General features: G+C 43.6%; 3 protein-coding genes and 1 pseudogene across 7 annotated transcripts; 3 read left to right on the forward strand and 1 right to left on the reverse strand.

Moving 5' to 3' along the window:
- The first annotated feature begins 16,137 nt into the window (after nucleotides 1-16,137).
- LOC139384199 (proteasome 20S subunit alpha 3) lies at nucleotides 16,138-21,937 on the forward strand. Its single transcript, XM_071128922.1, has 10 exons — nucleotides 16,138-16,302; nucleotides 17,134-17,216; nucleotides 17,346-17,469; nucleotides 17,922-18,023; nucleotides 19,779-19,925; nucleotides 20,303-20,368; nucleotides 20,452-20,498; nucleotides 20,626-20,693; nucleotides 21,372-21,436; nucleotides 21,720-21,937. The coding sequence occupies exons 1-10, from the start codon at nucleotides 16,282-16,284 to the stop codon at nucleotides 21,762-21,764; spliced, it is 768 nt and encodes a 255-aa protein (XP_070985023.1). The 5' UTR covers nucleotides 16,138-16,281; the 3' UTR covers nucleotides 21,765-21,937.
- A 1,276-nt stretch (nucleotides 21,938-23,213) lies between these two features.
- Nucleotides 23,214-72,078, forward strand: LOC139384202 (AT-rich interactive domain-containing protein 4A-like). 3 transcript variants are annotated; one of them, XM_071128930.1, is made up of 24 exons: nucleotides 23,214-23,280; nucleotides 24,285-24,334; nucleotides 26,131-26,241; nucleotides 29,023-29,088; nucleotides 32,896-32,986; nucleotides 34,551-34,630; nucleotides 34,779-34,876; nucleotides 40,070-40,202; nucleotides 43,983-44,062; nucleotides 44,272-44,348; nucleotides 44,491-44,657; nucleotides 56,177-56,252; nucleotides 56,596-56,690; nucleotides 57,109-57,206; nucleotides 57,461-57,749; nucleotides 57,985-58,244; nucleotides 61,765-61,929; nucleotides 62,447-62,706; nucleotides 62,852-62,920; nucleotides 63,231-64,769; nucleotides 66,318-66,422; nucleotides 67,419-67,610; nucleotides 69,592-69,738; nucleotides 70,043-72,078. In XM_071128930.1, the coding sequence occupies exons 2-24, from the start codon at nucleotides 24,329-24,331 to the stop codon at nucleotides 70,144-70,146; spliced, it is 4,308 nt and encodes a 1,435-aa protein (XP_070985031.1). In that variant the 5' UTR covers nucleotides 23,214-23,280; nucleotides 24,285-24,328; the 3' UTR covers nucleotides 70,147-72,078. The 3 variants fall into 3 exon arrangements, with proteins under 3 accessions (XP_070985031.1, XP_070985033.1, XP_070985032.1); XM_071128932.1 differs by having other exon boundaries at nucleotides 57,461-57,617; XM_071128931.1 differs by having other exon boundaries at nucleotides 56,180-56,252.
- Nucleotides 72,079-72,532: 454 nt separating this feature from the next.
- On the reverse strand, nucleotides 72,533-73,909 carry LOC139384211 (mitochondrial import inner membrane translocase subunit Tim9-like; annotated as a pseudogene).
- Nucleotides 73,910-74,763: 854 nt separating this feature from the next.
- On the forward strand, nucleotides 74,764-91,338 carry LOC139384206 (probable E3 ubiquitin-protein ligase IRF2BPL). Of its 3 annotated transcripts, XM_071128936.1 has the most exons (4): nucleotides 74,764-75,738; nucleotides 75,938-76,107; nucleotides 80,365-80,438; nucleotides 81,407-91,338. In XM_071128936.1, exon 4 carries the CDS (start codon nucleotides 88,649-88,651, stop codon nucleotides 90,659-90,661), a length of 2,013 nt encoding a protein of 670 aa, XP_070985037.1. In that variant the 5' UTR covers nucleotides 74,764-75,738; nucleotides 75,938-76,107; nucleotides 80,365-80,438; nucleotides 81,407-88,648; the 3' UTR covers nucleotides 90,662-91,338. The 3 variants fall into 3 exon arrangements, with proteins under 3 accessions (XP_070985037.1, XP_070985036.1, XP_070985038.1); XM_071128935.1 differs by lacking the exon at nucleotides 80,365-80,438; XM_071128937.1 differs by lacking the exons at nucleotides 74,764-75,738; nucleotides 75,938-76,107; nucleotides 80,365-80,438 and adding an exon at nucleotides 80,565-80,716.
- The last annotated feature ends 52,841 nt before the right edge of the window (nucleotides 91,339-144,179 follow it).

The following is a 144,179-nucleotide window of genomic DNA, read 5'->3' on the forward strand; positions in this document are numbered from 1 at the left end:
TTGGAGCAGGATACATCAGCATGTCGCTAACACAACAAACACGCTGGTAGACTGAGGCAACTCAAATTAACAGAGGGGATACTGTTGGGAATTGCCATATTCTGCTGTAGCCTCGACTCTCACAAGGTAAACGCATACCTGGTCACAGTTCTTGATTGCTGCAATATCTAATACTTGTTTTTGTCACCATCTGCCATGTAGCAATCCCCTATGCTTGACAACCACTGGTGGTTTCTCTAAAAAGGAATACATTTAATTATTCAAATTACTTTGTTAAACACGTCACACTGTTAAAGGAGGACTCTACCACCACTAACACATCTCTATGGATTAATACAATCTGCAATAATGATTCATATAAGTTTGGGAAAATATTCAAATCAAGTCAAATAAATGGTAATAAATTCAAGTTTTTGGCAAACCTATTTGTTAAGAAGTTCAAAGTAACTGCCTATGAACCAATGGGCTCCCAGTTTCAATTACATTTATTTTAAAGATTAGCAGCAAATCGATGACTGTTTGTAGAGGGAGTTTATATAATTGTTGATGAATGCAATAGGCCAGTTCAGTAAAACCTGTCAGTCACACACTCAGTGATGATAGAAAACATGTTCTATTTATTCTTTTGAAATGGCAAGTGCGCCCTCTTGAGGGGAGCTTTAGGCCTAACATTTCAAATACATGCGTTTCTTCCTCTAACACTGCTTTTTAGTCCTTCCTTCCAACCCAATCACACTCTCTTCTGAATGAATTACACCAAACAAGATACAATTCTTACTCAAATTGGTCTCTAGTGTAAAAAGGAAAGTATGGTATCGTCAGGAGTCTTTGAAACTCAGTGGTGAAATACAAAATGCACATTGGCTGAGTTGAGGTCTCACAACAGCTGTCATTAGGCTACACTTCCGAATGTGTTCTTGACTCCCTTATGGAGTGGACTCACTATAAACACTCTGGTTGTCTTACATCTCATCTTAACAACAATTTAATATACATAGATCAACATATTGCATAGTTTCTAGCCTGGTTTATCCTACTTGAACATTCTGATACAACTGCTACACATCCACTCTCACAAAAAAATCAACAATAACTACAGCGGAAATATTATCTGATGTGGAACAGCAGCTTAATAACCAGAACACAGAGTAGACTGGTATTATTTACCTTTGTACAAATCAACGAGAGTCTGAGTTCCTTGCTGTGTGTCCATGACAGACTGAGTTCCTCTTCACTCTCAGAGCAGCAACTCTCCCTCGGAATGAATTAGAATTAACAAATTACAATGTTAGAATCTCCTCTGGGTTCCATGCATTCTGTTCTAAGAAAAGCACCCCAGACCAGTTCAGCTCAACTGTTTGAGACTTCACTAACTTCTTCTCAAGGGTTTTATGGGACAAATGAAGCTTCCCAGATTACTGTGCTTGACTAATCTCTCTCACAACTTGCCCTGACTAAGCTGGGGTGCCTCAGATTTACACTACATGTCCAAAAGCATGTGGACACCTACTCGAACATCTCATTCCAAAATTATGGCCATTAATATTGAGTTGGTGCCCCCTATGCTGCTATAACAGCCTCCACTCTTCTGGGAAGGCTTTTCACTAGATGTTGTAACATTGCTGCAGGGAATTTCTTCCATTCAGCCACAAGAGCATTAGTGAGGTCGGGCACTGATGTTGGGCGATTTGCCTGGCTCGCAGTCGGCCTTCCAATTAATCCTAAAGGGGTTCGATGGGGTTGAGGTCAGAGCTCTGTGCAGGCCAGTCAAGTTCTTCCATACCAATGTCAACAAACCATTTCTGTATGGACCTCGCTTTGTGCACAAGGGCATTGTCATGCTGAAACAGGAAAGGGCCTTCCCCATACTGTTGCCACAAAGTTGGAAGCACAGAATCGTCTAGTATCATTGTATGCTGAAGAGTTAAGATTTCCCTTCACTGGAACTAAGAGGCCTAGCCTGAACCATGAAAACAGCCAGAGACCAGTATTCCTCCTCCACCAAACTTTATAGTTGGCACTATGCATTGGGGCAGGTAACGTTCTCCGGGCATCCGCCAAAAACCCAGATTTGTCTGATGAACTGCCAGATGGTGAAATGTGATTCATAACTCCAGAGGACACGTTTCCACTGCTCCAGACTCCAACAGCAGCGAGCTTTACACCACTCCAGCCGACACAATAAGCATGCCCCTTTCAAAAAATGTAGAACTAAGAACAGATATAGCCCTTGGTTCACTCCAGACCTGACTGCCCTCGACCAGCACAAAAACATACTGTGGCGGACTGCACTAGCATCGAATAGTTCCCGCGATATGCAACTTTTCAGGGAAGTCAGGAACCATTACACGCAGTCAGTCAGGAAAGCAAAAGTGAGCTATTTCAAACAGAAATTAGCATCCTGTAACTCCAAAACGTTTTGGGACACTGTAAAGTCAATGGAGAATAAGAGCACCTCTTCCCAGCTGCCCACTGCACTGAGGCTAGGTAACACTGTCACCACCGATAAATCCACGATAATCGTGAATTCCAAAAAGCATTTCTCTACGGCTGGCCATGCTTTCCTCCTGGTTACCCAAACCCCGGCAGCTACTTGCCCAAGCCTCCCCAGCTTCTCCTTCACCCAAATCCAGAGAGCAGATGTTCTGAAAGAGCTGCAAAATCTGGACCGCTACAAATCAGCTGGGCTAGACAACCTGGACACTCTCTAAAATGATCCGCCGCCAATGTTGCAACCCCCATTACGAGTCTGTTCAACCTCTTTCTTATCGTTATACACATATACATACAAGGAAAAAGACACTGCTCTATAACCACTATAAAAAAAAGCCAGACTACGGTTTGAAACTGCACATGGGGACAAAGATCATACTTTTTGGAGAAATGTCCTCTGGTCTGATAGAACTGTTCGGTCATAATGACCATCGTTATGTTTGGAGGAAAAAGGGGGAGGCTTGCAAGCCGAAGAACACCATCCCAATTGTGAAGCACGGGGGTAGCAGCATCATGTTGCTTTGCTGCAGTGCTTTGCTGCAGGAGGGACTGGTGCACTTCACAAAATAGACAGCATCATGAGGGAGGAAAATTACATGGATATATTGAAGTAACATCTCAAGACATCAGTCAGGAAGTTAAAGCTTGGTCGTAAATGGGTCTACCAAATGGACAATGACCCCAAGCATACTTCCAAAGTTGTGGAAAAATAGCTTAAGGACAACAAAGGTATTGGAGTGGCCATCACAAAGCCCTGACCTCAATCCCATAGAAAATTTGTGGGCAGAATTGAAAAAGCATGCGCGAACAAGGAGGCCGACATATCTGACTCAGTTACACCAGCTCTGTCAGGAGGAACGGGTCAAAACTCACCCAACTTATTGTGGGAAGCTTGTGGAAGGCAACCTGAAATGTTTGACCCAAGTTAAACAATTTAAAGGCAATGCCACCAAATACTAATTGAATGTATGTAAACTTCTGACCCACTGGGAATGTGATGAAATAAATAAAAGCTGATAATAAATGACTCTACTATTATTCTGACATTTCACATTCTTAAAATAAAGTTCTGATCCTAACTGACCGAAGACAGGGAATTTCTACTAGGATTAAATGTCAGGAATTGTGAAAAACTGAGTTTAAATGTATTTGGCTAAGGTGTATGTAAACATCCGACTTCAACTGTATACATATACATTTGAAGTCGGAAGATGACGTACACCTTATACTCAATTAGTATTTGGTAGCATTGCCTTTAAATTGTTTAACTTGGGTCAAATGTTTTGGGTATCCTTCCAAAAGCTTCCCACGATAAGTTGGGTGAATTTTTGCCCATTCCTCCTGACAGAGCTGGCACGCTTTTTCAGTTCTGCCCACAACTTTTCTATAGGATTGAGGCTCGTTTTACTGTGGACATAGATACTTTTGTACCTGTTTCCTCCAGCATCTTCACACGGTCCTTTGCTGTTGTTCTGGGATTGATTTGCACTTTTCGCACAAAAGTACGTTCATCTCTAGGAGACAGAACGCATCTCCTTCCTGAGCGGTTTGACGGCTGCGTGGTATGACGGCTGCGTGGTCCCATGGTGTTTATACTTGCGTACTATTGTTTGTACAGATGAACGTGGTACCTTCAGGCATTTGGAAATTGCTCCCAAGGATGAACCAGACTTCTGGAGGTCTACAATTTATTTTCTGAGGTTTTGGCTATTTTCTTTTGGATTTCCCCTTGATGTCAAGCAAAGAGGCACTGAGTTTGAAGGTAGGTCTTGAAATACATCCACAGGTACACCTCAAATTGACTCAAATGATGTCAATTAGCCTATCAGAAGCTTCTAAAGCCATGACATAATTTTCCGAAATTTCCAAGCTGTTTAAACTTAATGTAAATTTCTGACCCACTGGAATTGTGATACAGTGAATTATAAGTGAAATCATCTGTCTGTAAACAATTGTTGGAAAAATGACTTGCGTCATGCACAAAGTAGATGTCCTAACCGACTTGCCAACACTATAGTTTGTTAACAAGAAATTTGTGGAGTGGTTGAAAAACTAGTTTTAATGACTCCAATGTAAGTGTACGTAAACTTCCGACTTCACCTGTGTGTGTGTGTGTGTGTGTGTGATATATATATATATGCTGCTTTTGAATAACCATGCTTGTATAACCATGCTGCTTTTATCATCTCAGAGGACATAAAGGAGCACTTTATTGGAAGGATACCTCCATAGGATTCCATAACACATTCATAAGACAATAATTTATTAAAAATGATCATGTCAACAACCACAAGTTGATGTTTTCTTATTTATTCCCTCCCTTAGAGAAACTCCTCACTCACCACTGTCTGATCTGTGTTATCTGAGAGCATAGGTGTCACATTTCAAACATAGCAAATTACCATTAGCCTTTACACCATGTTCATCCTAAACCTCATATCATTCAATATAGGCTAATAGTCAGGCATGATAGATAATGGCCACACTTTGAATACTTTTATGATAAGGATAAACTGCAATTACGTATTTGAAGTTAGCCTAACTGTACCGACTTTTAAATCCATTATGACACCTTACAAGGTAAGTATTACAGACGATAATCAAACATTGAAACAAACTTGAATCATTCTGATAGATTTGTAGGCCATCATTTCTAAATTACAATCTGCTGAAGTAAAGGCATGCATGATATCAACTCTATGGTTAAGTAGGCCACCTAGCTTTAAAATACGTTGGCTATTTATATACTTGCAACATGGCAGCTTTGGTACTTACTTCACTGAGAGCTAATTTTCCATATATATATCTATCTCTTGTGCTTAGCTTGTTGCAGTGCATTTCTAACATAGTAAACTCAAATTTTTGTAGCCATCAGCCAACTGTAATTCCACCACGATGCTGTAGTGATACTGAATAGCTACTGACTGTTCAGGCACAGCAGTTGCAATTTAGCCTCATCAAGCTAATCCACTAAGTGCGACGATCCATCGCACCAAAAACATTTTCAAAATACATCTGTAAAATGATAGTCTAGAAATGAAAGCTTTGGTTGTCTTGCGCTCAGGATTCCATGCCTTCTCCCTGGACCTCCTCAATGTCCACCTCTTGAACATCAGACTCTGATGCCCTATCTTCACTGTCACTTTCCAACCTTGTTGAGGATGGCTCGTTGTCAGGCTCAAAAAGCCTCAAATTTGCCTGGATGCCCACCAATTTTTCAACCCTTGTATTGGTCAGCCTGTTGCGTGCTTTGGTGTGTGTGTTCCCAAACAAGGACCAGTTGCGCTCTGAGGTGGCCGATTTTGGTGGGATTTGAAGGATGATGGAGGCAACAGTGGAAAGTCCCTTCCACCAGGTGGCTGATGAGATATGTTGGCACGACTGCCATATTGCATCTCCATCCCAAAGCCCTTGCTTGGAAGTGTACTTCGCCAGACTGCCAAGAACCTTGCCCTCATCCAGGCCAAGGTGGCGAGACACGGTAGTGATGACACCATAGGCCTTGTTGATCCCTGCACCAGACAGGATGCTCTTGCCAGCATACTTGGGGTCCAACATGTACGCTGCGGCGTGTATGGGCTTCAGGCAGAAGTCTTCAGACTTTTTGATGTATTTCAGAACTGCAGTTTCATCTGCTTGGAGCAACAAGTGAAGTGGGCAGGGCAGTACGGATTTCTTCTCTAACATCTGCAAGTAGAGTCTGAACATCAGACAGGATGGAATTGTCTCCCTCAATCTGTGCAATGGCTACTGATATAGGTTTCAGGAGTTTCAGGCTGCTTACCACTCTCTCCCAAAATACATCCAGAAGGATCCTCTTGATGGGTCTGTCCATATCGGCAGACTGTGATATGGCCATTTCTTGGAGAGTCCTTCCCCTCCAAGGAGACTGTCAAACATGATGACAACACCACCCCAACAGGTGTTGCTGGGCAGCTTCAATGTGGTGCTCTTATTCTTCTCATTTTGCTAGGTGAGGTAGATTTCTGCTATAACTTGATGACCCTTCACATACCTAACCATTTTCTTGGCTCTCTTGTAGAATGTATCCATTGTTTTCAGTTCCTTGATGTCCTTTAGGAGCAGATTCAATGCATGAGCAGCACAGCCAATGGGTGGGATGTGAGGGTAGGACTACACTTTATACCAAGCAGGCTTCATGTTCACAGCGTTGTCTGTCACCAGTGCAAATACCTTCTGTGGTCCAAGGTCAATGATGACTGCCTTCAACTCATCTGCAATGTAGAGACGGGTGTGTCTGTTGTCCCTTGTGTCTGTGCTCTTGTAGAATACTGGTTGAGGGGTGGAGATGTAGTTAATTATTCCTTGCCCACGAACATTCGACCACCCATCAGAGATGATTGCAATACAGTCCGCTTTCTCTATGATTTGCTTGACCTTCACTTGAACTCTGCATCCAGCAAATGAGTAGATAAAGCATGTCTGGTTGGAGGGGTGTATGCTGGGCAAAGAACATTCAGAAATCTCTTCCAATACACATTGCCTGTGAGCATCAGAGGTGAACCAGTTGCATACACAGCTCGAGCAAGACATTCATCGGCATTTCTCTGAATACGTTCCTCCATTTGAGTCAAAAACAACTTCTGAATCCAGGAGGACCATGAGCTGTTGCTATTGAGAAGGTGTCTGATTCATCATTTTCACCTAAAATAGAAGTAGAGGGACTTTTGGTCAGAGGTTGTGAGCGCTGAGGGAACTTTATGCACTTGGCCAAATATTCTGCATCTTTGTTGCATTCTTCACATATGATTTGGCACAGTATTTGCAAATGTACACAGCTTTTCCTTGTACATTAGCTGCAGTGAAATGTCTCCACACATCAGACAGTGTCCGTGGCATTTTCCTGTAAAGATGAGAAAAGATAAAAAAAGAAATACAATTCAATGTACAGAAATAGTTACAGTTAGATTAAACAACTCCTTTGTAAGGTAAATGTTTTAAAATGAAACATGTATGGAAACAGGTGAATTAACACTCCTCCGTTAGCAGGCTCAAGCAAGCTAAAACCTACATGGTAGCAAAAACTAACTAGCAGAAATTGTTAACAAGTTAGAAATTATTTAAACACTTTGCTGTAGGCTACTATTTACTAGTTAACAAAAAATCATGTCATAAAATATATTCACCCCATCCAGTGCTGTAATCAAAACTTACCAGAAAGCATGTAGTCCTTGGCTCAGACAGTATAGTAGTGTGGGCTCAATAGCATCTCATTAGTGTGCAATATCGATGGAAGAGTGCAATGGACGTGACGGAATAATGCACTGTGCATGCAGAGGGTTGCAATTCCATTGAATTGGGGATAGTTTAACCAAAATATGCCACAAGACCTAGAATTGCCTTGTGTGCAATCGACAAAAAATGTTCACCGTTATAAGCTAACTGTTTTTGATGAATTTTAGCAAAATTCCCAGGCTTAATTTACCATGGAAAATGTTCTGAAAAATTCCGGAAATTTACTGGCAAGTTTCTGACCCTTTGCGACCCTAGTCAGCACTGTCCATCGGATACACTGGGCTACAAGCACCGACCAGTTGAGTACAAGAGCCTTAACCTGAGAAACTTGTACAAAGTCTTGGCAAGTCAGTATGACCCGCTGGGTTTCATGTCACTCTTCACCACACGAGGTAAAGTCCTGCTACAGCAACTGTGGGTTAATAACAGAGTGTGGGATAACCCAATTCCAACCCCCAGAGAGCACTCTCCATCAGGCCTGGACTGAGAGGGAAGGTGAGCTCCCTGAATTGGTCAAGATCCAGATTCCCAGATGCTATAGCCCCAGTGAACATCCCAGTCACTTTCAAGAGTTGCATGTGTTCGGTGATGCTTCAGAGCAGGCTTATGGGTATGTGGCATACCACAGGATTGAAACCCAGTAGGCACAAGTCCACATCTCCTTTGTCATGGCAAACTCAAGACTAGCTCCAAAATGTCCTCTCTCCATTCTCTGGCAGTCGCTGCCCTTACAGTTGCCAAGCTGTTACAGACCGATATCCCCTTACCTGTGGACAGGACAGTTCGGTGGTCAGACTCGACTAGGGATGTCAAGCTGTGCGTCAACACCAACATTCCTGCCTCAAGTGCAGGGAATGGAAAGCCAAACCCATGTCTGGCCTACCTTCCTCCCATCTCCGCCTACACCAGCCATAGAGAAAGAGGATGGAAATGGCAATTGTTAGAAGAGAAATATACCAGTTGGCCTGGTATTGCAACTGCAGCACCCACAACCGCAAAGCTCTCCAGAGGGCGGTACGGTCTGCCCAACGCATTACCGGGGGCACACTTCCCACCCTCCTGGACATCTACAGCACCCGATGCCATAGGAAGGACAAAAAGATCATTAAGGACATTAACCACCCGAGCCACTGCCTGTTCACCCCACTCTCATCCAGAAGGCGAGGTCAATACAGGTGCATCAAAGCTGAGACCGAGACTGAAAAACAGCTTCTATCTCAAGGCCATCGGACTGCTAAACATAGATTAGGAATCACTGGCAACTTTTAGAAATTGATCACTAGCCACTTTAATAATGTTCCATATCTAGCATTACCCATCTCATATGTACAGTTGAAGTCGGAAGTTTACATACACCGTAGCCAAATAGATTTAAACTCTGTTTTTCACAATTCCTGACATTTAATCCTAGTAAAAAATTCCCTGTTTTAGGTCAGTTAGGATCACCACTTTATTTTAAGAATGTGAAATGTCAGAATAGTAGAGAACAATTTATTTCAGCTTTTATTTCTTTCATCACATTCCCAGTGGGTCAGAAGTTTACATACACTCAATTAGTATTTGGTAGCATTGCCATTAAATTGTTTAACTTGGGTCAAACATCTTTTCTCTTGTAACCCTTTCCTTTGCGTATTTTGGATGCATTTCTGACCAACCTTTTTGAACTGCAAACCAGCATCTCTGTGTTTTAATGCAGGGGTTCCAAAACTTTTTCACTTGGGGCCTCCCTTCCAGCATTGGAACGTCCCATGGTGTCAGCTTCTGCTACCATTACTGTCAAGCCATCTACGCATACAATTTGATGCATATGTTCAATAAATCCAACATATGCACCAGAGAACGTACTGTGACTGCCTCTGCAACACAATGCTGCAAGGCAATCGCAGCGTTCCATAGGAAATTAACGTCCTTCTGGTGTACCAAAATGCAATGTCGGTATGATCGAGACGTCAAGCAGACTAGGCTAGAGCAGGGGTTGTCCTTCTGGAAGGTTCTCCTATCTCCACAAAGGAACTCTGGAGCTCTGTCAGAGTGACCATCAGGTTCTTGGTCACCTCCCTGAACAAAGGCCCTACTCCTCCGATGGCTCAGTTTGGCAGGGCGGCCAGCTCGAGAAAGAGTCTTGGTGGTTCCAAATTAATTCCATTTAAGAATGATTGAGGCCACTGTATTCTTGAGGACCTTCAATGCTGCAGACATTTTTTGGTACCCTTTCCCAGATCTGTGCCTCGACACAATCCTGTCTCTGAGCTCTACTGACAATTCCTTCATCCTCGTGGCTTGGTTTTTGCTCTGACATGCACTGTCAACTGTGGGACTTCATATAGACAGGTGTGTGCCTTTCCAAATCATGTCCAATCAATTTACCACAAGTGGACTCCAATCCCTCAAACCAAGATGGCGTAGCAGTGGGATGTCTGTTTTGATTGTCTTGTCCCGTCCCTGGTATATATTGTTTTTCTTCATATATATTTTTTACATTTTGCATTTCATTTTCCATCTACAGACTGAACATACTCTCCTGCAACCCGCCTCACCCAATGTGGTATGGATCTGCAATTTTTTTACACTTTAGAACCGGGAACCCCCTTCAGAAGCTAGACAGCTAACTAGCTACTAGTCAGTTAGCCACTGCTAGTGGTCAAGCACCAGTTAGCCTGGAGCTAGCCTCGAACTAGGCCCATCTCCCGGCAAGCCGAAGAGATCCATCAAGCAAATCCCGGGCTTCAATTACCTATTCTGCAAATTGTCCGATCCATCACGACTGGTCTGCTGACGTAACCGTCCGAGGGGGTTTCAACAGGCTCTCCCGTTGCGACGTCCCCCTGAGGCCCATCTGCTAGCCTGCTACTAGTCCCGGCCTGCTAGCTGTCTGAATCGTCATGCCTCCAGCTCGCCTATGATCACTCGGCTACACATGCCTCTCCCTAATGTCAATATGCCTTGTCTATTGCGGTTTTGGTTAGTAATTTTTGTCTTATTGCACTGTAGAGCCTCAAGCCCTGGTCAATATGCCTTAGCTAGCCCTTATGTTCCACCCCCCACATATGCGGTGACCGCACCTGGCTTAAATGGTGCCTCTAGAGATAAAACCTCTCTCAATGCCTAGGCTTACCTCCACTGTACTCACATTCTGCCATACCCTTGTCTGTACATTATGCCTTGAATCTAATCTTCCGCGCCCAGAAACCTGCTCCTTTTACTCTCTATTCCGAACGCACTAGATTACCAGTTCCTTTAGCCATACTCTTATCCTACTCCTCCTCTGTTCCTCTGGTGATGTAGAGGTTAACCCAGGCCCTGCAGACCCCAGGATCACTCCCATTCCCCAGGTGCTCTCATTTGTTGACTTCTGAACCGTAAAAACCTTGGTTTAATTTATGTTAACATTAGAAGCCTCCTCCCTAAGTTTGTTTTATTCACTGCTTTAGCACACTCCCCCAACCTGGATGTCCTACCTGTGTCTGAATCCTGGCTTAGGAAGGCCACCAAAAATCCTGAAATGTACATGAAATTTCTATAACATATTCCGACAAGATAGAACTGCCAAAGGGGGCGGAGTTGAAATCCACTGCAGAGAGAGCCTGCATAATATACTATCCAGGTCTGTGCCTAAACAATTGGAGCTTCTACTTTTAAAAATCCACCTTTCCAGAAACAAGTCTCTCACCGTTGCCGCTTGATATAGACCCCCCTCAGCCCCCAGCTGTGCCCTGGACACCATATGTGAATTGATCCCCCCCCCCCATCTATCTTCAGAGTTCTGTACTGTTAGGTGACCTAAACTGTGACATGCTTAACACCCCGGCCATTCTACAAGCTAAACTAGATGCCCTCAATCTCACACAAATTATCAAGGAACCTACCAGGTATAACCCTAAATCCGTAACCATGGGCACCCTCTTAGATATCATCCTGACCAACTTGCCCTCTAAATATACCTCTGCGGTCTTCAACCAGGATCTCAGTGATCATTGCCTGCGTGCGTAATGGGTCCGTGGTCAAACGACCACCCCTCATCACTGTCATACACTCGCTAAAACACTTCAGCGAGCAGGCCTTTCTAATCGACCTGGCCCAGGTATCCTGGAAGGATATTGACCTTATCCCGTCAGTAGAGGATGCCTGTTTGCTCTTCAAAAATGCTTTCCTCACCATCTTAAATAAGCATGCCCCATTCAAAAAAAAATTAGAACTAAGAACAGCTATAGCCCTTAGTTCACCCCAGACTTGACTGCTCTTGACCAGCACAAAAACATGCTTTAGCATCGAATAGACCCCGCGATATGCAACTTTTCAGGGAAGTCAGGAACCAATATAGTCAGTCCGTTTGAAAAAGCTAGCCTTAGCTTTCCTAACAGCACCAATTCCAAAAAGTTTTGGGACACTCTAAAGTCCATGGAGAATAAGAGCACCTCCTCCCAGCTGCCCACTGCACTGTGGATAGGAAAAACTGTCAACACCGATTAAATCAACAATAATCGATCATTTCAATTTGCATTTTTCCACGGCTGTCCATGCTTTCCACCTGGCAACCTCTACCCCGGCTAACATCTCAGCACCCCCTGCAGGAACTTGTCCAACCCCCCGCTTCTCCTTCACCCAAATCTAGACATCTGATGTTCTGAAAGAACTGTAAAACCTGCATCCTTACAAATCAGCTGGGCTAGACAATCTGGACCCTCTAAAATTAACAGCTGAAATTGTTTCAACCCCCATTACTAGCCTGTTTAACCTCTCTTTCGTATCGTCTGAGATCCTCAAAGATTAGAAAGCTGCCGCGGTCATCCCCCTCTTCAAAGGGGGAGACACTCTAGACCCAAACTGTAGACCTATATCCATCCTGCCATGCCTTTCTAAAATATTTGAAAGCCAAGTTAATAAACAGATCACCGACCATTTCAAATCCCACCGCACCTTCTCCACTATGCAATCTGGTTTCCGAGCTGGTCATGAGTGCATCTCAGCCTTGCTCAAGGTCCTAAACGATATCATAACCGCCATTGATAAAAGACAGTACTGTGCAGTCGTCTTCATCGACCTGGCCAAGGCCTTAGTATATCACCGCATTGTTATCGGCAGACACAATAGTATTGGCTTCTCAAATGACTGCCTCACCTGGTTCACCAACTACTTCTCAGATAGAGTTCAGTGTCTCAAATCGGAGGGCCTGTTGTCCGGACCTCTGGCAGTCTCCATGGGGGTGCCACAGGGTTCAATTCTCAGGCCGACTCTCTTCTCTGTATACATCAAGGATGTCGCTCTTGCTGCTGGCGATTCTCTCATCCACCTCTATGCAGACGACACTATTCTGTATACATCTGGCCCTTCTTTGGACACTGTGCTAACAAACCTACAAATGAGCTTCAACGCCATACAACACTCCTTCCCGTGGCCTCCAATTGCTTTTAAATGCTAGTAAAACTAAGTGCATGCTCTTCAACCGATTGCTGCCCGCCCATCTAGCATCACTACTCTGGACGGTTCTGACCTAGAATATGTGGACAACTACAAATACCTAGGTGTCTGGTTAGACTGTAAACTCTCCTTCCAGACTCACATTAAGCATCTCCAATCCAAAATTAAATCTAGAATCGGCTTCCTATTTCACAACAAAGCATCCTTTACTTATGCCGCCAAACATAACCTCGTAAAACTACTATCCTACCGATCCTTGACTTCGGCGATGTCATTTACAAAATAGCCCCCAACACTCTACTCAGCAAATTGGATGTAGTCTATCACAGTACCATCCGTTTTGTCACTAAAGCCCCATATACTACCCACCACTGTGACCTGTATGCTCTCGTTTGCTGGCCCTCACTACATATTCGTCACCAAACCCACTGGCTCCAGGTCATCTATAAGTCTTTGCTCGATAAAGCTCCGCCTTATCTCAGCTCACTGGTCACCATAGCAACACCCACCCGTAGCACACGCTCCAGCAGGTATATTGCTCTGGTCATCCCTTAAGCCAACACTTCCTTTAGCCGCCTTTCCTTCTAGTTTTCTGCTGCCAATGGCTGGAACGAATTACAAAAGTCACCAAAACTGGAGACATATCTCCCTCTCTAACTTTAAGCATCAGCTGTCAGAGCAGCTTACTGATCACTGTACCTGTACACAGCCAATCTGTAAATAGCACACCCGATTACCTCATCCCCATATTATTACTTACCCTCTTACTCTTTTGAAAGTATCTCTACTTGCACATCTATCACTCCAGTATTAATGCTAAATTGTAATTATTTTCACCTCTAAGGCCTATTTATTGCCTACCTCCCTACATTTGCACACACTGTATATATATATATTTCTATTTTTCTTATATTTTGTGTTATTGACTGTACATTTGTTTATGTGTAACTCTGTGGTGTTGTTTTTGTCACACTGCTTTATCTTGGCCAGGTCGCAGTTGTAAATGAGAACTTGTTCTCAACTGGCCTAACTGGTTAAATAAAGGTGAAATAAATTAAATAAATAAAGTTGTAGATACATCTCAAGGATGATCCATGGAAACAGGATGCACCTGAGCTCAATTTCGAGTCTCATACCAAATGGTCTGAATACTTATGTAAATAAGGTATGTTTTTAACTTTTAATACATTTGAAAACATTTCTAAATCTGTTTTTGCTTTGTCATTATGGGGTATTGTGTTTGGATTGATTCAATTTTTTAAAAGTCCATTTTAGAATAAGGCTGTAACGTAACAAAATGTGGAAAAAAGTAAAGGGGTCTCAATACTTTGCGAATGAACTGTTAATATTGTTATGGCATGTTACTGGCATACCTAAAATACACTATATATACACAAAAGTATGTGGACACCCCTAGTGGATTCAGTTGCAACACTCACTACCAAGTTCCAAACTGCCTCTGGAAGCAACATCAGCACAAGAACTGTTTGTCGGGAACTTCGTGAAATGGGTTTCCATGGCTGAGAAACCGGACACATGCCTAAGATCACCATGCACAATACCAAGCGTCGGCTGGAGTGGTGCAAAACTTGCCGCCATTGGACTCTGGAGCAGTGGAAACACGTTCTCTGGAGTGATGAATCTTTGGCGAATGGCAGGAGAACACTACCTACCCCAATGCATAGTGCCAAATGTAAAGTTTGGTGGAGGAGGAATAATGGTATGGGCTATTTTCCATGGTTCGGGCTAGGCCCCTTAGTTCCAGTGAAGGGAAATCTTAACGCTACAGCATACACTGGCATGCTAGATGATTATGTGCTTCTAACTTTGTGGCAACAGTTTGGGGAAGGCCCTCTCCTGTTTCATCATGACAATGCCTCTGCACAAAGTGTGGTCCATATAGAAAGGGTTTGTCCAGATCGGTGTGGAAGAACTTGACTGGCCTGCACAAAGCCCTGACCTCAACCCCATCGAACACCTTTGAGCTAAATTTGAATGTCGACTGTGAGCCAGGCCTAATTGCCCAAAATCAGTGCCCGAACTCACTAATGCTTTTGTGACTGGATGGAAGCAAGTCCTTGCAGTAATGTTCCAACATCTAGTGGAAAGCCTTCCCAGAAGAGTGGGGGCTGTTATAGGGGCAAAGGGGGGACCAACTAGATATTAATGCCCCTGGTTGTGGAATGAGATTTGATTAGCAGGTGTCCACATACACTACATGACCAAAAGTATGTCTAACAGTTAACGTGGAAGCTATAGCTAGTTAGTGTGGCTTTCGAATCCAAAAACATTTTCCCATGTGCACAAATATCCTAAAATGAATCCGCTGCTTTCTCAGCTGAGTGTCAACCTTGCTAACGTTAGGTATATAATGTTAGCGAGCAAAGCTAAAGTAGCGTAGCCATTTAACCATATACCGTTTATTTTCACATGACAATATAGCGTTACCTTTTTGAAGCACTTACCACAGAATCATAAATGTAACCAGAGACAGGGTTATCTCGTGAATTCTTCAAGCAACTAATAAGCACACCCCTATAATAACAATCCTTTCTGTGGAATTGAGGAAGTTCTGATTCCATTTGGAATTATGTTGTTGATCACCTTTTGTCCACCAGGGAGCAGTCGATGATTAGCTAAACTAAATCGTTCACAAACCTCAATCCAGATACTTCTGAGAAAAGAGGACTTTAATAATTAAATACATACATATTTAGGTAAAGTCACAAAAGGTAGGGGGAAACGTTCTAGTGCTGATGGTATTAATTACGGCAATTTGCAGGTGTAAATGTAGCCAGGATTGATAGTAAATTGCTGAACTGTGTTTACCAGCATATTTTTTTTTATTAGTACGCCTGATGTATACATTCTTCCTGTAGATATTAAATATTTAAGATTCCGTTTCTGACGAGTGTGCAGTGCACTTTATTTAAATGTTTACCGTTATGATATTACACTCCACCACAGTAGGTGGCGATATTGAAGCATGTTCAATGCGGCTGCTGTTGTGTTGAACATAAAGCCATTTTCTTGTTGGTTGGAGAGTGACTGGGATGTGCTGAAACACATCAGACAGAGTTGTTATAAAGGATTTTTTGAAGAGTTTTTACCACAATGAGTTCAATTGGAACTGGGGTAAGTTTGATAAGATACTTTTTCTTCATATTTTTTTTAATGCTAACAAATAAAATGTTTGGTAACTTGTTAGCCTCGGCTCATCTTAGCCAGGCTAGCAACAAAGTTAGCCAACTTGCTAACTAGCTAGCTGTGACTGCTCCGTGCTAGTTGTAGGTTTCAGTAGATAACTAGCTAATAATACATTTAATCACGTCATTCGTGTAAGATCTATAATCGTATATCGTGGTGAAGTATATTTTACACTAGGTACTGTTACCTAGCTGTTCTTGCCTTGCAGTACTACTGTTAGTTTGATACTAAGCCATGTTGTCATGCCTGCTGTGCTGAGTCACTTGCACTACAGGCTAGTTAGCTACAGTAGCAATGCTGGCTAAGCTAAATCGAAATTGAAACCAATTCAACTGATTTGGTGTAGGAGAGCTACCGATATCCAATCTATCAACAAATGTTTGATATCACAATATATTTACAAGTTAGACAATGTTGGAATCGTTTAATAGCTAGATTGACACTCACACCTGCACTTTCAAATGGCTCGGTGATATCCGGTATCTTTGGGACGTCCCTAACCTTAATCTTTTTACATTTCAATGTATGGATGTCCCAAGGAGCCTAGATTGCACGGAGCCTTTCAAAGGGGATTCCTCTATTGTGAATCTAACAGTTACTTCCATGATTTTGCTAGTCATTACTATGGAAAGTGGCACCAATGAGTATTGGTGAGATTGATGTAAAAGTTTGAAGACTGACAGTTCCTGTCAATGAAACATGTATGTTATATCAACAGCAGTGGTCATCAAAGTATAACACCCAAATCTCCCTCTCTAGTATGACTTGTCTGCCTCCACCTTTTCCCCTGATGGAAGGGTGTTCCAGGTGGAATATGCCATGAAGGCAGTAGAAAACAGCAGGTATGTGATCTTTCCATCTTTTAATGTGTTTTTGAATGCAGTACTAACCACATGATGGAAAGTGACAGGAATTATTTTTTTTGTACTCAAGGGAATCCATTTGTTGTTTTTTGTTCTTTCTCCTTACAGCACAGCAATTGGGATCCGGTGCAAGGATGGGGTTGTGTTCGGTGTCGAGAAATTGGTTCTCTCCAAACTTTACGAACAAGGCTCAAACAAGCGTATCTTCAATGTTGACCGTCACGTAGGGATGGTATGTATTCATCCACAGACCACATGCCCAGTATATACATGTGTTGTGTTTACCAAAAAAACTGATGTGCACGCAACCACGTGGAGAAAACCCAAATCTTACAATCATAGGATTAAAATGTAAGCTATTTCGTCTGCAAATGTTTATTAAACATCAAGAGATTTACCCATTGTACTTTATATGCTGTTTATTTCAAATACATAGTTACAGTTTCTGGTTAGCTAGCTAGCTCACTATAGCTTCCAGACCCTATTGGATTGGCTGTTGATACCTAACATGCTGTCGGCTTGCTAGCACCAACATGGCGAGCCACTCTGGACGAAGCTAGCGTGGCTGGGCAAATCATCCCTAGTTAGTGTATCTTGGCCGTAACGCTCAGAGTATTTGCAATGTCGCCCCTTCTCTGCTGTTTACTTTGTGCATAGCTGAATCTACCTTTTTTTTACCGATAGGCAGTTGCTGGACTACTGGCTGATGCTCGATCCCTGTCTGAGGTGGCCAGAGAGGAGGCCTCCAACTTCAGATCCAACTATGGACACAACATCCCACTGAAGGTAAAAAGAACTCTGATGCTCTTGATCAGTGTTTTCTCTCAAACTCCTCCTTGTGTACCCTGTCAGTTCCACATATTTGGTATGTTCCGTTACAGTACTACCACTCCTGATTCAACTGGTTGCGTTGCCTTTTCCCTAAGTCCTATGGACAATTGACATATTCCTTGATTTAAGATAAGATGCATACAGGATAAGTCAGAAGTTTACATACACTTAGGTTGGAGTCATTAAAACTTGTTTTTCAACCACTCCACAAATTTCTTGTTAACAAACTATAGTTTTGGCAAGTCGTTTAGGACATCTACATCTATTTTTTCCAGCAATTGTTTACAGACAGATTATTTCACTTATAATTCACTGTATCACAATTCCAGTGGGTCAGAAGTTTACATATACTAAGTTGACTGTGCATTTAAACAGCTTGTAAAATTCCATAAAATTATGTCATGGCTTTAGAAGCTAATTAACATTATTTGAGTCAATTGGCAGTGTACCTGTGGATGTATTTCAAGGCCTACCTTAAAACTCAGTGCCTCTTTGCTTGACATCATGGGAAATCAAAAGAAATCAGCGAAGAACAGATTTGTTTTTGTAGACCAAGTCTGGTTCATCCTTGGGAGCAATTTCCAAATGCCTGAAGGTACCACGTTTATCTGAACAAACAATAGTACACAAGTATAAGCACCATGGGACCACGTAGCCGTCATACCGCTCAGGAAGGAGTCAAATTCTACATCCTAGAGATGAACGTACTTTGGTGTGAAAAGTGCAAATCAATCCAAGAACAACAGCCACTGACCTTGTGAGTGAAACGAGTCCTATGTTGACATAACCTGAAAAGCCAGGTCTTCCAAATGGACAGTGACCCCAAGCATACTTCCAAAGTTGTGGCAAAATAGCTTAAGGACAAAGAAGTCGTGGTATTGGAGTGGCCATCACAAAGCCCTGACCTCAATCTTATAGAAAATGTGTGGGCAGAACTGAAAAAGCATGTGTGAGCAAGGAGGCCGACAAACCTGACTCCGTTACACCAGCTCTGTCAGGAGGAACGGGTCAAAACTCACCTAACTTATTGTGGGAAGCTTGTGGAAGGCTACCTGAAACGTTTGACCCAAGTTAAACAATTTAAAGGCAATGTTACCAAATACTAATTGAGTATGTACACTATTATTCTGACATTTCACATTCTTATAATAAAGTGCTATATTATTTTATTATTTTTATTATTTTACTAGGATTAAATGTCAAGAATTGTGAAAAACTTAGTTTTAATGTATTTGGCTAACTTTTTATTTATTTACATTTTATTTTTACCCCTTTTTCTCCCCAATTACGTGGTATCCAATGTCACGCAGTGTTTTAGTAGCTACAACTCCTGTACGGGCACGGGAGAGACGAAGGTCATGTGTCCTCCGATACACAACCCAACCAAGCCGCACTGCTTCTTAATTAACACAGCGCGCATCCAACCCGGAAGCCAGCCGCACCAATGTGTGCACCTGGCAACCTTGGTTAGCGTGCACTGCACCCGGCCCGCCACAGGAGTTGCTGGTGCGCGATGAGACAAGGATATCCCTAACCCGGACGACGCTAGGCCAATTGTGCGTCGCTCCACAGACCTCCCGGTTACGACAGAGCCTGGGCGCGAACCCAGGGTCTCTGGTGGCACAGCTGGCGCTGCAGTACAGCGCCCTTAACCACTGCGCCAACCGGGAGGTTAACTTTTGACTTCAACTGTATAATCTCTCTTTACAGCATCTCTCAGAGAGAGTGGCCATGTACGTCCATGCCTACACGCTATACAGTGCGGTGCGGCCGTTTGGATGTAGCTTCATTTTGGGCTCTTACGATCAAGATGATGGTCCTCAGCTGTACATGGTTGACCCCTCTGGAATCTCATATGTGAGTTATCTTTGGGGGGTTTATCCCCAAACAGGCGCTGTCTGTCATTCATTTACTGATTTCACACTACACGTTTAGGGACGGTTTCTCAGACCCAGATTAAGACTCATCCAGTAATGAGGCATTCTCTGTGGGGATTTTACCTTGAGCATGTGGTTTAGTCCTGGACTAGTTTTAATCTGGGTCATGGAAAATTGCCCTTTTTTTTTTAAGGTGTTTGAACCTGTGCAATGTTTGATTGGGAATGTTGATTGATTGTCAAAATATATGTTGTATATCTTGTCATTCAACCTTAAATTATGACCTGAAATTTGTAACATTAGGCAATGCTGTTAAAATATTAGATGACCACTTATTCATTATTTTGTTTTATCAAGGGTTACTGGGGATGTGCTATTGGAAAAGCCAAGCAAGCCGCCAAGACAGAAATTGAAAAGCTTCAGGTAAGAATATTACTTGAGCCAAGTTTAAGACAAGGGAAGATCTTGCTTAATTGTTTGATTTTGTATGCTATTGCTATCAACAGATGAAAGACATGACCTGCAGGGAGTTGGTAAAAGAGGTGGCCAAAATGTAAGTGTTTTTGTTTGTTGTATTAAAGGAACACAAACCCACACTGTTGTTCACGCTCATGAATAGCTTCCAATCAAGGCACTGCATATTAAGTTGCTACTAACATGTACTGTTGGATGTTTTGTAGAATCTACATTGTACATGATGAAGTGAAAGACAAATCGTTTGAGTTGGAACTAAGCTGGGTTGGAGAAGGTAATGCCACTTTCCCTTATACACATGTATTTTTAAGTGTGGTAGTGTCTCCCTTTGTACATCTGTATATGACAAATGTAACAAAGGCAGAGTTTTGTACCCTGGTCTAAGCCACCACTAGTGTACCGGATTAGCAGCCATAGTGTTTTTTTAACAAACTTGTTTGTTGTTGTGAGCAGTGTCACACATTTTAAATCTGACAGTTAACCCAGCTCATAACTAGGCAAGTCCGTTAAGAACAAATTCTTATTTACAATGACGGTCTACCCCGGTCAAATCCTAACCACGCTGGGCCAATTGTGTGCCACCGTATGGGGCTCCTGAGTGGCGCGGCGGTCTAAGGCACTGCATCTCCGTGCTAGAGGCATCACTACAGACCCTGGTTCGGTTCCAGGCTGTAACACAACTGTCCGTGATTGGGAGTCCCATAGGGCGTTGTTAGGGTTTGGTCGGGGTAGGCCGTCATTGTAAATAAAAAATTGTTCTTAACCGACTTGCCTAGTTAAATAAAATAAAGTGATGTATGGCAAGCATGTGCAATAAGGGGTTATGATTCTGTTAGATACTCAACCCTCACCAGTTTTGACTAGCTATCACCTGGTCTAGTCAAATTGATCGCAGCTGATGTTCTGCTTGAACTGAGCAGTGGAATTTATGAACTTCATGTCCCTTCACCAGTGACAAATGGAAAACATGAGCTGGTTCCAAAAGACGTCAGGGAGGAGGCAGAGAAGTACGCTAAGGTATGTACCACGACTACCAGTCATTCATTTTTATTTTCCATGGCATTTCTGTGACCTACTGTATTCTAACCAAAAATACGTCTGTGGTTTGAACTCGAGTCTCCTGTGCGCCACACGACTGAGTTGGCTTGCTGAGCTAAAGACCAAGCTTTAGCCCAGGGAGCCAACTCAAGTCTTCAGGTCCCAGGTAAGGTTACCCATCACGTGAGAATGGTTCACTGAACCACTTCCATTATCTGTCTTGCTGGTGTCTGATTCGCAATGCCTTATGCTTCCACCATAGGATTCCTTGGAGGAGGAAGATGACTCTGATGAAGACAACATGTAAACTCATTTCTGTGGTTTCTCCAACCGTCACACACCTACTGACAGGACGGCTCTCCAAGAGACACAAATTGTTTTGTAATTAATGGACCATTCATGTCATTTCTTTCCATTTTAGGGTTTGATGGATTTCAGCCTTAAAATAAAAGTTGAAGATAAGCACTGTTTATACTAAAAGCATCTTTGGCCTTTTTTTTGTGAGACTCTAAATGCTGTCGAGGGTTTGCCTCTGTCATTTGATTTTGTAATTGTGTGTATTTAGCACATATCTCAAGGATGGTCACTTGATCCTTCTGGTGGTGCCAGTTGTGGAAGAAGACTTAGACTCTATTTCAGTGCACAGTGTGATATGTTTCAGGTATGACATGAGTCAGTGACCCGAAGGGCGAAAGTCTCCACATTGACCTTACAGATGGACATCCAACTCCGTGCCATTTTCCTCCTCACATTGCCACTCCATGCCAGCCTCATCTGGTTCTCTCCCTGCTTGGATACAATTTAAATCCAATTGTATTCATCACATAAACCCACAATAACATCTGCTAAATATGTGTAACTAAATACTTGTGCAGTAGTATCTAACAATACACATCTAAATGTAAAATAATGCAATTAAGAAATATCAATATTAGATTGAGCCTTTCACTTGAATCTGAGGGATTGATTAGCTCCTCAGCTGTACATTTGATAAAGACGTCCTTCTGCCTGCCTGGGACAGATTATTTTGTAGTAGCGCTGATGTCAACCTAGTAGATTTAAGCTTGGAATTTCACATGTCAGGATACTCAGCCAGAAGAGTCGCCAGTGTTCAGTTACACCCCTCAACACGGATATATACGTTCATTGTCTGGCCTTAGGTAAGCAAGATTTGACAGCAATCATTTCACTGGCTTTTACCTGCACATGCTTCCTTCCGGTTACGTAACCAATTTGCCTGCTCTGACGTCCTACAAACACGAACAAGGCGCAATTGGCCTCAACTTAAAGCAAATCGATACTTTATATTTAACTCGCATCCTCTCCCCAGCAAATGACTACATTGCTAGTAACTCATAAATTCAAATACGAGTTACCACTAGCACCATCTAAAGAGTGAGTAGCAATTACTTGTGTTTTCAGTTCACATATAGTATATTTCCCACCTTGGAGTGACAAGGAAGCCAGTGTCGAAAATAGGCGGTCCATTGTGAAATATTTCTAACCAGTGAAAGGCTTGGATTGAGATAATAAAAGCCAATCATATGTCCATGTTGGGGTGTTATTCTAGTAAAAGAAGCAAAAGTATGAGAGGACCAATAGTACATTTTCTCTCAAAGCGCCGATTTCCATCTCTACCAACCATAAATACAGAGAAGGTATGTCCTATAGAATTTGAAGAAAGTGTTGACCAATCATATTTCTACGATTCGACCACCGCTGTCAGGCCAGCCAATCGGATTTCGAGAGACCCAGCTTCAGCTCAACAGCTTGTTATTCGTGTATTGCTTTGCAAATCTGGCTAGCAAGTCGTGTCGTTGCATGTAAGTATAAAATAATATAATATCCCTCTCTAATCAATTACAAACGTTTAACAGTTCACGCTATTTAGATCAACGTGACAACCGTTTCGTTAGTTATCGGACGAGACTTAAATGTCGTATTTTTTCCTGTAAGATTAGACTGGTAAAGAATTGAATGCCAGTGACCAGTCGGCTTGTTTTTCCAGTGAAGAAATGTATGCGCCTTTTGTGAAACTGGATAATAAATAATGATTGTTCTGATCCTTCTCTGTTTTATCGTCGAACAGACCTACCTGACTGCCTCTCGTTTATCCAAATGAGAACCACTGTTTGAAATGTTCTGCCTGAACTAGCTGGCCAACTCAATGACGAGCAAGGCGCTTTAAATCGCCATATCGAGAAACTGTTAACGTTGGCTAGCTAGCATGTTTAAGTTAGCTAACTAGCTAAATTTAGCTCTCGAGTTGAGGGAAATCTTCTGTCGTTACTTACTTTAACCACAATATTTATAATCTCTGTTTCTACTAAAACATATTGTCTAAGAGACTGGTACACCTTTTGTAGCCAGCTCCTCTGTATTTCACAAGCAGTTAGGAATGAGCTCCCAGCCTGACATGGTGCAGCACGGCGAGCTATGATGGCGACGTGACACAGTCAGATTGCGAGCAAAGCGGGAAGGAACACGCACTATTCTGTCTGTTGTCTATGTGCAACGTCCTTGTAGTATGCCAACGCTGAGCTGTTGATAATATTATTTTTTAATGCTTTTTACGTTTTTTTTTGTCTGTTAACAATCAGCATGAACATACAGTTAAACTAGATAGCCAGTAGCCAGTAGCCACACATTTTTGTGAGTCTGGAGGGAGGGGGCTGCATCGAGCTTGAAAAGAATGCGTTAGAAGTAGCAGGCTAGTTCGTCGTTAGCCGGTTAGCATATTTACTCTTTTTCGACTAAAAATGATTTAGTCCGAATCACGGCTGTTTTGACACCTTTATTAATCTGCAATTCCTATCTTGTTTTACAGCAATCAAAACAAATCGAGCTGGACTCCCTCAAATAGCCTCTACGATGAAGGTAAGTCACTTGGCTAACCTCAGTTGAAAACAGCAGTGAAGCCGACGCCTCTTTCACTTGGCTTGCAAAGAGTCTGGGGGACAACTGTCTATATGGTTGGCAACAATATATGACAGTTTGAAGGTGTCAATGTCACATACAGTACCAGTCAAAAGTTTGGACACACCAACTCATTCAAGGGTTTTTTTTTTATTATTTTTTTTACTATTTTCTACATTGTAGAATAATAGTGAAGACATCAAACTATGAAATAACACATGGAATCATGTAGTAACCGATAAGGTGTTATTTTAGATCTTCAAAGTAGCCACCCTTTGCCTTGATGACAGCTTTGCACACTCTGCATTTGCTCAAAGCTTCACCTGGAATGCTTTTCCAACAGTCTTGAAGGAGTTCCCACATGCTGTGCACTCGTTGGCTGCTTTTCCTTCACTCTGCAGTCCAACTCATCCCAAACCATCTCAATTGGGTTGAGGCCAGGTCATCTGAAGCAGCACTCCATCACTCTCTATCTTGATCAAATACCTCTTACACTGCCTGGACGTGTGTTGGGTCATTGTCCTGTTGAAAAACAAATGATAGTCCCACTAAGCGCAAACCAGATGGGGTGGCGTATCGCTGCAGAATGCTGTGGTAGCCATGCTGGTTAAATGTGCCTTGAATTCTAAATAAATCACAGTGTCACCAGCAAAGCACCATCACACCACCTCCTCCATACTTCACGGTGGGAACCACACATGCAGAGATCATCTGTTAACCTACTCTGCATCTCACAAAGACACAGCGGTTGGAACCAAAAATCTCAAATTTGGACTCATCAGACCAAAGGACAGATTTCCACCGGTCTAATGTCCATTGCTTGTGTTTCTTGGCCCAAGTGAGTCTTCTTATTGGTGATCTTTAGTAGTGGTTTCTTTTCAGCAATTTGACCACGAAGGCCTGATTCACGCAGTCTCCTCTGAACAGTTGATGTTGAGATGTCTGTTATTTGAACTCATTATGTGAAGTATTTATTTGGGCTGCAATCTGAGGTGCAGCGGTCCTCATGAGAGGCAGTTTCATCATAGCGCTTGATGGTTTTTGCGACTGCACTTGAAGAAACTTTCAAAGTTTTGGAAATGTTCTGGATTGACTGACCTAAATGATGGACTATCATTTCTTTTTGCTTATTTGAACTGTTCTTGCCATAAGCCCTATGTGGTAAAAGCCCAAATCCATATATCTTCTGTATACCACCCCTACCATGTCACACCACAACTGGCTCAAACGCATTGAGGAAAGAAATTCCACAAATTAACTTTTAACAAGGCACACCTGTTCATTGAAATGCATTCCAGGTGACTTCCTCATGAAGCTGGTTGAGAGTGCCAAGATTGTGCAAAGCATGGCTACTTTGAAGAATCTCAAATATAAAATACATTTTGACTAACACTTTTTTGGTTACAACAGGATTCCATATGTGTTAATAGTTTGTCTTATCTATTATTCTACAGTGTTGAACATAGTAAAAAAAACTTGAATTAGTAGGTGTGTCAACTTTTGACTGGTACTGTATATTTAATTTCAATGTTAAAGTTTTCATGTAGGCTTCACTGTATATGACAATTTTCAGACTGCATTGCCCACCTCTTCCTGAGCAAGACAACAAATGTTATTGAGTTGAAAAACCTCTAATGCAATGTTTGTGGCATCATGCTTCCTGGACATCTCTTTCAATAGTGGCCAAACATGGTCTGTGTTTACTTTCTAAGAAAGTACAATGATAAATGTTACCGGGGTGTCTGTTTTTCTCATAGGCAGCGGACGAGCCTGCCTACCTGACCGTGGGGACAGAGGTCAGCGCGAAATACAGAGGTGCCTTCTGTGAGGCAAAAATCAAGACTGTTAAACGGACGGTGAAGGTTAAGGTAAGAGCACGGCACAACAATGGCTCCTTCTCAAATGACACCCCATTCTCCTAATAGTGCACTACTATAAACGGAATGGGGCTGGGGTCAAAAGTATTGCACTATATAGGGAAGAGGGTGCCATTTGGGACACAGACAACATTCTAATCAAACAAGGGAGTACTGTGAAAGGGTGCAAATGTTGATGTCCAAATTGGACAAGGATTTGTTGTGTGTGTGATGTATGTATGTATGTATATATATGTGTGTGTGTGTGTAGACAAGCTGATTGTCCAGTTTCAGTCACATTTTTGCTGCAAAAGGACCCCCTGCCCCCCCACCCCCCATCTAAATGTTAGTGTATGCCAGTGACATCTTTCACATAGACCTTGTTCTATGAACAGTTGCTTAGTTTGTTTCAGAAAGCATTATGCTAATCCAGGGGTATTCAACCTTTTCTAGCATACTTTTTAAAATATTTTTTATATATAGCTTTCAAATAGGTATGTCCTTCTCCTCTACCCTGTGACTCTTCCCCGGATCCTTGGTGTACAAGAGATGTTTTCTCTGTCAATATAACTGGTAAAATAATGGTTAGTAAACAACTAAGGGGGCCCCATAAAATCATATTTAGTATTTTCCTGAATCCTATTTTTTTACTTAATTTTTTCAATATTATAATTATTCATAGAGCAACAACAACAAATTTTGTTCTGAGTCATGTCAATGCTTAAATCACATGGAAATACCATTTAAAAAATAGTATTTTTTTTAGGTATGGAAAAAAGACAACGCATTTGTGATTTGAGTGTAATTCCCCTTCATCTGTGCATCGGGCAAGAAAGGAATGTGTTGGTTTAGCCTACTGCTGCACCATATGTCATGGCAGAGTTTGCAACACAATTGCCACACAAATTATACAAATAATCATGATCTAGTAATGTCAGGTAAGCCTAATTTGCATTTGAGAGTTTTTTGGGAAAGTCTTTATCTACCCACAAGACTGTTATCATTAGCATCGCTAACTGGCTATACATACAGAGTGATAGACAAATGCGCCCACCAAACAGACGGACGGCAATTTTGCTGGGAATTAATTGGCATATATTGTGTTACGTTTGGCTTTTTAAGCCAACAGTGGCTAACCAGGGGTGGGATAATGTTGATGTGTCTTTGATTGGACAGTGGCTGGGAGCTTTATGGTTGACTGTTTGCGATGGAACACATTAAAAAAAGAATGCATGCATCAATCACCCTTTATTTGGATAGTCCGGATTTTCCATCTGTAGATGCTCTAGAGATGATCCTACTATCTGTTGCTAATCAACTGCTTGCTAAGTTTAGGGTTAGTAGATTAGTTGAAATGTTACAGATAGTAGGTAAAGCATCTACAGATGGACTATCCATATACAGTGTTACCAATGCTGGTACTTACAGAATTGATTAGCGAGCTACTCATAGTTGGGCTGCGAGCTACTGGTAGTTCGCGATCTACATGTTGGATGGAGACCCCTAGGCTAATATGTGACCTACGCAGTCCCAACTAGACACTCTGAAAATAGTTAATTTAGTCATATCATAACAAACGCTGGTGATAGTCTCATCATGACTGCGTTGGTTACAGCGTGTTGGCTTTAACGTTGGGTAAAACACACGTTTCACATTAAATACACTGAACAGTGTTGGTCCCTTGTTTCTTGAGCTGCAATTAAAAATCCCTGAAATCTGTGCTGGGGACAATAAAAGGCAACTTTAAAATTAGCAGTTGTTACAACACAATGCTTCAGATGTGAAGTTTTGTGGGAGCGTGCAATTGGCATCCTGACTGCAGGTATATCCACCAGAGCTGTTGCCAGAGAATTGAATGTTAATTTCTCTACCATAAGCTGCCCCCAAAGTCATTTTAGATAATTTTGTAGTATGTCCAACCGGTCTCACAACCGCAGACCATGTGTAACCATGCCAGTGCAGGACCACCACATCCAGCTTCTTCTTCACCTGCGGGATCATCTTAGGAGGGGTGCTGAGGAGTATTTGTCTTTAATATAGCCCTTTTGTGGGGGGAAACTCATTCTGATTGGATGGGCCTATGCCATCCAAGGCCCACCCATGGCTACATCCCTGCCCAATCATGTTAAATACACAGACTAGGGCCTAATGAATCTGGTTTTGTATTTTTTCCAACAACCGATAGGCCGAGGAATTTTGGTTCATATGTGCTTTTTTAATTATTCCTTAAAACACCATTGTGAAAATGTGGGTGCCACTGAACTGGTGAACCTGCCTATAGGTCAGGGCTGATGATGGTTATTGTTTTAAGGTCAAGTGATCCTACACCAATCACCAGGTAGCAGCATTGTGACCTGACCACCTGTATTCTCCGCTGTTCTCCTTTGCTTCTGCTCTTCCATTATGATTGTCACAAGGTCAGAGTACCCTTGATTGATTATTTAATTGGTCTAGTGTTCATGGGATGAGGTAGGAAGCCCCATTTGAACTTTCTCCACATAGAAAGATGGGTGAAGGCTATTATGCACCATTCCCTGGTAGTACTAGAAGCACATGCTTACTATTGTATTAGATCTTAAACCATCTGTAGCTGGAACCGCCTGTTTGTACAACTGTGCCTTCCAGCGTTGGCATGTGAGGTTCGTCTATAGGCTCCTTGGTAAACTGACTTGTCAAATATAATGTCATTTGTCATATATTTCGTGGCTAGTCAGGAAGAGGAACGTTTTCTGTTACTCAACTAGATTATTCCACCTTGACTTAATTCCTTTTGTTTCCCTCCTCTCTCCCTAGGTGATGCTCAAAGGAGACACTACCTCACAAGTTGTTCAAGATGACCAAGTGAAAGGACAGTTGAGGGTAAGTTTGGAACTAACTGGCATTGCATCACCAAACTCCCCACAGCATGATATGCAATAAATTAATTAGGCCCTCATTGTTCTTTTGATTCTCAGAATCATCTGTTTGTCACATGATTCTGAGATTCCGATCTGTTGGATATAACAATGGTTCTGTACTTATGACAGCATAATGTCCTACAGGGTACAGGCATATAGAACCGGTACAGACAAGGTATTGTCGACGTGAAGTTCATGTATATTGCCTGACTGCAATGTTCATGTGACTAATGCCCTGGCAATTTACACTGATCACCTGTTTTTCAACAACTGTAAGCATCAATGGTAGTGCAGTTTTTTGTGTGTGTGTGCTGATTTTTAATGCCAGAGTGTTTAACATTCAAAGTTGCCTTAAGATTTAAAATGGCCTCAGTTTTTCTGTCATGATCTATTTATTGTACACCGTGTGTGGTTCCCTTTTTTACTGTTCGAACACGTGTCATGGGCTTTCACTTTACCCAGTCACGTTTCTTTCTTTAGAGAAGAATTGATTTGAGATGCAATATTCAGAAATTGCTCCACCATTTCCTGGTTGCTAAAATTCAAATAATTTGCCTTATGTAGAGAATCATTGTACCAAGAGGGGATGGCTGCCGTTTTACGGGCTTCTAACCAACTGTGCTATTTAAAATGTTTAAAAAAATATACATTTAGCATTGTCTGTCACTCATTCTGTACATAATGTTGCTGCTACCGTCTCTTATGACCGAAAAGAGCTTCTGGACATCAGAACAGCGATTTGCTCACCTCGAACTGGACAAAGATTTTTCTTTAATGTCTGACAAGAAGGATGTACTGCTTTGTCGAGACAAGGACCACATCTCAATCATCCTCGTGAAGATAAGATGGAGAAAAGGGGGGAGGAGGGTGGGGTGCCTTCTAAGAATTTTCAGACGAATAAGTAAACCACCACTACCCTCCGTATTATTGACCAACATGCAATCATTGGAAAACAAACTGGACAATCTAAGACTATACAACCAACGGGACATTAATTGTAATATCTTGTTTCACTGAGACGTAGTTAAACGACGACAAGGATTATATAGAGCTGGCTGGCTTCTCCATGCATCGGCACAAAAGTGTAGCTACGTCTGGTAAAGCGAGGGGCGTGTTTGTCTATTTGTCTAGTTTGTCAACTGCTGGTGCGCAATGTCTAATATTAAGTCTGGAGGTTTTGCTCGCCTGATGTAGAATACCTCATAAGCTGTAGATCGCACCAAGAGTTCTCATCTATATTATTCGTAGCAGTCTTTACCGCCACAAAGCGATGCTGGCACTAATACAGCTCGTTGATTGCGGTCTATGCCATAAGCAAACAATAAAATGCTCATCCAGCATTAGCGCTCCTAGTGGCCGGGGACTTTAATGCAGGCAAACTTAAATCTGTTCTACCTCATTTCTACCAGCATATCACATGTGCAACCAGAGGCACAAAAAAACAACTCTAGACCACCTTTACTCCACACACAGAGACTCTTACAGAGCTCTCCCTTGCCCTCCATTTGGGAAATCTGACCATAATTCTATCCTCCTGATTCCTGCTTACAAGCAAAAACTGAAGCAGGACGTATCAGTGACTCGCTCAATACGGAATTGGTCAGATGATGTTGATGCTACGCTACAGGACTGTCTTGCTAGCACAGACTGGAATACGTTCCGGGATTCATCCAATGGCATTGAGTACACCACCTCAGTCACCGGCTTCTTCAATAAGTGCATCAACGATGTTGTCCTAACAGGGACTGTACATATATATCCCAACCAGAATCCATGGATTACAGACATCCCCAACGAGCTACAGGCTAGAGCTGCCGCCTTCAAGCAGCGGGAGACTAATCCGGACGCTTTTAAGAAATCCTGCTGTTCCTTCAGATGAACCATCAAACAGGCAAAGCGCCAATACAGGACTAAGATTGAATCTTACTACACCGGCTCTGACACTCGCCAGATGTGGCAGGGCTTAAACTATTACCCACAACAAAGGGAAACCCAGCCGCGAGTTGCTCAGTGATGCGAGCCAAATAGGCGCGCGAAATTCCTTTCATGCTCGCTTTGAGGCAAACAACACTGAAGCTTGCATGAGAGCACCAGCTGTTCCGGATGACTGTGTGATCAAGCGCTCTATAGCCGATGTGAGCATAACCTTTTAAAAAAAGGTCTACATTCACAAAGCCGCGGAGCCAGACGGATTACCAGGACGTGTACTCAAAGCATGCGTGGACCAACTGGCAAGTGTCTTCACTGCCATTTTAAACTTTTTCCTGACCGAATCTGAAATGCCTACATGTTACAAACACCACCATCGTAACCTGTGCCCAAGAAAGTGAAGGTAACCTGCCTGAATGATTACCGCCCGTAGCACTCACGTCGGTAGCCATGAAGTGCTTTGAAAGAATGGTCATGGCTCACATCAACAACATCATGCTGTAAACACTAGACCCATTCCAATCACACTCCACACTGCCCTTTCCCACCTGTGAGAATACTGTTCATTGACCATAAGCTCAGCGTTCAACACCATAGTGCCCACGAAGCTCATCTCTAAGCTAAGGACCCTGGAACTAAACACCTACCTCTGCAACTGGATCCTGGACTTTTTGATGGGCCACCCCCAGGTGGTAAGGGTAGGCAACAACACATCTGACATGCTGATCCTCAACACGGGCCCCTCGGCGTGCGTGCTTAGTCCAGTTCTGTACTTCCACGACTCCAATACCATCAAGTTTGCTGTAGACACAACAGTAGTAGGCCTGATCACCGACAACGATGAGACAGCCTATAGGGAGGAAGTCCGAGACCTGGCAATGTGGTGCTGGGACAACTTATCCCTCAATGTGATAAAGACAAAGGAGCTGATCATGGACTATAGGAAATGGAGGGCTGAACAGGGCCCCATTAAACTTGATGGACTGTAGTGGAGTGGGCCTGTACACTTAACCAGTACTTCACTGGGGCCAAGCTTCCTGCCATAGAGGACCTAATATACTAAGCGGTGTCTGAGGAAAGCCCATAAAACTGTCAGACTCCAGTCACCCGTCATAGACTTCTCTCTGCTATCGCACGGCAAGCGGTACCGGAACGCCAAGTCTAGGACCAGGCTTAACAGCTTCTACCCCAAGCCATAAGACTGCTGAACAATTAATCAAATGGCCACCCGGACTATTTACATTGACCCCCCCCCCCCCCCCCCCCCTGTTTTTATGCTGCTGCTACCCGCTGTTTAATATCTATGCATAGTCACTTTACAAATGACCTCTACTAACCTGTAACCCACACACAGACTCGGTACCGGTACCCCCTGTAAAAAATTGTTTTTACTTGAGTTTACTTGGGAAATTATTTCTTGTACTGCATTGTTGGTTAAGAGCTTCTAAGCAAGCATTTCACGTTAAGGTTGTATTCAGTGCATGTGACGTGTATATAATTTGATCATCTTAAACCACTGTGAAATATATTTTCCATAACCAAAAATATTGTGTTTTGAGCTGGTGTATAAAACTGAAAGTAAAAGACACAAACTAACTTAAGAACGGGAAGCATATAAATACTGCACATAGAACAGATCTACCGCTTCTTAGACTTGCTTTCAATGACAATAACAGATCAGTTAGTTCCAAACTCTAATTTCTATGTGAATTTGGTCGGGTCGCCCAAAAAGTTACATATTGCAGATTTTACGGTTGCCATTTTGAGTTATTTTTAAAATGGGAGTGTAAGAGCAGCTCATATGAGGGGTCTGTCTCATCTCCCTGGCATCTTTTTGCAGGTGGGCTCCACAGTGGAGGTGAAGAGTGCAGAGGGGATCTGCAGTGAGGCAACCATCAACAAACTTACAGACGCCAGTTGGTACACAGTGGGTAGGTTCATTTAACAACACTTAAACTAGTTTACAAGAAGTCCTGCTCCTGTTATCACCTGATAATGGTAGACTACATAGGTCTTTGTTTGGTTGCGTTTTGACTATTCTCAAAATCACAAGTAACAGTCAGTATCTGGTGTGGCCACCAGCTGTGTTAAGTACTGCAGTGCATATCCTCACGGACTGCACCAGATTTGCCCGTTCTTGCTGTGAAATGTTACCCCACTCTTCTACCAAGGCACCTGCAAGTTCCCTGACTTTTCTGGGAACTTGCTGGCCAAGGCAGAACACTGACATTCCTGTCTTGCAGGAAATCACGCACAGAACGAGCAGTATGGCTGGTGGCATTGTCATGCTGGGGTCATGTCAAGATGAGCCTGCAGGAAGGGTACCACATGAGGGGGGAGGATGTCTTCCCTGTAACGCACAGCTTTGAGATTGCCTGCAATGCCAACAAGCTCAGTCCGATGATGCTGTGACACACCGCCCCAGACCATGACCGACCCTCCACCTCCAAATCGATCCTGCAGGCCTCGGTGTAACGCTCATTCCTTCGACGATAAACGCGAATCCAACCATCACCTCATGTGAGACAAAACCGCAACTCGTCAGTGAAGAGCACTTTTTGCCAGTCCTGTTAGGTCCAGCAACGGTGGGTTTGTGCCCATAGGCAACGTTGTTTCCTGGCGATGTCTGGTGAGGACCTGCCTTACGACAGGCCTACAAGCCCTCAGTCCAGCTTCTCTCAGCCTATTGCGGACAGTCTGAGCACTGATGGAGGGATTGTGCGTTCCTGGTGTAACTCGGGCAGTTGTTGTTGCCATCCGGTACCTGTCACGCCCGTGTGATGTTCGGATGTACCGATCCTGTGCAGGTGTTACACGTGGTCTGCCACTACGAGGACGATCAGCTGTCTGTTCTGTCTCCCTGTCGTGCTGTCTTAGACGTCTCACAGTACGGACATTGCAATTTATTGCCTGCGGTCCTCATGCCTCCTTGCTGCATGCCACGTTCACACAGATGAACAGGGACCCTGGGCATCTTTCTTTTGGTGTTTTTCAGAGTCAGTAGACTGGACTCTCTTAGTGTCCTAAGTTTTAATAACTGTGACCTTAATTGCCTACCGTCTGTAAGCTGTTAGTGTCTTGACCACTGTTCCACAGGTGCATGTTCATTAATAATTTATGGTTCATTAAACAAGCATGGGAAACAGTGAAGATCTGTTTGGATATTTGGATTTTTACGAGTTATCTTTGAAAGACAGCGTCCTGAAAGAGGACGTTTCTTTTTCGCTGAGTTTATTTGTCTATGATCCTTGGGAGCAGTATACTTTGGTGTTAGTGTTTTAAAATAAATACCATCTTGGTGGCAGGTAGCCTACCGGTTAAGAGTGTTGGGCCAGTAACCGAAAGGTTGCCGGTTCAAATCCCTGAGCCAAGTAGGTGAAAACGCTTTCAAAGTGCCCTTGAACATGGCACTTAATCCTAATTGCTCCTGTAAATTGTTCTGGATGAATATCAAATGTAAACATTACAAAGGAACTGCTTCCCACTGTATTCCAGTGTTTGACGATGGAGATGAGAAGACACTCCGCAGGACGTCTCTGTGTCTTAAGGGCGAGAGACATTTTGCTGAGAGCGAGGTAAGAGGACTGGTCTTCTGACCTGACTGTCTTCTTGGACATTTGATTTGGTGGTCTCTCCGTTATGTTGCTCTTTGATACGTTGATTAAAATTCCTCCTCTCGCTCCCTCTTCTTACTCCTCTCTATCTCTCTCTGTTGTTATCTAGACGTTGGACCAACTGCCCCTGACCAACCCGGAGCACTTTGGCACCCCCGTCATCGGGAAGAAGGGAAACCGCGGAGGAAGGAGGTCATCTCAGGCTCAGTAAGTTGACCCTTTCACTTTACCTCTTATTTAATCCTCACCTTTACCCCAATCCCACCCTTCTAAATTAACCTTTTAAAGCAAAATTCCACTCAAAAACAACCTTTGGATTATTTTATGTCAAGTTTTCAAGTTATTTGACTTTCAAGAAGCAACATGTCACTTTCCACATCATGTGATGCGTTTTGCTTCTTGCACGTCCAATATCTTAAACTTGACTGCTGACATGTAAAACATTTTAGAACTGTATTTTTTTATTTTATTATTTTTATTTCACCTTTATTTAACCAGGTAGGCTAGTTGAGAACAAGTTCTCATTTGCAACTGCGACCTGGCCAAGATAAAGCATAGCAGTGTGAACAGACAACACAGAGTTACACATGGAGTAAACAATTAACAAGTCAATAACACAGTAGAAAAAAAAAAGAGTCTATATACATTGTGTGCAAAAGGCATGAGGAGGTAGGCGAATAATTACAATTTTGCAGATTAACACTGGAGTGATAAATGATCAGATGGTCATGTACAGGTAGAGATATTGGTGTGCAAAAGAGCAGAAAAGTAAATAAATAAAAACAGTATGGGGATGAGGTAGGTAAAAATGGGTGTGCTGTTTACCGATAGACTATGTACAGCTGCAGCGCTCGGTTAGCTTTTATCTCCCTCACCAACTTCTAACATCTGCTATTGCTCAGATAGCAGATGTTAGAAGTTGGTGAGGGAGATAAAAGTCTCCAACTTCAGCAATTTTTGCAATTCGTTCCAGTCACAGGCAGCAGAGAACTGGAACGAAAGGCGGCCAAATGAGGTGTTGGCTTTAGGGATGATCAGTGAGATACACCTGCTGGAGCGCGTGCTACGGATGGGTGTTGCCATCGTGACCAGTGAACTGAGATAAGGCGGAGCTTTACCTAGCATGGACTTGTAGATGACCTGGAGCCAGTGGGTCTGGCGACGAATATGTAGCGAGGGCCAGCTGACTAGAGCATACAAGTCGCAGTGGTGGGTGGTATAGGGTGCTTTAGTGACGAAACGGATGGCACTGTGATAAACTGCATCCAGTTTGCTGAGTAGAGTGTTGGAAGCAATTTTGTAGATGACATCGCCGAAGTCGAGGATCGGTAGGATAGTCAGTTTTACTAGGGTAAGTTTGGCGGCGTGAGTGAAGGAGGCTTTGTTGCGGAATAGAAAGCCGACTCTTGATTTGATTTTCGATTGGAGATGTTTGATATGAGTCTGGAAGGAGAGTTTGCAGTCTAGCCAGACACCTAGGTACTTATAGATGTCCACATATTCAAGGTCGGAACCATCCAGGGTGGTGATGCTGGCCAGGCGTGCGGGTGCAGGCAGCGAACGGTTGAAAAGCATGCATTTGGTTTTACTAGCGTTTAAGAGCAGTTGGAGGCCACGGAAGGAGTGTTGTATGGCATTGAAGCTCGTTTGGAGGTTAGATAGCACAGTGTCCAAGGACGGGCCGGAAGTATATAGAATGGTGTCGCCTGCGTAGAGGTGGATCAGGGAATCGCCCGCAGCAAGAGCAACATCATTGATATATACTGAGAAAAGAGTCGGCCCTAGGATTGAACCCTGTGGCACCCCCATAGAGACTGCCAGAGGACCGGACAGCATGCCCTCCGATTTGACACACTGAACTCTGTCTGCAAAGTAATTGGTGAACCAGGCAAGGCAGTCATCCGAAAAACCGAGGCTACTGAGTCTGCCGATAAGAATACGGTGATTGACAGAGTCGAAAGCCTTGGCAAGGTCTATGAAGACGGCTGCACAGTACTGTCTTTTATCGATGGCGGTTATGATATCGTTTAGTACCTTGAGCGTGGCTGAGGTGCACCCGTGACCGGCTCGGAAACCAGATTGCACAGCGGAGAAGGTACGGTGGGATTCGAGATGGTCAGTGACCTGTTTGTTGACTTGGCTTTCGAAGACCTTAGATAGGCAGGGCAGGATGGATATAGGTCTGTAACAGTTTGGGTCCAGGGTGTCTCCCCCTTTGAAGTGGGGGATGACTGCGGCAGCTTTCCAATCCTTGGGGATCTCAGACGATATGAAAGAGAGGTTGAACAGGCTGGTAATAGGGGTTGCGACAATGGTGGCGGATAGTTTCAGAACTAGAGGGTCCAGATTGTCAAGCCCAGCTGATTTGTACAGGTCCAGGTTTTGCAGCTCTTTCAGAACATCTGCTATCTGGATTTGGGTAAAGGAGAACCTGGAGAGGCTTGAGCGAGTAGCTGCGGGGGGGGCGGAGCTGTTGGCCGAGGTTGGAGTAGCCAGGCGGAAGGCATGGCCAGCCGTTGAGAAATGCTTGTTGAAGTTTTCGATTATCAAGGATTTATCGGTGGTGACCGTGTTACCTAGCCTCAGTGCAGTGGGCAGCTGGGAGGAGGTGCTCTTGTTCTCCATGGACTTCACAGTGTCCCAGAACTTTTTGGAGTTTGAGCTACAGGATGCAAACTTCTGCCTGAAGAAGCTGGCCTTAGCTTTCCTGACTGACTGCGTGTATTGGTTCCTGACTTCCCTGAACAGTTGCATAGCGCGGGGACTATTCGATGCTATTGCAGTCCGCCACAGGATGTTTTTGTGCTGGTCGAGGGCAGTCAGGTCTGGAGTGAACCAAGGGCTATATCTGTTCTTGGTTCTGCATTTTTTGAACGGAGCATGCTTATCTAAAATGGTGAGGAAGTTACTTTTAAAGAATGACCAGGCATCCTCAACTGACGGGATGAGGTCAATGTCCTTCCAGGATACCCGGGCCAGGTCGATTAGAAAGGCCTGCTCACAGAAGTGTTTTAGGGAGCGTTTGACAGTGATGAGGGGTGGTCGTTTGACTGCGGCTCCGTAGCGGATACAGGCAATGAGGCAGTGATCGCTGAGATCCTGGTTGAAGACAGCGGAGGTGTATTTGGAGGGCCAGTTGGTCAGGATGACGTCTATGAGGGTGCCCTTGTTTACAGATTTAGGGTTGTACCTGGTGGGTTCCTTGATGATTTGTGTGAGATTGAGGGCATCTAGCTTAGATTGTAGGACTGCCGGGGTGTTAAGCATATCAACAGTGGACTAATGGGAAAATGACCCCAAAAGTTTGAGTGGAGTTTTTTTTAAGTGCTGCCCTGCAGTGGGCCATATGGTACCACTGTGTTCTTTCTTTTGATACGGTTTGATGACCTAACCTGCACTACCGCTTACATTTCCCAGTAAGATTTTAATATGCAAACATGCTTCTGTAGATGCTCTGCTGTGTCCATTCAAAAATGGTCATTATACACATTTTCAGACCCCCTTTATCCACATTTTGTTACATTACAGACTTTTTCTGGGATTGATTTAAATAAAAATCTCAGCAATCTACACACAATACCCCGTAATGACAAAGCAAACAATGACAAAATATACTGCAATACCTTATTTACATAAGTATTCAGACCCTTTGTAATGAGACTTGAAATTGGACCCAGGTACATCCTGTTTCCCTTGATGTTTCAACTTCATTGGAGTCCACCTGTGGTAAATTCAGTTGATTGGACATGATTTGAAAATGCACAAACCTGTCTATGTAAGGTCCCACAGTTGACAGTGCATGTCAGAGCAAAAACCAAGCCATGAGGTCAAAGGAGTTGTCCGTAGAACTCTGAGACAGGATGGTGTCGGGGCACCTATCTGGGTATGGGTACCAAAAACATTTCTGCAGCGTTGAAGGTTTCCAAGAACACAGTGGACTCCATCCTTAAATGGATGAACTTTGGGACCAGCAAGACTCTTACAAGAGCTTGCCGCTCTGCAAAACTGAGCAATTGGGGGACATCCATTGACATTCTTGGTCAGGGAGGTGACCAAGAACCGGATGGTCACTCTGACTGAGCTCCAGAGTTCCTCTGTGGAGATGGGAGAACCTTCCAGAAGGACAACCATCTCTGCAGCACTCCACCAATCAGGCCTTTATGGTAGAGTGGCCAGACGGAAGCCACTCCTCAGGAAAAGGCTCATGGCAGTCCACTTGGAGTTTGCCAAAAGGTACCTAAAGGACTCTGACCATGAGAAACCAGATTATCTGGTCTGATGAAACCAAGATCAAACTCTTTGGCCTGAATGCCAAGCATCACGTCTGGTAGAAACCTGGCACTGTCTCTACGGTGAAGCATAGTGGTGGCAGCAGCATGCTATGGTGGTGTTTTTCATCGGCATCGACTGGGAGACCTAGTCAGCATTTAGGTAAAGACGAACGGCGCAAAGTACAGATCTTTGATGAAAACCTGCTCCAGAGTGCTCAGGACCTCAGACTGGGGTAAAGGTTCACTTTACAACACGGCAATGACCCTAATGACCCACACAGGAGTGGCTTCGGGACAAGTCTATGAATGTTATTGAGTGGTCCAGCCAGAGCCCGGACTTGAACCCTATTGAACATCTCTTGAGAGACCTAAAAATAGCTGTGCAATGATGCTCCCCATCCAACTTGACAGAGATTGAGACGTTCTGCAGGGAAGAATAGTTGTGACTCCCCAAGTAAGGTGTCAAGCTTGTAGGGTCATACCCAAGAAGAGTCGAGGCCATAATCACTGCCAAAGGTGCTTTAACAAAGGTAAAGGGTCTAAATACTTATGTTAATGTGATATTTCAGTTTATTTTGAATAAACTTGCAACATTTCTAAAAACCTGTCTTTGCTTTGTTTTTATGGGATATTGTGTGTAGATTGAGAATGTTTTTAAATCAATTTTAGAATGAGGCTGTAACGTAACAATGTGGAAAAGGTCTCTGAATCCTTTTCTCACGCACGGGGCGGCAGCGTAGCCTAGTGGTTAGAGCGTTGGACTAGTAACCGGAAGGTTGCAAGTTCAAACCACCGAGCTGACAAGATACAAATCTGTCGTTCTGCCCCTGAAGAGGCAGTTAACCCTAGGCCGTCATTGAAAATAAGTATTTGTTCTTAACTGACTTGCCTAGTTAAATAAAGGTAAAAAAAATAAAAAATACAACGACATAGTTCGATACCTGGGCATGTTCCCATTACCAATTATGATCAAGTTTAACAAAATGTGACTGTTAAATGACATTTGTAACTGGCTCCAATATAGGCCTGTGTTTGATAGTGTTGAGCTGCTATAGAGCTCTGTAGATAGAAGCTTCTGACTGAGATGAAAGATTCTGTTCTGACGTAGTCCCCTTGTTCAACCCCTCAGTGCGAACGATGACAAGGAGTCGTCGTCCAGTGATGACGACAGTGAGGATAGGAGGAGGCTAAATGATGACCTGCTGGGTAAAGTGGCCAGTATTCAGTCTGGGACAGACCGGACATCCTGGTACCTGGCCCTGGTAAGTCACATCATGCACAGACTCTGGAGTCTCTCTCTCTGCCTGTGGGGGTCTCTCGCTCTCTGCCTGTCGGGGTCTCTCTCTCTCTCTCTGCCTGTCGGGGTCTCTCGCTCGCTCTCTCTCTCGTATGGTGAATATGTTGTCTGTCGTACGATAACTTGGTAAGAAGTACATTTCACATTCGTTCATCGCTGAGGAAATGTACGAGTCTGCTGTTAATGGTAATGCAAAGGATTTTCCCAAGGTTGCTGTTGACGCAGATCCCACGGTAGTTGTTGGGGTCAAATTTGTCTCCACTTTTGTAGATTGTGGTGATAAGTCCTTGGTTCCAAATATTGGGGAAGATGCCAGAGCCAAGGATGATCAAGTATAGTCAATTGCAATTTGTGGTCTGTATATTTTATCATTTCATTTAGGATACCATCAACACCACAGGCCTTTTTGGGTTGTAGGGTTTGTATTTTGTCCTGTAGTTCATTCAATGTAATTGGAGAATCCAGTGAGTTCTAGTAGTCTTTAATAGTTGATTCTAAGATTTGTATATGATCATAGAGCCAAAAATATTGGTGGTTTATCCATCTTCGTTTTGGATAGATAACTCTTCGTGTTTGTTTAGAGTTTTCCTATTAGTGGTTAGATTCCATGGATTCTTCAATTACGTTTCTGATGTGCTGTTCCTTTTTCCGTTGTGTGTGTCTATTGTTTTAGTGATTCACCATAGTGAAGGCGAGGCTCAGGGTCTCTGTTTTTGGTTGGATAGGTTTCTGTTTTGTTCCTAGGTTTTTGCAGTCTTCATCAAACCATTTTCCGTTGTTGTTCACTAGTGATTTTTAGATTTGACAGGCAAGCTGAGTGGTCAAACGTTTCACAGTGAAACATTTTGTCTAGAAGGGATTGAGTTTGTTGCCAAATAGTTTTTTGGTACTTTTCCACACCACTTTCCTTCCATCTATAACATTTATTAATATTATTCCGGTCCTTTTGAGATCAGTGATAAAGTATTCTACCGTACTACTGCCAAGAGATGAGCTATAGGTCTACCTACCATAGGAGTCCCCTCGACGCCTACCATTGACTATGTCCATGCTCAACATCCGACAGAGCAACAGGAGTTGTGACCCATTTTTGTTGGTTATGTTGTTGTAGTTGTGTCTAGGGGAGCATGTGGGGGAGGGAATGCTGTCAACTCCAGGTAGGTGTTTGTCCCCATGTGTGCTGAGGGTGTCAGGTACTTGTCCAGTTCTGGTATTTAGGTTGGCACAGACTAGTACATGTCCTTGGGCCTGGAAATGGTTGATCTCCCCCTCTAGGATGGAGAAGCTGTCATCGTTAAAGTATGGGGATTCTATTGGGGGGATATAGGTAGCACGTATGAGGACAAAAGAATAAAGACATTACAAATGTCATGTGTGTGTATATATGCAGTGTTGTAACGATGTACAAATGGTTAAAGTACACAAGGGAACATAAATAAGCATTAAAATGGGCTCTCGCTCTCTCTGCCTGTCGCTCTCTCTCGATCTCTCTGGCTCTCGCGCTCTCTCTGCCTGTCGCTCTCTCTGCCTGTCGCTCTCTCTCGATCTCTCTGGCTCTCGCGCTCTCTCTGCCTGTCGCTCTCTCTGCCTCTCTCTGGCTGTCGCGCTCTCTGCCTCTCTCTGGCTGTCGCGCTCGCTCTCTCTGGCTGTCGCGCTCGCTCTCTCTGGCTGTCGCGCTCGCTCTCTCTGGCTGTCGCGCTCGCTCTCTCTGGCTGTCGCGCTCGCTCTCTCTGGCTGTCGCGCTCGCTCTCTCTGGCTGTCGCGCTCGCTCTCTCTGGCTGTCGCGCTCGCTCTCTCTGGCTGTCGCGCTCGCTCTCTCTGGCTGTCGCGCTCGCTCTCTCTGGCTGTCGCGCTCGCTCTCTCTGGCTGTCGCGCTCGCTCTCTCTGGCTGTCGCGCTCGCTCTCTCTGGCTGTGGCGCTCGCTCTCTGGCTGTCGCGCTCGCTCTCTCTGGCTGTCGCGCTCGCTCTCTCTGGCTGTCGCGCTCGCTCTCTCTGGCTGTCGCGCTCGCTCTCTCTGGCTGTCGCGCTCGCTCTCTCTGCCTGTCTGTCTGGCGCTCGCTCTCTCTGCCTGTCTGTCTGGCGCTCGCTCTCTCTGCCTGTCTGTCTGGCGCTCGCTCTCTCTGCCTGTCGCTCGCTCTCTCTGCCTGTCGCTCGCTCTCTCTGCCTGTCGCTCGCTCTCTCTCTGCCTGTCTGTCTGGCGCTCGCTCTCTCTCTGCCTGTCTGTCTGGCGCTCGCTCTCTCTGCCTGTCTGTCTGGCGCTCGCTCTCTCTGCCTGTCTGTCTGGCGCTCGCTCTCTCTGCCTGTCTGTCTGGCGCTCGCTCTCTCTGCCTGTCTGTCTGGCGCTCGCTCTCTCTGCCTGTCTGTCTGGCGCTCGCTCTCTCTGCCTGTCTGTCTGGCGCTCGCTCTCTCTGCCTGTCTGTCTGGCGCTCGCTCTCTCTGCCTGTCTGTCTGGCGCTCGCTCTCTCTGCCTGTCTGTCTGGCGCTCGCTCTCTCTGCCTGTCTGTCTGGCGCTCGCTCTCTCTGCCTGTCTGTCTGGCGCTCGCGCTCTCTGCCTGTCTGTCTGGCGCTCGCGCTCTCTGCCTGTCTGTCTGGCGCTCGCGCTCTCTGCCTGTCTGTCTGGCGCTCGCGCTCTCTGCCTGTCTGTCTGGCGCTCGCGCTCTCTGCCTGTCTGTCTGGCGCTCGCTCTCTCTGCCTGTCTGTCTGGCGCTCGCTCTCTCTGCCTGTCTGTCTGGCGCTCGCTCTCTCTGGCTGTCGCGCTCGCTCTCGCTCGCTCGCGCTCTCGCGCTCTCTGCCTGTCTCACTCTCTCTCTTATATATATATATATATGGTGAACTATGGAATTTTGACTTGGGAGCACCAGTGCTCAGATAATACATTGAATAGCACATGGTTACATCTGTATCATTGTTTCAAGTCAGGTGTGCTCAGGCTGTTACATTTGTATCATTTGAGGAGAGCAAGTCATGAGTAATTTGTATAATATTACTTTATTTGTGACAACCATTACCACAGGCATGTCTGACTAGGCTATGCTGTTCCACAAAAGAAACAAACATCGCTTTGTGTCTGTGGTTGTCCTTTTACAAAGCAGAAAACCGCTCATCTCCAAACTATTCAAAACTAAAGACTTATTTTACCGGCGCACACTTTTTTACATTTCCAGCACAGATTCGCAGAACACTCTTAAAAATGTACACACAAATTAACTATCATGGGGTGCCGATGAACCCCATTTTAATCTTTAAAAAAAATATAGATTTTTGATCCCATTAAGGTGTGCCACGGTTCAAAAAAGGTTGGAAACTACTGGTTTATACAACCACTTGAAAAATGGAACCCATTATGAAACTGAAAGCAAATGGATTATAACCCTCCTTGGCCTTTGGTTCTTCTAGCACAATTCCTCTTTTGATATTAGGACTGGGTGATAAAGACAATTTATTTTTCTCATATTTGACTTTGTTTTCTGTTCTAAATACGACTTATGAGTAGTGCATGACTCTAGAATGGTGGCAACATGAATTCTAAGTGATTTTAATGATTCTCTATTCTGATGGTTTTGTTCTCATCCAAACTACGAAGAAACTGACAGTGACGTTGTCCAACTTGTTGAACTTTTGATTTATTGAGCACTGTATAAAAATACCTTCATAGATGGTATGTGGATCCATACCGGTATTCACAATATATTGCCCTGCACTATTTGCAATTGCGCCTGAATTTCCCTTTATTGGTTCTGTCTAGGTGATATCACCCAGCTGCAATGATGACCTGACAGTCAAGAAAGACCAATGTTTAGTGAGATCATTTGCAGACTCCAAATTGTAAGCATTGTTCATCCTACTCTTGTGTCGTAGAGTTAAGGAAATTCTGGTTAGTTTACAAACATTGTCTTGTTTGATATTTGCCCCGTCATACATTTTCTAACCAAGAGCAATGTAAATATGCATGTCTTTTTACTATTGTAGTATTCTCAGAATTGGTAACATTGTAGCTGAGTGCACGTGCATTTAGATGTTGTTGTTTTTTTCAGTCGCACTGTGGCAAGAAAGGAGATCCATGAAGTGAACATGGACAGCCTCTCTAAAGCTGAGTTCTCATCGAGGAACGGTAAGGATGGCTCATCTAGGGAGCTCAACTCCAGTTAGTTCAAGAACTGAATGGGCATTCCTATGGAGGAATGTGTTGTCCAAGTCAACTGAATTGACCTAAAATGTACCTGTAACTCTTGACTTCCTCTGGCTATTCCCAGGGTTGGACGAGGCAGTGCATTTCCTCAAAACCAAGGTGGTCCCTGACAGTTGGAAGATGGACATGAGCGAGATCTTAGAATCATCCAGCAGTGACGAGGAGGAGGACAAGGAAGGAAAAGATAGTGAGGAGGAGGAGGAGGAGGAGGAGGAGAAGGAGGATGACGAGGTAAGAACACGCTTCTGTTTCCTACAAGTAAATCACTTTCCTTTGAGGTGCTAACTAGACCAGTACCTTGCCACATTCAGAAATTAGAATTTTCGATTGGTTTTGACAAAGCATTAGTTCAACTGTTTGACTGTATACTGAAGTGTAATGTTCTAACAGTGGCCATCATAACCTGCTTGTGACGTTTGGGCTTGGAGATTATAATAGGTACTACTTCATGGAGAGAGAAAAAAGGAAGTTCTTATCTTATTTTGCAGTGATAAGGTTCAAAGCGAGATCCGTCTCATTGAGTAGTGTAAACCCAGCTGTTGTATTGCACACTGCAGTGACCTCACCTACCTGGTCTGTCAATGAAGTTGGCTTGTACCATGCCTTCATTGCATTCCCACCCTGACATCTTGTGGCTACTGAATCACCTTGATTGAGCCAGACTCCCAATAGACCCTGGATACATCCCAAATTGCACCATATTCCCTTTTAGTATAACTACTTTTGACCAGGGCCCATAGTGAATAGGGTCCCATCTGGGATACACTCCTAGTGTGTGGGATAGCCCCTGCCTCAGGAACAACAATGGTTCATTCTTCCTGCTCCCAGAGCTTTGGACAAATGACCATTTGTATGGTTTCCTACACTGTTCCCATAGCAACCGGCAGCTACTTCCTATCGTTTAGAGGTCCTGTGGGGATTGGCTGAGGTCCAGTGGAGGCGTGCCAGCTAGGCTGTCCTATTCGTGGGAAGGCCCTCTTCCTCCTCAAGGTTTCTTTCTACCTCGGCTGGTTTTGACAAATGGTTTGCTTCTCCTGAGTGAAATAGGTTCACTTCACTGTGTATTTACTTGTCTGGAGCAGTTTGTCGATCATGTTATAGTTTACACAGTACAACCTACATTGATTACAATGGCATGGACATAGTTGATCGATCTTTCTAATTCCTCCATTTGACTTCAGTGTACTGTGACCGTGTCTGTTCGCTAGTAATAATGTACATAGGGAGCCATATCTATGGCCCTGGTTACTGTGAATAGGTTACACACCAACACTAGGGCTGTACCTGACAAACATTTTTTTAAATAAATAAAACATCTTGATCAACTGAGTTGTCTTTAGACTAATCGATTGGTAGAAATTTTAAAACGTGTATTTTTCCATATAGACACATCCTACGTATTTTAATCAAATCAAATTTAGTTTGTTGCTTTGATGAAATTATTAAGACACAAATTCTAGAGTCCGACTGCAATTGATTTGATTGTGCTGGGCCATGCTAAGACTTGCTGTGCTGTTTAAAAAAAATAATAACTGCAATTGTCTGTGTGAACGTTTACTGATTGCTCAGGAGGTAAAGGGTAAGTGGGATGTGTGCAATAAATTTGACTTAGTTGTGAAAAATACTGGATATCAAGAAAAAGAAGGTAAAGAGTTATGCCAAACAGTTGCTGTTTAAAATAAATAAATATATATGACCTTTATTTAACCAGGTAGGCCAGTTGAGAACAAGTTCTCATTTACAACTGCGACCTGGCCAAGATAAAGCAAAGCAGCGCGACAAAACAACAGTTACACATAGATTTTGCTATTGTGTTATTGACTATGTACAGTGTGTGAAAATGTAGAAGAGTAGGGAGTAAGAGTAAGGCAATAAATAGGCCATGGAGGTAAAAAAAAATACAATTTAGCATTAACGCTGGAATGATAGATGTGCAGTTGATGATGTACAAGTAGAGAATAGAGATACTGGGGTGCAAAAGAGCAAGAGGATAAGTAACAATATTGGGATGAGGTAGTCGGGTGTGCTATTTACAGATTGTTTGTGTACAGGTTAGGGGTCGACCGATTAATCGGAATGGCCTATTAATTAGGGCCGATTTCAAGTTTTCATAACAATCGGAAATCTGTATTTTTGTGCGCCAATTTATTTAACTAGGCAAGTCAGTTAAGAACACAGTCTTATTTTCAATGACGGTGGGTTAACTTCCTCGTTCAGGGGCAGAACGACAGATTTTCACCTTGTCAGCTCGGGGGATCCAATCTTGCAACCTTACAGTTAACTAGTCCAAAGCTATAACCACCTGCCTCTCGTTACAATCCACAAGGATTGCCTGTTACGTGAATGCAGTAAGCCAAGGTAAGTTGCTAGCTAGCGTTAAACTTATCTTATAAAAAACAATCAATCACTAGTTAACTACACATGGTTGGTGATATTACTAGTTTATCTAGCATGTCCTGCGTTGCATACAAGTATCTAAGTATCTGACTGAGGGGTGGTAGGCAGAAGTAAACATTCATTCAAACAGCACTTTTGTGAGTTTTGCCAGCAGCTCTTCGTTGTGCGTCAAGCATTGCGTTGTTTATGAGTTCAAGCCTATCAACTCCCGAGATGAGGCTGGTGTAACCGAAGTGAAATGGCTAGCCAGTTAGCGCGCGCTAATAGCGTTTCAAACGTCACTCGCTCTGAGCCTTGCAGTGGTTGTTTCCCTTGCTCTGCATGGGTAACACTGCTTCGAGGTTGGCTGTTGTCGTTGTGTTTCTGGTTCGAGCCCAGGGAGGAGCGAGGAGAGGGACGGAAGCTATGCTGTTACACTGGCAATACTAAAGTGCCTATAAGAACATCCAATAGTCAAAGGTTAATGAAATACAAATGGTAGAGAGGGAAATAGTCCTATAATTCCTATAATAACTTCAACCTAAAACTTCTTACCTGGGAATATTGAAGACTCTTGTTAAAAGGAACCACCAGCTTTCATATGTTCTCATGCTCTGAGCAAGGAACTGAAACGTTAGCTTTTTTATTTGGCACATATTGCACTTTTACTTTCTTCTCCAACACTTTGTTTTAGCATTATTTAAACCAAATTTAACATGTTTCATTATTTATTTGGGGTTAAATTGATTTGATTGATGTATTAAGTTAAAATAAGTGTTCATTCAGTATTGTTGTAATTGTCATTATTATAAAATATATATTTTTTTAAATCAGCCGATTTAATCGGTATCGGCTTTTTTGGTCGTCCAATAATCGGTATTGGCGTTGAAAAATCATAATAGGTCGACCTCAAGTACAGGTACAGTGATTGGTAAGCTGCTCTTACAGCTGATGCTTAAAGTTAGAGGGAGATATAAGTCTCCAGTTTCAGTGACTTTTGCAATTCGTTCCAGTCACTGGCAGCAGAGACCTGGAAGGAAAGGCTTTGGGGATGACCAGTGCAATATACCTGCTGGAGCGCGTGCTATGGGTGGATGTTGCTATGGTGACCAGTGAGCTGAGATAAGGTGGAGCTTTACCTAGCATAGACTTATAGATGACCTGGAGCCAGTGGGTTTGGTGACGATTATGTAGTGAGGTCCAGCCAACGAGAGCATACGGGTCGCAGTGGTGGGTAGTATATGGGGCTTTGGTGACAAAACGGATGGCACTGTGATAGACTACATCCAATTTGCTGGATGTAGGGGGCAATTTTGTAAATGACATCGCCGAAGTCAAGGATCAGTAGGGTAGTCAGTTTTACGAGGGTATGTTTGGCAGCATGAGTGAAGGATGCTTTGTTGCGAAATAGGAAGAAGATTCTAGATTGAATTTTGGATTGGAGATGCTTAATGCGAGTCTGGAAGGAGAGTTTACAGTCTAACGAGACACCTATGTATTTGTAGTTGTCCACATATACAGTGAGGCAAAAAAGTATTTAGTCAGCCACCAATTGTGCAAGTTCTCCCACTTAAAAAGATGAGGCCTGTAATTTTCATCATAGGTACACTTCAACTATGACACAATGAGAAAAAAAAAATCAGCATGACAATGATCCCAAACACACCGCCCGGCAACGAAGGAGTGACTTCGTAAGAAGCATTTCAAGGTCCTGGAGTGGCCTAGCCAGTCTCCAGATCTCAAACCTATAGAAAATCTTTGGAGGGAGTTGAAAGTCTGTGTTGCCCAGCAACAGCCCCAAAACATCACTGCTCTAGAGGAGATCTGCATGGAGGAATGGGCCAAAACACCAGCAACAGTGTGTGTGAACCTTGTGAAGACTTACAGAAAACGTTTGACCTCTGTCATTGCCAACAAAGGGTATATAACAAAGTATTGAGAAACTTTTGTTATTGACTAAATACTTTATTTTCCACCATAATTTTCAAATAAATTCATTAAAAATCCTACAATGTGATTTTCTGGATTTTTTTCTTCTCTATTTGTCTGTCAGTTAAAGTGTACCTATGATAATTACAGGCCTCATCTTTTTAAGTGGGAGAACTTGCACAATTGGTGGCTGACTAAATACTTTTTTGCCCCACTGTGTTCTAGGTCAGACCTGTCCAGAGTAGTGATGCTAGTCGGGCGGGAGGGTGCGGGCAGCAATCAGTTGAAGAGCATGCACTTAAAAGCAGTTGGAGAACTCGGAATGAGTGTTGTATGGCATTGAAGCTCGTTTGGAGGTTTGTTAGTGCAGTGTCCAAAGAAGGGCCGTTAGATTAGCATATAATTTTCTGACCATTTGGAACTGTGTAAACCACTAAATTATAAGCCTTTACAGGGTTGCACATTTTGGGGAATTTTGAGAGGTGAAAACTTTCCGTGGGAATTAACGGAAATACAGTTGACGTTTACATACACCTTAGCTAAATACATTTAAACTCAGTTTTTCACAATTCCTGACATTTAATCATAGTAAAAATTCCCTGTCTTAGGTCAGTTTGGATCATCACTTTATTTTAAGAATGTGAAATGTGAGAATAATAGTTGAGAATTATTTTTTTCAGCTTTTATTTCTTTTGTCACATTCCCAGTGGGTCAGAAGTTTTCATACACTCAATTAGTATTTGGTAGCATTGCCTTTTAAATGGTTTAACTTGGGTGAAACGTTTCGGGTAGGGTCCCACAATAAGTTGGGTGAATTTTGGCCCATTCCTCCTGACAGAGCTGATGTAACTGAGTCAGGTTTGTGGGCCTCCTTGCTCGCACGCGCTTTTTCAGTTCTGCCCACATATTTTCTATTATGGCCAAACAGTTCTTTTTTTGTTTCATCAGACCAGAGGACATTTCTCCAAAAAGTACAATCTTTGTCCCCATGTGCAGTTGCAAATCGTAGTCTTGCTTTTTTTATGGCTTTTAAAGCCATGACATAATTTTCTGGAATTTTCCAAGCTGTTTAAATGCACAGTCAACTTAGTGCATGTAAACTTCTGACCCACTGGAATTGTGATACAGGGAAATAATCTGTCTGTAAACAATTGTTGTAAAAATGACTTGCCATTCACAAAGTAATGTCCTAACCGACTTGCCAAAACGATATGTTGTTAACAAGACATTTGTGGAGTGGTTGGAAAACTTGTTTTAATTACTCCTCCAAAGTTTGTGTAAACTTCTGACTTCAACTGTATATGCAAATTTATATTAATACCATTTAAATGTAGATGTTTTTTGCATTTTATCTATTTACCATATCATATGGAGACGAACATAATTGCCAATCACTAAATCCTTCCAATAGAAACAAATGAAGTAATTAGTTACGAATTGAACTTGAATTAAATGAGTTGACCCTTAACATGGGATTTCCCTGAACTACAAAAGAGAATATTGAATGGTCCCCAATAATCCATCGCATCTCTCAAAAAAGCGTTTTCAACATACATCTGTAAAATGATGGTCTAGAAATGAAAGCTTTGGTCGTCTTCCTCTCAGGATTCCATGTCTTCTCCCTGGACCTCCTCAATGTCCACATCTTGAGCATCAGACTCTGATGCCCTATCTTCACTGTCACTTTCCAACCTTGTTGAGGACGGCTCAGTCCCTTCCACCAGGTGGCCGATGAGATATGTTGGCACGACTGCCATATTGCATCTCCATCCCCAAGCCCTTGCTTGGAAGTGTACTTCGCCGGACTGCCAAGAACGTTGCCCTCATCCAGGCCAAGGTGGCAAGACACGGTAGTGATGACACCATAGGCCTGGTTAATCTCTGCATCAGACAGGATGCTCTTGCCAGCATACTTGGGGTCCAACATGTACGCTGTGGCGTATGGGCTTCAGGCAGAAGTCCACGCTTTATGATGTATTTCAGAACTGCAGTTTCCTCTGCTTGGAGCAACAGTGAAGTGGGCAGGGCAGTACGGATTTCTTCTCTAACATCTGCAAGCAGAGTCTGAACATCAGACAGGATGGCATTGTCTCCCTCAATCCGTGCAATGGCTACTGATATAGGTTTCAGGCTTGCTTACCACTCCCAAAATACATAATCTAGGAGGGTCCTCTTCAGAGACTCCTTCCCCTCCAGGAGACTGTCAAACATGATGACAACACCACCCCAACGGGTGTTGGGCAGCTTCAATGTGGTGATCTTATTCTTCTCATGCTTGGTGACGTAGATTGCTGCTATAACTTGATGACCCTTCACATACCTAACCAGTTCCTTGGCTCTCTTGTAGAGTGTATCCATGATGTCCTTGGGGAGCAGATTCAATGCATGAGCAGCACATCAATGGGTGTGATGTGAGGGTAGGACTCTACTTTAGACCAAGCAGCCTTCAAGTTCTCAGCATTGTCTGTCACCAGTGCAAATACCTTGAGTGGTCCAAGGTCATTTGACTGCTTTCAACTCATCTGCAATGTAGAGACGGGTGTGTCTGTTGTCCCTTGTGTCTGTGCTCTTGTAGAATACTGGTTGAGGGGTGGAGATGATGTAGATGATTATTCTTTGCCCACAAACATTTGACCACCCATCAGATGTTTGCAATACAGTCTGCTTTCTCTGATTTGCTTGACCTTCACTTGAACTCTCCGTCCAGCAAATGAGTAGATAAAGCATGTCTGGTTGGAGGGGTGTATGCTGGGCAAAGAACATTCAGAAATCTCTTCCAATACACATTGCCTGTGAGCATCAGAGGTGAACCAGTTGCATACACAGCTCGAGCAAGACATTCATCTGCATTTCTCTGAATAGGTTCCTCCATTGAGTCAAAAAATACTTCTGATTCCAGGAGGACCATGAGCTGTCAGATTCATCATTTTCACCTAAAATAGAAGTAGAGGGACTTTTGTCAGAGGTTGTGAGCGCTGAGGGAACTTTATGCACTTGGCTGAATGATTTGGCATCTTTGTTGCGTTCTTCATGTGATTTGGCACAGTATTTGCAAATGTACATAGCTTTTCCTTCTACATTAGCTGCAGTGAAATGTCACCACACGTCAGATAGTGCTGTGGCATTTTCCTGTAAAGATTAGAATAAAATGAGTAATAAAACCAAATACAATTCCATGTACAGAAATAGTTGTCATTAGATTAAACAACTCCTTTGTAAGGTAAATGTTTTAAAATGAAACATGTATGGAAACAGGTGAATTAACACTCCTCCGTATGCAGGCTCAAGCAAGCGAAAACCCACATCGGAATCAAAAACTAACTAGCAAATTGTTAACAAGTTAGAAATTATTTACACACACTTTGCTGTAGCCTACTATTTACTACTTCACAAAAAATAATGTATGTCATAAAATATATTCACCCCACCCAGTATTGTAATCAAAACTTACCAGAAAGCATGTAGTCCTTGGCTCAGACAGTGTAGTAGTGTGGGCTCTATAGTGTCTCATTATTGTGCAATATCTTGATGATCAGCTGCACATGTGATGGAAGAGTGCACTGCACGTGAAGGAGTAATGCACTGTTCATGCAGAGGGTTGCAATTCCATTGAATTGGGGATAGTTTAACCAAAATATCCCACAAGAACTAGAATTGCCTTGTGTATCCCACAAAAAAGGTTCACTGTTATAAGCTAACATTTTCAATGAATTTAAGGAAATTTCCCCAAATGTCCGGGGTTAACTTCCCATGGCATATGTTAGGAAAAATTCTGGAAATTTACCGGAAAGTTTCCAACCCTTTGCTAAGCCTTTATTATAGCAAGGACTAAGAACAGTTGTATGTGTTTGTGAATGCAATTGCCGAAATGAATGGTTTACGTAAACTATTGTTTAGTCCAATTATTCATGGATCGCTTTGTTTTATTTTAAAACTAAAATGCTTGATTGCATTTCAAGTCATGAATTACTCTTACTGTGTGAAGACATGAACGATAGAATGACTAATTGATACAGTAGCCTGTAAGTACTGTAGGCTATTGAAATATAGGCCTTAAGTAATGATACTAATGATAATGACAGGACTTATTATTAATAATAGCAATAAGGAGATCAAGAAATAGGAGGGTTATTATAAATAAAACTTGGAAGAGTGTAAACACTAAATAAATTACCTTTTTTGTTCTCACGAAAAAGTGTTAAGCCTTTAATACAGTATAGCAAAGATTTAAAAACAGACTGTGATTTTGTTTATCCCATGTGTTTGCATGAGGCTTGGTGCTCATGGAATCAGTAGGCTATTAAACACTCACAGGCAACAGAAGCAGGATCTGTTTTATTTCTGTAGATGTACAGTGCATTTGGAAATTATTCAGACGCCTTGACTTTCCACATTTTGTTACATTACAACCTTATTCGAAAATTGATTGAATCGTTTTTTTCTTCATCAATCTACACACACTACCCCATAATGACAAAGCCAAAACATGTTTTTAGAGATGTTTGCACATGTTTTAAAAATAAACTGAAATCACATTTTGCATAAGTATATAGACCCTTTACTCAGTACTTTAACTTGTTATGGCTGCAACCCCGCTAACGGGATCGATATGACAACTACCAGTGAAAATGGAGGGCGCCAAATTCAAACCACAGAAACCTCATAATTACAATTCCTAAAACATATTTTTTCATTTTAAAGTTCATCTTGTTGTTAATCCCACCAAAGTGTCCGATTTCAAATATGCTTTTCAGAAAAGCACAACAAACCATTATGTTAGGTCTCCACCAAACCACAATAAGCACAGCCATTTTCCAGCGAAATGTAGCATTCACAAAAAGCAGAAAGAGAAAATGAATCACTAACCTTGAATTATCTTCATCAGATGACACTCATAGGACTTCATGTTACACAATACATGCATGTTTTGTTTGATAAAGTTCATATTTATATCAGAAAATCTAGTTTACATTGGAGCATTCCATTCACTAGTTCCAAAAACATCAAGTGATTTTGCATAGCCACATCGTTTCAACAGAAATACTCATCATAAATGTAGATGATAATAGAAGTTATACACATGGAATTATAGATATACCTCTCCTTAATGAAACCGCTGTGTCAGATTTCAAAAAAACTTTACGGAAAAAGAAACCCATGCATTAATCTGAGACGGCGCTCAGAACAATAGAAAAATTAGCCTCCATGTTGGAGTCAACAGAAACCAGAAAATACATAAATGTTTCCTTACCTTTGATGAACTTCATCAGAATGCAGTCCTAGGAATCCCAGGTCCACAATAAATGCTTGATTTGTTTGAAAATGTCTTATTTATGTCCAATTAGCTACTTTGGTTATCGCGTTTGGTAAACAATTCCAAAGTCAAAGTGCGTCCACTATAACATGACAATGTCCAAAAGTTCTGTAACAGTCAGTAGAAACATGTCAAACGATGTACTGAATCAATCTTTAGAATGTTGTTTACATATCTTGAATAACGTTCCAACCGGAGAATTAGAATGACTTCAGATGACCGGTGGAACGCAGGTCCTTCCCCTGTGAACGCGCATGGTGAAAGCTTGGTCAACTCGTGGCAGTGGTGACTATTTCCTGTCTCATTCGACCCCCCCTTCACATTAGTCATCAGACAAAGTTCTATTGACTGTTGACATCTAGTGGAAGTGAGAACTCATCCATATCTTGCTGTAATTTCAATAAGAGCTTGGTTGAAAATCTGCCACCCCCAGAAAAAATACAAACAGGAAGTGGAATTTCTCAAGTTTTTGCCTGCAATATGAGTTCTGTTATACTCAGACATAATTCAAACAGTTTTAGAAACTTCAGATGTTTTCTATCCAATACTAATAATAATATGCATATATTAGCAACTGAGACTTAGGAGCTGGCCGTTTACAATGGGCACCTTTTCATCCACGCTACTCAATACTGCCCCTGCAGCCATAAAAAGTTAAAGCACCTTTTGGCCGCAATTACATCCTCTAGTCTTCTTGGGTATATGATGCTACAAGCTTGGCACCTGTATTTGGTGAGTTTCTCCCATTCTTCTCTGCAGATCCTCTCAAGGTCTTCTCAGGTGGATGGGGAGCATCGCTTCACAGCTATTTTCAGGTCTCTCCAGAGATGTTTGTTAGGGTTCAAGTCTGACCTCTGGCTGGGCCACTCAAGGACATTCAGAGACTTGTCCCGAAGCCAGTCCTGCGTTGTCTTGGCTGTTTGCTTAGGGTCATTGTCCTGTTGGAAGGTTAGCCTCCGCTCCAGTCTGAGCTCCTGTGTGCTCTGGTGCATGTTTTCATCAAGGATCTCTCTGTACTTTGCTCCGTTCATCTTTGCCTCGATCCTCACTAGTCTTTCAGTCCCAGCCGATAAAAAAAAATGTCCCCACAGCATGATGCTGCACCACCATGCTTAACCTGGCACCATCCCTACGGTGTTCTCCAGACGTGACGCTTGGTATTCAGTCGAAGTAGTTTGTTTCAATCTTTGTTTCATCAGGCCAGAGACTCTTGTTTCTCATGGTCTGAGTCCTTTAGGTACATTTTGGCAGACTCCAAGCGAGCTGTTATCTGCCTTTTTTACTGAGGCGTGGCTTCCATCTGGCCACTCTACCATAAAAGCCTGATTGGTGGAGTGCTGCAGAGATGGTTGTCCTTCTGGAAGGTTTTTAGATCTCCACAAAGGAACTCTAGAGCTCTGTCAGAGTGACCATCGGATTCTTGGTCATCTCCCTGACCAAGACTCTTCTCCCTCGATTGCTCAGTTTGTCCGGGCGGCAAGCTCTAAGGAATACTCTTGGGGGTCCATAACTTCTTCCATTTAAGAATGATGAAGGCCACTGTTCTTGGACCTTCAATCCTGTATAAATGTTTTGCAACCCTTCACTGGATCCGTACCTCGGCATATTCCTGTCTCGGCGCTCTACGGACAATTCCTTCGACCTCATGGCTTGGTTTTTGCTCTGACATGTACTGTCAACTGAGGGACCTTATATAGACAGGTGTGTGCCCTTTCCAAATCATGTCCAATCAATTGAATTTACCTCAGGTGGACTCCAATCAAGTTGTAGAAACATCTCAAGGATGATCAATGGAAACAGAGTGCACCTGAGCTCAATACAAATGCTTATATAAATGCTTATGTAAATAATAGCATTGCTAACTCTACAGGAATGTAGCTATGTCAGGACTGATTGGTTTTTACTTCCATGCCTTCTTGTCTACGCACAGCTTTTCATGTCTTCTGTCTCTTTAAAAACTTTACCTTTTTATTTTATCAAATTATTTGTATTTAGGACTAAAATATGTTTGTCGAGAGACCTTGTCAGAATAACAGCACAGTCGCTGACAGTTAATGACTAACACAAGATATCGTCGGTTGATGCCTCATTTGCCTATTTTAACCAAGGAGTGTTACGTTTACCTTCCCAGCAGCCTGAGGATGAGGCGGACCCAGAGGAGAGGGATCACTTCCTGCAGCAGTTGTATAAGTTCATGGAGGATCGAGGTGAGCCTTCAGCCCTGTCCCATTTATCTTCCTGTGTTTTCCCTGTCTGTCTCAAATAGCACCATATTTCCTATATAGTGCCCTACTTTTGACCAGGGCCCTTTGGTGATCTTTCATGACTTTTACAGCGCACAGCACTTTACTGCAAGCGCACACACACTACCTTACCGGCTCTGGCTCTTAATGCCCCATCCTTCATTTGATTTCACTGCAGTTTTTTTTTTATCACACAATGCATCCTTATCAGTCATTCAACGACAACATATGAAATAAGAACGATGTTCCTGTGATTTAGAATGTGCTACTTTTCTTCTCACTGCTCTTCTCCACATCTCCTCCTCAGGGACACCAATTAACAAGCCTCCTGTGCTCGGCTACAAGGATCTGAACCTCTTCAAGCTCTTCAGGCTAGTCTACCAGCAGGGGGGCTGTGACAAAGTGAGTGCATATCATCTGTACAGCTAACACCCCCCTGCCTCTTTCATCCGAGTTCTCCTCACTGCAGTGGCAGGCAGGCAGACTGTCTGGTCTCATCATCTAATGTGAACAGCCCGTTCTCTCAAGCTTTGTCTCTCCTCTGCCTCTATAAGCAGAATTGCAGCATGTAGCTTTTTAGTGGACTATGAAGGTCATGGATGGGGCTGTCTGGCTGGTGTTCTGCACGTCAGCTGTTATGAGGGCATAGAAAACAATAGGCCTGAAATGACTTAACAATTTGGACTGCTTCTCGATCAAGTGATGTTGGTAGCGTTTTGTGTCACTTACCTCCCTGTTTGTTTTGTTGAAGATATTCTTGATATAGCGTGGCCAACATTAATGATTATTCATATGTTACGTTGATGGTTGTTATTTGCAGATTGAAAGTGGATCTGTGTGGAAACAAATCTACATGGACCTGGGCATTCCCATCCTAAACTCTGCTGCCTCCTACAATGTGAAGACTGCCTACAGAAAGTAGGTGCTGATTCACTTCACTCAGACTGACAAGCACTCTTTACTAGACGCGTCTTTCTTTTGAAGCTGAGTCATTTGCGTTGATGTTGAGAAATGCACTCAACGTCTTGGCATGATGAATTGAAACTGTCTTCTAGGATGGATTACTATACGGCTATATAAATACATTTGATTGATGGATATTTCAGTTTTTTGCACCAAGATTATTTAGAAGTGTGTGGTGAGTGACATTTACTGTGTGTGTGTGTGTGTAGGTACCTGTATGGCTTTGAGGAGTACTGCCGCTCAGCCTGCATCGTGTTCAGGACCATCCACCACAACGAGGCTCGTCCAGCGCCCCAGTCCTCCCAGTCCCAGACAGAGCAGAAGGCTGCCCAGGTCCCTGAGGTGAAGGTGAAGGACAAAGACAAGGTTGGCAAGGGCCCAACACCACCCGTACAGAATGAGTCTACTGCAGCCACAGAGGACAAGCCTTCCCAGGAGGAGGCTGAGTCGGGGAGTGAGAGTGACAAAGAGAGCCACAAAGATATCGCCTCTCCCAGGGTTAGGAGTTCTCAAAAGCAACTTTTGTCCTTTGTGCTGATTTACTTTTTCGAACTCTTAGATTTCCTCCCAATTCGCCTTCTCAAAATGAATTGAACTGGGGTTCATCCCCCCTGATCTTTTCATCCAATGCGTTTTGAGGAAGATGCTACGAGAAAGTGTGAAAGTGCTGTACTATATAGTTTTTTTTCCCCTGAGTTCCAGACACTAATCTCTTCTCTATCCTTTCCCTCAGGGGAGGAGACGGTGCACTGTGACCCCAGTCAAAGCTGAGGTGAAGGAGCCTGTCAAGCTGGAGAAGATCAAAGAGCAGGAGCCGAGTGATCTGGGTGTGGGCGAGACCAGCGGAGAGGAGACGGGTGGTCAAAAAGAGAGCAGCAGGTCAGACGGAGGGGACACCCAGGGGAATGGATGCAGCCGACGTCTGGAGGAGTCCGATAAAGAGTCTGAGGACGAAGTGGAGGATGAGGACAGCGAGAGGAGAGTTGGAGAAGGGTACAGTTAAATGTTAATGAAACATATAACAGTGTAATATTAAAAACTTCTTAGGGATAGGCGTCCCGCTAGCGGGACACCAGTCGACAACATCTGGTGAAATTGGAGGGTGTGAAATTCAAATAAATAATATTAAACATTTATGAACATAAGTATCTTATATCATTTAAAAGCTTACATTCTTGTTAATCTAACTGAATTGTCCGATTTACAATAGGCTTTACAGGGAAAGCATACCATGCGATTGTCTGATGACGGCGCCCCACATCAACATATTTTTCAACCAGCACAGGCTTCACAAAATCACAAATGGCGATTTAAATAAATCACTTACTTTTGAAGATCTTCCTCTGTTTGCAATCCCAAGAGCCCCAGCTACAACATGAATGGTCGTTTTGTTAGATAAAATCCTTCTTTATCTTCCAAAAAGTCAGTTTAGTTGGCGCCATCGATTTCAGTAATCCACTCGTTCAACATGCAGACAAAGGAGTCGAAAAAGCTACCGCTAAACTTCGTCCAAACAAGTCAAACAACGTTTTTATACAATCCTCAGGTACCCTAAAATGTAAATGAACTATAATATTTCATACGGAAAGTAGTATGTTCAATAGAAAAGTACAATTAGAAAGCGCACGCCCTCTTCCTCACGTGCCGAAAGACTGATATTGTTCCGGTGCTCTCTTCACAAAAACTCAAAATTCTTGCTCGTTTTTCAATAAACAAGCCTGAAACCTTGAATGAAGACTGTTGACATCTAGTGGTAGCCATAGGAATTGAAATCTGGGAGCCGGAATTACATAGGACCTTTTGCTTTCCATTGTAAGAGCCTTGGACCTTAAACCAACTAGAACTTTTTTTTCCCCTTATGATTTTCGTCTGCCATATCAATGCTGTTATAGTCTCAGACATTATTTTAATATTTTTAGAAACCGCTAATTTCTTTTGCTGTAGCGTGCAGAGCTCACTGTATTCACTAAGATGCAAACTGACCAAAACAGGGAGAGAAGACCTAGCTTAACTTACCCAATAAGAAACTCACATTTTTGTTGCAAAACATTTTGCTACGGTGTGAACTAATGAATGAGTCCCATTTATATCATGTGAAATTGGAGTAGTGCCAGTAGTACTGGCTGAAAGCTTCTTCACTGCGTTTGAGAGCCTCGTTGTGATGGCTCTACATGGGGCCCAAGGTTCTTTTGTGACGTTACTGCAGGATGCTTTTGTTTGATCACAAAAAAGGAGTCTGTAGAGAACCTTTGAGGAGCCTGGCCTACCAGGGTAAAGCCAATGTGTCCTGCCCAGAGTTTTGATGAAAATTAGCGTTTGCGTCTTTATGAACAGAGTTCTGTCAAGCTGTCAGCTGCTCCAACTACAGTGCCCTCAAAAAGTATTCACACGCCTTGACATTTTCAAAATGTTGTTGTGTTACAACCATAATTTTAAAAAGGATTCATTGTAGATTGCTGATGTTTAAAGTTTAAAAACAATCTGAGCAGCTAACCGATCGCTGCAGCTGTACATAGTCAATCTGTAAATAGCCCACCCAATCTACCTACCTCGTCCCCATATTGTTTGTATTTACTCTGCTGCTCTTTTGCACACCAGTATCACTACTTACACACCATCATCTGCTCATCTATCACTCCAGTGTTTTAATCTGCTAAATTGTAATTACTTTGCTACTATGGGCTATTTATTGCCATACCTCCTGATGTCATTTGCACACACTGTTTTATAGACTTTATTTTTCTTCTATTGACAGTGTTATTGACAGTACGCTTGTTTAGTCCATGTGTAACTTTCTGTCACACTGCTTTGCTTTATCTTGGCCAGGTCGCAGTTGTAAATAAGAACTTGTTCTCAACTAGCCTACCTGGTTAAATAAAGGTGAAATAAAATGAAAAAACTGAGGATGGATCAACAACATTGTAGGTACTCCACAATACGAACCTAATTGACAGGTAAAAGCAGGAAGCCTGTGCAGATGTTCCAAAACATGCATCCTGTTTGCAATAAGTAATACTGCAAACCAATTAACTTTTTGTCCTGAATACAAAGTGTTATGTTTGGGGCAAATCTAATACAACACATTACTGAGTACCACTCTCCATATTTTCAAGCAGAGTGTTGGCTGCATCATGTTATTTGGTATGCTTGAAATTGTTAACAACTGGGGAGTTTTTCAGGATAAAAATATAAACCGTATGGCTCTAAGCACAGGTCAAATCCTATAGGAAAACCTGGTTCAGTCAGCTTTCTTCTAGACACTGGTAGATAAATTCCCCTTTCAGCAGAACAATAACCTAAAACACAAGGTCAAATCTACACTAGAGCTGCTTACCAAAAATACTGAATGTTCCTGAATCGCCAAGTAACAGTTTTGATTTAAATCTACTTAAAATCTATGACAAGACCTGAAATGGTTGTCTAGCAAAGATCAACAACCAATTTGAGAGAGCTTGATGCATTTTGAAAAGAAAAATGGGCAAATGTTGCACAATCCAGGTGTGGAAGCGCTTAGACTTACCCACACACTCACAGCTGTGCTTTTACTAAGTAATGACTCGGGTGTGAATACTTCTGTAAATTAGATATTTTATTTTCAATAAATTTGCAAACATTTAAACAATGTTTTCCCTTCTTTGGGGTAGTGTGTGTCGACGGGTGATAAATACATTTAATACATGTTGGATTCAGGCTGTAACACTGGAATCAGTCAAGGGGTATGAATATTTTCTGAAGCTTTGAACCAGTGTTAATGGTGATAGTAACCTACTTTTGGAGGCTAGCTAACAACGGCTTTTTTTTACACAATTTACACAATCACCTTTTTGATTCAAGTCATGATTAGGGATATTTTAGGCAAGGGTGAGCAGCTAAAGATAAGCAGCTAGCTTTATTTTTGTGAATGGGCACCGTAAGTAAGCATGGGTTGGGTTACTAAAATATTTAAAAGGGTATTTGGGACAACTTTTCTGTTGCCTGGCTACCCATCCACATTGCTCAGGACCAAACGCCTGGCCCACTAATGTTCTTTCTCTACAGTGAGTCTGGGGAGTGTTCAGCAGGACAGAACATTGTAGATCAAACATGCCTCTGACATGTAGAATAAGGAATCACATTGGCTCTATTCATGGCATTTCTATATGCAACATTCAAGATTGTTGGTCAACTAAACAAGGCCCTGGATTTTCCTCCCTCCCTGACGTCTTCTCGAATGCGAACACATTCTGACCGTTTTGTTTGGTCCTAGAAACTGATGGGTTTGGCCAGAGCCATCCTACAAAATGATGTCATCAACGTTGATACTCTGTTTGGTTAATCCCTGTTGAATTTGTTTTGTTCTTCACTTATTTTGACGTCACACAAACAAATTCTAGGATGTCAGTTTCAGACAAGGAACAGACAGTGATCGTCGATAGAGCAGCGGAACTAAATTCAGGATCATGAGTCGTCAGGCAAAGCTTTTCTGTGCATAGGTTTGTCCTTTGGCCCTGTTTTGATCTATGTCTCTCTACAGGGCTGAGGATGAGGACTCAGAAGACTCTGTGACCGGGACTAAGGTGAAGGTAAAGTACGGCCGAGGGAAGACCCAGAAGATATACGAGGCCAATATCAAGAAAACTGAGAACGATGATGCCGGAGATGTCCTCTACCTGGTACACTACTACGGCTGGAACGTCAGGTAACCCATGGACACATACTTCCGTTCTCACCCACCTGAAAGAGATGATGGGGATTTGTGTTTTTATGATTTGTTGTCTTGATCATGGCAGTGTTTTCGGTATTAGTTTTCCACCTTTCTCTGTTTTTGAAGTTACTTTAACATTCAATGTCGTGCAAGGATTTTCCTGCCATAGCAACCCTTGGGCGGGCTGCTTAAGCGTTTTTTGTGACGCTTAAATCTTTTAAATCTAGCTCTAATGTTTATGGGTTAATTTCCCCTCTATAGGTATGAGTAAGTCTAGCTCTAATGTTTATGGGTTCATTTCCCCTCTATAGGTATGAGTGAGTCTAGCTCTAATGTTTATGGGTTCATTTCCCCTCTATAGGTATGAGTGAGTCTAGCTCTAATGTTTATGGGTTCATTTCCCCTCTATAGGTATGAGTGAGTCTAGCTCTAATGTTTATGGGTTCATTTCCCCTCTATAGGTATGAGTGAGTCTAGCTCTAATGTTTATGGGTTCATTTCCCTTCTATAGGTATGATGAGTGGGTCAAAGCAGATCGGATCATCTGGCCTGTCGACAAGGGCGGAACAAAAAATAAACAGAAAAAGAAAGTCATGAACAAAGAGGATGGAGAGAAGGACAAGCAGGGGAAGCTGGGTGGGTTGAGAGGTCGCCCTCTTCTCAGAACCACTCCCCCCAGTGCCAACCGCAGCGTCTCCAAGACCCCCAGCCGTGAGGGGCGCTCCAGCAGCAAGAGCAAATCTGACACATCACCCCTGCCCAATGGAGAGGGTACGAGACCTGTACCTAAACCAGCATGTAACGTGACTCCACGGGTGCATCTCGATACTGAACCATGGCTTTCTTTTCTCCTCACCTTAATCTGCACCTATTATCAATCATTACAACTTTATTCATTAAATTTGTCTGTGAACAGGTACCCCTCGCCGACGCACAAGAACCACCTCTGGGATGTATGACTCGGACAGGGATGCCAACTCCAATGGTAGGTACATACCTCTAAATGCAGAGGCAGTATAGTGTAGTCACTACTTTAATTATGAGAACTATGATAGTTGACATTTAAGGAAGATTAGAGGGTGTTTCTGGCCAAGTGAGGTGGGTTTTACCAGACACAGATTAAACCTAGTCCTGGACTAAAGTAGCCCTTTCAGTAGATATTCTGCATTGGGCTTGATTTTGAGTCCAGGACTACACTTAAACTGCGCCTTGGTGTTGGAAGTAATGGTTATTTTATCGATTCAAGCCAGGACTTTTGAAGCTAACCATTTATGTGCCCCTTCTACTTCTTTTAGATGAGTCGGGGAATTCGTCAGAGGACAGTGAGTCAGAGGATTCGCCGGAGAAGAAGCCTGCATGGGCGGAGAGAACGGACCCCGCCACGGCCCGTAAACAGGAAGAGGAGGAGGACCTGAGGGTGGAGAGAGGAAGAGCAGAGGCAGTGGCCGCCGCAGCAGCAGCAGCACAGCTCCAGCCCCCCAGCAGCCCTAAGGAGAAGGAGCAGCAGCAGCAGGAGAACAAACTCCCTGAGAGCGAGCCTGAGAAAGTGGAGGCTGAGGAGCAGCCCCAGACGCCTCCCATGACCCCTGAACCCGACAGACCCAAGGAGGAAGACCCCCCTAACCTGAAATCCCCCAGGCCTAAAGCAACACGTAGAAGTAACGTTAGAGAGCCAGAGAGGAACACCAACAACACTGGCTCTGAGATACCCACCACTCCCAACCACACTGAGACTGAGTCGTTCCCCAGCCCATGCCCCCTAAAGAGGCAGGATGAGCCCATGGTGGTCCTTCACTGTCTCCCTGCTGAGCACCTCCCCAGCATGCCCGACCTCCCCATCATGGACTCCGACACAGACTCCGCCCTGGAGGAGGAGATCTGCAGGGAGGAGCGAGGCGTGGCCAAGCGTAAAGCCACCGACCACAGGACGCCGGACAAGAAGGTGCGTCTAGACTGGAGGGAGGATACTGCCAGAATGGCATCGCCGGGCGGGAGGCCCCATGACTCGCCGGGCGGGAGGCCCCATGACTCGCCGGGCGGGAGGCCCCATGACTCGCCGGGCGGGAGGCCCCATGACTCGCCGGGCGGGAGGCCCCATGACTCGCCGGGCGGGAGGCCCCATGACTCGCCGGGCGGGAGGCCCCATGACTCGCCGGGCGGGAGGCCCCATGACTCGCCGGGCGGGAGGCCCCATGACTCGCCGGGCGGGAGGCCCACAACTCCAGAGCGGAGGCTGGAGTCGGGGGGACTAAAAGAAGAGGAGTGTCTAAAGCCAGCGAAGGGTAAAACAGAGCCGGAGGTTAAAACAGAGATGCCTGCCCTCACTCCGGAGGTGCGGTGTCGAGGTCCAGGAGAGGGAGGTGTTGCAGGAGGTCAGCCCAGGTCAGAGCAGCCAGACTATGGAGCAGAGGAGGAGCTGATGCCCCAGATAGGGCCTGAGGCGCTGGTCTGCCACGAGGTGGATTTGGATGACCTGGATGAGAAGGACAAGACCTCAGCAGAAGACCTCCTAATGATGATGAGCCAAGGGAAGGTCCATGCTCCCCCTCCATCCAATGCCTCCTCCCACCACCCCCAGACCCACAACAACCCTCCTCCATCCTCCGGTGGAGCTGCTCCTCCACAAGTCTTTTCCCCCACCTCGGCCCCTAGCCCTGATGAGTCTATAAGCACCAAGAGTGAGAGCGACGTCACCATCGAGGTTGACAGCGTAGCTGGGGAGTCTCAGGAGGGGCTCGGTGATAATGAGTCGGCCAACTCCAACTGCTTTGAAGCCAACACCAGCTCTAGCAACTCCAGCATGTCACTACAGGAGAGAGACACCAAGGACAGAGGTGGGTCACACACGGACTGGCATAGAATAGGCTATATCCATTTAGCCTTGCGTTGGGCCAGTAACCGAAAGGTCGCTGGTTCGAATTCCTAAGCCAACTAGGCAAAATCTCTGTACCCTTGAGCAAGGCATTTAACCATTTAACTGGTCCTGTAAGTCGCTCTGGATAAGAACGTCTGCTAAATGACTCAAATGTACACTACCGTTCAAAGGTTTGGGGTCACTTAGAAATGTCCTTGTTTTTGGAAGAAAAGCAAATTTTTTGTCCATTTTAAAATAACATAGAATTGATCAGAAATAGTGTAGACATCGTTAATGTTGTAAATGACTATTGTAGCTGGAAACGGCTGATTTTTAATGGAATATCTATATAGGCCTATTATCAGCAACCATCACTCCTGTGTTCCAGTGGCATGTTGTGTTAGCTAATCCAAGTTTATAATTTTAAAAGGTAAATTGATCATTAGAAAACCCTTTAGCAATTATGTTAGCACAGCTGAAAACTGTTCTGATTTAAAGAAGCAATAAAACTGGCCTTCTTTAGATGAGTTGAGTATCTGGAGCATCAGCATTTGTGGGTTTGATTACAGGCTCAAAATGGCAAGAAACAAAGCTCTTTCTTCTGAAACTTATCAGTCTATTCTTGTTCTGAGAAATGAAGGTTATTCCATGCGGAGAATTGCCAAGAAACTGAAGATCTCGTACAACGCTGTGTACTACTCAATTTACAGAACAGCGCAAACTGGCTCTAACCAGAATAGAAAGAGTGGGAGGCCCCGGTGCACAACTGCGCAAGAGGACAAGTACATTAGTGTGTAGTTTGAGAAACAGACGCCTCACAAGTCCTCAACTGGCAGCTTCATTATGTAGTACCCGCAAAACACCAGTCTCAATGTCAACAGTGAAGAGGCGATTCCGGGATGCTGGCCTTCTAGGCAGAGTTCCTCTGTCCAGTGTCTGTGTTCTTTCGCCCATCTTAATCTTTTATTTTATTTTTAATCGAACATACAAATGCTGATGCTCCAGATACTCGACTAGTCTAAAGAAGGCCAGTTTTATTGCTTCTTTAATCAGAACAACAATTTTCAGATGTGCTAACATAATTGCAAAAGGGTTTTTTAATGCTCAATTAGCCTTTTTAAACTGATAAACTTGGATTAGCTTGCACAACATGCCATTAGAACACAGGAGTGATGGTTGCTGATAATGGGCCTCTCTACGCCTATGTAGATATTCCATAAATATGCCTTTTCCAGCTACAATAGTCATTAACAACATTAATGATGTTTACACTGTATTTCTGATCAATTTGATGTTATTTTAATGGACAAAAATGTGCTTCCCTTTCAAAAACAAGGACATTTCTAAGTGACCCTAAACTTTTTAATGGTAGTGTACATGTAAAAATGTGTCTTGCGAACAGTTCCCTCACACGTTTCTTTTTATACATATTTTGTTCATTGCAAATAAGGTTTTAGTTGTACACTCATGGGGAAACATCTCTGTCCTCTGAAATGAAAATACTCAATATTCTCCCTTTTATGATTAGGTCAGAAAAGGTTGATGGACTGCAATATGAGTTGTTCTGCAAAGAAGCAGAAGCGCAACCAGAAACGGCCAAGCACAACGTCCAAAATGGAGAAGAATGGAGCAGGTAAGTCACATGGTTTGATATAGCAGTCCTTTTACATAGCATCGAGCATGGTGGCGACACTGTAAAGAGAATGCCACCGAATCGCTTGTTCACAGCCTGTGTTGCCAGTTTTGTTGAGCAGGTGTTTCAATGCCATGACAGGGGGTATCACATCTGCTGCAGACGAAGTTGATGAACTTATTTCTCCAGTCAGTTGTTCGAATGGAGCTAGGAATGTGTTAATGTTTCCAAGTATCAAACTTGTTCTCAAATGCCATCGAAATGGCAGCAGTGGTATGACAACCAGCACATTCATGAGCATGAAATACGACTTTCCTCAGTACGAAATCCTCGACGACCCACTGTGCTGTCAGACTCTGCATGCTTATGGGGCTGATATCGCTGGTCCAAACGTCAGTCGTGAAGCTAATAGCAGTGACGCTATTACTGTGTAACTCCAGTAGGGCAATATCTGAAAAATAGCGCACTTGGTAACGCTAGTGTGTACCGGTGCTCGAAAAGTCGTGAAAGCGAACATCAGCCACGACTTGATTGTCAAGGGCAATGAATCCCATTATCTTGGCGTTAATTGATTTCGCCTTTGCGTTGTCTCGCTGAAATGTTCTTACTCTTTCAAATGACTGTTCGACTTGTTGACTGCTCGATCTACACAGCAGACGTTGTGGGCTAGGTTAGGAATGCTGTGTTGCATGTGTTGTCATTACTTTATGTACCTACGTAGTGTAGGTATGCACGTCAGCTTTGACATCGGTTTTGCACATCGGGGTTTAACTAGACATCGAGCCGATGTTGACATTTTTGGCTAATATCGTCCGATTCTGATATTTTCACCGATATATATATCCCTAGTTTGATTCCATTAATGACAGGCCGTCGTTTGGCATCCATCCTGCCCTACTTTGACTCACCTAAAAAAAAAACGTTAATGGTTGAATCATTCTTGACTGTGTAAGGTGATTTATGGGTTCAATTAAATGATTTAAAATGTGTGTCCAGAGTACAGCAGTGACAGTGAGGACCTGGCTGTTATGGACCCCTCCTGTAAGATGACTCCAGTGAAACACTCAATGTCTAAAGGAAGCCTGAAGTTGGTCTCTCCTAACAGTAAGGAGTTAGAGAAGGACAAGCACAAACACAAGCAGTCCTCCTTCCCCTCCCCTCGCACATACAAGTGGACCTTCCAGCTCAGTAAGTAGAACTTACCACTAATCAGGGGTGTACTCACTATACAACCAAACACGGAGGGACCTACCTGAATTTATCCAATAGAAACTGTTTGTATTAATGATTACACCCCTGTTTATCACACTGAGCTCAGGTGTTGAAGATTAGCAATAGCCTCCGGTTTCCCAGACAGACTAAGCCTAGTCCTGGACAAAAAAATCCCCTTCAATGTAGACTCTCCATTGTTTTTATAACTAGGCTTAATCTGTGTCCGGGAAACCGTCCCTGGGGTTTGGATTTTAGCTTACATTCTGTGAATATTCTTAAACGTAATATTATATTTACTGTGGTAAATGAAATGGCTTCGAAAGCACGCATAACTTTATAGCTGAATGGTCAAAGTATGTACAGTTGAAGTCTGAAGTTTACATATACTTCGGTTGTAGTCATTAACTTGTTTCTTAACAAATTTCTTAACAACTATAGTTTTGGCAGTCGGTTAGGACATCTACTTTGTAATTTTTCCAACAATTGTTTACAGGCAGATTATTTCACTGATAGTTCACTGTATCACAATTCCAGTGGGTCACAAGTTGACTGTGCCTTTAAACAGCTTGGAAAATTCCAGAAAATGTCATAGCCTATCAGAAGCTTCTAAAGCCAATTGACATAATTTGAGTCAATTGGAGGTGTACCTGTGGATGTATTTCAAGGCCTACCTTCAAACTCGCTGCCCCTTTGCTTGACGTCATGGAAAAAAGACCTCTGAAAAAAAATAGTAGACCTCCACAAGTCTGGTTCATCCTTGGGAGCAATTTCCATATCACGTTCATCTGTGCAAACAATAGTACGCAAGTATAAACACCATGGGACCACGCAGCTGTCATACCGCTCAGGAAGGAGACGCGTTCTGTCTCCTAGAGGTGAATGTACTTTGGTGCGAAAAGTGCAAATCAATCCCAGAACAACAGCAAAGGACCTTGTGAAGATTCTGGAGGAAACAGGTACAAAAGTATCTATATCCACAGTAAAACGAGTCCTATATCAAAACCTGAAAGGCCGCTCAGCAAGGAAGAAGCCACTGCTCCAAAGCCGCCATAAAAAGCCACTACGGTTTGTAACTGCACATGGAGACAAAGATCGTACTTTCTGGAGCAATGTCCTCTGGTCTGATGAAACAAAAATAGAACTGTTTGGCCATAATGACCATCGTTATGTTTGGATGAAAAGGGGGAGGCTTGCAAGCCAAAGAACACCATCCCAACCGTGAAGCACGGGGGTGGCAATATCATGTTGTGGGGGTGCTTTGCTGCAGGAGGGACTGGTGCACTTCACAAAATAGATGGCATCATCAGGCAGGAAAATTATGTGGATATATTGAAGCAACATCTCAAAGCTTGGTTGCAAATGGGTCTTCCAAATGGACAATGACCCCAAGCATACTTCCAAAGTTGTGGCAAAATGGCTTAAGGACAAAGTCCAGGTATTGGAGTGGCCATCACAAAGCTCTGACTTCAATCCCATAGAAAATGTGTGGATTTGTGGGCAGAACTGAAAAAGTGTGTGCGAACAAGGAGGCCTACAAACCTGACTCAGTTCCACCAGCTCTGTCAGGAGGAATGGTCCAAAATTCACCCAACTTATTGTGGGAAGCTTGTGGAAGGCTACCCAAAACTGTTGTCCCAAGTTAAACAATTTAAAGGCAATGCTACCAAATACACTCAGTATGTAAACTTCTTACCCACTGGGAATGTGAAGAAAGAAATAAAAGCTGAAATAAATCATTCTCTCTACTATTATTCTCACATTTCACATTCTTAAAACAAAGTGGTTTACTAAGACACTTTCACCTTTTAAATTTTTACTAGGATTAAATGTCAGGAATGGTGTAAAACTGAGTTTAAATATATTTGGCTAAGGTGTATGTAAACCTTCCGACTTCAACTGTATTTGTTCAGATGGTCTCAGACGATTACAATAAGAACCTTTGTCTCTCTCTGAGCAGATGAACTGGACAGCATGACAAGTGCTGAGAGGATTTCCTTCTTACAAGACAAACTACAGGATATAAGGAAGTATTACATGTCACTCAAGTCTGAAGTGGCCTCCATAGACAGGAGGCGGAAGAGGTTAAAGAAGAAAGAAAGAGAAGGTAGGATGGCTTCTCCTGTTCCATCCCAACTCAGACCCAATGTTACTCTTGTCCTCAGTCATGTTCCAGAGCAAACTGCTTGAATAGCTTTGTATTGAAATGCTTTTGTTTTTGAATGATTCCTTAATCAAATTTTGACACGCACTTCAAAGTATTAGTGTGCTTACAGCGGTCTAACCTGCTCTCTTCCCCTCCATTGTAATGGTATGCTTTGTTTCCATAGTCTCTTTGCTCACCACAATATTGTGCAGAGTATGAAAGATGGATACGGCTGTCTAACCTGCTCTCTCCCTCTCGCTCCCAGTGTCCCACACCACAGCTTCAACATCGTCTGGCTCGTCAGACACTGGGATGAGCCCCTCCTCCGCCTCACCGACTCAGAACACTGTGGCTGTCGAGTGCAGGTGATGACACGCCTTCTCCCCCACGGTTCCCATGACGACTACCCTTTCCCACCATCCCGCTGCCTCCCTGGAGACACGGTTGTGTCTGAAATGGCACCCTATTCCCTTTAAAGTACAAATCTTTTGACCAGAAGCCAGTGTTAAATGACCAGAGGCCCTGTTCAAAAGTAGTCCACTATAGAGGGCATAGAGGTGCCATTTCAGACATACCCACGTACTGACACACCAGAGCCAGCAGCCAAAAGCACTCGACTGCCCCCCTCTGTCTCCTTTCACCCCACCCCCCCCCATCCCTTCTACCGCATCCCATCCACCACTTGGCCACTCCCACTTCTTGCACTTCCCTGCCTTGTAGATATTGTGGTCCACCTACTGTAGTGTTGTCAGGAAATGGATTCTACGTGAGTTGAATGTAAAGGAAACCACAAACCCCAGATACTCCTAGCCAAACCCCTTCACTCTCCATCCTTGAACAGTCCATGGCACTTTTCTTCTTCTTACTCTGTCAGAAACAGATATAACCTCCTCTGGTTCCTCAAACGGGAGCAATCTAGATTCAGTAATGAATCAATGATGTCTATCAGCAGAACCAGACATACACAATGTATGTAATCTACAATGTAAAGGGTCCCTACCCATGTTAATAATGGTCACTTAACCACCATGTTAATAATGGTCACTTAACCACCTTGGACATTGTTTGCAAAAAGGTCAATTATGTTCGCTTGCTCCATCAGAACTGCCAAAGTACACGTGTTACAGCAGATTGCCCTATTTTGGAAAAGTGGGACAAATTCAATTGCAAAAGGGAATGTAGTTTACTGAAAACTGCAGCCGTTGTCTTCCATTTATTGCAGTGTGTCATCACAGATAAATTATGAAAACTATTTTTGGGTCTCTTTTTAAGAAAAGTAATAAAAAAATTATTAGAAAAAGGTTTATTACAGTGGAACACAGGAGAATGTTTTCAGTGGACTAATTTCCTTTGCGAGTGTATTGTCTTTTTATATGTAATTGCAGAGTTTTTATTTTAGTATGGAAAATTTCAAAAAGTATATATCACAACAGTGAAGTTATTTAATGAAAGATTTCTAGCCCTGAAATTTTGTGTAAAAAAGGTTTCTTGCATTGTTAAATATATTTATTCTGTCAGTGGACACATTTTAGTATTTTTTACAATATAGAGACACGAACCTTCCACAGTTTGGACAATGGGAAATTCTGATATTGAAAGAATGTTGTGTGCTCATCTAAAAGCAGACTTTGACTGTGATGTTTCAATTGGGTAGCTACTGTGCAGTACATGTTTCCCCTATTTTCAACAGGGCCCTCAACTTTCTCAACATTTTTTTCTTCCCTAGATGGTTTTTGGGGAACACCATAATTTGGTGGCCTTCACTTTGTTTCTTGGTACTTGTATTTGTTATAATTTAAAACATCTATTCTTATTTCGACATGAGTTCTGACCAATAAATAAAAGTTGCTTAAGGAATATGTATGTGAAGCCCAGAGGTTTCTTATGATTGTTTTTGTATATAGAGCTTCCAAAACCATGAATTTGAAAAATACATTTGACAAACTGTAAAGAATGACATATTATTTTTTTATACCTCATCTTTGTACTGGTATATTAAAACCTTTTTTTTATGTCAAGTTGGTAGAAACATTCACGCACACAGACTGACTATATACTGACCCAGTGGGTTTCAGCATTAGTCTGAAACTAACCCTACAGAAGAGTCATCGAAGCATTCAGAACATTGACATTTTTTATGCCTTATAGACTTGTGAAAAACACAGTACTTCCTTAAAAGCTAAGTTTATCTACAGATTCCTGGATGAAGGAAAGAAGGTATTAAGATTACCTGAGCAAAGTCTTTGTATCTTAATGTAAAATAAGCAGAGCTCTTCATTTCTAATAAAGTTTTAAAATATTTCCCTTGTGAATTACTGATCATTTTAGAGGCTGACATGTGGACGGACACTCCGAGGGACGTTCTGCGTCCACCTCTGTCCTAACGCTTACTGTTATTTCCCCCAGCCGAAATTAACACCTAGTCATTCTAGGGTTTTGCTTTTTTAAATTTTTATTAAAACTATTTTCTACATTGTAGAAATAAGTTTAGACAACTATGAAATCAAAATATAGTTTGAGATTCAAAGTAGCCACCCTTTGCCTTGATAGCTTTGCACACTCAACCAGCTTCATGTGGTCAACTGGAATGCATTTCAATTAACAGGTTGAGTTAATTTGTGGAATGTCTTTCCTTGTGTTTGAGCTGATCAGTTGTTGTGACAAGGTAGGGGTGGTATATGGAAGAACAGAAAGTGAAATGACAGTCCATTACTTTAAGACTGTCCGTCAATGAGGAAAGTTTCTTCAAGTGCAGTTACAAAAACCATCAAGCGCTCTGAGGACTGCCACTTTGTGCGTATGGATCATTTCAGCTCGTGGGACCAACACTTTTCGTGTTGCGTTTTATAGTTTTGTACAGTCAAACAAAATAGGACATTATACAATGGGAAAATTACCAGTATACCCAGGTCATTTTATTTAATGACTGTTGCACAAGAGGGGACAGCTGGTCAATGTTACAAGACATTTAGTAACATATGGATTTTTATGGGAGTGTTAATTGTTCCCTTTTCCTAAATGGTTGCTAGTATGTTATTCTTAATTCACATCAGACAAAGAATCCCTTACATAAACAATTCACATTCTGCCTGGATCAAAAGCATGATCTCATACATCATGATCAGGCTTTTCCTTGTGAGGGCTCAGCCCTCTGGTTAGAAGTGTCTAAGCAGTCAGCCTGAGAAGTAGATGATGTAGGTTAGCCATCTGCTGATTCACAAATAACAGCTTCATGGTGGTGTGTAGATCATGTGATCAGACTGGATGGGGGACTACTAGCGTTATGTCCATGTTTAAAGGGCGGTAGTTCTCTGCCGTGGTCCCATTAAACCTGCTTTCTGTGCCGGGGCTTCATTCTGTTGGATGTGGTACTCCTGGAAGCGCATGGAGATGCGCTGGGTCATTCAGGTTCTTCTGTAGGCAGCTCTCTGAGCAGGTGGACTGAGGGGGAAACCAAGACAGTTCTATGACATCACATATTACACCTCTTCAAATATTGGTGTCCACTGCAAAGGCTTCTACTCCAACTAAAGAAACTAACCTGGTAGAATGTTACTTTTAACATACAGGAACATTCAGTGATAACATTTTGTTGAGGAATGGTACCACATTGTGTCCTATTTTACCCAATACCTAACCTCATCCCCAGGCTCGATTGCTACAGAAAGAGAACCTTCTGGTGGATGAGATTATGCACTTCCTAGCCTCCAATGACGAGACAGGATTTGGAAGGATGGCCACAACAACTTACTTCTCAGACATGAGTATGGGAAAAGGAAATGTAATGGAGATGAACTTCGCCTCATTCTCAAAGCCCATTGGAGAAGGTCAGAGGGAAGTGAACTTTGACTTTCTCATTCAATGGGTTTTGAGAAGGAACTCTAGAAAACATCAAGAAAGTCAACCTACCTCTGGCTTTACTTCTCTAGTGGTAAAATCCCTCACACAGTCCATGAAGCAGTTCTCTGAGTTTATTGTAGGGGCCAAGAAATTCTTTGAACTGTGAACAGAAACAATATTTTATGAATGTGTTCATTTAACACTCAGATTAAACCAGATTGAATTGTGTATGAGAAGTATCCTCACGGTATACCTGTTTAATCTGGTCTGCCTCTGTTACCTGGGCAGCCATGGTGGTCAAATTCGAGTTTTCTGTTGGATTGAAGTTACACACATGATGTAACTGATTTAATGACAGCTCTATCCATGTAATGTATGATGTACGTTCACTATAACTATCTTAGCATAGGGAGTATTGAATTACCAAGATAGCTAGCTATATATGACACTTGCCCATGCATTCATAGCAGCTGCATAGTTGAAGGCTTTTTGTAGTGTTAGCAAGCAAGCTCAGTATGCAGCTAAAAGCTCCCAAGCTGATTTGGTAAGGTTCACAGGCTAACTATATAGCCCAGCAGATCCAGTTAAGCCTTTGAAAACACGACATACATTTAGATATCAAATTGTGTGCACAAAATGCATGAACACTCACCTTTTCTTCAACGAAGTCATTCACCCACCCAGGTTCCCGAAGTACATGTTGTGAAAAGGGGACTGCAGTGGATGAGGCTTGAAAGGTAACGTTACAGAAAATTCTATAATCACTAGACATTGTTTTAAAAACTTTTCTAGAATAATGTTACATATTTTATACGTTCGTGTGGATATGTATGACATTCAAAATCGAAAAATAATTTGTCGAAAATAACTGACATTTCTAATTGTGGATATAGTGTTACTGCATAAAAACTCCGGTGTGACACAAAGTAGTGTCCCAGTACCTCATTTTAGTGTTTATCGCTTTTCAAAATCGAAAAATAATTTGTCGAAAATAACTGACATTTCTAATTGTGGATATAGTGTTACTGCATAAAAACTCCGGTGTGACACGAAGTAGTGTCTCAGTACCTAATTTTAGTGTTTATCGCTAGATTAACTTTCTCACCCGAGGTTGTTTATTATTTTGTTGTTTAATGCTTATTTGTTTTTTGTTGTTGTTAAAGTTCTGACCTGTGGAGTCCCTATCATGCACAGCAGATTGAGATATTTCACGAACGAGATCATGTCCTTGACCGGAAGTTACTGTTGCAAGCAACAGCTGCTGTGTTTTCATATTGGCTCATAGTAGCTAACAGTAGAAGCTATGTTATATTTCTCGATTCTGACTAAAGGTTGTATTCATTTCCCAACGATTGTTTAAAATAGCACAGGTCTAGCAACTTCTTACTTGGTTTGCTGTGCTGTTCTTTCAACCTTTTAGAGGTGCCTACTAGCTAGCAACCTAACGTCAACCAACAATTATGTTTCGGGAAGTAAAACATGTTAGGATAAAATCAAATTTTATTTGTCACGTGCCGAATACAACTGTTACGGACTAAAATGGGAACCCAGACGCGAGCCTACCAGACTAGCTAAATGGAGCACCAGCTGTTCTGGAAGACTGTGTGATAACGCTCTCTGCAGTTGATGGTGGTGTATTCCTCAGTGCCATTGGATGAATCCCGGAATAAATTCCAGTCCTGTAGCCTATCATCTGACCACTTCCGTTTTGAGCGAGTCACTTGTACCTCCTGCTTTAGTTTTTGCCTGTAAACAAGAATCATGGTAGAATTATTGTCAGATTAGCGAGGGAGAGCTCTGTGTGGAGTAAAGGTGGTCTGGAGATTTGTTCGCTTCTGGTTGCACATGTGACATGCTGGTAGAAATGAGGTAAAACGGATGTAAATTTGCCTGCATTAAAGTCCCCGGCCACTAGGAGCGCCGCTTCTGGATGAGCATTTTCTGGTTTGATTTTGGCCTTATTCAGCTCTTTGAGTGCGGTCTTAGTACCAGCAAGTTGCAGAGAACGACTGCATTGTTTGTTTATCTAGCTATCTAACAACTTACAAGGCAAGTATCACGGTCACGTTCATATTACCCACCTTGATGCTGCAGACTCTCCCACTGTGGTTCCAGCAACAGGTAGGCTACCCAGTTTACCTTAGTCACTTGCTTTATTTAAACAAATTATGAGAATAGCCTTGACATCTGTCATTATTAAATAAAACGTTTTTCCTCATTGCTTAGTTACGATAAGATACTTTATTGTCAATTTTTGTGGAAACTACTTTTATAAGTTAGTTGTGGAAAAATGTATATTTGTCTGTCTCCCCTACGTTAGCTTTTCCAGAACCTTCTAGCCAGTGGAGGGATGGAGGGAGTATGAGACCCCAGCTCCTCGCAGGTTAAACCCAAAGCCCACACTCTGGAACACCACTAAACTCCGGAACACCCAGAACACTACACAGCTGCACAGCTCCAGGACACAGAATACATCTCACACAGCGCAAGGTTAGTCATCAAAGTGTCTTTGCATCTGATAAATTGTCATGGTCTGGGTTTGAAATGGCACCCTTTTCCCCATATAGTGCACTATTTTTGTGCAGAGCCCTATGGGCCTTGGTCAAAAGGAGTGTACTATATTGACCCTATAGGGAATATGATGCCATTTCGGATGTCGCCATGGATTTCCAACAGATGTAAGAGTCCTTTTCACCACTCGGGGGCAGTAGTGTCACTCCAACCTACTGGTTCTGTAGGAAGCACAGGATTTTGCAGAAGGCTGGAGATTCTAAAAAGGAAGTGTTTATTCACACATCTGAAAACACTTTTTAATAGGCTACAATGTCATTGTTTTTTCCTGTCCTTGTTGATTTTGGTGATTGCTATTTCCATTTGTCACTCTCTTGATGAGATGGAATACAAGACAAGCATGTTACTTTCAACCTCAGTTCTTTGAACTAATAACCATTTGCCTTCTATACTCCTCTGTTTGGCAACCTCTCATTATCATTAGTCGCTTTATGTTGATGCAAACACGACAGATTTACACTGGGCCATTTTCACCACATTATTGCAGTCATGTCAACACACACCTGTCAGCATTTGCATTACAGAAAATATATTCAAATGTTACCCACCAAATTGAAAAGCTGCGTTGTACAATGAGCCAGACTGCGTTGCATGCTAAGTCAAATGCATGTTTGGAATTATAGTCTGACAATATATATATAATTGGATTCATTACAAGTAGGCCAATGGCTGGCTTATTAACATGTTGTGTGATACAACGATAAACACATGCAATACATATAGCTCATGTTTTGGCGGCCAGTCAATTCTCCGTTTTGGTTTTGTCATAAACATACATAATATCCCTGTGTTTGGCTCCGTTGGCCGAGCACCAAGACTACTCTGAATTGTTACAATGGCTGCCGGGCCTCGCTCGGTCTCCCTCTCGTCTCCCTAGCCACAAGCTTCGGAACGCAGCCTCCTCCTGAACATTGGAGATCCATACAAAGCACCACTGACTATTTTAAAGCCCACATTTACTGTAAAGTAGGAAAATCGTGGTAAAAGCTCACAACGCACGGCATGAATATATCAACTCTGTACCGCTATTATATTATGCTGGCTGCTAATATCCATCCAGTTACATGGGAGAATTAGGTATGCTCCTTTCTTCTGGTGTAAAACTCAATTAAAGGTCCAAATGCAGCTGTTTTAAAAAATATATATATATTTTAATTTTACCCCTTTCCTCCCCAATTTAGTGGTATCCAATTGTTTTAGTAGCTACTATCTTGTCTCATCGCTACAACTCCCGTACGGGCTCGGGAGAGACGAAGATTGAAAGTCATGCGTCCTCCGATATACAACCCAACCAAGCGCGCTTCTTAACGCAGTGCGCATCCAACCCGGAAGCCAGCCGCACCAATGTGTCGGAGGAAACACTGTGCACCTGGCAACCTTGGTTAGCGCGCACTGCGCCCGGCCCACCACAGGAGTCGCTACAGGCCAAACCCTCCCTAACCCGGACGACGCTAGGCCAACGAACCTCCCGGTCGCGGCCGGTTACGACAGAGCCTGGGCGCGAACCCAGAGTCTCTGATGGCGCAGCTGGCGCTGCACTGTGCCACCCGGGAGGCCCAAATGCAGCTGATTTTATTTTAATTTTTCCCATTATTAATCCAACCTAATAGTTTGGAAATATATATAAAGCACAGGAACATCAATTTTGTTTACTGTACTGGGCCTTTAAGCATGAAAGCATTCAGGTGAAAACAAATCTCACTGGCTGGTGCACAGCTGTGCAAATAGACAGACAGACAGTGCCCTTCAGTGTTCAATAGAAGAACAATGGAGTTTAGTTTATTGATAACCCCACCCTCTTGAAATACTTTGAAATAATGGTTGGCTTTTTAAAAATATAGAAATTAATGTTTTTACTGATGTGGAGGTGATCCTTTATAAGAAACCTATTTGAAAAGCACCAGGTTTGAAGAAATGAGCTATTATTGTTGATGTCTGACAACAACAGAAAGGCTGTATAAGTACTACTATTCTATCCATTGTCATTCAACCACAGGCCTAGGCTATTACTGGCTTGTCCTCCTCCTCCTTTGTCCTCGGTTGAACTGTAATTTGTGTGCAGGCTACATGTTTGGTAGGAAATGTCAGTGCCTGGTTCTCTGTTACACCCGTGTGAGAGCCTTGGGTGGGGGCGCGCGTGTCGGTGTGTAAGAGAGAATTGGGAAATGCATTAGTCTTGTAAGATTGACTCGATACCCTTGCTTTGTTTGCCCAACTGACCAGTGTTACTAGATCAGCCTCCCTAAGCAATACAGCCAGCAATGCAGCCAGAGGGACACAACAGTGTTGATAAGGGAATGCACTGAATCAGTTACAGGCATTTGACATTTGTATCGAATAACTGTCTGTCCAATGTGTCCATATATTATTTAAGGACTTGGTCAGGTCACAATATGTTCATATAGTCCTTTTCTTGAAGATCACAATTGATCATTACTTGGTTGCAATTACTGTCGATTTAGTTTGTTCAAGATGGACTTAAATGTTTATGAACTGTGAATGGCCGGGTACAACAGTGATGTACTGTACATATGTGGTGTGACTCTCTGGTTATTGTAATGATTATTGCATGTTTAAAGGAGAAGGAGTACGTTATGCTATAAGATGTCTGAAGGGGCACCATTTTGTATCTGGTAGTACCTCTAAGCCAGTTGTCATGGCAACCATGCTATTTCTATTCCTCCTTGCACCTCTCCTTCTCTTTTTTTAGTTTTAACTCTACAGCTGCCAGACTGCGCTCACTTTGGGGATTGGCTATTTTTAGTCCTTGCCTTTGTTTCTCAACACATCATCAAACCATATGTGAAACAACCCATGCCCTGAATGATTCAGGCCACTTAATTATATGATTCAGGTCACTTGGTCGCTGTCACTCACATTGTCTGTACAAAACAGAACACAATTTTTTACATTATGTGAACCCTTTTGGCATAATGACACTAGAAGATAATTGTAGATTGAGAAGACCAGAATTGTGTGAAGCCTTGTTTTTAGAATCTATTTATTTTCAATATTTGGTCAATCTCACTATCGACAAACACAAGTGGGGACAGTTCCTTCGTCAATCATGATGACCATGGAATCTGATTTGGTACCCAGAGACCCATGGTATCTGATTTCTGTACATAAATGTAGAGGGACTAGCTAGATGTAGCTGAACTCTTTCTCATGAATGCCTCATATTACCTGTCTCACGTTGTAGTTGCCATAGTCTTATTTTCATTATTGATTTAACGTTAAGGAATCTGACTGGAACACACTGCATTACATCTCCAAGTGTCCTCAAGAAACAGTCGGGCGGTAATCTCCTATTTTTAAAATGTGATGTCATCAAGTATTTCATCATCAGTCATGACACACACAGAATCAGTCCCAGCCATAACAACACGCACAGTTGGAGCATTCATCTGTCAGCCTGGACCTAATTCAGATGAATTACACGGCCTAATCGTCTCCTCTGAGGGGTCTTTCCTCTAAGCCTGTTACAGAGCCAGATCAAAGGAGGTAATTGCCTCCCAAACGGCACCCCATCCCCTATATAATGCACTACTTTTGACGAGGGCCCATAGTGCACTACTTTTCACCACAGCTCTATGTAGTGAATCGGCTGCCAATTGGGACGCAGTCCAGGTAATTGCTTTTCTTGTCTGTATAAGAACACAACACCCTAACGGTGACTTCACCGGTGTCTGAATTTTGAATAGCTTTTGTAGACTCATTGAACCAGTGGAAAACACATTTATGATAAGCAAAGGAATTTTGTTAATGTATTTGGTAACATATACTTTCTTCCCAGTGACCCATTAATAAATGTAGTTTAGTTAGTTACCATCAGCCAAATCCACCGTTAGGTTTGAACACTTATCATTGATTGGATTCAGAGCTTCCATTACATCTCCTGAGAGAGAGAGGATTTAGTCATGTCTGGCCCCTGTATTATGAGGAAGTGTCTGTTGAACAGATGACCAGGTACTTTTGAACTAAAATAAAAGGAACTCCACTGTGTGGGAGCAATATATAGACCTATGCTCAATGTTGCTTTGTTTGAGATGAGTTGGCAGAATTCTTCCAGAGGTTTAGCAAGTATATTGCTTTGTTTATTTGTGTATTTGCTCACATAGGGTTGAAAAGTACCGTGAACTTTCAATAAATTCCCTGGTTTTCCCAAAATCTCAGTTGGAGAATTCACGGAATTAGGAGGGCATAAGCAGGCAACCTGGATCCTCCAACCAGGATTTCTGGAAAACCAGGTAATTTTCACAACATCCCACCATAATGACATTGTAATAGGCACTTGACTCTACTCAGTCATTATATTTATTGTGGTGGTGAATACAGTTGGTTTCCACAGCAACAATACATGTGATATTTTCCAGCTGTAAACAATGCATCTGTCTGACGTCATTGGCTAAGCAGCTGTAAAAGTGGTTTGGGAATTTGTTTGGAAATATCAGCAGACGTTGGACTTGGAAAAGACTACACAGGGCTGTAAAAACTGGGATGCAGGAGCGTGTTAACCAATTGAATGGTATTGTATTCTTTTCTTCCTACTTGTCCAACGTTGATTCAACATACCAGTAGTATATTGTAGTCATGGTTTTAGTGGGAAGAGACTGTTCTCCTATGACCCATTTGCCCTTTGACCAGAGGAAATGTTTATGCTGGGCATCCTGCAGACTGACCTATTGACTGTTGTTGGAGTGCACCATCCATCTGTTTATTTAACTATTTTCACTTGTTGTATTGTACATTTTATATTGTAAATGTGTAATTGGAGTACTGTCTTGTATTATATTTTATGTAGGCTGTTTTGTTCTGATGTAATTGTTTTAATTATGTTTGGACCCCAGGAAGAGTAGCTGATGCTAAACATTCCAATACAGTGATGACAATGACTAAATACAACCAGTATCATCCATCTGACTAGCTGGCTTAGAGAAAAGCCATTTGGATCCAACAATAAATATTGATACATTTGCTGTGTGACACATCTTCAAGCTAGAACATGACCACACGATGTAGCATAGCAAAGTCTCTACAGAAGAGATTGTGATGAAAATGTAATAAGAAACCCAGGAGGCTCTGTGAAGCAATCAGCTCATTGTGTGATCTGAATGACTGTGTCCATGTGTGGAATACTGAGAGAGAGGGAGATATAAAGTGCTGATCTGAGCTGAGGCAGGTGGCTGATTGCTGGTTTCTCTCTCTGTCTGTGCAGGAACCTTCTGGAGACCATCCCTAACAACAGCAGCAGCTTGGCAGCCAGAGGTGTGCAGCAGCAGTTTTCTTTGGGTTGCCATAGCAACACCCACCGATGGCAACCTGCAAACAGTGCAGTCCAGATAAGAGGGGGAAAAAATATTGTTTGTCATGTTTTCACAATTTGAAGACATAATTGGCTATCTTTAGTCTATTCGACTATTTCCTCCTCCCAAACAAAAACATGCATCTGTGCCATACCTGATGCATTGTGCACTTTAAAAAGAACTGTATGATACTTCATAATGTTTAGCCAGTAAATATTTGACTTATTTTATACATTGTAATGTGTACAGTGCCTTCAGAAAGTTTGCACATCCCTTGACTTTTTTATTTATCAAATAGAGATGTATTGTCACTGGCCTACACACAATACCCCATAATGTCAAAGTGGAATGATGTTTTTTGATTTTTTTAAAAATGAATTAAAACTGAAAAGCTGAAATGTCTTGAGTCAATAAGTATTGAAGCCCTTTGTTCTGGCAAGCCTAAAAGTTGCATGGACTCTGTGTGCCATTATAGTGTTTTAACATGATTTTTGAATGACCCCCTCATCTCTGTACTCCACACATGCAATTATCTGTAAGGTCTCTCAGTTCAGCAGTGAATTTCAAACACAGATTCAACCACAAAGACCAGGGAGGTTTTCAAATGTCTCGCAAAGTACGCCACCTGTTGGTAGATGAAGAATAACTCAGACATTGAATATCCCTTTGTGCATGTTGAAGTTATTAATTACATGTTTGATGTTGTATCAATACAGCCAGTCACTACAAAGATACAGACGTCCTTCCTAACTCAGTTAAAGGAATGACACCACTAAGAGATTTCACCATGAGGCCAATGGTGACTATAAAACAGTTAGTTAAATGGCTGTGATAGGAGAAAACTGATGATGGGTCAACAACATTGTAGTTACTCCACAATACCAACCTAATTGACAGAGTGAAATGAAGGAAGCCTGTACAGATATTCCAAATCATGCATCCTGTTATCAACAATGCACTAAAGTACACTGCAAATGTGGCAAAGCAATAAACCTTTTGTCCTGAATACACTGTGTTATGTTTGGGACAAATCCAATACTCTTCCTGGGGTCCAGCAAAATTAAGGCAGTTATAAAAGTGTTTTTTAACATTACAATACATTCATAACAGATTTAACAAGTGTGTGCCCATGGGACTCTACAGTCGTGGCCAAAACTTTTGAGAATGACACAAATATTATTTTCAAAGTTTGCTGCTTCAGTGTCTTTAGATATTTTTGTCAGATGTTACTATGGAATACTAAAATATAATTACAAGCATTTCATAAGTGTCAAAGGCTTTTATTGACAATTACATGAAGTTGATGCAAAGAGTCAATATTTGCAGTGTTGAACCTTCTTTTAAGACCTCTGTAATCCACCCTGGCATGCTAACTTCAATTAACTTCTGGGCCACATCCTGACTGATGGCAGCCCATTCTTGCATAATCAATGCTTGAAGTTTGTCAGAATTTGTGGGGTTTTGTTTGTCCACCCACCTCTTGAGGATTGACCACAAATTCTCAATGGGATTAAGGTCTGGAGAGTTTCCTGGCCATGGACCCAAAATATCGATGTTTTGTTCCCAGAGCCAATTAGTTATCACTTATGCCTTATGGAAAGGTGCTCCATCATCCTGGAAAAGGCATTGTTCGTCACCAAACTGTTTCTGGATGGTTGGGAGAAGTTGCTCTCGGAGGATGTGTTGGTACAATTCTTTATTCATGGCTGTGTTCTTAGGCAAAATTGTGATTAATTTTAATCAGCCCTTGGCTGAGAAGCAACCCCACACATGAATGGTCTCAGGATGCTTTACTGTTGGCATGACACAGGACTGATGGTAGCGCTCACCTTGTCTTCTCCAGACAAGCTTTTTTTCCGGATGCCCCAAACAATCGGAAAGAGGATTAAGAGAAAATGACTTTACCCCAGTCCTCAGCAGTCCAATCCCTGTACCTTTTACACAATATCAGTATGTCCCTGATGTTGTTCCTGGAGAGAAGTGGCTTCTTTTCAGCCCTTCTTGACACCAGGCCATCCTCAAAGTCTTCGCCCCACTGTGCGTGCAGATGCACTCACACCTGCCTGCTGCCATTCCTGAGCAAGCTTTGAACTGGTGGTGCCCCGATCCCGCAGCTGAATCAAGCGCCAGGACCTTCTTGGGTGCCCTGAAGCCTTCTTCACAACAATTGAACCGCTCTCCTTGAAGTTCTTGATGATCCGATAAATGGTTGATTTAAGTGCAATCTTACTGACAGCAATATCCTTGCCTGTGAAGCCCTTTTTGTGCAAAGCAATGATGACGGCACGTGTTTCCTTGCAGGTAACCATGTTTGTCAGAGGAAGAACAATGATTCCAAGCACCACTCTCCTTTTGATGCTTTCAGTCTGTTATTCGAACTCAATCAGCATGACAGAGTGATCTCCAGCCTTGTCCTCGTCAACACTCACACCTGTGTTAACGAGAGAATCACTGACATGATGTCAGCTGGTCCTTTTGTGGCAGGGCTGAAATGCAGTGGAAATGTTTTTGGGGGTTTCAGTTCATTTGCGTGGAAAAGAGGGACTTTGCAATTAATTGCAATTCATCTGATCACTCTTCATAACATTATGGAGTATATGCAAATTGCCATCATACAAACTGAGGCAGCAGACTTTGAAAATTAATATTTGTCATTCTCATCTTTTGGACACGACTGTACTCTACTACCACATATCTTTAACACAAAATCCATCTGTATATGTGTGTTTGTATGCATGTGTCTGTTTGTGTTGCTTCAGTAGGTGCCGCTAATTTGTTTTGTTTTAAACAACGACGGTGATAGCTTTGCATATAGTATATTGAGAATTAGTTGTTCTTGCATATGGGTGATTTAGCTGTTGTCTGCTTCTTGTTGCGTAGTTAGGGAATTCATATGTGGCTGTAAAATAGTTTTTGAAGAGAGAGGGTAATAAGTGATTTAAAGTGCAGTAAACAAGCAACTTGAAAATAATTAATTTGATAAATATTCAGGTGTCCGCATTGAAAAGCGGTGCTGAATGGTCTCTAACACCAGCAGATGATATTGTTCAAACAGAGCGTTTCTGCAGGTGATAGATTGATAGTAGTTTGGTGTGTGTGTGCAGGCCCATATAATGTTACAGTAACGGATGAATGGGAAGATCATTGTGTAGTAGAGACTGAGAGCAGTGCCTCTGTTTAGGAGATATCTCATTTTGCCAAGTATCCCCGTATTCTTGGCAATCTTAAAGGTTATTGTCTTTGTGTGGTTTCCATGACAATTCATCATCAATCAGAACACCAAGAAAGCGTGTTGTACAGCCCTGATCAATAGGTATATTATCAATATGGACCACTATATAATCTGTATTTTATTTCCTTTGGACTAAAAAATAAAACAAAATGTTTTTATTCAGTGACAATTTGTTCATTTTAAACCACTTTTGAGATATTACATAGTTCATCATTAACAACATCAATAAGATACTTACATTTTTTTGTGTGTAAATCATAAATAATAGGGGTCCAAGAATTGATCCCTGAGGCAAGCTGGAGACCAAAGCAGTCACACCCATAGTTTCAAGTTTTTGTAATAAAATATGAGGATCAACAGTATCAACTGCTTTTGAGAGATCCAAAAAAATACCTAATGTATGATGTTTGCGGTTATTTGCCTAATGTATTTTGTCAATTAAGTAAGTAACCGCCAGTTAGGCAGTGAGATTTTCTGAAGCCATACTGATGTTTGTATAACAACCTTTCCTTGTTAAGCTATTTGATGAATATTGTTATATGCGAGCTTCTCTAACATGTTTGAGCTAGCTGGAAAAATTGAAATTGGTCTGTAATGTGTAAAGTATGCTGGATCTTTAGCTTTATAAATTGGAACAATTTTGGCAATTTTCAGTTCAGAAGGCTCAATGCCCTTAACAATTTATATATTTAAAATGTGGGGAAGAGGTGTGATAATGAAATCAACCACGTCTTTAGCTAGCTTAGCATCCAATCTGTTGTGACCAGAGGCAGTGTTTTTCAGTGTTTTCTCTACCTTATGTTGTTTTTAGTATTACATTGTTATTGATTACTACATTGTTGGGTTTAGAGCTTGCGAGAAGGGTATTTCACTGTACTTGTGCACTTGAATTCACAGGACCGCTTTGTTCTGTCTCCTAGCTCAGAAGGATCCCCATGGCAACGGCAGCAGCATTTGTCAGCTTCATCAGAGAGTGAGAAGAGAGTAGGTAAAGGGCAATTCCACAATAATGTAATTACGCTGAGACTCAGGTTTTTCACTTTAAAACATATACCAAACAAAAAACATGTATTTCATAGTTGAACAAACCATGGGACTACTTTTAACCATTTCCACTGAACATTTTAGAATAACACCTTTTTACAGGAAGAATTGTGCAGATACAAAGTTTGATAACAGAATAAAACTGAGGGAGATTTTACCATAATTCTGTTATCAAACTTTGCATCTACACTGTTTTTCCAGTAAATTATTCATTTTATTTTACTTTGTAAATTCTTCAAAGTAGTCATTGTGCATAGAGTTGTATGGTTTGTTTTAAAGTGAAAAGTAAGTCTCGGTGTAATTCCGTTAGCATGGAATTGCCCTAACGTAAATCTGCATGCTGCTGGCAGTCTGCCAGCGACTCAAATAAAAGAGCACTTTGAACTGCTGCCCAGTTTGGAGGAGAGGAGCTGTCAGGCCTGCTTAATGTTGGCAGTTTGTCATTGGCAAGCCTTTCCCAGAATTCATCTGTCTGGCAACGTGCCAGGCACTTAGCTGAAGCTAAAAAAATTAACCCCTGCGCTTGCAAAATGTTCCACTGAGCGAGATGGGGAGAGAGACATCAGCACAGTTGGTATGTGAGCGGCTCAGTGTATGCATGAGGGGCCGTGGGGATATCACAGGATCCTTTCAGGATGGAGGCAGGCGGGAACTATTAACCTCCTCTGCTTTGTTTTGTGTAAAGCTATGTATTTGGTTGTTTTAAAGTCTTCTGAGGTCTGAGGCAGAATTTGTAAATCGTTTTAATTGTTGCGATGTTGAGTTCTGCCTGTGATATTTATAGTACTGACCTTCCACTTACATGGATGGATGTACGTTATTGGGTAGTTTGGCTAGTTGATGTGGCATTGTTTTGTAATAAGCTTATGTTTGAATTGTATCCATATGTGTAAACCTAAGAGAGAAGGCACTGTTTTGCCATTTGCTTTTAGGATCATTCAGACCTTTTTTTTTACTGAGATTGCGCTCCACACTTAAATCAAGCAAAACTATTGGTGTTGGAATTGTATTGAGCCTCGCCTGGCACGCAGGCCCAGTGTTGGAATAAATGGCACAAACCCTTTTTCTTCCCATGCCACACCTTTTTCTGCCTTATTCTGTTGACTGATGATGGCTGCTCTTTCATTTGGCTGTCTGTCACAATAACTGGTGCACAAATAGAGTGAGAATTGTCCACATACAGCCCACATAACAACGCTGAGTGCTGCCTGCTGCTGGTAGTCATTCAGCCTGCTGTGTATTGCACAGACTCTGAATAAAAACCAGACTCCATCTTCTCGTCTCTTTATGTGGCATTTCTAGCTTCCCCTGCCACTGATGGGCTGGTCTATGAAACTAAATGATGTTTTCTTGGTTATTTGTTTAGGTGCAATTATTTCATGTGGTCAGACTCTGCATTATACATCATATACTGTCACCTCAGAGACATCAGTGCTTGTAATTTAAAGTGAGTCTGTAATGTATCAAAACACAGTATTTACAAATACACACATGTGCAACCAGTACCCATGTAGCCTAACAGCATGGCACATGTTTGGTGCAGTGAAAGCAACATTGTTTTGGAAAAGCAGCGGCATGGTGCAGACTCTTTCTTGGCCAAGGATGGAGGACCACACCACCACCATACAGTACCGTGCCAGGCCAGCGGTATGTGGAGACTGCAATAAACTACTTTCCTCCCTCCCTCTGCTGCCATTGTTTTTCTTTCTTCACTCTCCTTCTCTCCCAGTTGTATAACAGGGGAAAATGATTCTCTGCCTGCCTACTTAGGGTGTTGTTAATCAGGAAGGGAGACTGGGGGGGGGGGGGGGGAGGGGAAGGAAGGGGCGGAGGGTGCGCAGAGCAGGCTACTCTTGTCTGTGCAGTAGGTAAACAATCGAAATGTAGGGAAAATGTCTCTAGTTCAACTAGCCCAGTGTTATTTTTATTGCAGAGGAATCGACTCCCTATTTATTTTAGCCATCACACTGTGCGTATATTTTCTTTTGGAGAATATATTAAACGTTATTGTAATCACACATGCCTATTGCAATGAATGTTGCCAAATTAAATCAGATTATCAACATATTTTAATCAGAAATTAAAAAGATAAAGGTATATTAAAGGCTTTCGCTCCATTACCTAATGTTAGGCTATAGCCAGGCGTTTTCCTTTTAACCAGTTTTTTTGCTCGATAGTGGTTTGATTAAGATTATGCTTTTTGATGCTCCTGCACTGCGAAAAACCAACACAACGCATAACAAATTGAATTGTTTCGTAATCGTAAATTGCTTTATGCTATTGAAGGTTTCGTTTTGCTGACATAAGCAAAAGTAACCTATTTGAAACATAATACATTTGTATTTAATAATAATTAATGTATATTAATGACATCTAATATCTAATATGACATATAATATTGACACATAATTTCGCAGTAGTAAAATACATTCAAATGCCAGAGTTGTAGAAACCCATATTCTGCTTTATGTAATTTGGTCAGGATTGTGCGTTCGTGTTCGCTCCCAGTCCATTCAAAAGATTAGAAGGGAGTGGTTTGAGCTTTGCGTGTTAGGAAAGCAACAAGTGGCATGTCTTTTTTTTTTTTTTTATGAACTGCGGAACGTGGTGCTTACGTCACTGCTCTAGCCAGGTGGCATTCCAAACTGGGGAGAGGAGACGTGGAGGCACAATCAAAATTTCAAATCACAAACCAAGTCAGGATGTGAGACGCGTGTAAAGCACATTTTAGTCCTACAACCGATCACTGCTCGTCACTGGCATCGGAAGAGGAGTAGGGAAGGAAGAGGGTTCCTTTTTGGGGGCAAATTCACGGACTGAAAAGAAAAATTGCAATCATAATCTGGGGGGGAAAGGACGAGGGCAAGGGACATTCAACATGTCTTCTGCACACGTATCCTCATCTCGGAGACAGTCATGTTACCTGTGCGATTTACCCCGTATGCCTTGGGCTATGATTTGGGATTTTACGGAGGCAGTGTGCAGGGGTTGTGTGAATTATGAAGGTGCAGATCGGATCGAGTTTGTTATCGAAACTGCACGCCACCTCAAACGTGCTCATGGTTTCCAAGAGGGGAGATCCCCCGGTCCACCGCCGCCGCCCACAGTCAAAACCCAGGCGGCAATATCAGCCAAGGAGACGGTGCAAATCAACCATGTGGACGGACCATCTAAACAACAACAACAACAGTCGGGGATGGACCGCTACTCTCTGAACGCAGAGAGACCTCGCTTTGACTACTCCAGTATTGGCGCCCATGCCAGCAGACTTCCGAATGGAATGAGCGGTCCAAATGGGTTCCCAAAACCGGACGATGGTCCCCCAGAGTTGAACCGACAGAGCCCGAACTCCCGTCGGAGCCATGGTCTAGTTGCGGTCCCAGGACAAATGAATGTCCCCCCCAACCTTCTCCCACAGACCATGTTGAATGGACCCTCCTCGGCAACAGCCATAGCCTCGCATAGCCTGTCTAGCCGCCCCCCACCATCCATTGTGGGACCCTCTTTGTCCACGTCCTCTCAGTCCATGTCAGAACAAGGTAAACGACCAGGTTCTGTGTCAAGCACTGACCAAGAGAGAGATCTGAAAGAGAAACAGCGTAATGCGGAGGCTTTGGCTGAGCTTAGTGAAAGTTTAAGAAATAGAAACGAAGACTGGGCAAACAAACCGAAAATAGTAAGGGACACTTTGCTTACTCTTTCAAACAGCTCCCCGTTTGATGTGAGATTTAAAAAGGATCATTCACTCGTGGGCAGGGTGTTTGCTTTCGATGCAGTGTCAAAGCCTGGCATGGACTATGAATTGAAAATATTTATCGAGTACCCAAGTGGATCTGGTAATGTATTTTCCAGCGCATCGGGGGTGGCCAAACAAATGTATCAGGACTGCATGAAGGACTTTGGCAGAGGGCTCTCCTCGGGTTTTAAATATTTGGAGTATGAGAAAAAGCATGGTTCTGGGGACTGGCGACTCCTGGGTGATTTGTTGCCCGAGTCGGTCCGATTCTTTAAAGAGGGGCTGGGGGTTGAAATGTTGCCACAGCCCTACATTGATACCAGCTGTCCATTGCTGCCCACTGCTTTGGTCAACATCCCTCGTGGCTTGCCATCTGCGAGTGCCCCGAGGATTGGCGTGCGTAAGCGTAAAGCCTCCCCAGAACCTGACTCCGCAGAGAGCGCGCTGAAACTATCTGAACAAGAACAACAGAGGCAGCAGTGGATGGCCAGCCAGAGCGAGGCGTTAAAACTGACGATGGCATCCGGATCATTCGGTACCTCACACGGGGCACCCCCACCGCTCGGCCCTGGTCATTCTGTTCACTCAAGCCGCGCTACGCCCCCTGAATCAACGCCCCAGAATGGACAGTCTCCAATGGCCGCGCTCATGTCTGTCGCGGACACGTTGGGCAATGCGCACTCCCCGAAGGACAACAACTCAGTTCACTCCACCACATCCACCAGGCATAACAGCAGCAGCCCGGTCTCGCCCGCCTCTGTTTCGGGGCAGAGGCGTTTGGCTTCACGTAACGGAGAGCTCAATCTATCTGGGGGTCCCTCCCAGTCCAATGCGCATTCTGGCATGGATCAGGTCCACGCGCAAAACATTCCAGATTCGCCCATGGCTAACAACGGACCTCTGTGTTGTACCATTTGCCACGAACGTTTAGAGGATACCCATTTCGTTCAGTGTCCGTCAGTTCCCAACCATAAATTCTGTTTCCCTTGTTCCCGAGAGAGCATCAAAGCGCAGGGAGCAACTGGCGAGGTGTATTGTCCTAGCGGAGAAAAATGCCCCCTGGTAGGTTCTAATGTGCCTTGGGCGTTCATGCAAGGTGAGATAGCAACAATATTAGCTGGGGACGTTAAGGTAAAAAAGGAGAGGGACCCATAGATATGTCCTATGGCTTCCCATAGAAACGTGCATTTTAGTCCAATATATACAGTATACACATGTGAATACTCAAAACGTACAAAAAATAGTTGATGTACAGAGACGTCCCCTCCTTCTCATATTTCTGTTTTTTGAAGCAACGGAATAGTACAGTATGTGATGTCACCTAATTTTATGGGGGGTGTTTTGACGGGTACTAGTGTTGTATTTGGATGACAGTGACGAGTCAAAGCACTTTCACTTTGTCACTGCTGCCGTTTTCCCCTCCAACTCATGCACTTATCTCATTATAAAAAGGCCAGTTTAAACTCCCAATGAATACATGTCTGTAAAATGAAACTACGCATAGTAAATATCCAATAACAGTAATGACAATTTGCCCTAACTCCTATATTGGGTACAAATCATTCTGATTTACTTTTTTTCGTTTATTTAATATATTCATTTTTTAAATTTTTTTACAGCAAGTATCTCTTTTCTTCTTGTGATCGAAAATATTTTACTACGTGTTATTCATTTCTCTTCCCGTTTGCTTTGATGATGCACGGATGCTTAAAAAGGTAGAGCAAAATGCTGTACATTAATGTAAACTGTTTGTTTATACATTTCTGTAGTAACAGAAGACTTGTAATGTGCCTTGGAGCTGAGTAAATTGTAATAAATTCCATTGATATTAACCCTTGGTGAAATGTCAGTTTATTTAACAAGTTTAGACTGTTACAATAGCTGGTTCACTGAGGTATAACAAATAATTTATTTATTTTTGTGTCCATATATATAGCTCAACCATAGCATTATATCAATTTACAATGTTATCTAACATGAGATATGCTGTAATTGGAGATGACAACCTTGACATTAAGATCTGGCTCAAAATACCTTTATTTCATATTTAAATGTGTTTATTACACACAGACCTTACTGCAAAGCCAAATTAACGTTGGACTCATAGAGATCAGATGGTGCTATGCTTATTCATCATAACCTCTTTCAATATGTAAAAGTAACATTACCTTACATTCTAGTAGTTCTGCAAGCTCATTACTCCAGAGTGATTTTAAATACATGTGAACAAGTGTTTATTTCTCCTGTATCTGTCTGTTGGTTAGGCTGCTTTAGTTGCGGCTATCTGATTGGCACATGGTTTACTTGCATTGGATGGGCCCACAATTTGAACAGCTGTGCTTCTCAGCAAGACAACAAAAAGAGTCCTCAACAAGTTGGCATTGGAATGTCAAGTTGCTCTCCTCTCCTCATTGTGCTTATAATAGTCAGCTCGTATGGCATGCTTCTCACTGAGGACGCCTCATCTTGCTGATGGTTATAGTATCGGTGCATGCTCAAACAGTTCCACGATTTCACCATGTTTATGCTGTGGGTGGGTGTGTGTCTGTGTGAAAATACTTGCACAAGCCCGAGTATACCTCCTCGTTTTCAATGCAGCAGGCAGGCTGTTCATGTGACACGGTTCCTCATTATCCCATTAGCCAGTGGGGGGAAAAATATATATATATATATATGTGCGAGAGAGTTGCATGCCTGTTATTTAGCTGTGAGTTAAGCCTAATAGTCTAGCTCTGCACTGGGTTACCGAGACAAATGGTCATATGTACACACTGACACACTGTCTGCAGCAGGCAGGCAGCATGGTTTCCAGTCCCACATGGCTCAGATAACCCATAAATACCAACTGGAGCCTTCCATATGTGAGCTTGAGGAAGAGACCGAGACAATGCCTGCTATGTATGTCCTGGAAACATGACACAAACCAGTATTCTTTTCGCAAGAGCAACAGCAGATGTACATTAAAGGCTTACTGGTAGTAGAGTAGAGGAGCTTTTAGATGCCCGTTGATAAGTATTTGACTGGCGCTATGTTTTAGATTATGTCTCTCCTCCAGCCTGTGATTGTTGGAGGTGGCGTTCATTATCATGGACCATCGCTGCTCCTAGGTGGGTTCTAAAATGGTTATTTTATGTTCTGTAGAGAGGGGGGAGAAAGACTTTTCCACAGAGACTCCTGTCTTCTAAGCATAGCTCCTGCTCCAACCAACTGCCAGTTATTTATAGATCCTCTGTATCCTGGTTTCTGTCCCTGTTTCAAAGTAGGGTTTTTACCTCCTGGGGAATAGTACTATATGGTCAAAATAATTGGTTGAATGCCAGAGAAAGACGGGGTTGGTAAAATGTTGAGTTTCTGAAATGTTGTTCACACGAATTGGCTCATCAGTTCTAACTGCGATAGGAAAAGCAGCTGTCTGAGTAAGCGACAACCCCACACTCCCCCGCCCCTTTCTTCAAGTGTCATTTAGAAACAGATATCACAATCTCACACTCATTTTGTCACTCAATCTTTTCTTTTTGATCTCCCGTATTATATTATCTGACTATAGTATATCCAAAACGATCTCTCTGTTTACCAACATGCTCATACCCCCGAAACAGGACTATAGAAACCGTAGGCTAGGGTTGAGCCGTTTAATCGTGGCTACCCATCTAATGGTGCATTGCAGTGCTTCAGTCTTCGATGGCCTATCTATCCCAGGTGCTGTGAGGCAACGAAGCACCTGGTTTGGGACAGAGTATGTCTCTATTGTCATGCTAAAACAGAACAGCCCTTCCATGGTTAAGGTGCCCTTGGCTGTCTCAACAGTCGTTTGGGTTTCAGGTTGCAGTGTGCATGCTATAGAGAGCAGGGAGGGCTCTCCCTCTCTGTTTCTTCACCTGTTCAGAATTCACCAGACTCCTCACCCGTTACAAACAAATGCAGCCTCACACACACGTCTCACCACCACTGCCTTCATTCTGGCTGTAAAACAAACTTTTCTCTCTATTAGACCTCTTAATTACCTGAGGTAACGAACGAGATGCTAGATTGTGTATAGAATAGCTGATATGTTGCGTGAAATCAAGAAATCTGTCGCAGGATGATTTTTTAAATAATAGTTTATACACTGCAAGTTGTCTACAACTAAGCCCAAAAATAGATATTGTATTTGAAATTAACAACAATTTCATACCTTAATTGAATTTAGATGATTTTAGAGTATTTTGTTGTCCAAGAACAAAAATCCTAAACTTTAGGGCGGCCAAATAAAACAACTCGCCTGTTGCCAACCAATGCTATAGGTTGTCTGTTGAAAAGATGTGAAAGGAAAAGGGACCACATTTTCGTTGTGCATTTTAATGAGTGTTTTGTATATACTCTCCCTTGTAACGTATAAGAATTGCACTGATCACATATCTAATCAGCTCAAATACAATAGTGAAAATATGAGCGTTGTAAATGTCCGTCTGTGGCTGTTAGTGCGAGCAGAGCGATTGCAGTGTCATGGGGAGTGGCTGGCAGGCATGCTGGTGTCGGTGGGGTCTGCAGTGCGAGGGATGGATGGAATGGCAGGGAGTTTCTGCTCCATTACATAGGCTAAGACTAGAGGGGAGGCCGAGCGAGCGGTCCTGCTGGTACCACAGACAAACCCCATTGTTCCACATTCACCCAATGGTCTATGTAGCCTAAGCTTAAGCGCTTGACTGATATCTCTGATGCCTTGACCAAGGTATGTTTTAGGCGCCATCTTTTATGAATTTTAACATTTCTTTAGGTATTGTAGAATGTAAGTTTTGTCAACAAAAACAAATATGTAGGTTTTTTGAATGAGGTAATGGGGATTTTGTGTTAAAACCCTACATTACCAGTTAATCAGTCCATTCCAGCACCTCTTGTGACACATTTACCTCCAGAGAACAAAAATATAACTGCTCATAACAGTAAATCACTAAATAAGCCTTAGGAAACTCACTGGGTTCGATTGATAATGGATATTTCCTTCCATCACCTTGTAGAAATATCATTCAAACCCCATTCCTCTCCTCAAACAAACCCAGTCTGGAGTGGCCAGGCTTTTAGAGTTGACTGTTTCAGTTTACACTCCCAAATCACTGCAGTCTGTTTTCCTTCTGTTGGCCAGCCAGGGAAGCCAGCCCCCTCCCTCCTTTCCCCATCCTACCCAGTCAGGAGAAGTTTCCAGAGAATAAAAAACTCCCTTCCCAAAGGTTGCTCAGACTCTGCAGTGCCACCGTGCTGCTCTACTGTTGCCATGGGTTACCTGCCTTGTTCAAAACATCATTTATTCAGGAATGTGCTACGGACACAGAGGGAGGGAGAGAGACGGCAGACTGGAGGTTAACCCTGCGTGTGCTGGACTGACAATGTTTTCTCCTTACAGATTCTCTCTATTTTTTGTTAATTTGCGTTGTGCCTCTATTCAGTACTTTTTCTTTGCATCGAATATAATCTTGCATGCTTTTGTAACCTCACATTAGTGGAGGAAATTCTACATTACCCGAATAGCAACAAAACAATGTCCAAGTCATGTATGTATGTATGTATTCGGTGTATATGATCAAAGTATATGTTACATATTGCAGATTGTTTAGAAATGCACAAACATCAGAGTTCCCCTTTGAAATCCCATCTCCCTTTATTCTCCTAGAAACAAGCAAAATACTTCTGGTCAAGGCTCGAGCATGTTGTTTTTAGAGGGAGGGGAGTGTGTGTGTGCGTGAGGAAAGGGTTATTCCCATTTTGTTTTCCCTCCGTGTCTTTCAAAGCCCAGCTCTTTATAGATGGTGATGTCAGCACTATCTTCCACAGCCCTGGGCCCCCTTAACAGATAATAATGTATGCAATCTCAAACATTCCTCTCTGGCGAATGAGCTGCTGGTAGCTGCAGGCGTGTGCCTCCCTCCCGCCTTCCACTCCTTTCTGCAGAAGCACAGCCTCAAGCCGCAGCGCGGTGAGGAATTGATTTGCCCTTTGCCCTTTTTCATTCCCACTTTTTTTCCCCTTCGTCCTCCCTCTTTATTTCTCAGAAAAGAAAATAGAGCAGGAAAGGAAAGGCTGAGGATGTTTTATTGTGATCTCGTTTTAGGGCGTCTTGTCTCTTCACTCACTTGTTTTGATAGTTAGCTGGACAAAAATTCAATGTTGAATGTAGATTATCTTTGTGTTTATCACCTTTTGAAGGTTGATCTGGAACATATTTTATGCAGTCAATAATATATGTATTGTTTGCACTAGTGTCATCATTTTATTTGAATATAATGTGTGTGTGTGTGTGTGTGTGTGTGTGTGTGTGTGTGTGTGTGTGTGTATAAATGTCTGTCAAAATGCTGCTCTTATCAAATTCATGTTTTAAATTGGTTGGCCAAAATAGTTTCTTGTACTCTTAACAATAAATGCCTCTGGTTTCCAGGGCTGATACACTTTGTGTGCAAGAAGTTTCGGTTTCTCAAAGAATTCCAAAACATTAGCATTCCAAGGCCCTCCTGTTACGGTGCGTGAATGAGGACCCAAAAGCGAATTAACTTAAACAGAGCTTCTTTAATTACCAAACATAGGTAGGCTCAGACGGACCGGCAGATTCCGACAGGACAAGACAAGGTTACAGCAAACATGACGACAGTCTGGTTCAGGCATGAAACACAACAAACAGCAGATTCCGACAGGACAAGACAAGGTTACAGCAAACATGACGACAGTCTGGTTCAGGCATGAAACACAACAAACAAGAATCCGACAAGGACAGGAACAAAAACAGAGAGAGATATAGGGGACTAATCAGAGGGAAAAGGGGAACAGGTGGGAGAAGGGGTGACGAGGTAGTCAAGAGGAGACAAGGAACAGCTGGGGGAAAGCGGGGGAGAAAAGGTAACCTAACAACGACCAGCAGAGGGAGACAGGGTGAAGGGAAAGGACAGAGACAAGACACAACATGACAGTACATGACAGTACCCCCCCACTCACCGAGCGCCTCCTGGCGCACTCGAGGAGGAAACCTGGCGGCAACGGAGGAAATCCTCGATCAGCGCACGGTCCAGCACGTCCCGAGAGGGAACCCAACTCCTCTCCTCAGGACCGTACCCCTCCCAATCTACGAGGTACTGGTGACCACGGCCCCGAGGACGCATGTCCAAAATTCTACGGACCCTGTAGATGGGTGCGCCCTCGACAAGGATGGGGGGGGGGGGGGGGGGGGGAAGACGAGCGGGGGCGCGAAGGACGGGCTTGATGCAGGAGACATGGAAGACCGGGTGGACGCGACGAAGGTATCGCGGAAGAAGAAGTCGAACTGCGACAGGATTAATGACCCGAGAAATACGGAACGGACCAATGAACCGCGGGGTCAACTTGCGAGAAGCCGTCTTAAGGGGAAGGTTCTGAGTGGAGAGCCAAACTCTCTGACCGCGACAATATCTAGGACTCTTAGTTCTACGCTTATTAGCAGCCCTCACAGTCTGCGTCCTATAACGGCAAAGTGCAGACCTGACCCTCTTCCAGGTGCGCTCGCAACGTTGGACAAAAGCCTGAGCGGAGGGGACGCTGGACTCGGCGAACTGAGATGAGAACAGCGGAGGCTGGTACCCGAGGCTACTCTGAAAAGGAGATAGCCCGGTCGCAGACGAAGGAAGCGAGTTGTGGGCGTATTCTGCCCAGGGGAGCTGTTCTGACCAAGACGCAGGGTTGCGAAAAGAAAGACTGCGTAAGATGCGACCAATAGTCTGATTGGCCCGTTCTGCTTGACCGTTAGACTGGGGGTGAAAGCCGGAAGAGAGACTGACGGAAGCCCCAATCAAACGGCAAAACTCCCTCCAAAATTGAGACGTGAATTGCGGACCTCTGTCCGAAACGACGTCTGACGGAAGGCCATGAATTCTGAAAACATTCTCGATGATGATCTGTGCCGTCTCTTTAGCAGAAGGAAGCTTAGCAAGGGGAATGAAATGAGCCGCCTTAGAGAACCTATCGACAACCGTAAGAATAACAGTCTTCCCCGCTGACGAAGGCAGTCCGGTGACAAAATCTAAGGCGATGTGAGACCACGGTCGAGAGGGAATAGGAAGCGGCCTGAGACGGCCGGCAGGAGGAGAGTTACCGGACTTAGTCTGCGCGCAGACCGAACAAGCAGCCACGAAACGACGCGTGTCATGCTCCCGGGTGGGCCACCAAAAACGCTGGCGAATGGAAGCAAGCGTACCCCGAACGCCAGGGTGGCCGGCTAACTTGGCAGAGTGAGCCCACTGAAGAACGGCCAGACGAGTAGGAACGGGAACGAAAAGAAGGTTCCTAGGACAAGCGCGCGGCGACGGAGTGTGAGTGAGCGCTTGCTTTACCTGCCTCTCAATTCCCCAGACAGTCAACCCGACAACACGCCCCTCAGGGAGAATCCCCTCGGGGTCAGTGGAGGCTACTGAAGAACTGAAGAGACGAGACAAAGCATCAGGCTTGGTGTTCTTAGAGCCCGGACGATAAGAAATCACGAACTCGAAACGAGCGAAAAACAGCGCCCAACGCGCCTGACGCGCATTAAGTCGTTTGGCAGAACGGATGTACTCAAGGTTCCTATGGTCAGTCCAAACGACAAAAGGAACGGTCGCCCCCTCCAACCACTGTCGCCATTCGCCTAGGGCTAACCGGATGGCGAGCAGTTCGCGGTTACCCACATCATAGTTACGTTCCGACGGCGACAGGCGATGAGAAAAATACGCGCATGGGTGGACCTTGTCGTCAGAGAGGGAGCGCTGAGAAAGAATGGCTCCCACGCCCACCTCTGACGCGTCAACCTCGACAACGAACTGTCTAGAGACGTCAGGTGTAACAAGGATAGGAGCGGATGTAAAACGATTCTTGAGGAGATCAAAAGCTCCCTGGGCGGAAACGGACCACTTAAAGCACGTCTTGACAGAAGTAAGGGCTGTGAGAGGAGCTGCCACCTGACCGAAATTACGGATGAAACGACGATAGAAGTTCGCGAAGCCGAGAAAGCGCTGCAGCTCGACGCGTGACTTAGGGACGGGCCAATCAATGACAGCTTGGACCTTAGCGGGATCCATCTTAATGCCTTCAGCGGAAATAACAGAACCGAGAAATGTGACGGAGGAGGCATGAAAAGTGCACTTCTCAGCCTTCACAAAAAGACAATTCTCTAAAAGGCGCTGGAGGACACGTCGAACGTGCTGAACATGAATCTGGAGTGACGGTGAAAAAATCAGGATATCGTCAAGGTAAACGAAAACAAAGATGTTCAGCATGTCTCTCAGGACATCATTGACTAATGCCTGAAAGACAGCTGGAGCGTTAGCGAGGCCGAAAGGAAGAACCCGGTATTCAAAGTGCCCTAACGGAGTGTTAAACGCCGTCTTCCACTCGTCCCCCTCCCTGATGCGCACGAGATGGTAAGCGTTACGAAGGTCCAACTTAGTGAAAAACCTGGCTCCCTGCAGGATCTCGAAGGCTGAAGACATAAGAGGAAGCGGATAACGATTCTTCACTGTTATGTCATTCAGCCCTCGATAATCTATGCAGGGGCGCAGAGACCCGTCCTTCTTCTTGACAAAAAAAAACCCCGCTCCGGCGGGAGAGGAGGAGGGGACTATGGTACCGGCGTCAAGAGCTACAGACAAATAATCTTCGAGAGCCTTACGTTCGGGAGCCGACAGAGAGTATAGTCTACCCCGGGGGGGGGTGGTTCCCGGAAGGAGATCAATACTACAATCATACGACCGGTGTGGAGGAAGAGAGGTGGCCCTGGACCGACTGAACACCGTGCGCAGATCGTGATATTCCTCCGGCACCCCTGTCAAATCACCAGGCTCCTCCTGTGAAGAAGAGACAGAGGAAACAGGAGGGATAGCAGACATTAAACATTTCACATGACAAGAGACGTTCCAGGAGAGGATAGAATTACTAGACCAATTAATGGAAGGATTATGACAAACTAGCCAGGGATGGCCCAAAACAACAGGTGTAAAAGGTGAACGAAAAATTAAAAAAGAAATGGTTTCACTATGATTACCAGAAACAGTGAGGGTTAAAGGTAGCGTCTCACGCTGAATCCTGGGGAGAGGACTACCATCCAGGGCGAACAAGGCCGTGGGCTCCTTTAACTGTCTGAGAGGAATGTCATGTTCCCGAGCCCAGGTCTCGTCCATAAAACAGCCCTCCGCCCCAGAGTCTATTAAGGCACTGCAGGAAGCTGACGAACCGGTCCAGCGTAGATGGACCGACAAGGTAGTGCAGGATCTTGAAGGAGAGACAGGAGTAGTAGCGCTCACCAGTAGCCCTCCGCTTACTGATGAGCTCTGGCCTTTTACTGGACATGAAGTGACAAAATGACCAGCGGAACCGCAATAGAGACAGAGGCGGTTGGTGATTCTCCGTTCCCTCTCCTTAGTCGAGATGCGGATACCTCCCAGCTGCATGGGCTCAGCACCCGAGCCGGCAGAGGAAGATGGTAGTGATGCGGAGAGGGGGGCAACGGAGAACGCGAGCTCCTTTCCACGAGCTCGGTGACGAAGATCAACCCGTCGCTCAATGCGAATAGCGAGTTCAATCAAGGAATCCACGCTGGAAGGAACCTCCCGGGAGAGAATCTCATCCTTTACCTCTGCGCGGAGACCCTCCAGAAAACGAGCGAGCAAAGCCGGCTCGTTCCAGCCACTGGAGGCAGCAAGAGTGCGAAACTCAATAGAGTAGTCTGTTATGGATCGATTACCTTGACATAGGGAAGACAGGGCCCTGGAAGCCTCCTCCCCAAAAACAGATCGATCAAAAACCCGTATCATCTCCTCCTTAAAGTCCTGATACTGGTTAGTACACTCAGCCCTTGCCTCCCAGATTGCCGTGCCCCACTCACGAGCCCGTCCAATAAGGAGAGATATGACGTAGGCGACACGAGCAGTGCTCCTGGAGAAAGTGTAGGGCTGGAGAGAAAACACAATATCACACTGGGTGAGGAACGAGCGGCATTCAGTGGGCTCCCCAGAGTAACACGGCGGGTTATTGATCCTGGGCTCCGGAGATTCGAAAGCCCTGGAAGTGGCCGGTGGATCGAGGCGGAGATGGTGAACCTGTTCTGTGAGGTTGGAGACTTGGGTGGCCAGGGTCTCAACGGCATGCCGAGCAGCAGACAATTCCTGCTTGTGTCTGCCTAGCATCGCTCCCTGGATCTCGACGGCTGAGTGGAGAGGATCCGAAGTCGCTGGGTCCATTCTTGGTCGGATTCTTCTGTTACGGTGCGTGAATGAGGACCCAAAAGCGAATTAACTTAAACAGAGCTTCTTTAATTACCAAACATAGGTAGGCTCAGACGGACCGGCAGATTCCGACAGGACAAGACAAGGTTACAGCAAACATGACGACAGTCTGGTTCAGGCATGAAACACAACAAACAGCAGATTCCGACAGGACAAGACAAGGTTACAGCAAACATGACGACAGTCTGGTTCAGGCATGAAACACAACAAACAAGAATCCGACAAGGACAGGAACAAAAACAGAGAGAGATATAGGGGACTAATCAGAGGGAAAAGGGGAACAGGTGGGAGAAGGGGTGACGAGGTAGTCAAGAGGAGACAAGGAACAGCTGGGGGAAAGCGGGGGAGAAAAGGTAACCTAACAACGACCAGCAGAGGGAGACAGGGTGAAGGGAAAGGACAGAGACAAGACACAACATGACAGTACATGACACCTCCCCCCTGGAGAAGAAGCCTAGTGCAGCCTTTATGAAGTTTCCCGCCAAAGCGTAGAGGGGTCCCCCTGTTAAGTGGGGCACAAATAGAGAGGTGTTGTTTTTGGAGAGCTAGACACTGACAATAAGGTCAGCTGCTTTCTCCTCTGTAGTAGCAGATGCTAGCCCTTTCAGATTTGATATTTTTCTCTCCACCCTGGCTGAATTTAGTCATATTATACCCTTTATAGCTCAGTGCAGCATTTCCTCCTCATAGTTTTAGATCTGTCGGTTACTTTTCTGTCATGTTGATTGTGAGGAAACTGGAGAAGGGAAGGGGTTAACTTCCTCCTCAACACTCTGGGCTGGTACAGCCCCTGCAGTCCCTGGTATGCAGGCTGGAGAAATTTAGCTCTTTCATTCCCTGGCTTGTTTACACCAGGATGTGGCAGCCATCTTAGGCTGCTGCCATAAGCAAGGGAAGGGGCGCTGCGCCACGTGCGGCTCGGGTTTCTCCCCAGCCCTCCAAGAGCACAGAGTTCAGACGGCAGACTGCCATGAACATTAGCTTCTACTGAGGCCCACTGTTCCTACAACATTCTTCCCACAGATGAGAATGCTCTATACGTTCATCGCTCATGGATACAACGCTATGCCTCCCTTCTTCCTGCACGCTCCCTTTCTCTCTAACCTTTTGTATGACATTTTTTGTTTGCATTATTTTTCTCTGCACAGATTTCTTAGAATATAAGCCTCTCCCTTTGTCTTTTGTTTAGACATATTTAGAAAGGCTTGCATGTGACTGAAAGCACATGCTCCAAGCCGGGGGAGTCAGTCGACTGTTTCAAGGCATCCTTTGTCTGGCCTTGACTGATCTAACATTGTGATAACAACCACAGATTGAAAATGGTTAACACGATGAACACAGTATTCCCCTTGTTTAAGATAACTTTACTCTCATTGGGAATGAAAGACACAGTGAGTCATGTATTTGAAGTCGGATATCTGCAACATGGGGCAGGATAAGTAGGATGGAGCCTAGGCCTAGTTTTTACATCAAGCAGGTCGGTAGGCCTAAATGTCACCACAATTATCTTTAGCATTGACAACAACAGCTGAGGAGAGGAAGCTAACAGCTCTGTGCCTCCTCTCTGGCATAGCAGCATTTCCATATCTAAGGCCAGGCCTCAGTGGCTTTTTGTTGACATTTAGAATTGTCTCTCTTGAGGAGTTTCCTCTGGCACCCTCCTGATCTTTCCCTCTCCCTGTTTGCTGTGAATTATCAATGGGGGACGGCTCCCTGTGAAAACAGCCTTCTAAGGGCAACAACAACCCCCAACACAATCCACACTGACTCACTGACCGCCTTTTCTTCAGCGCTGTCTAGTTCAGTGCTTTTGTTTTGTATATTGCAACAGGCAACTGGGAATGTATTGAGCCATGCTACCAATACAGTGCGAGACCCCTTTCCCTAGCCCAAACAAACAGCATATCATCATAGAAAGTGTTTATGTAGTGTTTGCAAAACATTACATGTAGATAAGGGATTGGAGATTGAATGGGATCATACCTGCATCCAACCCATAACAGCCAGCCTGGGCCTAATGTGATAAGTATGGGGGGATGGGAGCCTGTGTAGGGGATGGGAGCCTGTGTACTGTGTTGCCAGATTCTATTGACACTTTCCTGTCTCCTCAGATCCAATAGGCTATGGAACCCCCCCCCCCCCCCCCCACACACTGTGAGAGTGTGTTGCTCTCCTGCATATGTGTGCACTGTAGCAAAGCTGCAGTCATCTCCCTCGAGTCCCTCGTTAGTCATCACCTGTGTAAAGTGTGGATCGTTCACTCTCTCTCCCAGCTTTTAGTCCTCCACCCGTCTGTTGTGTGAATGGGACTGTGATGGCTGATCCTAATTAAGAGGTGCTGTAGCTAGCTGCCGGTCTTGTTTCGCTACTGTCAAACAGCAATGGCAGACTTCCTCTCAGACTTCCTCATACAGCTGACAAAAGTCTTTGAAAAGGAACGTTTCAGTGATCCCTGTGGGGTTACTGTCATCTACTAATAAGTACAGCAATGAGCTACTTTACATATAATTTAGTTCAGAAAGATGCTGTTGCTCCTCTTCACAAATCTTTTTTTATTCAGACCTTAGTTGGATTATTTCTTGGTTTCATATAAATGTGTATTAAAGAATGGTGTAGTTTGGGGCTTGCAACTATGGGGATAACAGGATTGGGGCTGACAGTGGAACATAATGTATTCAAAGAGTCTCCATGTGTTCAAGCAGCAATAGTCTTGGACAGCCTGGACTGCCCCCTCAGTGCCAAAAACATATGGCCTTTTATATGATAGACAAAAAGCCATACCTTCCCTGTCCAGTTAATAAAGACTGTAGCCTGCTCTGTTCTGCAGCAGTCAGCAGTATAGTCTAGTAGTGCCTGAGCCCCTCTCCTTCCCCCTTCACAGGTGCACTACTCCGCTACTAAGGAAATTAGATGGTTGTTGCGTTCGTATGAGTGAGCTGCAACTTTCCCTAGAGGTCTACATACAGCATGCCGTTATATGCTGATATGGTTCTGTACAGATCTGCTAACAAATTAAATATGTACTTAGTAAATAGTAATTTCATGCATGGTGATGTGTCTTAGTAAATAGTAATTTCATGCATAGTGATTTTCTGTATTTCTGACATGATGTTGGAATACTCTACCAATTTGGACAGAACTGTATTATGTAATCATAATGATAATTTATGACTGATTTATGACTGATTTATGACTTTTAATTTATGACTGAACTGGAAGTGCCAGTTGACGTCTATCACCAAGAGTACTTGGCAGTTAGGTAACTTGTTATATACCCGGTACATAACTAGTTACCTAACTGCCAAGTATTACCACCTATATACAGCATGTGGTTATTTTGATTGCAATGGGTATTACTTTTCAAGGAACATGCCATTATTGAATTCCATTTTCTGAATGAAAGCATTAACATGTTACTTCTAAAAAATGTTATACTCATACATGTGCACACACACCCCCGCGCACACACACACTTACTATTATAAATCAAGACAAAGGGTATATCTAGCCTCCTCCCTTCCTCCTGCAGTAACCCCCAGCTACCTGCAGTAAACAGAATGTCGTCTCTGTCATGAACTGTTGCACGCTAACCTAACCAAGCCATTGTACCGCTGCCACCAGATGCATGTTACCATGACGACGGAGCCATCGGTTGACGCTGATTGGATGGCATGGATGTGTTTCCTTCCCCCTTCCCGCCTGAATACTCTCCAAAGGATTGTATTTTTCTACTGCCCTCCAGAATGTATTTGATTGACAAGTTGAATGATAGTCTGCACCTGTGAGCCCTGCTATCTTTCAGAGTCCTTTAAAAACCTGATTACCACAGCACCTGATTATAATGGCGGTTTTGTGATTGATTCTGAATATGAAACATGAATAGTTTAGTGTGCTGCTCTAGCCTGATAGGAGAGGAATGACAATGGAGCCTAGTGGTAGGTCTATTTATGTTATGTGAATGCATAAGTCATAACCCACAGCAATTAGAGCCTCTGTTTTTAATTAACATCTGACCTGATCATTTCTCTAGATACTTCAGTTGAGAAAGTATCTATGTTTTTCAGCTGTACCCAGATGTAAAAGACATTACAGAAATACGTTTTAAATGAACACGGTGCTTCCCTAGTTTACAACAGGAAACAAGGGCTGTTTCCCAAATGGCACCATAGTCTCAATATAGTGCTCATGGGCCCTTCTCAAACTAGTGCACTATACCGTATATGTATTTACAGTTTTTAAACGTAACCTTTATTAAACTAGGAAAGTCAGTTAAGAATAAATTCTTATTTACAATGATGTCCTACCCTAGAGTTGGCAGGTAGCCTAGTGGATAGAGCGTTGGGCCAGTAACCGAAAGGTTGCTGTTTCGAATCCCCGAGCTGACAAGGTCAAAATCTGTCGTTCTGCTCCTGAGCAAGGCAGGGGTTGGGTTAAATGCGGAAGACACATTTCAGTTGAAGGTATTCAGTTGTACAACTGACTAGGTATTCCCTTTTTCCCTATAGAAGGGAGAAGGGGTAGTGTGCCATTTGTGTCTTATTTAGTCCTTTCCTGAATTAAAATAGTCATTGCTCATCTGAGGTCATGTTTCACATTTATGAGGCTTATTCATTCATGTCTAAAATGCTGCCAGCCAGCGTATTGAGTGTTCATCATTTCACTGACGCTGTAAACACAGTCTGTGTATACTGCCACGAGGACTCTTACTGGCCATTCTATGGTAGTGCGTCCAGCCACTTGACGCATCCAGCGAGTCTGCTGCCTTCAGCCTGTCTGTCGTCTGTGCTGCCTCCCCCTCAGTGTGATTTAATGGAGCTCCATTCTCCCCGTCTGCCTTTCCCTCTGTGGACCACTGCTCAACCCCCACAGGATGCAGTCTGTTTACCTGAAGACAGTGCACACGCTTACTCTCAGGTATTAAAAGGCAATAGACATGTCCCTCAGTGAACTTTCAAAGTTTCTGTGGTGTACCTGCTGTATTCTCTCCATCCAGCTTTGTCCGTTGTACGTCATAACCCATGTGTCTTGAATGCCGTTGTAGAAAACTGATTGACAGTTTTAAAAGTAAATAGTGGCTAGTCATAAAGCACTACTGCCTGGAATTTCTGACTCTCTGTGGGTGTGTCTGTTCTGTCCTGTCTGTGTACACGTCACAGGAGCCTGCTGAGGGAAGCACAGCTCATAATAATGTCTGGAACGGAGCAAATGGAATGGCATCAAATGCATGGAAACCATGTGTTGGATGTATCTGATACCATTCCTACTGATAGCGCTCCAGCCATTACCACAAGCCCATCCTCCTCAATTAAGGTGCCAACAACCTCCTGTGGTACACATCATCATCTGTCCCCAGTGTGTTGGTGGGTGTGCAGAGGAACACTGTGACTGACATAAACACTGGTACATTCCAAATCCCTGACCCGGCCCTGTCCGTTCTGCTAGTCATGTTGACAGAGCTGTAGTTCATGATAATGTTGGCCCAGTTCTGCAGGAGAGACCGAAGCAGAGCGCCAAACAGGACTGGTCTGTTTGAGTTTGTTTGGTTAACAGACTCCAAGTGGAGAGAGGACTGGCTTGAGTTTCTAAAAGATATTAGGTGTGTTGTGATGATGAGTGAGGTTGTGGAGGAAATGGTGTCGTATGGTGCATTAAGTTTGTTGGAACCTCTCCAGCTTGCTGATAATAATAATAAATTGAAGTTTGACTTTGAGTCCCTGGTGGTAATTTCCACGACAACTGTATGGCTCAGAAATAATTTGTAGCCTTATTGCCTGGATCAGAAGAGAAAGAGCAAACAAAAGGATAGATAGATGGATGTCTGGTTGCTGCTGGTGCTGCTGCTGGTGCTACTGCTGCGTCTTGTTCTGGGCTGCTGCCCCCCCAGCCTCATGTCTGTCAATGTGAGTGGTCTGCTCTGCGCGTCTCCTCTGGTCTGCACTGCTCTGTTCTCTGTGTGGGGGAGGAGGAGCCAGCCAATGTCATTTTGATGTGGCGAGCAGGGATGACATGGGCAGAAATAGCCCCCCGCTTCCTCATTTAGCCGCTTGGTCCCAGTCTGCCCCAAACCCACTTTGCTGTTTACGTCTCCTCAGCCAATCACAGCCAGCTCTGTTGCTAGGTAATGGCTCCATGGCCTCGCCATCGAGCTATGCTAATATGCTGTTGCTGCCACTGCTGAATCCCCTCTGTGATGCTGAAGACTAGGAGATGCCTCTTACATGGAAAATAGTGTTTGTCTCTCTGAGAGGAGAGGAGAGGAAATTGAAATGCAGAAGAGAGGATGACATGTCGAGATGGAGAAAAACAAGGAGGGACTGACAGACAGACGGAATGAAACATACCTTTATATCCCCACGTCCATCGACTGAACCACAGCACTAGATCATAGGACGAACACCTTTGGATAGATGGATGGGTGTATTTTTACCAGTCTGGTAGTGCAGGCCAGGGCACAGGGCTGTAAAGACAGAGACTCACTGTGGTATGAAGACATTCATTGAGGAGTGTGCTTTCCAGTTTGCAGTAGATATGATGTATTTTAGAGCGTATCTGGCTCTGCAGCGTTCAGGTCTGTGTTCAGTTCCACTCCCTGTAATGTGTGATATAACTTTGCCTGCCATACCCGGCCAGTCACATTCCCAGACAGCCTGTTAAATACTGCAGGTCCTTTTACAAGCAGGCAGGCCTCTCCTTCACTATTTTAGGCAGTTAGAAATGCAAATAGACAATTCTCATTTTGTCTAGCTAACTCTATCTGTACCATAATATTGTAGGTCAATTAGAAACATGGCCTAGCACAGAACTCAAATCAAAGCTTATTGGTCATGGGCCTCCCGAGTGGCGCAGCTGTCTAAGGCACTGCATCGCAATGCTTGAGGCGTCACTACAGACCTGGGTTCGATCCCAGGCTGTGTCACAGCCAGCCGTGACCGGGAGACCCATGAGGCAGCACACAATTGGCCCAGCGTTGTCCGAGTTAGGGGAGAGTTTGGCCGGCCGGGATATCCTTGTCCCCTCTAGTGACTCCAAGCTGACTTCGGTCACCAGGTGGGCGGCGTTTCCTCCGACACATTGGTGTGTCTGGCTTCCGGGTTAAGCGAGCAGTGTGTCAAGAAGCAGTGCGGCTTGGCCATGCCTCATGCCTCACCTCTCCTGAGTCCGTAGGGGAGTTGTAGCGATGGAACAAGACTGTAACTACATCATAAAAAAGTAAAGAAAAACACAAAAAATACATTGTTTTATTGGTCACGTTCACAGAATACAGGTGTAAACGGTACAGTGAAACGCTTACTTGTTAACTTTCCTCAACAATTCGGCTCAATATCAATCATGAATCAAATGCCAAGAATACAAAAAAATAACTAGTATCATTGGTTGTTGTAATACACACATGGATTTACTTGTACTTCTAAGAGATACTCCTCAGTATTATTAGCTATCAGGCATTGAGAAGGATGCACTTACAATATTCATAAATTCAATTGGAAACATATGACTTGGAGAGGGATGGGGGTTGATACTCTGTCAGGAGTCCATTTTCTAATTTTCTATCTTTTGTAACTTTCTGCACAAGGCACCTAAGGACCTAGCTGCACAATGTGGACGGATGGAATGGGTTCAGATTCAAAGATGTGGCATGTGATAAGAATTCTCATTTTGATGCCTTCCGTGAGTGTGTTTATATTTAGGAAGAGGAAGGAGCACATTAGGCCCGCTGCATAATTCAAGCCTCTTTATCCAGCAGCACAGCAGAATGCTTAGTTGGGACTTTCAGCCTCGGGAGAGATGAACTAAATCAAAATGTTCTATGAATAAGTAGCATTATGCCAGGAGGGCAGGCAGGCAGAGGGAGGGAAGCTGGGGAAATGACAGGCACCATGTCCAAATGACTGACTGACTGGCTGCCTGCCTGCTTGCCATCCACCAGAATAAATAAGCCCTCGAAAAACATAAATATGTATGGCCAGCCAGCATCCATCCGTCCACAGCCCCCATTGTTATTAGAAAAGGACCTTTACATTAATCAAAAAATACATGAGCTTTGTATTAACACAGATAAATATTAATGAGGACGCATCCATTGGGCGGATGGACGGATGCGCTTTAGTAACAAATGTGTGTGTGTGGTGCTGTGAGCGTCTGAGCGCTGGGCTAGGATGAGGGGAGGAGTGTGTGGTCAGAACACACTAGTGAGTAGAATCTTAATGCACCCAAATACCTTTTTCTTCTATGCTTTTCTCTTCCTGCCTCCTCGGACCCACATCCTCTCTCTCTCTTCCTGTTTCAGGCTTGATTCTATATCAAACCACCAAGGCAAGGTAGATATTTAGGGCATTGAATGTGTCATTGCACTAGATTATTGGATGAGTGACTACTGCACAACAACGATTTTATCAGGAATTACTGAGAAGAATGGCAGAATTATGATTGCTGCACCGATTGAACAGGGTTTCTGTGGGTTGTTATTATTGGTGTGTGTGTGTGTGTGTGTGAGAGAGAGAGAGAGTCCTCAGTATGAGGCAACAGCCTAGAGATCCCACATGCTGCGTTGTTCCCCTGGGATACTGTTGCTATGTTGAGCGTCATGAATTTATACAGTGACCTTGACAGCAACATTGATTTGACTTCCTTCCTTTTGCATCGTTATCACAAAAATACTAACTGTGTGTGTGTATAGGATGGAACACTATGGTCATATGACTTTATATGACTTACTCAAAACACCTAGACAGTTTTCCAATACTAAGTGTGGTGGTATTTTAGTCAGCCTTCTGTGTGTGTAACATATATACTTTCTGGTTTTCATTGTTTAAAGGAGGGAAATAAATCACCTTCCAACTACCCTAGTGGTTGTTCTTACTAGGTTTATACATAGTGCCATTGTGAACATGTTGGATTTAGGTTTGAGGGCGATGATCGAAAGACGTGTTTTCGTGGTTATTGGATTCAGTCAATTCTGCCTTGTTCAGGACCGTCAAGCTCCAACACAGCACAGACAAATCCAGGGAAATTGCTTTTAAATTACATTGAGAGGGGGCTTCTAAGAAACCCCTACTTTTATCAGTGCATGGAAAGAAATGAATATAACCATTCATGGTATCCAATTTCACTTTGCCCTGAGATCTAGTGGGTGAAGGAAATGTGGTCAAGGTACTTCTTATTCCAGACTCAACCAGAATAATTTTTCGAAACCAAATCCAGGTTTTTTTTATGTCATAATGAAACAGAAATGTTGAATGGTTTTGACTACAAAGCCAGGGTGACATCAGGCTGAGCTAGCCTAGGCTACACCACCAATGAGTGTGAATGGGCTTTTCTCGCCCCCGACCAGGGATCAACACTGATCTGGAGGAGTGTCTGGCACTCCCAGACAGACCTTGGTTCAAATGCTATTTCATTTCAAATACTTTATCTGTGTCTGGCACAATAGAACCAATAGAATAGTCACAAACCTCGCCCATCTGGCATTAGAGGCTGACTAGAGCAAATGCTAAAAGTATGTGAACGATTTCAAATAGTTTTTGAACCCAGGTCTGCTCCCATTATAACTGCTGGGGCATCAGGTGGTCAATGTAAACTATGGCTATGAGGTCACATCTGGTAGACTGGGTATATTTGCACATAGAGGGGCTGGAATTCAAACATGCTGTGGCAGCCAGAGCAGGGGATGATAAGGTTTGGGATGGGGTAGGGACGGCCCAGGGTGACGGATGGTACAGCTTGAATCAACAGAGCAGAGAGGGTGGAGGGTGAGGCCACCACCAGCAGGCGTCCTAATATGACTCTTGTATTGATTAGATAATAGCAGCTATTCTGGTGGTGATGGCAGAATTGACCGCGTGTTGAAGGAATGGGAGGCAGGATGAAGAAGAGGCCAAAATAATAACAATGTTTGAGGGGGAGGGGGAGCGGTGTAGGATCACATTTGTAGCCGGCAAAGACCGATGTTTCAAAAGCTAGCCTACCGTGGGTATTATGTTCAGAGTCATTTGTGGTTCATTATTTGTTGAAGTCCTGTCACTGCTTTGTCATGGACATCCCTCTCACCTCACCCCCTTTCAACATGGGTCATAATTCTATCTATACATTTCTGTCTATTGAATGGGATATGAATTGGCGCGACACCTCTGTTCTGCACTCACAAAGAGAGAGACGTTTGAAACTATCTGTTCACCATGGCGACGGAAGGGAAAGTGGTTGGAATTCTCTCCTCTACATCTTGCACCATCCTCCATCCATCATCATCCCTACTTTTTCATCCCTTTTAGCTGAAGGTATTTCCCCCTCTTTTGTCCAGCAGATACCACCGTAGCAATGTGTTTGTGTGTGTGCGTTTCCCTCTGCAGGAGAGAAGGACGAGCTAGAGAAATAGACTGTGTTCGGTACAATGCAAGGAAGGTCTTACCTCCTTACCAGAGAGAAAAACAGTGTATAACAATGAGATGAAAATAAGGTGCCGTTTACTAAGCTGCTGATAATAGTTATCAAGTGGATCAGTTTGTATGAGTATCACTGAAACATGAAGTATTAATGAGGATCTCAGGCACTCCAACCCGTCCATGATGTGTTCTATTATAAGACCTATATGTAATATTGCTATGGTTTCTCGTGCTTCTACACCTGCATTGCTTGCTGTTTGGGGTTTTAGACTGCGTTTCTGTACAGCACTTTGAGATATCAGCTGATGTACGAAGGGCTATATAAATACATTTGATTTGATTTGATTTGACATAGATTTCCCATCACCTTATCAACGTTGCATCATTTCTCTACCTCCGTAATGATTTTATGATCAGTGTTTTACACACGGGCATGGCTGCACACAGACATGTCAACAACATCTTGTAGGAAAATATGTCCTCTCAAATGGCACCCTATTCAAAAGTAGTGCACTAGCCTATATATGGCATAGGGTGCCACTTCAGATGTAGTCAGCCATCAAAAACAGTGCGCTATAGGGAATAAGGTGCTATTTCAGACAGCCTGAGTGAATTGAACAATCTGTTCTATTTGAACCCATTTCCTATGGAAGGAAGGAGGAGACATTTGCATATGGTGACCTCTAACGGGACGTTTTGTCTCTGCCTCCCTGTATCTCCACCCTAATCAATTTGAGCAAGATCAAAAAGGCTGGCATCAACAAGGCACACTCCCGCTCTTCAAATGGATTAGCTCCATTTGATACATCTTAAGGCTGATTGAAGACGTCTCACTGTGTGGAATACATCAGCACTACCGGAGACACAGCATGACATTCTGCCTTCATGTTTATTTATTGGAACAGAACAGAACACCCCCAAAAGGGGAACCAACGCTTCTTCCTCCTAACTGTGTTTCCCTCAGAGGGCAGAACAGACATGAGGACCAAACATTATTGTGTGATTGACATTTAGAACATGTTCCATGTTGGTCCATGGATCTAATAGGCTGATGGTGGTCTGAGGTTAATGTTTACATTCTCGTTCTCTTTGAAGATTATACTGTATCATTTATGCATACATCTTCCTCAGTTGCTTACATAAATGTCAATGTGTATCATATTCCCACCCCACACTAAAAATCTGAATGCCAAATGATTCATTATTGTAAATCCCACACACTTGATCTGACTTGTATGGTTCAACCTCCGTAGAGGACTGCCGTCCTAGCAGTACCTCTCTGTTTTTACCTGGACCCTAGAATTACATTCTCTTCCAGTGGAATGTCAAGTACACAATACCTGCCACTGCCATGCATCCCCAGTACACCCTGTCCTTTGTCAGTTTGAGTCAGAACCTTCCTGTTCTGTAAGGTTCTTTGAGATGCGTCAAAGTAAGCCGTCCCCCCTACAGAATGACAGTTTGAGTGCAGGGGCAGTGGCCTCTGTATTGTATAAGACAGCACTGTGAATGTGTGGGGGGCTTAACAGTGAATAGTCCATGGTTGCTATATGTTGCGTGGTGCAACGCCTTTTTCTCCTCTGACAGTTGGCCGGATGATTGGCACCCCCCACGGCAGCCCTGTGCTCTGTTAGTACACACACACACACACACACACACACACACACACACACACACACACACACACACACACACACACACACACACACACACACACACACACACACACACACACACTGCCAAGAAGATGGATGCTGCCTCTGCATTGTGGGTGTGACCTTTGCCTTGTGATCACGGCTCAGTGGGAACCACACAGGTCAGCTAGCGTCTCTTCTTTTCTCACTTCCTCCTATCCCTCTGTGAGATTCACTACATTAAAATGTGTATGTGTTCTCTATCCCTCTGTGAGATTCACTACATTAAAATGTGTATGTGTTCTCTATCCCTCTGTGAGATTCACTACATTAAAATGTGTATGTGTTCTCTATCCCTCTCTTTCTCTCCATCTCTCTCTGCACCATGTTCTCTGATTGTTCAGACTAGTCTTCCTCCCTGTTGGTCCTTCTGATGTAGTGATGAAGAGGGATTCATTGTGTAAATGTACAGTAAAAACATCCTCATCCTCTGTGCCAATATTGATACCTTCCTGTCTCTGGCTGTATCTGAGCCACAATGAAGGGACTATTTGGATACGTCCCAAATCACACCCTACTCCCTATATAGGAAAAGGCTCTGATCTCACCAAAAGTAGGGTGCCATTTGGTACTTCACCTTTAAGTCTGTATTAAGCCAGAAGCAGTAAGAATATATCCATTGCCCCCTGTGAAACCATAGAGATGAAGGAGATTATATTTTTGCAACTTGACAAGATAAAAACAATCCAGGGGCTCATTGTGCTTTCAATGGCGGTGCTTTTGAGTGACAGTTTTGTCAATTAACGATATGTGGGTCTTTGCCTGCCTGTAGCACCCGACAGGGAAGAATAATAAGTGTATCTACTGTGGAAAGAGTCACTTTTGTATCATATTAAAATATGTTACTATGATGGTGTTACTATGGAAACTCTGTGTGTGTGTGTGTGTGTGTGTGTGTGTGTGTGTGTGTGTGTGTGTGTGTGTGTGTGTGTGTGTGTGTGTGTGTGTGTGTGTGTGTGTGTGTGTGTGTGTGTGTGTGTGTGTGTGTGTGTGTGTCAAAAGTGGGCAAGTCCAGCAATGTCGGAGCCATTGAGTTCATAGTTGGTAACACACGATGGATTGGAATACAATGAAAACAGTTCATTAGAACACACACACACACGGAGTGGGAATGAGCGGACTCTCTCAGATCCTCGCAGTCTGCTCATTATCGGCTCCATCCATGCCTGTGTAAATACAGCTCTCATCTCCAATACTAGACAGGTTTGATTTTATCCCTATTACCGCTCACACGAAACTGAAATGTAAACAATGAGACTCACTGTACAGAAAAAGATCAGAAAGTTAATATTACATTTTTTTTAATACACTAACAGCCTAATATTATTGAGTACAGTAACCAGAGTCTCAGCCATGCATGGCCTAAAATAGGACAGCGAGCCTCAATGACCTCTGAATGACCCTATGGGCTTTCCCCTCCTTCCAAAGCAGGACTCACTCTCCTCAACCAGTCAATACATTTGAAGTCTTTGATAGTTATGTGGCAATAACATTACGTAGGCTGCTTGGATGCTGTCCTATGTGGGAGTCATGTTATTGGTGCTGTGCCACCACACTGGCCCTCTTCTCCAAACACTTCTCCAGGCCGGAAGGAAGGAAGGAGAAAAGCTGTCTCTCCTCTCCCACTCCTATTGGAGGAGCTGATCAAGCTCAGCGGGTACTTTCTGATTATAACAACATTGCAATCATTAATATAAAAAATAAAATACAAAAGACAGGTAAGGCCAACATCAGCAAGAAGTCTCTGGTGTTCCCTCTGGGGTTAGAGAGCTGGTCACTGCAGCATTAGCGAAGCACAGCAACACGAAGCACCAAGGTATAAAAGGGGGTGGTCACCAGCCAGGCCTCCCATTATACTCTGGGGTTACTGAGTGACCCAGCTCAGCTGTGAAATGAGCCAATGATATGCTTTAGGACCTTGGATGACTCAAGACAGAGATGCAGACCCTGCTGCAGGTGAGATGGACTCACTGAGAGGAACAATCAACAAATATCAATCTTATCAATAATACTGTATAAAGTGATTGTCCCTCCACTTTTTATAGCCTCCTTGAATAACCTCCACTGGTAGCAATATAATGAGAACAGAAGTTGTCCGAGAACAGAGCCTTGAGGAACTCTGAACTACTGTCTAACCGTTTTCCTTTCCCCTAGAAGATAATTAAGGTCAAGAGAAAAACTGTCATCTGCCGTAGGGCCTCACAATGACTTTCCCATTACACCACTTCTGTGTGGCTTTTTCCATTTACTTTCCTTTTGTATTGTAATGCACCAAGTCTATAAGCTGCTATTGCTGGCGCTGCTCAGTTCCCCCTAAATCTATTATTGGCATATTGGAGACATTCAGACTGGAGAATGAGATTATCCCTCTACCCACATATTGCTCTGAACGACGGGAGACACACACACACACACACACACACACACACACACACACACACACACACACACACACACACACACACACACACACACACACACACACAGAGAGCCATGAGGACGTTTCCTGTTTCCCTAAGTGGGCCAATGTCATCCTCTCGACAGTGTTTAGCTTTGGGAATGTGCTAATCTAATTGATGCCTTTACCACTGATGAAATCAAGCCAAGACACGAGTGTGTCTGGTATTTCAATGACCAAGACTGCAATTTGAGATTGTTTCTACCCCCTCTCCTCTCCTCTCCCCTTAATAAATTATAACACTTCTTCATCCTTACCCAACGAACACTTTGCCACGGCCGCCCGAAGCCTGTACCCATCTATAATACTCTGAGACCCGTTGCCGCGCCAACCAGGCATTGAGTTTCCAAGCACGCCTTTTCCGCCGTTGAAAAATTCCATCAGCTTAGAATAATGTAGCACACGGCAGATAAGACATTAGCATATAATTGAAGATGCAGGGTGTGAATGCTCTGGTTTGCCGCTGTCGTGTCTGTGTGTTTGCGGGAATAGGAAGGTGTCCGTCTCTTTCTCTCTATCTCTCTCCTCAGAGTGAGCAGTGACACACAGGTCCCCTCACTGTGTGTCTGGATTACGTTGAATGCCTGTCATTATCACACTGTGAGACTATGGCAGTTTTAGTGCTGCAATTCATAATAGTGGGGTTTAGTGGAAGGCATGATAATTGAATGGTCGTCATGCTATGTTGTCACATGGCCAGATGGTCATACTATATAACGTGCTTTATGTGTATGATGTGTAAATGCTTAGTGATGATTGAAATGTATGAGTCCAGCATTTCTGTGTCCCACAAATTATCGAATTTGGCCTCTTACAACCAGATCAGATCCTCTAATATGATTTTGAGTAGGAAAATTCATGTCCACATGGCACTCAAATGGAGAGCCTGTGTTGTGTTCCTCTGTCCTTGTCGTCCAGCCTCGCGCTGCCTTTCCTGCTGCAGAGAGCACAGAGACAGTCAGAGAGACGGCATCCGCCAGGACCAGCAAAACCACAAGCAGCAGCAGAAAGCACCCCCCTCCTCTTCCTCCCTGCGTCTCCATGGTAGGTTTCCATAGCAACCCCTGCCTGCCTCTGCAGTGCCAGCTTTACGAGGTAGATTCTGTGTTGTACGGTCTGTGTTGCTATCCATCCATCCATAGCAAGCCACTGCCAAGCAGCAGACAGACACAATGCCACCATTGTATCCCTGCAATTTCAGCTGTGCTCCCACTTTATGGACAGAAACCAATAAATCAGGGCTTTTGTTATCTCTTTTACAAATGGACCAAAGGAGAAAGCACAGTGGCTACAGAGAGAAAGAGTAATGATGACCATTGTCACATTGGTTGGTTGGTGTCCGACCATTCTGTGCTAGCCTATTGGTGTGCTGTATACTCTACTCAATTCGATGAAGCTCATTGACATGCATTCTGATTAACGCTAGAATCCTTACTTGCTACATCCATTTCCGGACTTACACATGCATGATGTATACTCATGGTTTCTTGAAGAATATAGCTTGTTGTACCCCATCAGAACCCAAAATATAAGCTTGTTTTACTACAATGTTTGTAAAAAATGTAAATGTTAACAAACACTGTTTAATATACTATAGCCTCAAAACATGCTTAAAACTATAATGTTTATAGCATGGATGAATTAATCAGTCCTTGCATCCATAGCTCTGTCTATGCATTTTAGAGTGGTTACATTTCTCCAGGTCCATCCCTCAGCTTTTTACCAAAACAGAGTCTGGTTGTCGCTTTGTTCTTTTTTCAATTTAGGATTCTAGCTTTAAGAGTTTGGTATTATTGTCACAATGCCTGTTCTGTAAAGGTTCTGGGATTGACTTGGCATCAAGGAAATGACTACTTCCATACTGTAACTTGCCAGACTATTTCAGTTGCCACATGAAGTTCAAGACAGAATGACTGAGTTGCTATCAGCAGCACAGATGTGAAAAGCAAGGACGAACCTCATCCCATTACTGCAGTGCACGGCTGCTGTGAAAATGCAATATCCACAGAAATGAATGAGACAAATACCTCCCTCACACACAAAATGAGTTTATTGGTGTCTGATAAGTGTAAATTGTTTTGAAATGTCATTATTTGCGACAGCAACTTCAGAAAGCGTCAGGGACTGCACGACTCTGAAACAAACGACCCTCGGCTAGCTAACGACGGCAGGCAGGCTGTCGTCTGTTCCTCCCCACGCAGCCAGACAGGGCAGCCAGGCGCACTGATAGATTTATATAATATATATATATACGAGATGAGAAGGAAATGAGGGGAGGATGAAAGAAACAGGCAAGGTCTCTCAGCTGTACCAGCTATACCTGCCTGCCTGGGAAGGGAAAGAAAGAAATGTTTCCTGATGGGTGGAGAGTGAGAGAGAAGAGATCTTCTATTCTATGGAATAGATTGCAACAGAACAGAATATTCTCTCCTGCTGCCGTCAGTCATTCTATAGTGACAGTTATTAAAGCCAGAATCAAACTTGAGTATAATGGTTTCTTTCAAACAGTTCTAGATCTTGTGACACCCAATATTTTACACCTCTTATGAATCTGATGAGTTTGACTATAACTTAGCCCAGCCGGCAAATGATGAAATGGAACTAACCAAAGCCATATATTTGGATTTCTGTATATTTAGAATGTAATCTAGATATTTATTTAAATGTAGATATTTATTTCTAAATATGTGTCTTTGTGTGGCACAGTGTACGTATCATCTAAAGCTTTTCTTTTCCCCCACAACAGTCTCAGGAAGCAGTGGCCATGGTCCTCCCTCCAGCCAGGCTGACCCCCACCCTGCTCCAGCCATGCCACTCCATATTTGAGGATGCTCAGAGGGTCCTCCGGAAGGTCTAACGACATAAGAATGTTTAACCCTCTCCTGCAACAGGTAACACACACATATGCTGTCTGGAGCCATGATCTAACTAACGTACCTCTCACTCACACAGACTTATGTGTTGGCACAGGATCAAAAATCTATGTTAAGGTCATATCTCCACTTTATCAACATAAATAAGGATTACTACTTTAATTAATGGCACCTTTCTCTCACTCAAAGTAGTTTAAATGTTTGAGGTAACTCCCTTCCAGCACCAGAATGTAACACCACCATGTGAAGATAGCAATTCAAAAAGAATATCAACAATTCTACAGCACTACAGCATGTTCATTTCAGCAAATCTATTCCTGGAGAAACTTGCTCAATTTAATAAATACCCTTGCAACATTTTGGGTTGTTGTTGTGAAGTGGAAAATGTGCAGAGGGCAAATTGGGAGAATTGAAGGCAGTGCCTGCCTGCGCTGAGCTCCATTGTGAAGAGCTGAGAGCTGCGTCTCTCCTGTTGATTGACAGCTGGCCTCGGAGCACACTGGAGGCAGCAGAGGGCTAAGCCAAATGGAACAATCACTGTGACAGGCAGCTGTCAGTGGGGAGGAGACGACGGGTGCGTCCCAAATGACACCCCATCCCCTATATAGTGCATGGGTCCTGATCAAAAATAGTGCACTCTTTAAGGAATAGGGTGCCATTTGGGACTCAGACGACTGCTGCCCTGCCAGCTCTCAGCCTCTCAGCACAACCCAATAAATTCAATGTGAGATGTTCTGAAGTGACTGACTGGGAACTATGAGGCCTCTTCTGTGGCCCAGCCTCTGGAACTCAACTGCACCTTTCATAAATAGACACACAGAGTTGTGGACAGCAGTGAGCATCTACACCGCAGCAGATGTGGAACCTGTAGGGACAGCTCAGGGCTTCCAGTCCACTTCTATCCCTCTTCTCAGGAAGTCTACTTGAGAGACGGTGAGCACCCTGGAGTTTTCACCCAGAGAAATAGTACATCGTTAACCGGAAGGAAATGGCACACAGATCAATGTTATTCTTTCTCTGTCCCTTGTATGTCTGCAGTTACATTTACATTTCAGTAATTTAGCAGACACTCTTTTAAAAATGTTACCAGGTAAGTTGCCTGAGAACACATTTTTCATTTACAGCAACAACCTGGTGAATAGTTACAGGAGAGAGGAGGGGGGATGAATGCTGGGGATGATTAGGTGGCCATGATGGTATGAGGGCCAGATTGGGAATTTAGCCAGGACATCGGGTTAACACCCCTACTCTTACGATAAGTCAGGACCCCCGTTTAACGTCCCATCTGAAAGACGGCCCTGACTCTTTGAAGATACTCTACAGAGAGTCATTACATTGACAATTTTTCTTCCTTATCAACGTTAGTATCCAGTTGGCCGACATGCCACTTTGTTTCTATCTGGAGAATTGACCAGAGAGAGCCTATGTGAAAGCATGGAGAGACCGTTGATTAATCCTGTCATTGTAAAACTCAGGAGATGTCCTGCTTGGTTGTTTGTGTTTGTTTACTGCCCTTCAAACAAGCATAACAATGGTCAAATCACTTCCTCAGATAAAATAGTTTTTTTTTAAAGGAAATACTCACTATCTGAAGTGTTGCATTCATCTTATGAAGTGGCGGTGGAGCAGGGCGATGCCTTTTCCCGCCTGGAGATTCAGTGTGACATTAAGAAGGTTCCAACTGGGTGAGATTGCCTAATGGCTTGTGATGCAGCACCCGGAGTTGAGCTCTCGCTTGCTCCCACTCTCCAATTCTCCTCTCACTCCTTCTTTTGCACTCTCTCTCTCTCTCTAGCTCCCTCTCTAGCTCTCTCTCTCGCTCTCTCTCTAGCTCTCTCTCTCGCTCTCTCTCTAGCTCTCTCACTCTCTCTCTAGCTCTCTCTCTCTCTCTCTAGCTCTCTCTCTCTATCTCTCCCTCTCTCTAGCTCTCTCTCTCTCTCTAGCTCCCTCTCTAGCCATCTCTCTCGCTCTCTCTCTAGCTCTCTCACTCTCTCTCTAGCTCTCTCTCTCTCTCTCTAGCTCTCTCTCTCTCTCTAGCTCTCTCTCTCTCTAGCTCTCTCTCTCTATCTCTCCCTCTCTCTAGCTCTCTCTCTCTCTCTAGCTCCCTCTCTAGCTCTCTCTCTCGCTCTCTCTCTAGCTCTCTCACTCTCTCTCTAGCTCTCTCTCTCTCTCTCTAGCTCTCTCTCTCGCTCTCTCTCTAGCTCTCTCACTCTCTCTCTAGCTCTCTCTCTCTCTCTCTCTAGCTCTCTCTCTCTATCTCTCCCTCTCTCTAGCTCTCTCTCTCCCTCTAGCTCCCTCTCTAGCTCTCTCTCTAGCTCTCTCTCTAGCTCTCTCGCTCTCTCTCTAGCTCTCTCACTCTCTCTCTAGCTCTCTCTCTCTCTAGCTCTCTCTCTCTCTCTAGCTCTCTCTCTCTAGCTCTCTCACTCTCTCTCTAGCTCTCTCTCTCTCTCTAGCTCTCTCTCTCTAGCTCGCTCACTCTCTCTCTAGCTCTGTCTCTCTCTCTCTAGCTCTCTCTCTCTAGCTCTCTCTCTCTCTCTCTAGCTCTCTCTCTCTCTCTAGCTCTCTCTCTCTAGCTCTCTCTCTCTCTCTAGCTCTCTCTCTCTCTCTCTAGCTCTCTCTCTCTCTCTAGCTCTCTCTCTCTAGCTCTCTCTCTCTCTCTAGCTCTCTCTCTAGCTCTCTCTCTCTAGCTCTCTCTCTCTCTCTAGCTCTCTCTCTCTAGCTCTCTCTCTCTCTCTAGCTCTCTCTCTCTAGCTCTCTCTCTCTCTCTAGCTCTCTCTCTAGCTCTCTCTCTCTCTCTCTCTCTCTCTCTCTCTCTCTCTCTCTCTCTCTCTCTAGCTCTCTCTCTCTCTCTCTCTCTCTAGCTCTCTCTCTCTCTCTAGCTCTCTCTCTCTCTCTCTCTCTAGCTCTCTCTCTCTCTCTCTCTCTCTCTCTCTCTCTCTCTCTAGCTCTCTCTCTCTCTCTCTCTCTCTCTCTCTCTCTCTCTCTCTCTCTCTCTAGCTCTCTCTCTCTCTCTCTCTCTCTCGCTCTCTCTCTCTCTCTAGCTCTCTCTCTCTAGCTCTCTCTCTCTCTCTAGCTCTCTCTCTCTCTCTAGCTCTCTCTCTCTCTCTCTCTCTAGCTCTCTCTCTCTCTAGCTCTCTCTCTTTAGCTCTCTCTCTCTCTCTCTCTCTCTCTCTCTCTCTCTCTCTCTCTCTCTAGCTCTCTCTCTCTCTAGCTCTCTCTCTCTCTCTAGCTCTCTCTCTCTCTCTAGCTCTCTCTCTCGCGCGCTCTCTCTCTCTCTCTCTCTCTCTCTCTCTCTCTCTCTCTCTCTCTCTCTAGCTCTCTCTAGCTCTCTCTCTCTCTCTCTCTCTCTCTCTCTAGCTCTCTCTCTCTCTCTAGCTCTCTCTCTCTAGCTCTCTCTCTCTCTCTAGCTCTCTCTCTCTCTCTCTCTCTCTCTAGCTCTCTCTCTCTCTCTCTCTCTCTCTCTAGCTCTCTCTCTCTAGCTCTCTCTCTCGCACGCTCTCTGGGTGCTTCAGAAGAGTAGTCTGCAGCATAACAATACAAATTCTCTCTCTGGATGAAAGGTTAACTCTTTAGAGCCCCTCATAATGAGTTTTAAAATAGGACTTAATTCCCTCCCGTACTGAAGAAACTACATTACACCAGAGAAATATCCTTACTAGAGGGGACAAAGCTCCTCAGACCACAGCATTTGACTTGACTGAGCCGCATGGGTTCATTCAATACGACCTGACATGGTATTCTAATTCTATGGGTTATACATGGTGTGAAAGATAAGTCTGTCTAGAGAACAGGCAAAGAAAGCAACCATAGAATTCCAACATAAAGCAAAGCACAGTGAACAGGTTATTAAGATGGTATCATCACATTCCAATCACACAACACACTTTACGGTACGATGCTTTGCTGGTTTTTATGTCGACTCAGTGGGACACTACTCCCTTCACCTCAAATGTCAGTTTATTTGCTAATTGTCTCCAAAATTGCAGCCGGCCGCAATCAGCTCTGAGCATGAAAACACAAACACACTGATTGATGCAGCTGCCTCCACCCCCCACATCATAATAGCTTTGATATTTTCCTTCATTGAAAAGGTCACGGGACGGGGATGGGGCTGCCAGATGCTCAGGTAAGAAGAAGGGAACGGTAGTGGATTGCTTGACGCTGACATCACCCTCAAATGGGACCCGATGTTTGGTTGGTTGATGGATTCAGTCATTTGTATTGCATGACAATGCAAAACGAGGCAGGGGTGTGATTTAATGTGTGCCGTCCATTTCCACACAACATATAATTACATTTTATTTATTTCACCTTTATTTAACCAGGTAGGCTAGTTGAGAACAAGTTCTCATTTGCAGCTGCGACCTGGCCAAGATAAAGCGTAGCAATTCGACACATACAACAACACAGAGTTACACATGGAATAAACAACACATACAGTCAATAATGCAGTACAAAAGAAGAAAACAAAAAGTCTATATACAGTGAGTGCAAATGAGGTAAGATAAGGGAGTTAAGGCAATAAATAGGCCATGGTGGCAAAGTAATTACAATATAGCAATTAAACACTGGAATGGTAGATGTGCAGAAGATGAATGTGCAAGTAGAGATACTGGGGTGCAAAGGAGCAAGACAAATAAATACATACAGTATGGGGATGAGGTAGGTAGATAGATGGGCTGTTTACAGATGGGCTATGTACAGGTGCAGTGATCTGTGAGCTGCTCTGACAGCTGATGCTTAAAGCTAGTGAGGGAGATATGAGTCTCCAGCTTCAGTGATTTTTGCAGTTCGTTCCAGTCATTGGCAGCAGAGAACTGGAAGGAAAGACGACCAAAGGAGGAATTGGCTTTGTGGATGACTAGTGAGATATACCTGCTGGAGTGCTACGATGCTACGAGTGGGTGCTGCTATGGTGACCAGTAAGCTGAGATGGTAAACCAAGGCGAGGCAATCATTTGAGAAACCAAGGCTGTCGAGTCTGCCAATATGAATGTGGTGATTGATTGAGTCGAAAGCCTTGGCCAGGTCGATGAATATGGCTGCATAGTAATGTCTCTTATCGATGGTGGTTATGTTGTCATCTAGGACCTTGAGCGTGGCTGAGGTGCACCCATGACCAGCTCTGAAACCAGATTGCATAACAGAGAAGGTACGGTGGGATTCGAAATGGTTGGTAATCTGTTTGTTAACTTGGCTTTCGAAGACCTTAGAAAGACAGGGTAGGATAGCAGTTTGGGTCTAGAGTGTCACCCCCTTTGAAAGGGGTGTCACCCCCTATTACTAGTCTTTTCAATCTCTTTTGTATCGTCTGAGATTCCCAAAGGTTGGAAAGCTGCCGATGCCTTCGGAAGCTTTCCAATCTTTGGGAATCTCAGACGATACGAAAGAGGTTGAACAGGCTAGTAATAGGGGTTGCAACAATTTCGGCAGATAATTTTAGAAAGAGAGGGTTGTCTATCCCAGCTTGTCTATCCCAGCTGATTTGTAGGGATCCAGATTTTGCATCTCTTTCAGAACATCAGCTATCTGGATTTGGGTGAAGGAGAAATGGTGGGGGCTTTTGCGGTTTGCTGTGGAGGGTGCCGGGCAGTTGACCGGGGTAGGGGTAGCCAGGTGGGAAGCATGGTCAGCCGTAGAGAAATTCTTATTGAAATTCTCAATTATAGTAGATTTATCGGTGGTAGCAGTGTTTCCTAGCCTCAGAGCAGCGGGCAGCTGGGAGGAGGTGCTCTTATACTCCATGGACTTTACAGTGTCCCAGAACTTTTTGACTTTGTACTACAGGATACAAATTTCTGTTTGAAAAAGCTAGCCTTAGCTTTCCTAACAGCCTGTATATATTTGTTCCTAACTTCCCTGAAAAGTTGCATATCGCGGTGGCTATTCGATGCTAATGCAGAACGCCACAGGATGTTTTTGTGCTGGTCAATGGCAGACAGGTCTGGAGTGAACCAAGGACTATATCTATTCCTAGTTCTACATTTTTTGAATGGGGCGTGCTTATTTAAGATGGTGAGGAAGACACTTTTAAAGAATAACCAGGCATCCTCTACTGACGGGATGAGGTCAATGTCATTCCAGGATACCCCGGCCAGGTCGATTAGAAAGGCCTGCTCGCTGAAGTGTTTTAGGGAGTGTTTGACAGTGATGAGCGGTGGTTGTTTGGTCGCCGATCCATTACAGATGCAGGCAATGAGGCAGTGATCGCTGAGATCTTGATGGAAAACAGCAGAGATGTATTTGGAGGGCGAGTTAGTTAGGATGATATCTATGAGGATGCCCCATGTTTACAAATTTGGGGTTGTACCTGGTAGGTTCATTGATAATTTTTGTGAGATTGAGGGCATCAAGCTTAGATTGTAGGATGGCCGGGGTGTTAAGCATGTCCCAGTTTAGGTCACCTAGTAGCACGAACTCGGAAGATAGATGGGGGGGCAATCAAGTCACATATTGTGTCGAGGGCACAGCTGGGGGCAGAGGGTGGTCTATAGCAAGCGGCAACAATGAGAGGTTTGTTTATTAGTTTAAGCACACTGTGTTTGTCTATTGTTGTGACAAATTTTTCCATATTAATATTAAAACATAATGAAGCCATTTGCAAACAAAAATGTGCTCAATCCCTGCATGACAGTTTGTACTCTGTTTACTTGTATTACACCTCACCAGATGGGTTCATTGAGAACACACTGGGATGGGCGTCCTGGCCCTGGTCCACACCAGTCTGGGGCTTGTCTGTCTGAGGTCTTGGGCAGCAGGTAGCCTAGTGCTTAAAAGCTTTGGGCCAGTAACCCGAAAGGTCGCCGGTTCGAATCCCTGAGCCGACTAAGTGAAAAATGTCATTGTGCCCTTGAGCAAGTCACTTAACCCTAATTTCTCCTGTAAGTCACTCTGAATAAGAACTAAATGACTAAAATGTAAACGTCTGTCTGCAGTATCTCTGTTCCTACAGTTAGTCTACTTTCACCATTCCACAGCTCTTTTGTTCTTCTTCGAAAACAATTTTCTATTCGATTTATTCTCTTCACATTCCTCTGATTTCTTTTGTTTGGCTTCTTCAATATTTTGCTGCTGGACAAATGTTGTCCTGGCTTAAAGATTAATCCTGATTTCCCCTGTCTGTAAATTGGAAGCAGATAGTCAGTTGTCCACAACCCTTGGCAGTTGGCACAGACAGTTGTTTGAATTTTTCAAGGAAATAATGTCCAGGCAGGGGTTCAGGCAGCCTTGTCTGTTTTAGTTTCTGTGTTGAGTTGAATAGTCTGTGCTCTCCCTGTTAGACCTCCATAGGCAGTGACACACGGTTTCTGTTTTTCATATTGCAGAGAATTTCCTGACGCTGTTCCAATGGGGATATTATGCCTGCAGAATAACTATCATTAGCTCTTGAAATTTCCTACGATCTGTAGGAATCGTTGCATATTGACTGTATGATTCCCTGGCCTTCACTTTCAGCTATCATTTACATTTGTTTTACATTTCATCTTGTGAAGACGCCTATTATAGCAGCAGTAGATAGGCTTGTCCATGATCGCAAACCTATCACAACAAAACTATATTCAAGGTGTTGTTATGCCACTATATGGGAGGCTTTCAACATTCTAGAATAATAATACGTGTTTTTTGCAACAAGTAGTTTATTGAAGGTCACATGCTGCACTGATGACACTGAAGTGTCTGGAAGCAGCACCTGATTAGGCAGATCAATCCCAGATCACAGACTGACACAGAATCAAAGAGACACAAGGGCTTGGAGCTAACACAGTCATAGAGGGTAGCTTCATCTGCAATGAGGTTTGCATCTGTCTGTGTGTGTGACGCTAAGCTCCCCTTCCTTCCTCTCCTCTCCCCTCCCTCTCCTCTCCTTTCCTCTACCCTTCCCTCCCCCTCCCTCTCCCCTCCCTCCCCTCCATCTCCTTCCCTCTCCACCCTTACTCTCCTCTACCCTTCCTCTCCTACCCTCTCCCTCTCCTCTAACCTCCCTCTCTCCCTCTCCTTTACCCTCCCTCCCTTCCTCTCCTTTACCCTCCCTCCCTATCCTTTACCCTCCCTCCCTTCCTCTCCTTTACCCTCCCTTCCTCCCTCCCTCCCTATCCTTTACCCTCCCTCCCTCCCTCCCTCCCTCCCTCCCTCCCTCCCTCCCTCCCTCCCTCCCTCCCTCCCTCCCTCCCTCCCTCCCTCCCTCCCTCCCTCCCTCCCTCCCTCCCTCCCTCCCTCCCTCCCTCCCTCCCTCCCTCCCTCCCTCCCTCCCTCCCTCCCTCCCTCCCTCCCTATCCTTTACCCTCCCTCCCTCCCTCCCTCCCTCCCTCCCTCCCTCCCTCCCTCCCTCCCTCCCTCCCTCCCTCCCTCCCTCCCTCCCTCCCTCCCTCCCTCCCTCCCTCCCTCCCTCCCCCTTTACCCTCCCTCCCTCCCTCCCTCCCTCCCTCCCTCCCTCCCTCCCTCCCTCCCTCCCTCCCTCCCTACCCTCCCTCCCTTACCCTCCCTATCCTTTACCCTCCCTCCCTATCCTTTACCCTCCCTCCCTCCCTATCCTTTACCCTCCCTCCCTCCCTATCCTTTACCCTCCCTCCCTATCCTTTACCCTCCCTCCCTCCCTCCCTCCCTCCCTCCCTCCCTCCCTATCCTTTACCCTCCCTCCCTCCCTATCCTTTACCCTCCCTCCCTCCCCTCCCTCCCTCTCCTTTACCCTCCCTATCCTTTACCCTCCCTCCCTATCCTTTACCCTCCCTCCCTTACCCTCCCTATCCTTTACCCTCCCTCCCTATCCTTTACCCTCCCTCCCTATCCTTTACCCTACCTCCCTCCCTATCCTTTACCCTCCCTCCCTCCCTCCCTCCCTCCCTCCCTCCCTCCCTCCCTCCCTCCCTCCCTCCCTCCCTCCCTCCCTCCCTCCCTCCCTCCCTCCCTCCCTATCCTTTACCCTCCCTCCCTCCCTCCCTCCCTCCCTCCCTCCCTCCCTCCCTCCCTCCCTCCCTCCCTCCCTCCCTCCCTCCCTCCCTCCCTCCCTCCCTCCCTCCCTCCCTCCTCCTTTCCCTTTACCTTCCCTCCCTTCCTCTCCTTTACCCTCCCTCCCTTTCTCTCCTTTACCCTCCCTCCCTATCCTTTACCCTCCCTCCCCTGTACCCTTCCTCTCCTCTACCCTCCCTCCGCTCTCTTCTCATCTCCCCTCCTCTACACTCCCACTCCAACCAGCTGCTCACCTCACAGCAGAAACCAGATCTCTCACTCCACAGGATCTGAGAGGGAAATGGAGACGGCATTTTTCTGCCCAGAGACAGAGACTCTCCCATCAGTATCCAAATGAGGAGCTACCTGCCACACACACACACAGCAGCCCTGGTGGACTTTCCTCACTGAGCTGGGACGCATCTGTCAAGCCTCAGTAGCCACTTTCTCTTATTCTGTCTGGATAGCTGGCTGAGCTTTTGACCTAGTGCTACAGTTCAAGTCTTCACACCCCTTGACCTTTTTCACATTTTGTTGTGTTACAGCCTGAATTTTAAATTGTCACTGGCCAACACACAATACCCCATAATGTCAAAGTGGAATTATATTTTTTGATATTTCTACAAATTAATAAAACATGAAAAGCTTAAATGTCTTGAGTCAAAAAGTATTCAACCCCTTTTTTCATGGTAAACCTAAATAAGTTCAGGAGTAAAGTCACATAATAAGTTCAGGAGTAAAGTCACATAATAAGTTCAGGACTAAAGTCAAATAATAAGTTCCATGGACTGTGTGCAATAAGAGTGCATAACATGATTTTGTTATGACCCCCTCATCTCTGTACCCCACACATACAATTATCTGCAAGGTCCCTCAGTCGAGCAGTGAATCTCAAACACAAATTCAACCACAAAGACCAGGGAGGTTTTCCATTGCCTCACAAAGAAAAACACCTATTGGTAGATGGGTAAAAATAAAAAAAATCAGACATTAAATATCCCTTTGAGCATGGAGAAGTTATTGATTATACTTTGGATGGTGTGTCAATATACACAGTCACTACAAAGTTACAGGCGTCAACCTAACTCAGTTACTGGAGAGGAAGGTAATCACTCAGGGATTTCACCATGAAGCCAATGGTGACTTTAAAACAGTTACAGAGTTTCATGGCTGTGATAAGAGAAAACTGAGGATGGATCAAGCATATTGTAGTTACTCCACAATACTGACCTAATTGACGGAGTGAAAATAACAAAATATTCTAAAACATGAGTCCTGTTTGCAACAAGGCACTAAAAGTAAATCCTAGACGAGAATCTGTTTGTCTGCTTTCCAACAGACAAAACAATAACCTTAAACACAAGACCAAATATGCACTAGCGTTGCTTACCAAAACGACTTTGAATGTTCCTGAGTGGCCAAGTTACAGACTTGAAAATGGCTGTCTAACTATGATCATCATCAACCAACTTGACAGAGCTTGAAGAATTAAAAAATAATAATAATGTGCAAATATTGTACAACCCAGGTGTGCAACGCCCTTAGACTTACCTAGAAAGACAGCTGTAATCGCTGCCAAAGGTGAATCTAACATGTATTGACACAGAGGGTCGAATACTTATCTAATCAAGATATTCACTTTTTTATACAAATGTTCAAATTTTTCTTCTAGTTTGATATTAAGGTATTTTGTGTAGATCGTTGACAAAAAAATGACAATTGAATGCACTTTAATCCCGCTTTGTAACAACAAAATGTGGAGAGAGGAGAGAGAGGGATCTGTGTAAGGTAGTATACCCTCTGATTGTATGACTCTGGTGCTTTCATTTCCATAGGTGCTAAAGTCTAGAAAATTGTTGTGTTGATGACTTATTGATAGATTTGTAACAGACAGTATTATTAGGGATATACAGTGGCATGAAAAAGTATGTGAACCTTTTGTAATTACCTGGATTTCTGCATAAAAGTTGTCACAACAATAGACAAACACAGTGTGCTTAAACTAATAAACATTATTGTATTTTTCTTGACTCTATTGAGTACATAATTTAAACATTCACGGTGTAGGTTGGAAAAAGTATGTGAATCCCTAGGCTAATGACTTCTCCAAAAGCTCATTGGAGTCAGGAGTCAGCTAACCTGGAGTTCCATCAATGAGACCAGATTGGAGATGTTGGTTAGAGCTGCCCTGCCCTATAAAAAACACTCACACAATTTGAGTTTGCTCAGAAGCAGAAGCATCGCCTGGTTTGAACCATGCCTGGAACAAAAGAGATCTCAGAAGACTCTAAGATTAAGAAGTGTTGACTTGCATAAAGCTGGGGAGGGTTACAGAAGTATCTCTAAAAGCCTTAATGTTCATCAGTCCACAGTAAGGCAAATTGTCTATAAATGGAGAAAATTCAGCACTGTTGCAACTCTCCCTAGGAGTGGCCGTCCTGCAAATATGACTTCAAGAGCACAGAGCAGAATGCCCAATGAGGTTAAGAAGAATCCTAGTGTCAGCTAAAGACTTACAGAAATCTTTGGAACATGCTAACATCTCTGTTGACAAGTATACAATATGTAAAACACTAAACAAGAATGGTGTTCATGGGAGGACACCACGGAAGAAGTCACTGCTGTCCAAAAAAAACATTGCTGCACGTCTGAAGTTTACAAAAGAGCACCTGGATGTTCCACAGCTACTGCCAAAATATTATGTGGATTGATGAAACTAAAGTTGAGTTGTTTAGAAGGAAGGAACACACAACACTATATGTGGAGAAAAAAAGGCACAGCACACTGACATCAAAACCTCATCCCAACTATAAAGTATGGTGGTATCATTGTTTGGTGCTGCTTTGCTGCCTCAAGGCCTGGACAGCTTACTATCATCAACGGAAAAATGAATTCCCAAGTTTATCAAGACATTTTGCAGGAGAATATAAGGCTATCTGTCCGCCATTGAAGCGCAGCAAAAGTTGGGTGAGGCAACAGGACAACAAACCAAAACAGTAAATCAACAACAGAATGGCTGCAACAGAAGAAAATACGCCTTCTGGAGTGGCCCATTCAGAGTCCTGACCTCAACCCGATTGAGATGCTGTGGCATGACCTCAAGAAAGTGGTTCACACCAGACATCCCAAGAATATTGCTATACTGAAACAGTTTTGTTGAGAAGAATGGTCCAAAATTCCTCCTGACCATTGTGCAGGTCTAATATGCAACTACAGAAAATTTTTGGTTTTTATTTTTTATTTAATTTATTTTTTTAACCTTTATTTAACTAGGCAAGTCAGTTAAGAACAAATTCTTATTTTCAATTACGGCCTAGGAACAGTGGGTTAAATGCAGAACGACAGATTTGTACCTTGTCAGCTCAGGGATATGAACTTGCAACCTTTTGGTTACTAGTCCAATGCTCTAACCACTAGGCTACCCTGCCAAAGGAGGGTCAACCTGTTATTAAATCCAAGGGTTCACATACTTTTTCCAACCTGCACTGTGAATGTTTATACGGTGTGTTCAATAAAGACATGAACAATTATAATTGTTTGTGTTATTAGTTTAAGCAGAATGTGGTTGTCTGTTGTTGTAACTTAAATGAAGATCAGATCAAATTTCATGACCAATTTATGCAGAAATCCAGGTAATTCTAAAGGGTTCACATACTTTTTCTTGCCACTGTATTATGGTTTCTTATGGTACTAGATTATCTTACCAAGTATGTGTTCATATGGATAGACAGACACTGCTCTAGTCTTGGATATAGCTATTAGTTGAGTAAACTGTTATAATGAAACATACTTAATAGTCTTGTTTCCTGTTAACTCATATGGGAAGATCTAAAGTACTGTGTCATATGAGTTGACGTTGATGTGATTGAGTGTCCTGGGAAGAGCATGTATGTGTGATTTATTTTATGTGGTGTGGAAGGGAGATGTGTACATTCTGTTGGTAAGTAGGGAGGTTGGTTGCAGCTCCAGCATGCAAAAGCGTCCATGTGTTCCTCTGTTACAGGGACACCACAGAGGAAGTCAGAATTAAGAAAACAGTGGATGCATGGATCAACGCCCTGAGTAAGGATATCCAGGTGAGTCGGTCAAAGGTCACCTTGAGTCATTTCAGTTGGTTTGTTCCAACTGCCGTTTTGTTTTGTCCTGTTGGATTAGCATATAGTATGTGACATTTATGTCCAATATAATGATGCTAGATCATAGCGTCTTATGACAACCCGACAACCCATAAGATATTACATTCTATTGACATTACTGTTAGTAATATGCCAGAGTTGTATGTGATCCAGTGTAACAGATTTTTAAAGTAAAGTATTTTAACATATTTTCAGTCCTCTGAGAGATCTAAAAATTCCATGCAATTTGGTTTGGATGCTCTGTGCTGTTTGATAGTAAATATCTCAGCCACAAAAGCCTGGAGGGACTTCAACCTCCCTTTTTATGGGCTTTGCAGCAGAGAGAGGTTCACAATTTTATCATGGTATAAGAAGAGTAATGCTCATACCAAGTAGAGGCTGTGCCATTTATTTAACGGGAGACTTTGCAGCAACGTGATCAACTGCATGTCCCCAGGCTTTCAGGTCCTCAAGTCCAAATATCTATAATTAATCTGCTGAATCTGAAGACATTTGTTCCAATTAAAGCCATGTTTTGCTTCCCAAATTGCACTCTATTCCCTAAATAATGCACTTATTTTGACCAGAGCTCTATGTGCCCTGGTCAAATGTACTGCACTATTAAGGGAATAAGGTACAATTTGGGACGCTGTGTTGGACAGCTCCAGCTGAATAAAAACACTGTTGTCTATTAGTTGGTTCTGCCTCTATTGCATCTGAATTCATTTTCTTTGTGTATGTGAGAGTTTTAGCTGAAGACGATGACCATTATTGACCAATGACTATCCAGTTTCCGTGTACAAGCCATCAGACTGCTGAGCAGTTGAACTGGACTGACCACCTGCTCTGATTCTCCCTAGCTTAGAACACATGTACTCACACACCCACACAGATAAACACACATACATTCATGCTACCCACACACATCACAGCTGCTGCTACCAGACTGTTATTATACTACTCAGTTTATACACTTCCCCAATACAGGTGTAAATATTTGAATATAAATTGTGCCTACCTGTATTATACTTATGCAAAAAAACCTCTACTGAGCCGTTTACTTTGTTTGTATTCTTGTCTTTGTTATTTCTTATTGTTGTTGCATTGTCGAGAAGAAACCTGCAAGCATTTGGTTGGATGACGTATGGTTGGATGATGTAAGGTTAAATACCATGCGTATCCGTACATACGACTAATAACGCTTAAAACTATCCTGAGATATCCACTAACTGCTGTCCTCAAATAAATATGCCATTGCTTGTTTTTGTTTTTTGCAGGCCGATATTTCAAAATAAGACTCTGTTGCTCAGAGGAGAGCTAAAGACTTGGTGAAAGAGTCTGTGTTACCCCAGAAAGACAAACTAATAACACCACCACCTCCAGGCTTAAAGAAGTGAAGACCATGATTCAGACTGGTGGGCCTCGTACCCTGTTACAGAGCAGCCAGAGGACAGACAGAGCACTGCGGAGCTGAACAAACACACCGCTGGCCCCAATGTGAGACTGACCATCTATCTCAACAGGTGGTGAGCAATATGATGGCACAGAACATATACCCCATTCTCTGTATAGTACGCTACTTTTGACTAGGACCTATAGGGACCAGGGCTCTCGTCAAAAGTAGTGCACTATATAGAGAATAGGGTGCCATTTTGGATGCAGACGATGACAACACTGAACATACACCCCCTTCACTTCACTCAATCATCAACACACAATTAGCAGGGTGACATCATAGCCCGTATCTGTAATGTCTCATTGAACAGAACTTTTGTCACTTCTTTCTTTCTAAAACCCTGTATTTACTTACGTAATATACTTCTGCTTTTAGCATTGACTGACTTATCGACGGTACTCAAACAACAAAGTGGTCACACCAGTCTGTCGTGTACCTTGCTAATCTTCCCATCTGGATGCAAACACATCGTTTCTGAAGCGTCCGAATCTATTTAACTACATGAGGTTCTCTAACTGCCATATGTTTCCTCCCACATTGATTAGCTATAAATAAATAGCACAAAACCTAAACCTGACAAAGGACGAGCCTGCTTATCTCCAAGCTGCATACCTTCTTTGCTTAATGTCCGACTTCATTGCCATGAGACCAAGAACAACATACAGAAGAACCTAGCAACCAGTACAGTGCTTAGTTTACCCCTAAGTCTGGTTTGATCTGTCCAAGGCTCTTTGTGTGGCTTCTTTTTTTAATTACACTAACACAGTCAGGACGGAAAAGCCGCACAAACTCAGATGTATTTTACTATATAATAACTAATAGAAACATCACCACGTGAAGATATTTGTAAATATAGATGTATGTATTATAGGTAGTTTTAATAGTTGTAACAGTTTATTAGTTGTAGTCCTATTAGTAGTTGTACAACTTGTGTGTTGTTAATATAAGTATTTTTATTTTATCATTATTATTAGTAGACATTATTATTGTTAATAAGTGTTCTTTTTTTCATTTGGGTTTTCATTTGGTTTATCAGCTTGAGGCTGATAAAAATGCCATTCAATGACAAGAATCGGTGGAGCTCAAGTGTGGAAAGAACCTTCATCGGTTCAACACACGTGCACACACATACCTTCTCATCCTCCTAGATCTATCAACACTGTGAACCATCAGATCCTCCTCTCCACACTCAGGGCTGGGCGTCTCAGGCTGCACACTCTTGGATTTCATCCTACCTGGCAGACCGCTCCTACCAGGTGACATAGAGAGGATCTGATGGTTCATGGTGTGGAAGGCAGCGGATAGATCTAGGTGGATGAGAACAGAGGAGAGAGAGTCAGCTTTGGCAGAGCGGAGAGACTGACACAGAGAAGAGCAGTCTCAGTTGAGTGACCAATCTTGAATCTGGTTAGGGTCAAGAAGATCGTTCTGGGAGAGATAGTTAGAGAGTTGGTCAGAGACAGCACGCTCAAGTGTTTTGGAAAGAAAAGGAGGGATACTGGTCTGTAGTTTGACGTCAGAGGGGTCACGTGTTGGTTTCTTGAGGAAGGAAGCGACTCAGGCCGTTTTGAAGTCAGAGAACACAGCCAGTGGTTGGGGATGAGTTGATGAGGGAAGTGAGGAATGGGTCTGGAGGAGGGGATGGGGTTGTCAGGCGGCCGGACCTCACTAGTCGCAGGATGTTATCTGGAGAAAGAGAGGAGAAAGAGGTCAAGGCGTAGGGTAAGTTCTATGTGACTAGTGGACTCAATCAGCCGAGTGAATGAGCAGATGTTGTCAACATTCTTTTTCAAAGTGGTTGACAAAGTCATCCGCAGAGAGGGAGGAGGGAGGGGGTGGAGGATTAATGAGGGAGGAGAAGGTGGGATAGAGTTTCCTAGGGTTAGAGGCAGAAGTTTGAAATTGAGAGTGACAGAATGAGGCTTTAGAAGTGGATAAAGAGGAAGAGAATGTAGAGGTGGGAGTGAAAGGATGATAGGTCCTCCTGAAGTTTAGTTTTCCTCCATTTTTGCTTAGCTGCCCGCAGCCCTGCTCTGTAAGCTTGCAATGAGTCACTGTTACAACCTGGCTCAAGATTGTAACAAACAATGGGAAACCACACACTGAGTAAAGGAATAACAAAATGAATTTATTCCATAAGGTGTCAACTGTGTCAACTGCCAAAGCCACAACAAAACAACCAAAGGTATGCATGGAGAGAGGAATCTCTTGCTGAATGGGAAAACATTGGCTTTATGCCACAGCTGAGCTTTCACAGGTGTGCCCCATCAGCACTTACGACCCTACCAGCTCTGCCCTCCTCTCCTACTCTTCCCACCAATCTCCTGCAGGAAGTAAACACAGCAGAACACAGTAGACAGAGCAGGAAGGGCCTTCACACCCCCACCCATAAACAAAACCAAAATGTTTTAATAATCACATGCAATAAACAATACAAATATACTTGCACTCCCTGGACATCCAACCACACAGGTCCACCCCGTAACTCAACCCACACCTCCACTTTTAGCAACCATGGCGCCTGGATGCAAATTAAGAGAAGGAGAGGAAGAGAGAGACCAAGAGAGAGGAGACCAAGTTGTTGGAGAATAGACACAGTATTAAACAGGACGGCTAAGGAGAGGGCACACGGGACAATGCATCTACGACCTGTATGCTCTCGTCGGCTGGCCCTCGCAACATTTTCGTCGCCAGACCCACAGGCTCCAGGTCATCTATGAGTCTTTGCTAGGTAAAGCTCCACCTTATCTCAGCTCACTGGTCACCATAACAACACCCACCCGTAGCACGCGCTCCAGCAGGTATATCTCACTGGTCATCCCCAAAGCCAACACCTCCTTTGGCCGCCTTTCCTTACAGTTCTCTGCTGCCAATGACTGGAACGAATTGAAAAAATCGCTGAAGTTGGAGACTTATATCTCCCTCACTAACTTCAAGCATCAGCTATCTGAGCAGCTTACCGATCACTGCAGCTGTACACAGCCCATCTGTGCATAGCCCAACTACCTACCTCATCCCCATATTGTTTTATTTACTTTTTTGCTCTTTTGCACACCAGTATTTCTACTTGCACATCCTCATCTGTACATCCTCATCTGCACATCTATCACTCCAGTGTTAATTTTCTAAAAATTGTGATTACTTCGCTACTATGGCCTATTTATTGCCTTACCTCCTTACACCATTTGCACACACTATTGTGTTATTGACTGTACGTTTGTTTATTCCATGTGTAATTCTGTGTTGTTGTTTGTGTCGCACTGCTTTGCTTTATCTTGACCAGGTCGAAGTTGTAAATGAGAACTTGTTCTCATCTGGCCTACCTGGTTAAATAGAGGTGAGTAGTTTAGCTGATAACTGTTGAACTTCTTGGAGAAGTATGCCACAGGACGCTCAATTTCCTGGCTATCTGACTGCAGCAGAACCGCCCTGGCCCCCACATTACTAGCATCCACTTGCAGTGTAAAAGTTTTCTCCAGCTGCAGAGCGGCCAACACAGGAGCAGTACTGAGAAGAGCTTTAACATCCTCAAAGGACCGTTAGCATAATGGAGACCAGGCAAAGTGGGCCTTTCCCTTAAGCAAGTTAGTAGGGGGTGACAGTTAAAGTTAAAAAACTCTTACAAAAACTGCGGTAGTAGCCCACCATCACCAAAAAATATAATAGAGATATTTTTTTTGTGATTGGAGGTGGGTAGTGATCAATTGCCAAAACTTTAGCGCGTACAGGCCGTTTCTTCCCCCTGACCGACAACTTTACCAAGGTATGTCACAGTTGCCCTGGCAAACTCACACTTTTTCAAGTTAATGGTAAGTCGAGCTTCTGCCAGGCAAACAAACAGTGCTGCTATACGGCACAAGTGTTGTTCCCACGTGTCACTTTACACAACTACATCATTGAGGTACACAGCACATCCCTCCAAACCAGAAACAACCCTGTTCATAAGGTGTTGAAAAGTGGCTGGTGCACTTCGCAGGCCAAAACTCATCACCTTTATAGGAGAAAAGACCTGAAGGTGTGACAAAAGCAGAGATCTCTTGCCCTAGGTGTTTATGGCACCTGTCAGTAACCCTTAAGCTGATCAGCACCAACCTGATCAACAGTCTTCCCATACGGGGAAGTGGTAGGAATCAGGTTGTCACACTTAACTTTTCAGTAGTCTGTACAAAACCAAATTGTTTCATTCTGCTTATGTACCCAAAGACATGGTGGAGCCCAGCTAGAAAATGAAGGTTCAGCAATGTCATTATCAAGCATATACTGAATCTCAGAGTTTAAATGTTTTTTTCTCAAACGACACACTGTAAAACGGATAGGTAGGGAATCACCAACGTCAATATCATGATTTACCAAATAGGTACGAGAAGGCGTGTCTGTAAATAAAGTAGTAAAACTCATGATCAAATGAACCAGCTCGGCACGACAAGGAACAGACAAGTATCCCAGCAGAGTATCCACCCAGAGACTCTGAATTATTTAACCGTCCTTCAAGGACACCATCATCTGGGCTAAGCAGCCCCCCATCACAACACACTGCCACAGTGGGTGAAACAGAAGGACCCAATAACAATTCAGGCCCTGAACTCGTTAAAAGAACAGGTTTAGTGTCCCCTGCAGGTATAGGCAAGTCTGAGGCAATAGAGGATGGAATGGAAGGACATGCATAGTAAGGCTTCAACAAGTTCACATGACAGAGCTGTGAAGCCTTTTTCCTTTGAGGAGTTGCAACCACATAGTTCAACTCCGCTACGTAACTGTATATGGCCCACTAAATTTAGCCTGAAATGGATAGCCAACAATAGGTAACAGAGCGAGAACTTGGTCATCAGGACTGAACTGGCGGCGCTCAGCTCGCTGGTCAAACAGTCGCTTCATCTTACACTGAGAAGATGTTAACTTCTCTTTAGCCATCTCCCCAGCTGCATACAGGCTTCACCTGAAATCATTTACATAAGATGACAGATTCTTAGGGGTTCTGTAGTACCTCTGCCATCTCGTAACACGGCTAGTGAACCACGTATATTGTGCCCAGAAACTAAGTTGTTAGGGCCAAATCTTGTGCTTTCCTGTAAAACCTCTAGCTGCAAGCATCAACCAAGGCAAATGTGCTTGCTTTAATGTCTGGTTAGGCTTCCCAGTCAACTGGCAAGTATGGCAAAGTTTGATAAACGCTGAGACATCTCTTTTCAGCTGAGGCCAAAAGAAATGTCGCACAATAGGTCTTCCCGAACACCCAAAGGACCAGCAATATCCCCATGTGAGGACTGCAAAACTAAATCACAGAAGGTATATGGTACGACAATTTTAATTAGAGGTCGGCATCGCCGATTAATTAGGGCCGATTTCAAGTTTTCATAACAATCGGTAATCTGCATTTTTGGACGCCGATTACATTGCACTCCATGAGGAGACTGCATGGCAGGCTGACCACCTGTTGCGCGAGTGCAGCAAGGAGCCAAGGTAAGTTGCTGGCTAGCATTAAACTTATCTTAGAAAAAACAATCAATCTTAACATATTCACTAGTTAAGTACACATGGTTGATGCTATTACTAGTTTAACTAGCCTGCGTTGCATATAATCAATGCGGTGCCTGTTAATTTATCATCAAATCACAGCCTACTTCGCCAAACGGGTGATGATTTAGCAAGCGCATTCGCAAAGAAAGCACTGTCGTTTCACCAATGTACCTAACCATAAACATCAATACCTTTCTTAAAATGAATATACTAGTATATATTTTTAAACCTGCATATTTAGTTAAAATAAATTAATGTTACCAGGCAATATAAACTAGGTAAATTGTGTCACAGCAAAGTCAGGGTATATGCAGCAGTTTGGGCCGCCTGGCTCGTTGCGAACTGTGTGAAGACCATTTCTTCCTTACAAAGACCGTAATTCATTTGCCAGAATTGTACATAATTATGACATAACATTGAATGTTGTGCAATATAACAGCAATATTTAGACTTATGGATGCCACCCGTTCGATAAAATACGGAACGGTTCCGTATTTCACTGAAAAATTAAACGTTTTGTTTTCGGATTTGACCATATTAATGACCTAAGGCTAGTATTTGTATTTTTATTCTATTATAATTACGTCTATGATTTGATATTTGATAGAGCAGTCTGACTTAGCGGTGGTAGCAGCAGCAGGCTCGTAAGCATTCATTCAAACAGCACTTTCCTGCGTTTGCCAGCAGCTCTTAGCAATGCTTGAAGCACAGCGCTGTGCATCACAACTCCCGAGATAAGGTTGGCAATACTATAGTGCCTATAAGGTCATCCATTAGTCAAAGGTATATGAAATACAAGTGGTATAGAGAGAAATAGTCCTATAATTCCTAATTATAACTACAACCTAAAACTTCTTAACTGAGAGTATTGAAGACTCATGTTAAAAGGAACCACCAGCTTTCATATGTTCTCATGTTCTGAGCAAGGAACTTAAACATTAGCTTTTTTACATGGCACATATTGCACTTTTACTTTCTTCTCCAACATTGTGTTTTCGCATTATTTAAACCATCAGGGATACGTCACCCTCCGTAATGAACAGTGAATAGATGGATGCACTGTCAACCATACCAAATAGGTCTTTTAACTGGTCCTGAGGTGGAACAATTGAGTCCCTTAACTTAAAAGCAGGTGCGCTAATGCCGTAGGCTTTACGGGCGCATTAACCCCAGAAGGCCTAGCTTTACCACTAAGGACAGGGCATTCATTTTTCCAATGACCTTTACCATGGCAGTAATTGCAGATTTTGCCATGATCTGATTTCGCATGGGAACCACAGTTAAGCCTTGAGACAAGATCAGGCCCAGTAGGAAAGAATTTAGTCCCAAAACTCTCCCTGCGACCATCACTGCGAAGACCGGATTCCCCAAAGTGACCTTTGTGTCAGCACATATTAATCACGCAAGGCGGTCAGAGACAGAATCGTTGAACTGCTCCAGCACAACTAAACTGCACAACTGCTTGCAGGTTGTAACATCCAATGAAGTGCACCATCGGTTAAACTGGGTGTGCAAATCCTGTGTGAACTCAACATAAGTCTGTCAGCTTTTTCCAGGTTCTAAACCGCTCGCAATACGCTTCAGGAACTAACTCATAGGCGTACAACACGGCAGCTTTAACTTTTCCATAGTTTTGGCTGTCAGCAACATTAAGAGCCGAGTTTATCAGCAAACTCAATGTTGTGTCACAATTCGTAAAAATTGGTCTTTAGTATAGCAATCCAGAAGCTCCTCCCTCAGGACTTGGAAGAATTCCTCAATGTTAGCCAAAGTCAACCAACTATGGATGAGCAACCTGCTGTCGCCACAATTGTATACACCAAACAAAACAGAAGCACAGACTCAACCACACAGGAGAGAAAAAAAACAAATGGAGCTTCCCCAAGACGTATTACTAGCTCAACCCTAGTCTTCATGCAGTTACTGGCGGTGGGTATTTTTGCACTTTAGCCCGCTGTCACAGAAAAAGCTCCCAGCAAGCTGGTTACCCCTCTGAGCCACGGATGTGCTCCTGAGACAACTGCTCCAGCCACAGTCACCACACAAAAATAACAAAGAGCTAACACTGCCCAACGTGTGTCGCATGGGACACACGTCGCTAAATCTACCAGGGGAGAAGACGAGTCCAGGTTGCCAATCCACGCTACCCCAACAATCTCTCACTGCTAACACCTCAGAAACAATAACCCGATGTCCCAACAATGTGCAAAGCAGGATCTCCAACCTGGAACAGGGGATGGAGATAAACTGTGGTCCTCTCTCCACTGCAGCACAAACCAATACTACTTCCACACCAACAGCAACCACAGGCGTGTAACCAAATAAAGTAGCAACAGGCAGTATCCAGATGTCACAAATACTTTGTTAGGTGTCACATGCCAAAGCCACAACAAAAACAACTAAAGGTATGCATGGAGAGAGGAATCTCTTGCTGAATGGGGAAACAGTGGCTTTATGCCACAGCTGAGCTTTCACAGGTGTGCCCCTGTGCACTGACGACCCTCCCAGGTCTGCCCTCCTCTCCTACTCTGCCCACCAATCTCCTGCAGGAAGTAAGCACAGCAAAACCCAGTAGACAGAGCAGGGAGGGAGCGTCACAGTCACTCAGCCACGGAGCAGGAGGGGAGGAAAGGCCGGGAGGAAAGGGGACAGTGTGAGTCATAGGATGCGAAAAGGGAGGAGAGTAGGGTTGAAGAGGCAGAATCAGAAGACAGGAAGGAGAACGATTTAGCAGAAGGGAGAGATGATAGGATACAAGAGGAGAGAGAGAGCGAAGATTGCGACTGCATATGACCATCTGGGTAGGGGCTGAGAGTGGCTGGGGTTGGAGGAAATGGAGACAGAAAATGAACCAAAGTAGTGATCAGAGACCTGGAGGGGGGTTGCCGTGAGATTAGTAGGCGAACAGCCTCTAGTAAAGATGAGGTCAAGCGGATTGCCTGCATTGTGAGAGGGACGGGACTGGGAAAGTGTCAGGTTAAAAGAGGCGAGGAGGGGGAAAAAACTGTTGGAAAGAAATTAATCAAAGGCAGATGTCGGGAGGTTGAAGTCGCCCGGTACGAAGAGGGGTGAACCATTGTCAGGAAATGAGCTTATCAATCAAATTTATTTATGAATCAAATGTATTTATAAATCCATTTCAACATCAGCCGATCAGCTTATCAAGGTGTCAAGCTCACTGAGGAACTCTCTAAGGGCACCGGGTGGGCGATAGATGACGACAATGTTAAACTTGAGTGGAGAAATGACAGTGACAGCATGGAATTCAAAAGAGGAGATGGACAGGTGAGAGAAAATAGAAAATCTCAATTTAGGAGAAATGAGTAGCCCTGTGCCACCACCACGACGACCAGATGCTCTCGGACTATGAGGGAAAAATGCAGTCAGATGATGAAAAAGCAGCTGGAGTAGCAGTGTTCTCTGGGGTGATCAATGTCTCCATCAGGGCCAAAAACTACAACGTCAGAAATTGACCTGCCCCTTTATCCTGGTTGATGTGCCAGGAATCATCTGAAAGTTATCAGCAGTTAGCAGTTCACACACCATGTAGGCCATTAGGAAGACAGGCACTTAAAGTAGATGGCTCTAGCTAGCAAAAAGACAGTAAAGACAAATATGACACTTATCACTCCTGGAGATATCAGGAGTCCTCTAGCTAAAAAATGAATCTCTCTCTCTCTCTCTCTCTCTCTCTCTCTCTCTCTCTCTCTCTTTCTCTCATTACAAATGTCATATTATATATATATATACAGTGTTGTAACAATGTACGAATGGTTAAAGGACACAAGATAAAATAAATAAGCATAAATATGGGTTGTATTTACAATGGTGTTTGTTCTTCACTGGTTGCCCTTTTCTTGTGGCAACAGGTCACAAATCTTGCTGCTGTGATGGCACACTGTGGAGTTTCACCCAGTAGATAGAGTTTATCAAAATTGGATTTGTTTTAGAATTCTTTGTGGATCTGTGTAATCTGAGGGAAATATGTCTCTCTAATATGGTCATACATTTGGCAGGAGGTTAGGAAGTGCAGCTCAGTTTCCACCTCATTTTGTGGGCAGTGAGCACATAGCCTGTCTTCTCTTGAGAGCCATGTCTGCCTACGGCGGCCTTTCTCAATAGCAAGGCTATGCTCACTGAGTCTGTACATAGTCAAAGCTTTCCTTAATTTTGGGTCAGTCACAGTGGTCAGGTATTCTGCCGCTGTGTACTCTCTGTTTAGGGCCAAATAGCATTCTAGTTTGCTCTGTTTTTTTGTTAATTCTTTCCAATGTGTCAAGTAATTATCTTTTTGTTTTCTCATGATTTGGTTGGGTCTAATTGTGCTGCTGTCCTGGGGCTCTATAGGGTGTGTTTGTGTTTGTGAACAGAGCCCCAGGACCAGCTTGCTTAGGGGACTCTTCTCCAGGTTCATCTCTCTGTAGGTGATGGCTTTGTTATGGAAGGTTTGGGAATCGCTTCCTTTTAGGTGGTTATAGAATTTAACGTCTCTTTTCTGGATTTTGATAATTAGTGGGTATCGGCCTAATTCTGCTCTGCATGCATTATTTGGTGTTCTGCGTTGTACACGGAGGATATTTTTGCAGAATTCTGCGTGCAGAGTCTCAATTTGGTGTTTGTCCCATTTTGTGAAGTCTTGGTTGGCGAGCGGACCCCAGACCTCATAACCATAAAGGGCAATGGGCTCTATGACTGATTCAAGTATTTTTAGCCAAATCCTAATTGGTATGTTGAAATGTATGTTCCTTTTGATGGCATAGAATGCCCTTCTTGCCTTGTCTCTCAGATCGTTCACAGCTATGTGGAAGTTACCTGTGGCGCTGATGTTTAGGCCAAGATATGTATCGTTTTTTGTGTGCTCTAGGGCAACAGTGTCTAGATGGAATTTGTATTTGTGGTCCTGGTGACTGGACCTTTTTTGGAACACCATTATTTTGGTCTTACTGAGATTTACTGTCAGGGCCCAGGTCTGACATAATCTGTGCATAAAATCTAGGTGCTGCTGTAGGCCCTCCTTGGTTGGTGACAGAAGCACCAGATCATCATCAAACAGCAGACATTTGACTTCGGATTCTAGTAGGGTGAGGCCGGGTGCTGCAGACTTTTCTAGTGCCCGCGCCAATTCGTTGATATATATGTTGAAGAGGGTGGGGCTTAAGCTGCATCCCTGTCTCACCCCACGATCCTGTGTGAAGAAATGTGTGTGTTTTTTGCCAATTTTAACCGCACACTTGTTGTTTGTGTACATGGATTTTATAATGTTGTATGTTTTACCCCCAACACCACTTTCCATCAGTTTGTATAGCAGACCCTCATGCCAAATTGAGTCGAAGGCTTTTTTGAGATCAACAAAGCATGAGAAGACTTTGCCTTTGTTTTGGTTTGTTTGGTTGTCAATTAGGGTGTGCAGGGTGAATACATGGTCTGTTGTACGGTAATTTGGTAAAAAGCCAATTTGACATTTGCTCAGTACATTGTTTTCATTGAGGAAATGTACGAGTCTGCTGTTAATGATAATGCAGAGGATTTTCCCAAGGTTACTGTTGATGCATATTCCACGGTAGTTATTGGGGTCAAATTTGTCTCCACTTTTGTGGATTGGGGTGATCAGTCCTTGGTTCCAAATATTGGGGAAGATGCCAGAGCTAAGGATGATGTTAAAGAGTTTTAGTATAGCCAATTGGAATTTGTTGTCTGTATATTTGATCATTTCATTGAGGATACCATCAACACCACAGGCCTTTTTGGATTGCAGGGTTTTTATTTTGTCCTGTAGCTCATTCAATGTAATTGGAGAATCCAGTGGGTTCTGGTAGTCTTCAATAGTTGATTCTAAGATCTGTATTTGATCATGTATATGTTTTTGCTCTTTATTCTTTGTTATAGAGCCAAAAAGATTGGAGAAGTGGTTTACCCATACATCTCCATTTTGGATAGATACTTTTTCGCTTTGTTGTTTGTTTAGTGTTTTCCAATTTTCCCAGAA

The sequence above is a fragment of the Oncorhynchus clarkii genome, chromosome 25 (assembly GCF_045791955.1).
Source record: "Oncorhynchus clarkii lewisi isolate Uvic-CL-2024 chromosome 25, UVic_Ocla_1.0, whole genome shotgun sequence".
NCBI classification, from domain to species: Eukaryota; Metazoa; Chordata; class Actinopteri; order Salmoniformes; family Salmonidae; genus Oncorhynchus; species Oncorhynchus clarkii.

What these genes read in the sequence shown, in the direction of transcription:
- LOC139384199 (XM_071128922.1), top strand. Translation starts at nt 16,282, where the DNA reads ATGAGTTCAATTGGAACTGGG. An exon ending in AAGGCAGTAGAAAACAGCAG is followed by an intron (nt 17,217 to 17,345) that starts GTATGTGATCTT and finishes TTCTCCTTACAG; the next exon opens with CACAGCAATTGGGATCCGGT. An exon ending in TTGACCGTCACGTAGGGATG is followed by an intron (nt 17,470 to 17,921) that starts GTATGTATTCAT and finishes TTTTACCGATAG; the next exon opens with GCAGTTGCTGGACTACTGGC.
- LOC139384202 (XM_071128930.1), top strand. An exon ending in CAGGGATGCCAACTCCAATG is followed by an intron (nt 62,921 to 63,230) that starts GTAGGTACATAC and finishes TACTTCTTTTAG; the next exon opens with ATGAGTCGGGGAATTCGTCA. An exon ending in AAAGAAGAAAGAAAGAGAAG is followed by an intron (nt 69,739 to 70,042) that starts GTAGGATGGCTT and finishes TCTCGCTCCCAG; the next exon opens with TGTCCCACACCACAGCTTCA.
- LOC139384206 (XM_071128936.1), top strand. Translation starts at nt 88,649, where the DNA reads ATGTCTTCTGCACACGTATCCTCATCTCGGAGACAGTCATGTTACCTG.